This window comes from Triticum urartu, chromosome 1A (genome assembly GCF_056163025.1).
Source record: "Triticum urartu cultivar PI428250 chromosome 1A, HENAU_Tu73, whole genome shotgun sequence".
NCBI classification, from domain to species: Eukaryota; Viridiplantae; Streptophyta; class Magnoliopsida; order Poales; family Poaceae; genus Triticum; species Triticum urartu.
The window spans coordinates 12352031-12466132 of NC_141873.1; the positions used below are offsets into that span (position 1 = coordinate 12352031).

General features: G+C 43.5%; 7 protein-coding genes and 2 long non-coding RNA genes across 11 annotated transcripts; 5 read left to right on the forward strand and 4 right to left on the reverse strand.

Annotated features, from left to right (window-relative positions):
• Positions 1-22187: 22187 nt before the first annotated feature.
• Positions 22188-25118, reverse strand: LOC147988356 (fatty acyl-CoA reductase 2, chloroplastic-like). Of its 2 annotated transcripts, none has more exons than XM_087539077.1 (9): positions 24736-25118; positions 24548-24651; positions 24219-24418; positions 24039-24139; positions 23581-23797; positions 23313-23474; positions 23127-23208; positions 22668-23022; positions 22188-22551 (listed from the first exon to the last, which is right to left on the reverse strand). In XM_087539077.1, the coding sequence occupies exons 1-9, from the start codon at positions 25052-25054 to the stop codon at positions 22421-22423; spliced, it is 1671 nt and encodes a 556-aa protein (XP_087395203.1). In that variant the 5' UTR covers positions 25055-25118; the 3' UTR covers positions 22188-22420. The 2 variants fall into 2 exon arrangements, with proteins under 2 accessions (XP_087395203.1, XP_087395163.1); XM_087539037.1 differs by having other exon boundaries at positions 22190-22551; positions 22634-23022.
• A 5332-nt stretch (positions 25119-30450) lies between these two features.
• On the forward strand, positions 30451-31503 carry LOC147988357 (uncharacterized). The gene is made up of 2 exons (XR_015613971.1): positions 30451-30829; positions 31222-31503. It is a non-coding gene; the product is annotated as an uncharacterized LOC147988357 (long non-coding RNA).
• A 23283-nt stretch (positions 31504-54786) lies between these two features.
• LOC147988358 (uncharacterized) lies at positions 54787-57673 on the forward strand. The gene is made up of 7 exons (XM_087539137.1): positions 54787-56024; positions 56109-56198; positions 56280-56369; positions 56442-56525; positions 56650-56820; positions 57020-57172; positions 57292-57673. The coding sequence occupies exons 1-7, from the start codon at positions 55967-55969 to the stop codon at positions 57438-57440; spliced, it is 795 nt and encodes a 264-aa protein (XP_087395263.1). The 5' UTR covers positions 54787-55966; the 3' UTR covers positions 57441-57673.
• A 10343-nt stretch (positions 57674-68016) lies between these two features.
• LOC147988359 (uncharacterized) lies at positions 68017-68720 on the forward strand. The gene is made up of 3 exons (XR_015613976.1): positions 68017-68094; positions 68171-68433; positions 68503-68720. It is a non-coding gene; the product is annotated as an uncharacterized LOC147988359 (long non-coding RNA).
• An 8204-nt stretch (positions 68721-76924) lies between these two features.
• On the forward strand, positions 76925-77685 carry LOC125534586 (defensin Tk-AMP-D2). The gene is made up of 2 exons (XM_048697795.2): positions 76925-77114; positions 77200-77685. Exons 1-2 carry the CDS (start codon positions 77045-77047, stop codon positions 77376-77378), a joined length of 249 nt encoding a protein of 82 aa, XP_048553752.2. The 5' UTR covers positions 76925-77044; the 3' UTR covers positions 77379-77685.
• Positions 77686-82962: 5277 nt separating this feature from the next.
• LOC147988360 (F-box protein At5g49610-like) lies at positions 82963-85245 on the forward strand. The gene is made up of 3 exons (XM_087539244.1): positions 82963-83144; positions 83252-84554; positions 84970-85245. The coding sequence occupies exon 2, from the start codon at positions 83280-83282 to the stop codon at positions 84504-84506; it is 1227 nt and encodes a 408-aa protein (XP_087395370.1). The 5' UTR covers positions 82963-83144; positions 83252-83279; the 3' UTR covers positions 84507-84554; positions 84970-85245.
• A 1488-nt stretch (positions 85246-86733) lies between these two features.
• LOC125542311 (E3 ubiquitin-protein ligase CHIP) lies at positions 86734-89501 on the reverse strand. The gene is made up of 7 exons (XM_048705294.2): positions 89306-89501; positions 89027-89158; positions 88826-88897; positions 88168-88301; positions 87837-87987; positions 87615-87725; positions 86734-87193 (listed from the first exon to the last, which is right to left on the reverse strand). The coding sequence occupies exons 1-7, from the start codon at positions 89417-89419 to the stop codon at positions 87068-87070; spliced, it is 840 nt and encodes a 279-aa protein (XP_048561251.2). The 5' UTR covers positions 89420-89501; the 3' UTR covers positions 86734-87067.
• Positions 89502-91867: 2366 nt separating this feature from the next.
• LOC147988361 (uncharacterized) lies at positions 91868-94970 on the reverse strand. The gene is made up of 5 exons (XM_087534635.1): positions 94939-94970; positions 94017-94233; positions 93528-93718; positions 92972-93023; positions 91868-92323 (listed from the first exon to the last, which is right to left on the reverse strand). The coding sequence occupies exons 1-5, from the start codon at positions 94968-94970 to the stop codon at positions 91868-91870; spliced, it is 948 nt and encodes a 315-aa protein (XP_087390761.1).
• A 3404-nt stretch (positions 94971-98374) lies between these two features.
• MMT (methionine S-methyltransferase) lies at positions 98375-110945 on the reverse strand. 2 transcript variants are annotated; one of them, XM_048705303.2, is made up of 12 exons: positions 110511-110945; positions 103797-103990; positions 103223-103429; positions 103040-103135; positions 102094-102282; positions 101714-101902; positions 101401-101637; positions 101143-101277; positions 100705-101016; positions 100365-100544; positions 99173-100138; positions 98375-98833 (listed from the first exon to the last, which is right to left on the reverse strand). In XM_048705303.2, exons 1-12 carry the CDS (start codon positions 110812-110814, stop codon positions 98519-98521), a joined length of 3324 nt encoding a protein of 1107 aa, XP_048561260.1. In that variant the 5' UTR covers positions 110815-110945; the 3' UTR covers positions 98375-98518. The 2 variants fall into 2 exon arrangements, with proteins under 2 accessions (XP_048561260.1, XP_048561267.1); XM_048705310.2 differs by lacking the exon at positions 110511-110945 and adding an exon at positions 106298-106693.
• Positions 110946-114102: the final 3157 nt, after the last annotated feature.

Consider the following 114102-nt stretch of genomic DNA (forward strand, 5'->3'; position numbering starts at 1 on the left):
CTGATTGTTTTCAAGATGACTGCATATTATGTATATATATAACCACATTGAATCTTACATTCTTAAGAAGTTGGTTCCAATTCTTTCAACATGCAAAGTGTCCATCTTAACATCCCACTAAGTAATGTCCACATCAGCGGCCCAGCCACATCATCGTTCGGTTACCGACTTACAGGTGGGATCCATCACAGGTTGACCAGGTACAAAATGGCCACGTCACTGTTCAGTTACCATCTTACAGGATCACCAAAGGCTCTCAGCATAAAGTGAATGTGGCTCTCTTTCCCTCAATACAGCTGAACGCATCGACTCCCTCTTCCCCTATCAATAGTCCGATTCCGTGGAGCCGTGGTCCGAAGCTTGTGGACGCCGGCCTCAACCATGGGTAGGACGCGAGTGGTGGATTCATCTATCCGGTGGGTTCACCGGAATCCTCAGCCATGGAGTGGACAAGACGCCGGGCAGGGCCTCTGTTGACAGCGACAACTTCGACTTAGAGGGGCCTCCTCGTGTTCTTCGGGCCGGGCGGCCACGAGGAGACGGGGTAGGAGTCGCGGCCGAAGCCGGGGACGGGCCGATGGTGGCGCGCTGTGAGTAACCAGTGGTGTCTCTTATTGGAGGGCCTGTTGCAGACGCCAGTGAAGGCGAGCCCAGACTTGCTCCACAGCAGGTCGCCGTCAAGTACCTCGACCTCGATAGTGACAGCGTCCATGGGCATGCACCGTGAGTGTGTGGTACATTGTCGTTCTTCAGTGCACACAAAGTTCAGTCACCAACCACATATCGTTGGTTGGTTCATTGCTTCCGTGTTGACTGATTGATTTTTTGTATGGTCAAATAAAATACGGAAAGTAGTGGCTACTCTCGGATGTAGTACACCCGAGTTAGCAAAAGATTGAAACAATGCGATCAAACATTATCCAAAAAAATCTGAATTTTTGCGAGATGAAACATTATCAGACGTGTGAGGTTCGTGCAATATTTCATTTAAAAAATACATCTGAGGAGCTCTTACCAAAAATAACAAAATCACTGCTAAAACAGTGCATAAAACTTTCAACAATGATTTTTTTTTTGTGAGAGCTTCTCGGATGTTATTTCTCGACGAAACTTGGCAAGAACCTCAAACATATGATAAAGTTTGATGGAGCAAAATTTCAGATTTTTTGGATTTCGTTTGATAAACTTTTTTCAACTTTTTTGCTAACTCAAGTGTAGTACACCCGAGAGTAGAAAATCCAATCTCAATAAAATAGGCAGATGTGGTGTATTGGAGGGTGCTGAGCCACCCGTAGCTGCCACCACGTACGGTGGCCATTCTCTACCCAAACTGAGCTCCTGCATGTGAGTAGTGTATCCATGATGGGTTTGCATGCGCATGAGCGACCAACTTCCGATTACGCCGACAGGTTCATTATTTCCTTCTTGTAGGAAAAAGGTCACACATTAATCAAAATCATCCCTTTGGTGCCTTCCGTTCCAGCGATCGATCGAGCCAAAACACAAGGATCCTACAGTAGCGCTTCCTCCTATCTCCATCGCTCCCTCGGTGTACAGAAAGCCAGTAGGGTTGATTGTGGGGCCAGAAATATACACCCATGCCTTCGTCGGCCCGTTCCGGTTGCTTTCTTTTCGCATGTCATACCAGGGCAAAGGTCCTTTCTTTCTTCTTTAAGAAGCATCCACGGGTCATGCATCCTTCCATTTTCTTATGTCCGTGCAAGCCGCCGCCATGTTGGACGCAGGGCCGACACCCTCGCTAGGTGTGCCACAAGAGATGCATGCCTCCCAAGGCCTTGCAGTCCCCTCCTCCTCCCTTCGAAGGGGATCCGGCTTGCCCGCTTCCTTCCCATATTCCCATCCGTGCTTCTACTTCATCTTATGGTTGTTTTTTTTTCTTTCTAAACTAATCATCTCTTCCCTCCTCCTCCCTGATTTTATTTAAGGAATAAGGTCGGACCTTATTTTGTTCCAATCAAATTAAGCCACGTACGTACGCGGGAGCATGGATGGGCACACGCCGGAGAAGTAGGCAAGTCTCGTCCCTTCGAAGGGGGCATCCGAGGGTTCACCAAAGCAGAGGTAGAAGCGCAGCAAAGGAATAACAAGCAGGGCTTTGTCACATGGTAGGAGGAATCCCCTTCAACTAGCGAGTTTCTATTGGTCTAGTTCCTTGGTCGTCATCTGTCTCTCTCTTTGGTGGTCATCGCCTCTCCACCACCGGTCGGCAACCACAGGACACGTCTCAACTCACGGCGACGATACGCGCACCCCCATGTCATCGTCGACCAGGGTCAGTGAGGAAACCCGACCCGTTGCTTCTAAAAACCTGGGCCCGCCGAGTTGGAAATTAAACATGCGCGGTCTAGTCAATGGATTGAGTAAAGTTGATGCATGCATGTATCATGGCAGCTAGTGCGATCGCTAATTAACCAATGAGAGATGAGCCGATGAAGAAGTACATCAGTAACTAGTGCATGCATGTATTTCTTTGGTGACCCCCTATTACTAAGGCCTTGTACAATGAAAACTGCTTAGAGAGATGCTTAGTAAAATAAACCGAGTTCTTCTTAAGCATCGGTGCTTATTTCTACATGACTGATATTTAATTAGGCGTTTACCCTCTACAAATAAGCACCGGTGCTTAGAGAAAAAATGGTTTATTTTCCTAAGCACATACCCCAAGCACCTTGCATTGTACAGGGCATAAGGGCCCTCTTGTATTGTCGGTTGGGTCCTAAATACCTGTGTAATTGATAGGACAACTTTTGGAGATGAACAGGCTAAAGAATATATTCAACGTCCACACATGGCCCTTGTAAATACAACTAGCAGGCGGAGGCGCCGCGCCCGTGGTGAACCTAGTGCGTGCATGTACGATGTTTTTAATAATTTTAAAAAGAGAGAAGGGATAGCAATAGTATTTTGGTCGAGCTCTGATCATGTGTTTACAAACTAAAGCAATGCACAATTTGCAAGGTTTTCTTTCACTTCTTTTACAATGTATATACATATATTCGTCCATTGGAAAGGGAAAAATATCGCTCATTTTCCTCTAAAATTGACAGGTTGTAAATGACAAATACATTGTGAAGAGTATCTTCGAAAATACTACAAGATATTTAAAGACACGTCATCAATTTGATGGTACTCCTCATGGGAAAAAGTATCATACACTTTTTTTTAGAAATGGTGAAGTATCATATACAAAGAGACAAGGGTTGTACAATTCAGTACATCTCGTGGTAATGTTACTTTTTTAATATTAATCGGCCTGCCTCTACTGTTGAACAGACAATACATGTGGTAATCACCCGTGCTACAAATCGTCACCCGTGCTACAACATTAATGAATATTGCTTTAGACAGGGCATTATTAATCACTTCTGAACATAAATAAACTTCATTATCTCTCGAATGAAAGTTCAACTTGATACCTTTCTGGGCAATGAACTTCATTATCTACTACAGTTTACACTGGAAAGGAAAATTACAGTTAGGAAAAAAATTAACAAGAGGAAATTGTTACGTAAGCTAAGGTGATTATTTGTGTTTGCTTCCTTGCTTAACCGTTGTGCTAATATTTTATTAAAAACTTAGCTTCTTTTAAGTACTACCTATACTTACTGGAACATGTTAGTCGTGGCCCGCAAAGAGAAGGAAGCATTCCTTGAATAAGTAAGGATAAGGGTTCTTTGAGTACCTGATGACCTCATCGTAGAGGATGTTGCCCATGGAAATCTCGGGGAGGCCAGAGTTGGCCTTCTTGACGATAGCATCCATGGAGAAGAACTGAATCGTGCTGACCAACTTGTCGAGCATCTTGCCCATGGCGGCCTGGATGTCGAACAACATGAACAGTTCATTTATGAATTGATTCTTCTTTGACAACCAACTAAACTTAGGATAACCTTCTAGCATGATCTGTTCATTGTCTGATTAATCCAACAGCCACAACACATATACCTACTATTTCCATTCAGCTACATTCACTTGCTTATTATCTACAAACAATTGCCAACTATTTCCTAACTGAAGCAAACTATCAGTAGTTTCAGTAAACAACCACACAGGCTAGTCTCATAGTTCTCCCCCTCTCTCACGTATACCTAAAGGGAATTGTTTTCTAAACTAATTACAGAAAGGTGAAACAGTGATGATGGACCATTGGAGCCTTGCCAGAGCACTAACCTCTCCTTGTGAAAAAGAGTTGCATTTGTGGATCCTATGGAAATGCCACAGTGACTATGCTCATTAATGTCAACAGGGATTCTAATACCAGAATGGCCAGTCTAACAACCAAGCAACAATGGAGTTGCAACATCGGAAGCAGCAACCTAAGGGTAATAACAATAGTATTCCTACAAATGTTTTACCGATGCCCCCTTGCCATTAGAAAAAAGATACCCCTCTAGTGTTACTACTAATCACTTGCATTTCATTGTAAATAGCTATTTGATCGTTATTTAAACTACTGTGTAATGACTCTAATTAGGAAGCTAGTACATATTTATCATAGTGCTGCTCTACAACAATCAATTTCTTAGTACACTCCGTGTTCATTGATACATACCTTGCAGTGTGTAATGTGTATTGTTTCCTCTTTGTTGCCTAATGGTGGCCACGCCAGACGGCTCTGTTTTCTACTCTGCTCATCAACACATGATATCAATCTACCACTTCAAGGGCAAGGAGGAGCAGTGAATAAAACTATCATGAAGATAAGCCTACATAACCGAAGAAATAAAATTACTTTGGATAAAACAATCTAAATTCTTGAACATGAAACAAATACAACCTTTCGTTGAATATTGTACAGTATGCTACAATGATGATATATTTCAACCATCATAAGGAATCAGTATTCCCAACTCAAACTAAATTTTGCACATCATAATCAGAAAACTATATTTCAAACATCACAATTACTTGGAATTCCAATGCTGAATCACTTTAATGGAGGTAGAAGTGGAATCTTTAGCAGAACATATAAAGTTTCAAACATCAGAGATTTTTATCGTTGAAAAATGAGAAAATTAAGTTACATACCTAAGGTCAAGAGGCACGCCCAAAATTGAACCTCAACCTAAAAGGCTCTAGAAATGTTGTCATTTAATCAAGTCTATGGACACCACCTCCAAATTAATGTGGTAGAATCATAACTTTGCATATTTGGTTAGAAGAAGGGTAGCGATCTGCGCCGGTGCACCGGCCCAATCGTTGGGCCGGTCAAGCCCCAGCCGTCAGATCTGGGGCCCCCGAGCCGTGAGATCCCTTTGTCCCTAACTTCTCTCATCTTCAACCTCCCACACGGAAAAGGGAGAGGCTCGCCTTCGCACGCGTCGACTCCTCTGCACGCGCCAACCGCCTCGCCTCGCCTCCTCACCGCCGGTTGCCGCCCTCACCTATGCCGCCTTCATGCGTTTCTTACCTCTGTGGATGCAGCAGCGTGCGCCCATGGTTGCATTCGTGGTTGCAGGCTTGCAGCTCCGGGGGAGATGGCCGCAGCTCCGGGGGAGATGGCCGCATCTTCGGTGGCGCCGGCCGCCGGCCGCAGCACCCGTCATTGTGCTCGTGTTGTACGTCGCCGTGTGCCCACCCGAGGCTCTTGCTGATTCCAACAAAAAACTACACCGGTTGTAGCAAAAATGTTTATCGCTTCCAGCAAAAACACTTACCACTGCAGCCCGCCGTCGTCATTGTAGCAAAAATGTTAATCGGATGTAGCTTATGTGGTTGCCCGTTGCAGCAAAAAAATGACGTGGTTGTAGCAAACACAAAAAAAACAAAAAAAGTTTCCATTGTTTTCAGAAAAGCTTCGACTGTGGTTTGCTGGTGGCAACAAAAATGTCAGCTGTTAGTAGCAAAAATATTGTGCTGGTTGCAGCAAAAAATGCTCGCCTGTGCCGCCACCATGTCGTCCATGAAGCAAAATTGATCACTGGTTGTAGCTTTTGTGATTGCCGGTAGTAACTTTTGTGATTGCCGGTTGCAGTAAAAACAGCTTCTGGTTGCAGCTCACATCGGTACTTCTAGCAAAACTCTTGTCAGCCGCCCTCCGCGGTTGCATCATCTTTTCTACATGGTTGTAGCACTGACTCTATTGGTTTCAGCAAAAATCACTTTGCAAAAATCCGCCGTCTTTTATTTCCAGCTTTTTCATTCATCGGTTCCAGCTTTTTATTTTGTCGGTTGCAGCGTTTTTCTCAACCGGATGCAACACTTTGTAGCAGAAAAAAAACTTAATGTGGCTGGAGGTAGAAGAAAGGTAACAGATAAGGCAAGAGATAACTAGGGAGAAAAAAAAAGGGCAGTCATGTGGGCCCCATATCATGCACGTGAGACGTGCGGGAGCAGTTTGCCTCGGACCGCGCCAGCGTGGCAAGAAAATTCAGCGTGATACGTGTGTTCTGCGCGTGAGTGAGCGTGACCGGCCGAAAGTTGCGCCGGCGCGCCGTATATAAACGTTTCCCTTAGAAAAATGATCAATAGAAACTAAGCAAAAACCAATCATTCCTTTGCATGCTAGAAATAGCTATTGGGAAGCAATTATGTACACAATTAAATGAACCATAGTTTCAGACATCTTCTCATATATGTATGAAAAGAACATGTATACTAATCATAAAACTGAATCAAGTCCAGCTCAAAGCTTCGCTTTCAACTGACGATCTGGTCTAAAGGAAAGGCCTAAACTTTATGGAGAAATGAATAACATTTATAGTCTTGACTCATCTATTTGGGATCTGTACAACTAAGCTCAGGTTTATGCGGCCAAGATGACCCAGATTCTCGATTGGACGGCCAAAATCTTCAAATGGGTGAGAGGGCAATAATGGCTAGCATGGAGACTCTAGATCGGTCGGGTGCACGAACCGGTGCCAGAAGGGACGATGGTGAGAGGGTAGGAGAGGGTGTGACGAGGATGAGAGCATACGTATCGGGGAAGACGGGAGACCTGCGGTGCTTAGGGGAGAGAGAGACATGTACAAGTACATTGCGACAGCACGAATCTCAAACTCAGAGTAATGATTTACTCTTTGTGTTTTCTAGTTTTTTTCTACATCACTTTGTGTTTTTTGTTATTCGACATGCAATTGCTGACATGCATGCATATGTATATCCTGGTCACCTCGACAATGGTTGTCCAATAATGAATCAAGGTTATGTTATCAAGCTTGACGGATGGCGTGGTCGACCTCGGGCCTTGCGGAAGTGTCACAACAGCATTCATCGGTCACGGGCTGGCAGTGGGGTCTATTGGGGTAATTTTGTCTAGCACATTCATCCTTGCATAACGACTGCACGCATGGCCCGGGAATATCAAAGCAGAAATCTACACGAGAGAGAAAAATAGTTAGCACAAGGTATGGATAGATACAACGGATCAGTTGGTTGATTGGTACAACCAATATCTTGCTGGTACATGCATACAATGGATTAATTGGTAGGAGTAGATTGGTACAAACAATATTTTGTTCGATTCATAGATCACATATAATCCCCCACAAAAGAAATAGATCACATATAAAATACTACTCCCTTCATCCCATAATATAAAAGCACTTTTGACACTACACTATAAATATAAGACGTTATAAAGAGTTTTATCAAGTGTTTTACAGAGGTAGTAGATGAGAAGGAAAACATGTGGGTAACATATATATGTATGTAATTATAACCTGCATCACAGGACAGCATCATGGTGGCCATCACCACCATGAGGGCGGCCAAGCATACGGCGCCTGTGTTCCTGCTGGTAAACGCCATGCCAAAATGCAAAGCTAGCTAGCTACTTATCTCTTTTCTACACTGTATGTTTGATCTCTTTCTTGGCGATGCGCTGATGCACAGCTCCTTTCGCTAGTGTTTAAATAGAGGGTGGAGGCGCACACGCGTCCTAATTTTAGGCTGGGATTAATGTATTGATAATTGATCGATCAATGCATATCTAAAATTAGACGTATACGTACCAATCCCCTCGCTAATCTTTTTTAGCTGGAATTGATTTGCTTTATTTAAATGCTAGCAAGAGGATTTTGGACCTCCCGCGTGCGTGAATTAAATAGGACTGGTAGGAGGTTGTTGGGGGGGGGGGGGGGGGAGGGGGGGGGCTGATGCTCGAGTTCGAGTGTCAGACATTGAGGGGACACACACGGTGTGTCCATCTCTTGTTCATGTGGATGCAAATCAGGCTAAAATTTAGGACAGACAATATGCATGGACATAAACACGTGACGAACATTTTTTACGTTTGCATACGTGTGTTGGACCGTCGTTTTTTTTCCTTATGGAGTTTCCCTAATCACTGCTCGTCTTATCCTCTCCTCTATATGCATTGTGATATAGGGCAAGCCATTGCTAGTGATCTTTCATGGATTGAAGGGGGAATCCATGAAGAACACGCGGAAGAACATGGAGAAATCACAAGAGGAACACTCAAGAACAAGTTCAATCACACATCCACTAGACTCACATCTACGCAAGGTCCACAAGGTACATGTACAACAAAGGGAAAATATCACAAGGTAAGGTTCTTCCCAAATCCAAAGGAGATGAGGTCTTTGGTGATCTAGATAGATCCTTCTCCCTAGGGTGGTCTTGATAATTAATCCTATGATGGGGATCCTCCTCCTTTAGGAGGTCTTGATCCTCAAGATGAAGGTAAAAGGTGAAAAGCTCTCTTAAATGATATTTTTATACTTCCCAAAATGCGCAGGCATGGTCAGGGAGGTTTGGGCACCCGGGGTCATCTGGGCATTGGGTCCGGACACCCGTGGGTACGCTTGGGGGGGGGGGGGGGGTTACCTGGGGTGGAGGGTCCGAGCACCGGGGAGTGCGCCTGGGAGGAGGGCCCGTGCACCCGGGGTGACCAGGGGCATTGCCCACCTGGCGGCCACATGTCCGGGCACCCGGTGTCTTCTTATCCGGGCGCTCGGATGTTCCGAAGGTCTCCGGTTCTTCGCGCCTTGGGGTTCCTCTTTCTCCATCTTCTTCTTGGGGCTCCATGTGTACTTGGAGATTCCTCCATGCTTCTCCATGACTTCATGCTTGGTACCTGAACACACATAACATATCCATTTGGGGTTGTAGCCATGTCTCTCTCATGTGGACTAAGGGAATTCACTAAGGAGTGAGTTGACCTTGTGTTCAATGGCACGTGCACGAGCTGTTGTCATAGGTACTTGATGGCTGGGGAGTTGGTTTCGTATCCATGGGCAGTAGCTATTCTTCTTTTGGGTTAATTCCACATGCACACATGCATGCTATGTTAGCCTGGTTCATTCCACATATGACGCCAACATGCGTTAACTCGTTTTATATGTAGGGCTGCAATGGCCAACCAAGAAAACCACCTCGACACAAGGGGTAGAAGACAAATGCCCCCTCCCCCATTAAGACCAAACATAGTTTATTCGCCAGATCAATTAACATTACAGAGACATGTTTATCTGGTGTGCGTGTAAAGACCGTGACTTGGACGTCTTATGCCCAAGACTCATCTGCTCACACTCTTGTCTCCAAAGGGTGCATCAACAAAGTGGTAGCTTTTGTTGGCTGTTCGTGTGATCTTAAGTGGTTTAGATTTCCTCAAAGAAGTGGGCCAGGGTATGGAATTTTGAATCCACGATTCTTAGTGCACACGACAAAAATGGGCAAAATGCAGGCCTGGTTCCAGCTGCCAGATGATTTCTGTCATTCGTGTATCGTTGATACACAGAGATGTACTTCTGCACCAACAACCAAGGAATATAGAAGTGACAAGTGTTGGGGATTGACTAAAAACTTGTTCTCATACTTGAGTATATAAAAGCACATCTAATTGTTCGGACCAGAACACATGAACGGAATGCCTTGAGTACAAAATAGTGGGCGGCGTTGGTCGACAAGGAGAAGAAGGGTGGGAGATGTAGATGAGGAGGCTTGCATCAGAATGAGGTTGAAGAATGCTCCACAAAATTCATTAATTGAAGGTGACTGGGTTGTTATCAAACGCCTAGTAGGATAGAAGGTCACCGGCCAGGTCGTCAGACAAACCTCTCCTTTCTTGCTTGCGCTGCTTGGATGTGATCTGAAGATGAGATCCGCCGGAGGAAGTAGAAGAAGAAGAAGGGAGGAGGAGAGGTTTGTCTCTTGGTTCGTTTGGTTTTGTCCGAGACGGAGGAGGAAATCCAAACCCAATTCAATCCCCTTTGTTTGTTTCTGCCGGGGCCCTCCCCCCTCTCTCTTTCTCTCTTCTCGTGTATGAGGTGTGTCACCACTCACCATCACCAACAACAAACTTGCTTCTACTCTGACCCGATGTGAAATTCACCCGCCGACAATCTTGATTTCCCCCCAAAATTCATTTCCGACGTTGTATATGCTTCATTTCCGGCGTCGCGTCGCCTTGATTCTGCTAGTTTGAGCACGTCACATGTCAAAATTGAGGTCACACAATGCTTCTGGCTGGGCCTGGAGCGTGCACAATGCTTTCTTCGGCCAATGTAGCATTTTTTTTTTGAAAAACTACACCCATATATTGATCAAATAACAATAGACTTACCAATGTAGCATTTTGGGCCCTGTAGACACACTGTAGCTTACTATTGCAGGCCAATAACATGTGGCACTTATAAGGTACTGCTGATAACTAACACCACTTATGAGAATGGCATTAGGTGTGTTGCAGGTGTGGGCCATGGCTCAGGAAAAATAATCATATACGCAGTTCTATACGACATCGAATACATGTGGTAGTGAGAATCTAGGAGAGAACCGACGAAGAGGATGAAACGTGCATATGTGATCGGGCTCATAATAGCATTTCCGTATATCTAAATGCTAAAAGAGTAGTCCAGTAGACACTGAACTGCTAAACAGATCGCTGAATAGAGTATATACGCTTATATCTGAATTTATAGATCAAGCAAAGACCTTTTGCCGAGTCCACTGCAATCTGAAGACGCTGGATCCAGCTAACGTGCTTCTCTCCACCGGCAAATGTGTATACACATATTCCCTCCGTCCGGAAATACTTGTTATCAAAATGAATAAAAGGAGATGTATCTAGACGTATATTAGTTCTAAATACATCCCTTTTTATCCATTTTGATGACAAGTATTTTCGGACGGAGGGAGTATATGGTCATGTCTCCTTTTTCTATGTGATCCTGGAGCAGAGCATACAGAAATAAAATGAATTTACCAAGAAGATAACCTTTCAGAGTCCCAATGAACTCATAGACCGTTAGGACGAGGATCGCCTGACGTGTGCTATCCTACCATTGGGTCACTGACATGTAGGTCCCACCAGGCATGGGTCCCACCTGTTAGCGGCCCAAAGGCAGGGATAGGTACGTCAGAGGATCCATTTCCAGATCATTATTATAGTAGGGGAGGGGGACACCGCCCCCTACCCCTTATTGGGTGAAAAATGTGTATGTTTTTAACCGGACATGACCAAATATATATACATTTGCAGGTCCAGACAAACACATTATCTGGATCTAGTGTCTTGAGATTGTAGATGACTCAACGAAAGGTTTATACTTTCTATTTAATCTATAAGTTGAAACACATGCACATAGAATATGTTAAGCCAACATTATATAGTACTCCATTTCGAGCTTGTAGTAACTGATCCAACATATGTACTCTATTAAGCATTCAGATATAACACAATAAACATGTTATATTAATGCATGTGGGGATCGAGTACCTGTCGTCGATCATCCATCAGGACATCAAGACGATCAACATCTTTCTAGACAAGAAGATGAGAGCGAAGGTCTCTGACTTTGGGTTGTCAAAGTTGGCTGCGGAGGGGTCCCACGGATCATCCAGGAGTCCGCGGCACGCTGGGCTACATGGATCCAGTAGGGCGTAGGATCTTTTGCTATTAAGTACTAGTCTTCGTTGAGAGAGAATAAGTTGAATTATATAATGGCTTCTTATGTTGTGATTTGGCATGTCTTGTTTATTTGTTTTACAGATTATTAAAAAAATCATCTTATTTAGCTCGAAACTAACTCGAGATTGTTACAAGCTGAGCACGAGCCACTTTCTACAGCTCGATCTCGAGCTTCGCTCAATTTGAGCTCGCTCGAATTTTATTATAAGTTGAATTTTATTACAAGTCCCTGCAACTTTCAAGATCCAGAACTTGTAATATCTGGAACTTCAGCAAACAAGAATGCAGTTCTTTGAAGCTCTCAAGTGTGGTGAGGGATCGAACGTGAGACATGTTTCATCCTCTCTGCCTTTTCTTTTTCTTCACTTCTCTGGACGACAACCTGCGAACCTTATAACTTGGGAACGGTGTCTGCCAGTGACCACGCACTACTGTGATGAAATTCTCGGTGCTTGACTTGGAAACAATGTATTCAAGAACCATGTCATGAATCTGATAGTTTTTAACCTTTCCGCTACTTCACTGAAGCAGTCTTGGGCTACTTCCTCAACGGTCTTGCCATGCTTCTCAATAATTAATGAACCCTTCTGCCATCCATCTTGTGATCAAATGCTTTCTACTGATGGAGCGTCCCTTGGGAAACATGGGCCCAGCTCTTGTACAGGAAGCACGTCTTGAGATCAGCCGACAAATCAGTGTAGCACTTGTCAAGTATTTTTGTTACTCCTTGGGTTGGGTGGTGGGAGTAGCTCCCAGTTCTCGGATCAGGGTAGTGGTGCTTGGGACCGACCAGGCCCCAAGCAGAGGTCAACGTTCCACTAATCCATCCATACCAGGGCTGCTAGTCAGCATGGTAGCTATATCTCGCTTATAGCGAGGTTTTTTCTAAGAAATTGCTTATAGCCAGATGATAGCTCCAAGCGCCTGCACAAATGAGATGGCCCATGAACATTCGTTTGGTCACTATAGGTTTGGGTTTTCTTCTCTTTTTTTGTTCTTTTCCATTTCCTTTTGCTTTTCTTTTGGTTTTCTCTGTTCTTCATTGGGTTTTTTTGGTTTCTCATTTTTTTTCACCGGTTTTCTTTGTTCTTTTACAGTTCTTACTGTTTTTTACTTTTAATTTCTTTTCTTCTTTGTTTTCGTTTGTTTCTTTCTGGGATTTCACAGTCTTTTTGCTTTTCTTTGTTTCTTCATTTTTATTTCTTCCTTTTCTCAGTTTTATTTGTTTTTTGGTTTCCTTCTCGGGTTTCACTGCTTCCATTCTTTTGCACTGGTCTTTCTTTTTCCTTTTCCTTTTTTTGGGTTTCCTTGTTTTATTTTTCAGTTTTTACTGGTCTTCTTTATTTTTTTCTTTGTTTCTTTGTTGACTTTCATTGGTTTCTATTTGTTCAACACATGTCTGCTTTTTTTTCAGTACACAATATAAATTTTTAGTGTACATGTGAAATATTTATTTCCAACATATTGAACATTTTTCAAATACATGATGCAAATTTTCTTTTAATACATGTTTTGAACATTTTTTCTTATACATGTTGAACATTTCTTCTTTATTTTAACTTCCCAATCATTGTTTTACAATGTATAAACATTGTTGTAAATGTCACAAATAGTTTATTAACGTGATAATATTTATTTAAAACTTCACGTACAGTCTGTTAATGGTACCAAACGTTTTTTTACATTACATAAATTTTTTTACATTCAAGATTTTCACACAGTTCATTGAAATGCAGGGAAATTTTTCATTGCCACAAATATTATTTTGAATCTTTCAACCTTGTTTTACGTGCACTACATTTTTCAAGTTCATGGTTTTAATTTTTCAAAATAAATTTAAGTTTTCACGACATCAAAGTGAAATATTTTTTCAATACATGTTGAATATTTTTTTAGATACAAGATGTACATTTTTTAACATTCCCTCTGTTCTATAATATAGTGTGATATTTTCTAAAAATACCAAATTTGTAAACTTTGACCAAGTTTACAGAAAGAACTATTTATATTGACAATACCAAATATATAAAACATGAAACTACTTCTTATAGTGAATCTAATGATACATGCTTGGCACTCTAAATGTAAATATTTTTCTCCAAAAACTTGGTAAAAGTGTGTGAGGTTTTACTTTTTGAAAAATCTATTTTCACTGAATTATGGAATGAAGGGAGTACATGTTTTGAACACTTTTTTGAATACATGGTGAACATTTTTTACAAATATACGTTGAACAATTTTATATGGACATAAACACTTTTCTAAAACTAATGTTTAACATTTCATATGGTCATAAACCTTTCCTAAAACTATGCAGACATTTTTTTACATTGTATGAACATTTTTAAATGCCACTAAAATTGTATACAATCTCTGGAACATTTCTTTAAGATATTATGCACATTTTTTTAATGGTATGAAATATTTTTTGTATACTATGCAAAACATTTTTTACATTATATACATATTTTTCAAAAAATAAATCACATACATTTTCTGAAATGCATCATTTTTTTTTAAAATTACGCTAACATTTGTTTAACATTTTTTAAATTCATGGTTTGGATGTTTTTTAGTAAATTTAAGTTTTTAAAATATATTCACTTAAAAAACAAAGAAAAAGAAAATGGAAAAATTGTGTGTCTTTGCCATGACATTGTGATGACGTCAGCGTGGCTAACTCACTTCCTTACTGAGCCGACCTACTTCGTATTAAGCGAGGCATAGTCGTCCTTGATGGCTGGATCATTTCCTACGGGCCGGTGTTGTTCCCTGCTATTGCGCCACTACTTTTGTCATGACATCAACGTTGGAGTCATTGGTGTGCCATGTATCGTTGTAAGGGCATATACGACTGGACTGGACAAATTCCTTCTCAAATCTTCGTGGACGCGTCTGCTCAGTGTTCGGGCATGTCTGTTTGAGCCTCTATTTATTCGTATGAGCAGCCATGCTCTCTACTTTCTCTACTATATGCATGTCTAGCCACATGCATGTGATTAATGGAGATGGAGAGAAAAGTAATTAAAAGGAGAAAATGTGGTCCGTGATGACCAAATCCTATTTGGCACTCTGACTAGACGTGTCTAGGCATCCTCATATCCTCTCCATATATGTGTTGGGTACAAGAGTTTGTCAACTGTGCGAACATATAAGGATGAAGTGTTGTCTCGAACATTTAGGGAGAATTGAAGTGGGCAAGCTGTAGATGCTCTAAGGCTAGTCATTGGGGAGTAATTTTAATTAGTAACATGCATATGTTAAGAGTCTATATTATCACCATCGTAGTAGGTAGTATCACAGGGGGTGATAATATAGATAACTTATTTCTTACTTTGTAGAGTCATTTTACATCGGAAACCGCTATGTGATGGTAGCGTGTGTGTGTCTATATATATAGTCTGATTTCCATCGTAGTAGGTAGGGTTTAGGGTCACGTTATTCGTCACCCTGGGTGAGGAATAGTTATTCTTCACCCCCCCCCCCCCCCCTCTATTTTACCATCAATGCATCATAATTTTACGTTCCGTAAGTTTTGTCCTATTTCCGGCGTAAAAAGAGACCGTAAGAAAATCTATAATCATCGTAAAAAAATATTTTATGTTATGTAAAATTACAAACGTAAAAACATAGTGTAAAATACACATAAACTGCAAATCTATAATCACGCCAAGCAATATTGATTTGTTTGGTTTGATCAATATTCTGCTATTTGAAATAAATCTGAATGTTATTGTTTATTATTCTTATGGAGTGTTTGGCAGTGCGAGCACGTAGTATGGGGTGCATGGGGTGGCGCATGGGCCCCCAAGGGGCCCATTGCCTATGCTTCTGGATCCAAAACTTTCACTAATTTACACTTCTGGATCCAAAACTTCCCCTAATTTTCAGGAATTTTTTAAGCCCGATAAAATTGATTTTTTTGTAAATCTAAAAATATGTTCTGTAAATCTATATTTCTTCTTGCATAATTTTGAATATTGAAAGTTCTATGAGACATGTGCGTAAGCTTAAGTCATCATTTGTTTTAAATTTTATTTCTCCATTTACCTTTTCTTTTAGGGTAATACCAATGCACTTAATTCATTCTACCTTGAATAACATATGTTTTTGTTTCTAGTTTATGTTTTTTATTAGTATATTTATTTTTTACCGATAAGAAAAAAGTGCCTGGCATGAAAACAAATCATTCTTTTTCTCTCTAGGCATAATGTTTCATGCTCCGTTTTTATTGTTGTTCCTTAATTAGTTAAATTTTGGTTGTTTGATTTCCCCCCATATTTGTGAATGGTGATTCGTTGTTGCAATCATGTGTCACTGTTTAATTTTGTGCAAGGAACTTAAAATGGAATTTGTTTCTATAATTGATCTATTTAAATCACAATTAATACTAAAGTTCTACTAGTTTATACTTGTTTATTGCACAGTATAAAAAGTAAGTTTTGATTATTTTTTGTGCAAAATTTCTAATTTATTGCATAAGAAAAGAGTTTGACAACAAGTATTTGTGGAATACAAACATTTAGATTCATAACGCATATTATGTATAGTTCTAAAATATTTTTATTGAATATAAGTAGAATAATAGAATGAAAAGTATTTTCCCATGCATGATTGCATATGGTGGTGGGTCATTTTTCATGGATGGTTGCATGTTGATGTGGGCCTTAACCCATACATAATCGTATGGTGGTGTGTCATGCTTGCATGTTGGGACAAATAAGTTAGTGGGGATCACTTCCTTAGGTATATAGCATTCATTTTTCCTTAAAAAGCAATATTTTCTTTGTTTTTGTCCTTGTTCATTTCTTCCGCGAGGCAATATAACTTTGAAAATTCTTTCTTTCTTCGAAAGAAACATGTCCTATTTCTTTTGTTTTGTTTATTTCCAATTTGAGGTATGATGTGGACATGTCTGCTTCCAATATAACCAGACATATTACGTGCAAAATAAATTATATATATATTTTAGTAATTATAAATTATATTTTTTTTATTGTTGAGAACAAGAAGATTAGTATGTTTCTGTTGTGCGACACAAATGAAGATGGAGATTTGTACACACCATGGTCAATATGCATAATTACCGGTCATTTTTACAAAATTCTTTCTAATCAAGTTGAAATGGCATAATCATGAATTCTAATATAAGATGAGATTAGGCTCGTACAAGTTGTATCATCATCAGGAATGCAAAACTTGCATCCCTGGAATGAAAACTTGCATGCATGTACGGTGTGGGTCAATGCCAGCAAGAAACGGGCCCATCATGAGGCTTTTGATCGACTCGAGCGGTAGCGTTCACCGCGCAGACAAGCCCATGGGCAGCACGTCCTATTGTCCCATTCGATATTATTCCAAGGGTCCAGAAAAAAGTGAATAGAACTTTAACAAAATTCAGACACCTGACATATAGCTGCTCCCTTTATTTTGAGGGTAGAACAGTGCCGAAAACGTTCTTATATTATGGGACGGAGAGAGTAGAAAAAAAAACTGAAAAAGCCTACTAGCAAAGTGGGTTTTCATGTTGTCATCATGACCTCGCCCTTGCTTAACTTGCAGCTTTCACTAGTGCGGACGCACACGCCAGGTCTGCCTCTCCATCGACATTCCCTACACGACTTGGTTGTAAGGCCAAGCAACATAGATATGTGGATAAGTGGCTCCTTTTTTTTTGTTAACAACACCACGTCGTGGCTTATAATCTCTCTTACTTGGCTTTGAATTGAGGTGGAATGCCCACCCACCAAGTGCAAGTGGTTGCCCTCATAGGCTGATACTATGCATGTAGGAGTATATATATAATGTTTTTAAACTCAGGTCGGCAGCAAAACGTATAATTTTTCCTCCGGCGAGGCTGGAGGAGGACGGCAGTTCCAGACATTCATACAGCATAGGTGGTCATGGAGAGCAAGAGCAATTCGCTCTTGGTGGTCGCTGGGCTCCTCCTGGCAGCCGCTGTGGACGCCGGAGAAGGGTGCGCAGCGTGGCGGAGGCTGGAGAACACGGTGGAGCCGGAGCTGGACTACCAGGTCCGAAGCCTTGCTCTATCTCCTGGTGATATCAGGCCGGACGTGTACAAGCCAAACAAGCCGGTGTGCATCCCGGGTCAAGGCTGTGCTAAACCTGGAGAGCGCTACACACCTCATTCCGGCTATGAGTGTAGACACTACAACAGAGAAGCGGGCTGCTAGGCTCGACCATGCATATGCTCGTACACTGATTTGTTTATGTACACATACGCAAGGAGTGATAATCTCGACGCGGATAGAAAATCTAGTCGTTGTTTATTCGTGTGATGAAATGTATCGGCCATATAGACAAGGGTGAAGAAGCGAGCAAGGCTGTCTTTCCACTGGAAACCCTATACCCGAGTGCTATTTGATCTTAATGAGTTGTCATTGAGATTGATTTACTCGCTTTTCTATTTGCATTTCTTGTTAAGTATGTGGGTGACTCATCGTTCTTTTCAAGTTGTCTCAGTCAACAAACTTGGCTCCACAATACAAGTCAGTTGGGGCTCTCTTTTTCTCATTTAGATCCCATAACAAGATTAGATAGCACCACTCTGGAATTAAAAAACAGTAAGACACGGCTACCTACGAGCACATCGATTTGAGCTCCTCGGCCATCTGATCCACTTTTTCAATGGTTCAGACCACTGGGTCATCCCACCGCATGGAACATGGCCAACTTGATCAGCCGTGCCACACATCATCACCAGCAACGTCTCCTGGGCCGCTACCCGGAGACCATGTTTGGTACCCTTGGGATAATTTAATTTGTTGTTTGTACTACAATATTTCAACTCAAGAAAATAGGTAATTATATGATTCTGTGTATTTTTATTATCTGAGTTAAGTAATAAATATTAACCTTCCGCTAAAGAAGCATGTTGTCTTGCTTTCATAATTAAATGGATTAACTAAATCAGTAATGATGTATTGGACCAATTGTGGGCGATGAATGGATCTATGTATGAAGTTGTGCTGGCTATGCATATGAATAGTATTTGTGAATATTGACACAATTAGTTTGTCCAGAAGAACTATTGTAATCGTACAAAAGTGCAGACTAAGTTTTCTTTTAAAAAAATTGTCGAGTGTGAGGCACCTTACAGACCTATGTTTGACTATGTTGATATTTATAAAAAATTGAATTAGATGCACTAATTTGAAAATATGTATTTAAAGGCAATCATCGCCTTTCGCCCTGCAACACGAGCCATTGTGCTAGCTACTTTGAACTGGCTACCCTTTTCAATGAGTTTAGGTACTAATTTTAAATGGATTCGCTAAATCTAAGTCGATTGAGATTTAACGGAGTCTCAGTCGCCTTTCCAAGTCGTTGATTACAGGCACATTAAGATTTTCTGATAGGAAACTTCTCTTCTTTTTATTGTGATGTCGAACAGAAAGAGATGCGTGCGTGCAGTTCTGGTCTCTCCAAAGCGTGTGCGTTTTTAGAGAGAGAGAGAGAGGGAGAGAGAGAGAGAGAGCCTGCAATCTACACGAGAAAATTGTGTTTAGCCAAGTCCAAGAAGTGCAAAAAGAAAAGAAACATAATATATTCTTGCAAACCAGACAACCAACATTTTCTAAAAAGAAAATCAGCATAGAAAAAACCTTTTCGCATATGAATATTAACACATAACTGTGTATATAAACAATCCCACTTCAATGCACCACTACTCTCCCATCTGGTGATAGTGTGATGCTGATTGAGGCAACGTCGAAGGACATGAATGTGGATTCGTCAACTTTTTTGAACCGCGGACACCAAAAATTGTATCATCTTTGACGATGGTGGCGAACAAGGAAAGTGGCAACATGAATTAATCGCTAACAGCATGTGGTGATTTTTTTTCCTTCTGGTGCAACACACAACACATTAAATTGTTGCATACAAAGGTTTAAGGAGACCTTATTTTGAAAAATACAGTACAAACATAGACTCACAAATGTAAAAATTCAACATAGTAAAAGTCTGTTTGCATTCAAATGTTTTGAAAATTCCAAAAAGAAATAAATTAGTTATTAAACTCTCGAATAGTATAGAACATGCCAACATCTGTATGTCCCACTAAAAATAAATACACCACTCCTCTGTAGAATTTCTTAACCCTATTCTCCATGGTCCGGATACCAACAATCATTTTTTATTTACTGGCACTGAGTGCCTGTTTTTTTAAGATAATGAGCGTTCATAATAGTTCTTGGTTTCACAAAAATATTCATATTTTAATTTTTCAAAAATAATTTAAAAATAAAAATTATGTATGTGTTCATAAAATGTTCGGCTTCAAAACATGTTCCAATTCTAATTAAAAAGTTAAAAAATGTTCAGATTCGTAAAAAGTAAAGAAATATTCGTGTTTTCCAGAAATGCAAAACATAAAACCAATTGACAGTCTATTTCATGCACCACTACTCTTCCAACAGACGAAGGTAGTTAGGCTGGTTTCCACACCTCATGCTCCGAACAACAATAAGAGTGTAACCTTATTTCAAATGTTTATTGGAATTGGATATAAGAAATGACACTGATACAATTTTTTTGCCCGTTGCAACGCACTTTGTACTAGTAAGGTAAACGACAAAAACATGCATGCAACGAGCCCCCCTTCAACGAGTCTGAGTCGAGAAAGATCGAAGAAAGACTTCCTTTGCGATCCGTTGGTTACTGAGATATATACTCGGAGATCTCACTCGGGTTGTAGGAGTTGACAATTGAGAAGCATCTCTGCGCTCCAGCAAACTCCGCCAGTCCTCCTTGAACTGCTTAATTATACGGTCGTAGGAGTTGATCACGGACTATTACTAGTCCGTGATCGATCGTGAGGCACCTCCTCTGCTTAATTATACGGCCGAGCTGCTCTTTGGATTGGAATCAGAGACGGGTTGCTCTTTGCGTTTTCTATCCGGTGCCCTCAAACTCTTGAACCTCATATATTTCCGACCGAGCTTAAGTTTATGTGCGTCGACACAGGCGCACAACCTTCGTTAGAGCATTTACAACCACAAGCAAATCCCGACCCTCAAACGTCCGTGGACATGCCCGGGCGCGTCCACAGACAGTGACCGCGCAACCCTCATTTTTGTTCTGTGCATCCCAATATCTCAGATTTGATACATTAAATTCAGGGTGCAAAAGAAAATCTACATACCACGTACGTATTTCCTTCATAAAGAAATATAAGAGCATTTAGATGACTACTTAATGATCTAAACACTCTTATATTTCATTGGGAGTCCACTTGTTAGTTTCAAATTCTTTTACCAAAAGGTAGCTTATTCCAAAATAAAATAAAATGTTTGATATAAGTTCAGTAGATATGTCAAGTGGCCTCAGTGACACTAAATTACAAAATAGATAAACAGATACTCCTCGTCCTACTGACCATTGCATGCTTCAATATATATAAGAACTAGGTCTCAACCAACATAACAGTGTGCAAACTCGGTCCAGCCGTCCATCTACATTTTGTTTGAAAAGAAAGTAAAAAAATGTATGATAGATGAAGTACACAAGATCAAATTGCAAGGTGCAACTAATTAATATATCTAGCTATCTTCATTAGTTAGATTATTATAATTATAAGCATTTCAGTTAGAAGCATGTATGTTTGCCTAACACAAAGTTTTTTCCTAGGTTTTCTACTAATATATCTAGCTAGCTAACTATCTAAAAATTACTAACTACAACTAGCATTTGCAAATATTTCCACACATATCCAGATTCTGACAAAAGATGGCATTTTTACTACTAACTTGTTTTTCTTTATAAATTTCATTTCATTTTCTTTCTCTTTATTGTTTTTTAGTTAATATTGGTAAACTTTACTATACAAAATTAGAATGATATATCCTCTCCTCCCCTCTTACGGGGCTATGGGGACACTGGGTCGGTGCTTTGCTGAGTTTCTTTTCTACAGGCCCTCGGCAAAGCCATAACCCCTGGAATTCCCTATTAAAAAAAGAAAATGAAAAAATATATTTCCTTTTTCCGTTAGTAGAAGCTCGGCAAAAGCAGGCCGCTGTGAAGTAGCCGGTGGTTGCCTACTGGTGGGGCCTGACTGTCGAGTATCTACTTGGAGGAACTCGGCAAAGATTATACTTGGCCGAGTTTCTCTATTTTGGTGAGTCCTCTTTCCTTGGCACTGGGCAACTGGTTATGTTTTGCCGAGTTTATTTATTTATTTATCAAGTTCTTTTAATTCCTTATTCGGCAAACTTCGAGCTCACGTCAAAAGAAACTCAGCAAACAATGGGAACTCAGCATCTGCGGCGATTTTAGTAGTGAGTAATGTATGTATATGAAAGTTGTGTCTTATTTTATGGATGATAAGTATTGTGTTGCATACATGAGCAATGCTTCGAGGAGGCGCGTTTGCAAGGAAAGGATGGGAGGGAATTGTTGCATCGATTGTCTGGCGAAGGCAAAGGCAAAAGCATGGATCGCTACATGCATGTTTTAGTTATTTTTCAGCAATGGAGGGACCGCCGCCCCTCCCCTTCATGACGTGTTTCAGGAACCCCGGGATGTGCACGTTGGTGAAGTACTCCTTCCACTCGATGCTCCGCACGTCGAAGTGGAACTGCGCCTTCTCCTCCACTGACATCTCTGCGAAGAGCGCCTCCGTGTTGGCATTGTCAAACCTGCATGCACAAGCCTCCATTAATTTCTCGAGCACATGCATATATACATGCATGACCAAGCAGAGGTAGAATGCCGATCCACCTGCAGGCACAGAAGCTGTAGGATTGGTACATACGGGCGAGGTGGATGATCTTCTCAGCGTACTTGGTGAAAAGCATGCGCGCCCGAGGCGAGAGCGTCTCGCTCTCGCTGGCGCCCCAGAGCAGCACGTCCCTCTCCACGTTCTTGTTGAACTGCTGCATGGTGCCGAAGAGCCTCATCGGTGCCACCTTGATTGGCTGCCCTGCAGCGTTGCTGAAGGGGTACCTCGTGAATTGCTGGAAAAAGAAGCTGAAAATGTCGCGCCACATCAGTGGGTTCACCGTCGATGATCCCACATGATAGATGTGCATCTCCCGTGCCGCCCCTAGGGCCTGAGCGTGCTTTGCCACCGCTGCGAGGGTCGCGTTCACCACCATGTCTGTCGGAACCTTATATTACGTTACGGAAAGACAACAGAGATATCCATTACAATCATTGCCATTACTAGCTGAGAAGGAACCGGCCGTATTATTATGCCAACATATGCAATTACCACATCGACGACACCTTCCCCGTCGGCAAGGAACCCACTCAGCCGGCCTTTGGCGTAGTACAGCATAATGGGATCAATCATCCTGGGCCAAAAGAAGTGGAGGTCGACCATAAAACTAACTATTAAGTGGGTGATTTTTAGTAGACACATATAACAGACAAAAAGGACACTACAATCTATCTGTACCTGATTCCTTCTATCCAGCCTGGGAACGGATCGCTCCAAGTGCCTTCCATGATGCTTGGCCTTATCGTCACCACTGGTATCTCTCCTCGGATGCTGTCGAGGACCATTTCCCCCATGGCCTTCGTGAACACGTAGGTGTTTTGCCATCCATGGAGTCTTGCCCTGCCGTGATAGTGCAAACCAGTTGCTTCATTATGCCTATATATGATGTTGCAACTATATATTGTTAATGAACTGGAGTACGTCATTTCTATGAAAGATGTGTCACCTCTCAGTCCCTAAATCTTTCATTTCTTGAGAGAAAGATGTTGAGTTGTTAGAGTTAGGTCTGGAGCAAAAAGCCAGCTTCATCTCTGCCTCTATATCAAGCCCGGTGTTCTTAAGTCCTGAAGAATCTGCTGAGTGACCCAACTCCTTCATGATGGTGTCTCCCATGCTAAATGGCTTCTCTAGCACCACGCCTTGCCTCCTCCCATTCACATAAGCTGATTGATGGGCCCATGCATATAGCACATTCAAAACAGAGGTACGGTCTAATAAGTCCATCAACCAATGAATTTCTTCTTTTGGAAGAACATAAGCTTTTGAGTTTTGTATCAAAACTATCGATAGCATTTTTCACTTTCCACCAAAGGATTAAGGTGTGGGCTTATGCCCTCTGGCCGCTTTCTGCCTATATGTAAAATTAATCTTTTCACCTCAAAATATTTGAATTGGCATTCTAACCTGTTGATACATGCAAAAATAGCTTCAGATTTTGAAATCTATGCGCAAAACGCATTAGCCGGAATGGTCCCATGGTGTTGACGTCCATAGCAATATCGTACCTGAAATTTATAAGTGCTAGTGATTGTCAAGCATGAATGTTTGGAGCAACACTACCATTACAAAACATGTCAGACCAACCTCTCATCTAATGTTGTATTCGCTGCACTGTTGATGATGATGTCCACTTCTTTTGCAATCTCATCCGCTAGCTTCGGCGCAATGCCCATGTTGTCTTCTCTGACGTTGCCTACTACGGCAACCAGTTTTCTTGCTAAGAAATGGTGGTAGTCTTTCCCATGGAGTTGCTGTAAGCATTCGAAAAGTTCTGTGCCGACTATCTGCATGCATATATAGCATTTGGATCAACATTGAAAACTAGTCTGGAGTCTATGACTATTGACTCTTGATCTGTGTGCCTTGCAGGAATCAGGAAGTAAATAATAAATTAAGTAAGTATCACCACACACCTCATTCTGCAACCTTTTCAGCGCGGCCTCGCTGTCCGTCGCCTTTATCAACACATATATCTTGCCAACATCAGGAGTTGTCCTCAAGATTTTCTCAATAATAACTGGCGCAGTAGGGAAATGGAAATCAACCACAAAAGCTTCATCGTGTGCTAAGCATATGAAGGGTGTAAATAGAAAAACTATACCTTTTGCTAGAAGTCCAGTCCCACCAGTGATGAGGAAGTTCTTGCCGCCAAGGAACTCTGTGATCCCGATACCATATGGTTCATTTGATAGCGCTGAACCGGCTCTAGGTTTCTTGTGATCCATTGTCACAACGTAGGAAGGCCTCGACCCACCATAACTACTGCTCAAGTGCTTCTTCATGCAGCATGCGAAAGCATCACTACCAAGACATCGTTTCCTCAACTGCAGTGCAGGGGCGCTTCTACTGTTAGCGTAATCTCCCTTCCTGGCAGGAAAGCCTACGCATTTGTCTGCAACAGCATAGTGAAGGTTTAGCATGGCAGCCAACTTGAAATGTCTGACAGAAGGAGTGACGTGTGAAATAGTGTATCCAACTAATCACTACAGGCTTTATGTAGGATATGTAGGAGAGCTAAATCCCTATTTATACCGTTTAATAGGCAACACATGGTACAAAAAAGTAAATCAATTGGTCCAGTTGCTCTCACGCCTATTCCACCAAATTCCAATGGAGCTTTGTCCAATCATTCCCACCTGCTTAATTAGCTACTCCCGTACTAAGTAAACAAAATCAAATGAGTGGTTGTTGCGATTGGAACACATACTAATTTATTTGACAACGTTTATTACGAATGGGTATTTTATCATTACTATGTGGTCTAATCTATAGCCCATAGACGGTGCACATGGTGTGTATGGGGTCCGATATTCCGATCCATGTGATAGCGATTTCCTAACAGAAATTGGGGCCTCGAGCCAGATATATATGCTTCAAATCTCCCGAAAACAATCCACATTTTTGTCCGCATGGAACCTGTTGTGCTTAATTTAGTGATTTAGACGATCATAAAGATAAAAAGTAATCAAAGAAAGATTCCTGTGAATCTTGGAGTACATTAGTCGGAACTGGGTGGTGAAGAATCATATGGCCGCAAAGGGTTCCACGTGCTACCCCCTCAAAAGAGTTCAATACAACTCACTGGAAACTTTCCTATTACGTTTTTGAGGGAACGCTCTCTCTGGCAGCGTTTGCTTGAATGAACCTGCCTGTGGTAGTTACCATATATAGGATAACATCAGATCTAATAGATTTCTTAACGGGTAGTAGAATTGCGTATTTTTTCCACCCGGGAGCACTGTCGCTAGCCTTTCGAATAGATCGGACCCCTATATTCCTGGATCGTGGTGATCCAATCCAACAAAAAAACTTTTTGTTCTCTCTCCTTTTTCTAATCTCTCTTTACCTCTCTCTGCTGAATCAAATGCTGCCCCAGTAGTGGACTAGCCGTGATTTCCATCCATGCATCTTTGGATTATACAAATTGAAAAAGGAGGTATGCAAGTGAATGAGTACCTGTGATCTCAATGCATGCATCATTGGATTTTATTTTATTTTTTATGCAGAATTCTATGCATTTCATCGGTTATCTATTTTAGTCTCGCAAAAAAAATTCACAGCCATTGCCATCCGCCGAGGCCTCTCTCCTGCACGCAACAACTGTTCCTCCAAACATGCGAGTGTTCGCCAGCAGCTGCCGATTTATTCATCCTCTGCGATAGCTCCAGGCGTCCACAGACCACAGGGCATCACAGACCACTGCCGATTTCAGCTATAATAAGATGTACGCAAGTAGCAGGCTAATACATCTTGAACATCCCTATAATTTTTGAAATGTTATGTTATTTTGATATATTTATTGCATAGATTTGGCATCATTTTTCTTTACTAACCTATTAATCCAGTTCCTAGCATCAGTTCTTGTTTTTTGTCTGTTTTTAGAATTTATAGAAATATATTATTCTGGCTAGAAGAGCCACCGGGCCAAAAGCCCACTTGGAGGAGACCTACCAAGAGTTCACGCGGCCTCACCAGATGACCTAAGGCAGTTGGTGCAGTCGCTGCGGTGTGCAGGGACAACAACGGAGGATACCTGGGGTCCTCGGTGTTTGTCATTAGAGGGTTGATAGATCCGCCTACTCTTGAAGCTATTGCATGCAGGGAAGGATTATCTCTGGCGGAAGATCTGGGGCTCCAGGACTTGGTGATTGCGTTGGATTGTCAAGAGGTGGTGAAGCATATCAAAGATAAAACGGGTGGAAACTACTGTGGAGTAGTAAAATAGATAATTTCATGGCAAACTTCTTCTGATTCCTGCTGTTTTAAGTTTGCATCTAGAGTCTCAAATTTTGAGCCTCATAAATTAGCTAGGCATGCTGTAAAGTTGGTTCATGGCCGCCATATCTAGTTGGGGCTACCACATGATACTTCTGTAATACCGGTAGCAATACCAATGAATGAATAAAGCCTAGCTTTTTGCTAAAAAAAGATGACCTAGGGCTGTGGTGTGTGCAGAGGGTGTGTTGGCTCCCTGGACCTCTTCCCAATCGCCTCGCAGCTCCCTGCCTCTATATATGCTAAAAAAATACATGTCATAATTTAACCGTAATTTGTCCGACGTCAACACTTCCCGATTCGAGGCAAGAGGCAATCTTCCTTTTAGCCCTGTTCCAACACCCTATCGGAAGGGGGGGGGGGGGGGGGGTTGATCTTCATTAATCTCTTCGTCATCACTTGCCGCTTCTATGATGATATGAGATTAGCCCACCCTCAATTATGAAAGTTTGTGATGATGATTGTGATTATGGGCTTTGTTAACAGAGTTGAATTATGTGATGTATCCCTTCATATTATGTTTGTGGTGAATAGAATCTTGCTCATCTACGCGTTTCTTTATGTTCGATTGGATATTTCGGGAAACATTGAGATAAGGATGCATGTCTAGTAAAATTTCCGAAGATGACTATTGGCATTACGGTGACTCCATGGATAATAGATAAGAATGATAAAGATCATGAGGTGATTGTTTAGTATAATTTTCAAGGCTATTTGATGTGACATTGTGACTTCCCTATGTATCATGATTAGAAAGAAAATTTTAGAGGTGCGCCTGTAGAACCATTATATTCTTGGCTGGTCAATGAAGTAGTTGTTGAACATTTCCAGTAATTGTTGATCCCGTCAAACTAACATTTCCAAGTAGTTGTTGATCCCGTCAAACTAAACGAATCTAGTTGTATGGATGTAGTTGGAACTTGGGACTCCACTAATTAAGATTCAAGTCATGTGCAACTTTTCAAAATCAGCCGTTGAAATGTGTGCCACATGACATGCATCGTTTAGACTTAAATATGTTTATGTTAAGTAAGGTTGATGCGACTGATGCATGACCAATCGCCCGTAACACTTGCACCAATCATGTAGTCCAAGTCATGCAGTATAGTTTTTAAAACCCAATCATTGAGTTGATGTGTGATGCAATAATAGAGCCAACATATCAACACATATAATAATTAGATTAAATATATAGTACTTTATTAATATCCAGGCCACTTCTCGCTCTTACAAAAAAATTGAAGGCCCTGCTGCAGCTGGCTCTTAGTCTAGGGCATGCTTCTCTTCTCTCTCCTCCAACTCAGCAAAAATATGATATTTAATCTTTTATAGCATGCTTGCATCACCTTATTATACCCGCTCTAATGTGTAGTAGACATAATTGTGTTTTGTGTACAACTGAGGTTAGGATAAGGATAATCGATCGAAATGACCAGTTGCCGATGGCTGAAACAAGTCCAAGTCAACTGCAATTTTCCGAGAGCAGAAAGAGTGTGACACACCACATAATGTCGAAATGAATGTTTCTAGTAAAAATCAGTTCTGCAGTGAACCCAAAAATGACAGGTGTTTAGAAAAATCACAAGGAATTGAGAAACCCAAGTGACGCTCAAAGATTAGAGTCTTGGAAATACCGTCAAAATTCACTTAGAGAGGCCTTTGAAGCTAGTTCACCATCTGCAGATTTTTTTACTAGGTGCACGGAATAATGGAGATGTAATTCATATAGCTTGGAATCGATTCCACTTCCTTGTGTGTGCACCTGCATATCTCATTTCCTTGATGACAAGGTACCAACCATCAATGACATGGAGAAGCTTGTATTTCTCTTCGGTCATGACAGAATGGTTGAGCTTCTCCAAGCTCTTGTTTTCTAACTTTGTTAGAAATGATATGTGGACATTCCACACAATGATCCTACTTCATTGCCATCAAGCAAACCTTCTTTGAGCTTATTACTCACAAATGGGCTCTTGATTTCCCGGCACCACACAATTTTCAACTTTATTTCATATAATTTATGCAAAACTTAATAACTTATAGTGGAGCAAGTGGACATTTTCTAGACTCACTTCTAATGATGTTCTTGTAGAGGTCGGGCTTACTTGTTATTATCTTGATTATTACTGTATTAATACAAAAATTATAGTTTGTTGGTTAATTTTGTAGTCAAAGTCAGAATCAAAATTCCAGGGTGGACTCAGGGGTGCTTAATTTGATAACAAATTGTTTAATATTTGCTTCCACCAACCGATGTATGTGGCCGTTGATTCAACAGTTGCTTCCGGAGAATTGCACTTTGATTTGACTTTGTGAAGTCACCATCTTTGTCCAAGCAGTTGGCTTTATAGCAAGTGAATCAATAACAAGCAGCTTCGTGTTAGGTGAAGTAAATTGCATAAAATCACCACTTTGAGGGTTAGGTTTGCGAAAAACACTAGGATACAGTTTCTCTGCAGAAAACACCACTTCTTTTGTAATGGTTTCGCAAAAATCACTGATCGGTGGATTAGAACGCTTTGAACACATTTATGACAGATGGACCCCGCTTGTCAGGAGCTGACTAGGCAAAATTATGCCAGGTGGGCACTTTGACTAGTCAAAAACGCATGTGCCGTTAGCGAAACCTACCGTCATCGTCTATGCATGGAGGAGAGCCAGCAGCTCCGCCACTGCCAATGGAGGAGAGGAGCAGCAGCTCCGCCGTTGCCAATGGAGGAGAGAAGCAGCAGCTCCGCCGTTGCCAATGGCGGAGAGGAGCAGCAGCTCCGCCTTGCGCTGCAGATCTGAGGCCTTGGTCAGGGTCGTCAACGATGGTGTGCAGCGGCGTTCGGTCTCGTCGACGGTGAGGATATGAGAGCGGCGGCGGCAAATCGAGGCGGAGGGAAAGAGGGTGGGGGTGCCTCGCCGGGTAGGGGGCTACCGGCAGTGAGGGAGTCGAGGGCCGCGTCGGCTTGATTGGGGGATTGGGGATCGAGCAATGGCGGCAGGCAGTTGGGAAGCTCCAGCATGGCGGAAGGTGCGGCGGCGGCCGGCGCTCGAGGTGCCGCTCCGCCCCCGGACGGCGGCGGGCGGTTGGGAGCTCAAACACAGGGGGGATGGGCGGCGTCCTGTGCCTCGCCCTGGGTGCGGCAACGGCGACGGCAGGTCTTTGCCTCGGCTGGGGTCGGGATTGGCGGCGGCCTTCTACGCCGACCTAGGCACGGCAACGGCGGCCTCTATGTCGACCTGGGCGTGGCAACAACGACCCTTATCTTAGTCCGGGGACGGGACGGGCAGTGGCTGGGTGGAGAAGAAACAGATTTTTTTTCTTTTTTCTTTTCCAATGACAAGTGGACCCCACAAAGCAGCACATGATGATAACGTTACCACACATCGCCGTTACATGTCAGATGTTAAGCGATGCCACGTCAGTCTGACCAGCGGGCCCCATCTGTCATAATCTTGCTTAACAGAGGCAGATCCGTCAATCAGTGGTTTTTGCAAAACGATTACACAAGACGTGGTGGTTTCTACAGAGAAACTGTATCCTAGTGTTTTTCGCAAACCTAACCCTTAAGGTGGTGGTTTTATGCAATTTATTCTGTTAGATGTGAATTGACATTTAGTTGATCTGTGAAATCTTAAAAATTCCGAGCATGCCAGAAAGGCCAAGACCCAGTCTTCTGCATCTACTCGGAATTTGGGAGTATATAAGCCACACAGATCGATGCCTCAGATTCTCCACCAGGTTTGCTAGCAGCTATTAGCACCATTTTTTGTTCCCCATTCTTGCTGAAGTTCTGAGAAGATGGCAAGAAGCAGAAGGCCCTGGTCTATCGCGTTACCACTGTTGCTGCTAATGCTCCTTCAATTACTCATCATCGTGCTCGCCCGTCCAATTGAAACCCATCCTGCATCGGCGCCGCCAAATGGTTTTTGTAAGCAGTTCTAGATCACATGTCACAAGTGTGCATGATTTTCTACTTATTTTTAGATGACAAGTGCATGATTTTGATCCGATCATATAACTCCTTTTTGGTACTACCTTTTCCACACAACTTTCCAACCCAATACAATGAATATGTGGTCATGTTTTTTTTCTGTAGTCAGATTTTCTTGTTAGCATATTAAAAGTGTCTTTTTTTCTAACTTCGGCAAAGAATTAAATTGACTAGGTTTTAAATCTACATGATAGAGTAATGTTGATTTTTTTTACTCTGTCACACAAATCAAAACTCTAGTCGATTTTGGAGTATTAGTAACCACCTCACCGCTGAGGCGATTAACATATAGCTACCTATCTTACCCTGTTTTTTGGATCCATGTGCAGGTGACTATCTTGATAAAAGGAACTGCAAGTGAAGCTGGAAGCATCTGTGCTCCTGGTCCGTTCAGTTTCCCATGGAATGAATTAAAAGTCGGAAAATTTTCTACTGTTGGGAATTCAACAGTTGGGCAAGCTTGTTGGCTGTAAAGTCAAACAGGTCAGATGATCAAGAAGTGCAGGCTGCTTGCAGGGAAATCATGTACTACTTTTTTGGTGAATAATTTCTTTGGCAGTATGTTTTCTTACTCGCAATATATCAATCTAGGCTGTGTGTTAATTCGTGTACTCCTAACTCTAAACAAAGGCAGACATTAATTCACGCTATCTTATCTGTTGTGACAAATACGGCTTTGCTAAAACTCAAACTACTGATTTTTCTCAAAATTTTAAGAAATGTTGCATTAATAAATCTTTTGTTCAAGTTAAGGTCCCAAAAAATAGATGTGTATGCAAAATACAATCTTTGGTTGAAGAAACAACTCCTTTGTCTCCATGCACATTTCTCTCGTCAATGCTAGTATAAAAAAAAGATGATGTGCAACCTGATGGCATGTCTGATAAGGATTATTGGAGGTGCTCTAATTGTTAAACACTTGGTAGAACAACATCCAGTCAAATATACTGTGTATGTGTGTGTTGATGTTGATGTGGTTGGGAGGTGACTAGCCAAATGACTAGTTGCCTTGGCCCGAATGAACCCGGCCAAGTCATGTGCAACTTCCCTAAAAATTTCCTTTGAAATGTATGACAAGTGGCCTCCTGTAGACGTTAACGTGTGACAAAAGTCACAAAACTGATCGAATTAATTAACCAATCGCCGTGTGCTAAGATTGGGAGACGACTGACCAGTGCTTAGTCATTGTTGATCGACTTTGAACAAGCCCAAATTATGTGCGATACTGTGAACTGAACTTTGAAGCAAGTATTCCATCCTTCCAAATATGAAAGCTCCGTTCACTAGACAGTTGTACCTACCACCATTGTATAAAGGCCATTTTACAGAAACTTGAATGTTTTTTTTTGCAAAAACCATCACCGCAGTATTTTGTGATACTGACATTGCCCATGGTCAGCATCACACACGGTCGAAATTTTGGGCACATCTGTTATGTACCCTCAGTCACACATGTTTTTGTGGTTTTACTGACTGAAATGAGTTTGTTACAGTTTTTTAACATGGCCCTGCGACTGTGCGCAGTAAGTTTTGGGTCCGTGAGCACATACCATGTGGTTTAAATACCCAACCGATGTGTAATTATTTTCAAATATTTCTAAACTGAAGTCAGCAGGGCAGAATCGGCCAAACACTTCTAGGATGAAAATGTATCACATTTGTTTTCAAATTCTTTCCCAAAAACAGAAACTAAATAAAGAATCCTCGGAAAAAAATACAGAAACTGATACAATCTGAAATGGATGCAAAGCTAATACGGTGCGGAGGCAGATGTTTACCGGAACAACATACAGAAAAACACGAACGGAGAATTGTGCATGTTCCCAGTGGCCTTGCAGAACCAAATATTTCTGAACTGAAGGCAACACAATTTGTGTCGGTTCCTTGATGCAGCTAGCATGTGTCCATGGGCAAGTTTGTAGTTCCTAGTCTTTTTGGGCCCTCGTTTGCAAATGTAAACACTTCGGTAAGATTTACATATTTTCTATGAATGATACTAGGGAACAACCCCCCCCCCCCCCACCCCTCCGCGGGTGATTCTCAAGAAAAAAGGTAGTAGGGAACATTTTATAATAACAAAAAAAAGTAGCGTTGGAGGCATCAGTCTTCGGTTTTTCTTGATGGACACTTTACCTGTCTTGAAATACAAGTAAATAGGTCAGCACGGCGATGGTTTGGGTGGTGAGTGTGTCGTTGGTGTTCATGGCGATTGAAACAGATCAAGGCTCTGATACTAAGTCAAAGATTGTGCTTTGTCGTCTTGAACATTACCTGGGCCTTCTCAATTTATAATAACTATCTGATCTAATCGGATCAGGCACAACAAATCACAAGATCTTAACAAAATCTCATTCCAATATCTATATGATGATATACTGAAATGCGCCAGATATGCTACAGTAGATACTCTAATAGTGAGATCCTCCATTATTTCTTGGCTTCTTTGACATATCAATACTAATACGGTTTTTGGTAAGATGAAAGTTTTTTGTTAAAATAGAAGGATAAGGTATGAAGTGTCAACGAACAGTTTCAGTAGCTTGGAGGCATCACTTTTCATTTCTTCATGAACACACTACATTTTTTTAAAACCACCTCATATATTAATTAACCAACATAGTTATTACAATCACACATTACAAAATTCACCACACAGGGCGGAACACCACTAACTAAGATACCATCTGATCTATTATCAAAGCTAAATTTAGCAATCGTATGGGCTACCACATTGGCCGAGCGATTGATCTTGGGGATCTTAAGACTAGATATAAGCTTGGAGATACTCATCGCTTCCTTCTTCAAATCCACCAATGATGACCTGTCAAAATTTTCATTTTCCAGGGTCGCCACCACAAACGCACAGTCAGTCGCTAAGATTATTGGATTTTGTAGAGTAATACCTATATAAAGACCGGCAATGCAAGAACGGAGCTCCGCCTCCTCTACGCTTTTACAAAGTCCAATGAAATCCCAGGAGGCGACTATGACCCTCCCAGAAGAGTCCCTTGCCACCACCCCCACACTCGCCGCACTAATGCTGTCCACAAAACTTGCATCGACATTGATCTTTATATAATTCAAAGGGGGGAGTTGCCATATCACCTGAACTTCTGAAGGATTAGGAGTAGTACTTGATCCGGCCACCTGTCTCTTACCTTATTTTTCGAGTCGACCTCTGGGTATGAATGACAAGAGACAAACGATGCCCAATAATTATGTACAAACTTGCAAAGGCTGAGACGGAATCCTTCCCCTTACCAAAAATCATGTTGTTTCTCAAATGCCAGGCTCTCCAGAAAATGAATATAATTTGGTCGCGCATAGTAGGGCTTAATTGACCCAAAAGAATAAGAAACCAATCAGCCCTAGTATACTTGAGAGCCTCCTCCGCAGGCAAGATCCAAATATCCCTCATGGCCATGCGCAGTGCATATGCCTTAGGGCACATGACTAGCGCATGAAAGGTACTTTCATCTTCCACTCCACAAATAGAACATGTACGAAGAGTGGTTTGGTGGTGGAGAACTCTATTTACCTGAACACATACGTTTCGGTATCAAGTCTGCGGCTTTTCCTTTTTTTGACAAAGTCTGCGGCCTTTCCTGATGGGCATTGTATCTGTCTTGGGATACAAGTTGTCTTTATCAACATGTTATAAACTATCCGTGTATTATACACCAGCTTCATTGTCTACTTGAAAAGTCAATAATCAGCTAGGTGGCAAACATGCAATTAGTGGTGTTGTTTAAGTTGTCAACTGTTGTCTCTGTTCCAAATTAGCTCACATCAGGTATCCTCGATATCAATAATTAATTGTGCTTGGTTATCAAGTAATTAGGCATGACAAGTCACTGGTGATGTGTATTACTTAGTTGCTAGGTATAGTAGTTTCAAACTATTTTCAGAACCACAATGAGTTGACCACTACCTAGTTGTATGAAACACTATAAAGACTATCACACCTTTTTGTCCAATATGTACACCGCAAAATCCAGGGATCTCATTCGCCTTCGTCTTGGACTCCAGACCTGATAGTAAGCAACAAAATGGCGCTGGTGAAGGTGTACAGGCTGCCCATGAACGGGAGCGTGGCGCGCGTTCTGGCATTCCTGGAGAGGGGGGGGGGATGTATTGGGTGCTCCCAGTCATGGGGTACTCCCAGTGCTCCAATGTAAAAAAAACATTTTAAAATGTTTAAATTTTTTGAAAATAAATCTGAATGTTCATAAGGAATGTGACTACTACCTCAAAAAATATCAGGTCCAAATTCGAAACTTACATTGAGAAACGAAAAAGACAAATCCAGATGTGAATAGTGTCAATGTTGCTTTTATCTTTCCTTTTACACTATTCATGCTAGATTTCACAATTTTGTTTCTCAATGTGCGTTTCATCTTTGGACCTGATATTTTTTTGGGGTAGTAGTCACATTCATTATCAACATTCAAATTTATTTTCAGAATTTTTTAAAACATTTTAAAATGTTTTTTTGATATTGGAGCACCGGGAGTACCCCATGAATGGGAGCACCCGATACTTTTGTAGGGAAACATAGTAGAAAACAAAAAAAAATCCGACTTACGCACCAGCCCAGGACCACTATGGAGACTGCATACAAGGATTGATCTTTTTCGTTACCGACTCGTAGCGCAGCGGGAAGTAGAGTCGATGACGATCGGCGGTGCAGATCCCCGCAGCTAGGATTTACAACCTCCCAACCGCGAGGATGTATACCCTCATCTGCCCCTCGGACAGCCCTCCGGGAGGTGGTCGGACAGTCCCCCGGACGGTGTCGCGGAGAGCCCTTCGGGAGGACCTTCGAAACTCGGACGGTCACTCGGACAGCCCTTCGGGAGGACCTTTGAAACTCGGACGTTCACACGGACAACCCTTCGGGAGGCACTCTCGAACTAAGACCGAAACTACGATCTCTCTACAGAGTTGCACACATACGGTGTCATCTATCCGGCAAGGCTTCGCCGTCCAGAACTAGTTCCTGCCGGAACCCAGACAGCCTTTCGGCTCTACGAAACTATTTCGCTAGGAGGGAGAGAGAAACCAGATCATGCATGGCACTTGTATGTGAGAAAAGGTGTGTCTTTTGGCAGCCCCCTCCACCCCTATTTATAGGCCAAGCCCAAGGGTGTCTTCTCCAAGAAGCCAAGGGGATAATACGAAAAGGCCCTCAAGGTGGCTTCTCTAAGAAGCCAAGTAAAAAGCACTTTCACTATTCATGACAACATTTTTCAGCGTTCGTTTGAACTGAAAATATTTATGTGGGCTCAGAACATTTCCAATACCCACTAAAACAATTTTCAACGCGTTCCAAAACAATTTTGGTTTAGTGATTTTCATCTGCGAAAAGCAAACAAGAATGCGTTTTCACTATTCATGAAGACAATTTTTCGCTTCCATTAAATCCGAAAATATTTCTGTGGATCTTAGAATAATTCCAGTACCCACTAAAATGATTTTAGATTCATTCCAAAACAATTTCAGATGAATGAATTTCATCTGCGAAAAACAACCAAAGCGGTACCGGCAGCTCCGGAACATCTCCATATTTTATCCCGAAAAATTCCCAGAAGTTTCCAGAATAATTCTGACACCCTCCAAGAATTATCAGGCGTGTACCGAAACCAATTTGACTTCATGGTATATCCTGAAACAACTTATCGGTTTTACGAAACTATTTCGCTATTCTCTCTCCGGAACTCTTCCATTGTCTCCGAAACTTTTTCGGCAAATTTCTCTCAAACTCCCTATCTAGTATTCAGCAGATAGATGACCCTTAAGCGTGTGACCCTATAGGTTCGGTGAAGTATAGACATGACCCGAAACCCCTTCCGATCAATGATCAACATCGGAGCCGTGGACACCCATATTGACCCCTATACCCACACGAATGAATATTCGAGTGAACCTCCAGTTGCAGTGAGCTATTCCTGTTGCTTCGCGATATGTCACAAACACCCGAGGTGAGGTTTATTGCATCCCCATGGACGAACAATTTGTCCACCATGCAAGTTACCTCATTACCGGTTTTATTCTCTTTTCTCGTTTCCGTGTTCCGGCATCCCAGTGATCAAATCACAAGGTGTCTCGCCAGACGATTATGGATACTGTAACACCGAGAGGGCCCGAGAATATCTCTCCATTGTCGGAGGAGCAAATCCCAATCTTGAGCTATCAAGTTACTTGACACACTTTTCCATGAACCCGTAAGCCGCCGTAATAGCCACCCATTTACAGATGACGTTTAACAAACCCCAAAGTTCATGAAGCAAGTATGAAGAAACTCGATACTCTCATGGTCTAAGGAATTAAGCAAATATTAACCATCTCTGTGTTATCAACCATAAACTTGTGACGAATGAATCTCATAGCATAACATCAATCCGGGTCGATTCAACACAAATGTTCTCTTCACATTGTGCCCTCAAAGTTGTTGGCATAGACATGCCCATGATCAGGAAAACAGAACCATCATGCAACACTTGATCTAGTCTTAGAGGCCAGACTAGGAATACTTCTTACCGTTTATTAGTCCACACGTGCATATGAGTCTTCCTCCGAGCCTCGTGTTATTGCATACTCGAGAAGCATAGCACTTATAGCATGGAACATAAACATAATTTTGAACACGGAGATAAATAATATCATTTATTATTGCCTCTAGGGCATATCTCCTACAGACTCCCACTTGCACTAGAATCAATAATCTAGTTTAATGCTAATGCACTTTACACCTATGACATACTGGTGTAAAAAATGCTTCGCATGTGGTATAGCCTGATGTCCATCGGATCTGACAACTTCAGCTCCATGTGTATCTCTGCATATCCTCGTGTTTTCACGCTTTCACAAAATTCATATTTTGTGTGGACTTGGCTTTGTATATATGTGAATCATTGGCCGAAACCTGATTCCTCAGACTGAGTTATGGAGCAACCATCTGCAATAGTGTCCCATTGACCAAAGCCTTCTTGGAACCATACTAAGTTCATGAAGCGGCAACAGCTTCAATAGTGTCCCATTGATTCAACATCTTTGTCTTTATCGCTTCTAAAGCGGCAACATACTTCACCTCTGTTATAGAATTTGCCACGGTAACTTGTTTTGAACAATTTCCAACTAACTGCACCACCATATTGTGAGTTACATAAAACCCTCAATTTAAATCGAAAATCGCATGGAGAAATGATGAAGATTGTATCGATGTAACCTTTTACAACGAACTCTTCATGATCTCCACTTGCGAGAAAACATGTCATCAATGCTACTTTAGTACTCGATGATCCTTTTCCACTGTTGTCCCATGATCAGTACTTTTGATCACTTTGGTATCTATAGTCGCAATAGCTTGGGAGTATTGGACATATCTGGTTGTTTTACATACCATGGAATACATGATTAATCCAAACACAGGAGTGTGTGGAATATCCATCATGTATTTTGCTCATCAGTGCTTTGGGGCACTAATTCTTGCAAAAACTCTTTCCATGTGACTTCGGCAAGAATCACTCCTTGTCGTTCTTAGTGCTAAACGGTTTTAGCATCTTGCCAATATGTATTTTTGCTCAACCCTATTAGGTAAATCTATATCCATAGATCATTATGCCTAATATCAAGGCTATTTAGCCCAAGCACTTCATCGAAAAACTATTTTCAAATGAAGTCCTAATTCGTGTCAAGAAATTTATTTCCAATTAACAATGTGTCAAGCACACAAGGTTTTCAGAAATATTATTATGCTCTCACTTACTTTCTTGAAACCACAAGCATCTTCTTTACCCATTGATGAAGTCAAATACCTTTGACCATTCCATCAAAAACGAAGATTCCAACTCCATTTTGCTCTCTTCTGTCCATTGCTGGAACTCTGAAGCTAGCAAACTTACTAGCATCCTTTGGACTGACAAAATACTTTGGATTGTATCACATACAAGTCCTAGGTTGTTTTTCCATTTCATGGAAATTCTTTTGTCATCCATGTTTCATATCTCACATTTTGAAATATGTATTAATTGCTAGTTTAACCCGAACCGACTTTAAGCATTGCTATGGTGAGACAATCTCATTGTAGTCAACTCCTTGAACTTGTTATTGCAACAAGTCAAGCTTAATGGATAAAACATTTTTATCCATACCAGTTTATAGTCCCATTACAATCCGTTAGACTCCAAGTCTTTCGGAGGGTTTATCAAGATTTCAATCTTGAATCATTTATGAAAACTATCTCGGATTATATTGGCATTCAGCCAATTCCGGAGTCAGGGCCCATCAACGCTTCCTTGTGTATCATAGGTATATTGTTGTCTAACAACAATATCTCGTTTGCGCACCTGAGAGGTTTGCACGAGCTTTGCCTACGTTGTTCAGCTACAAGTTCGACCGAAGTCCATACATCTAATATAGAGGCTTCCATATCATTCACAGTAGGAAACTCTAGAATTACTTCCAAGGTTCCTTTCCTTTGACCTGATGACGAAGATACTTGTTATCTCGTCGAGTTGCACTATCCTCCAACTTACCCTTTTGCAAGAACTATTCTCTTTAAAAGCATACCGTTTTGTGGCAAAAATCCTTTGCCTCGGTATAGTGGTGGGGGAATACCCAATGAATTGGGATAACTTTACAAAGTAGCACTTGTCCGATTTGGAATAGGTTTGTAACCTTTTAAACAAGCCCCATATTCCAAATGTTAAGAAAAGATATAACATGGTTGGGCGTACCATACCATGCCGTCATTTCAACAGACCTAATGGAGCTCTTTTCAGTGTAAAAGCCGCAGTCTCTAAAGCATTACTCTTTAAAAGTGATAATGGCAAATTTATTTATGTCATCTTTGATCTTACCATGTCATAAATGGTTTGATTACATCTTCACAGACATTCCACTCATAGTGGTGTTCAGGGAGTTGTAAGTTATGAAACTCTTTTCACAACTCATCAGACATTCACTGAACTTGTAACTCAAATATTCCTTTCTACAATAAAATTGCATAAACATAATTTTCTTGTTACAATAACTTCGACTTCATTTTTGAAAACCTTTCGAATGATTTCAAAAGATCCAGACTTACGTCTCATCAAGCAAATATCCATATATCTACTTGAGTCATTTCTGAAGATATATAAATCCACTACTTGAAACAACATTTATTGAAGTACACACATCAAAATGTATGATCACCAATAAGTTTGTTGCTCGTTCCTTATGGCCTATGAACGGCATTTCAGTCACTTCACTTTTCGGAGAAAAGTTGCAAGTGTCAGATGATTCAAAATCAAACGACTTCAAAATCCATCATAATGGAAATTTTCCATGCGGGTTTCTCCAATGTGACCAAACGCAGTGCACACATGTGTGGTATTCTCATAGTCTTGCGACATTTAGCATCAGTGTTATGGATGTATCATTTTACCATCAATATTCATAACATACATCCCATCTTGGATGGAAGCATGGCCCTCCATGTTATGCATAATACTGACAACAATTGTTCTTTTATGAACAACCTTCTTGCAAGATACCTTATGCAAAGGGCTAGAGTGTGAGAAACTCTAAAATGAATTATGAAAGAAAATACATAGATAATACACCGATGGAAGGTATAGTAACTTTTACTATGTTCCCACACGTATTAAAACCTCATTCCTGGCTAGTCTTTTTAGGCCATAGTAGCTCTTACATTGATTCGCAACAGAATGTAATTGAGCGGGTATCTTTGTGATTAACTCACAATACCCAAGAATTAGTGATTAACATGTTTAACCATAATTCCCAAGAACTATATCTTTGACCAGCCTTCTATACATCAAAAACTTGTATGACATTCATACATGAGCTAGACATTCCAGTCATCTTTCTTTCTGCCTTTATACTTCTAACAGTTTAACTTTTAGTATTTCTCCTACTCGCAAAAGAAGCACCCAACTTAAGAGTGGCGTTAGCCCTGGACTTCCTAGGCGTGTAAGTCATACTAACACCCTTTGGACACTTCCTTTCTCTTTAAGTTGTTGTTTTATTCACCTTTCATCATATGACATGCGTTCTTCTGGATCCCTCTCTTATCAGTCTAATGCATAGTAAACACTTTACTAATAATTTTCAAACAAACATTGCTTTGGATATTTCATATCTTTCAGCCTTTGTTTGTATCTGAAAATTAATTTTCAGTTCCATGAATATCACATAACTATCCCAAACTTTCGAAGTTCGAGTTTCATGGAAGCAAACATATTGCACTTGACTGAAATAGAATTCTAACTTTTGGATCGAAGGACGAGAGTATCATCATCCATTGCATTTAGCGGGAGTATACGGAAAGCATGCGATAGGACAAAGTCCTTCTCGGCACTTTTGAGGACAATCCTCACATTACGTTAGCAATCGTAAAGTTTGAACCAGATATTTAACAGCTATTCAATTTTAACAGGGAAGGTGGAAACGCGAGCCATTATTCTACAACTATTTTGCAAGAAACACTTAGACAGTGTTCATATTAATTGCACTGAGAATTAAACATGTTCATTCAACAGTGCGCTCCCACTCAAATCAATATCTCTCAAAATTGATTGTGAGTGATACAAGACCCGCATATCAATTGTTCGCCATTGGTGTAACACCATTGATGACGAAAATCTTAACCGGTAGGCCAACTTGCCAATCACATCTCTATGCGACTCTAGTTCATCTTTCGATGGGCGTGTTCCGATCTCATGACGGTCATGCCAGAACATCAAGACAACCAAGTGATCCCGCTGTGAGGTCTCAACTCACCCGCCTCACACTTCTCTAATCGTTCGTACCCGTGTGACATGGCGCACCCCGAAAAGATAGGTGCCATGACGGTGCTACACTTGGGAGAACACTAACTACTTTGATATTTTTGTAAGAGATCACCCTAATAAAAAGCGACTACCGCGCAATCAAGAAGGGTGCATCATAAGGGATAAACATCTCAGGCAATTCATAATAGCATGATATGGTATAGCCCTTTCTGACGGAGAAGTATTTCATTTCTTCGTCTTCGGCATTTGCATCGTTGTTCACCTTCGCGAAGATTGCCACCACCTTGTCGATGCACTAGATAATATTGCTATCTCTATAGCTAATAAAATAAGTGCATTACTTAAGGTTGACACGCAGGTCATTAAAGTGACAATCATATGGCTCCAGCCATCATGCCGAATCATGACAAGTAGGTCATGTTAATCAAATTACATCATATAGTCATCTTATACATAATCGAATTAGTATGAGCACCGCTATACCACATCACATGCTCATCCTGCAAAACCGAGTTAGACGCCTCTAATCGGTTTATGCAAAATATTATTTTACGTGGCTTCTAAGGTTTTGACTTAAACCGCAGCGACCAACGTTCATCATCAAGTATGATAGTTCATGTCGCTAGATTAACTTTGCGGGGTGTATGAAGCACGAGATAATAAAATCTCGAACCCCATACTAAACTTCGTCATACGCATGACCTCCGTGCAGATCATATCTGCATTGCCCTTTTGTCTGCGAAATTTCATCTTTCTTTCTAACTATGGTGGATTTCAATGAATTGTTAGCACTTCGTTGATCAATCAGGATCACGGATTGCCAGAACATTGAAAATCCACCATGCTGTTATCAACATCAGAAATATGCAAATTCCAGGGAAGTAACAAGAACATCGGGTAACATATTTCATCTACTACCCGCACAAATAATTTTTAGTAATAGAACTCATCTATTACCTAATTGTATTGTGCAACACCCATACATCTCTATGTATTCTAGATCGCAACCTGCATCTACGCATAGCACGCCTCATGATGCCACTGTAGGGAAACGTAGTAGAAAACAAAAAATTTCCGACTTACGCACCAGCCCAGGACCACTATGGAGATTGCATACAAGGATTGATCTTTTTCGTTACCGACTCGTAGCGCAGCGGGAAGTAGAGTCGATGACAATCGGCGGTGCAGATCCCCGCAGCTAGGATTTACAACCTCCCAACCGCGAGGATGTATACCCTCATCTGCCCCTCGGACAGCCCTCCGGGAGGTGGTCGGACAGTCCCCCGGATGGTGTCGCGGACAGTCCTTCGGGAGGACCTTCGAAACTCGGTCGGTCACTCGGACAGCCCTTCGGGGGGACCTTTGAAACTCGGACGTTCACACGGACAGCCCTTCGGGAGGCACTCTCGAACTAAGACCGAAACTACGATCTCTCTACAGAGTTGCACACATACGGTGTCATCTATCCGGCAGGGCTTCGCCGTCTAGAACTAGTTCCTACCGGAAACCAAACAACCTTTCGGCTCTACGAAGCTATTTCGCTAGGAGGGAGAGAGAAGCCAGATCATGCATGGCACTTGTATGTGAGAAAAGGTGTCTTTTGGCAGCCCCCTCCACCCCTATTTATAGGCCAAGCCCAAGGGTGGCTTCTCCAAGAAGCCAAGGGGATAATCCAAAAGGCCCTCAAGGTGGCTTCTCCAAGAAGCCAAGTAAAAAAGCACTTTCACTATTCATGATGACATTTTTCAGCGTCCATTCGAACTGAAAATATTTATGTGGGCTCAGAACATTTCCAATACCCACTAAAACAATTTTCAACGCGTTCCAAAACAATTTTGGTTTAGTGATTTTCATCTGCGAAAAGCAAACAAGAATGCGTTTTCACTATTCATGAAGACAATTTTTCGCGTCCATTAAATCCGAAAATATTTCTCTGGATCTTAGAATAATTCCAGTACCCACTAAAATGATTTTAGATTCATTCCAAAACAATTTCAGATAAATGAATTTCATCTGCGAAAAACAACCAAAGTGGTACCGGCAGCTCCGGAACATCTCCGGTTTTTATCCCGAAAAATTCCCAGAAGTTTCCAGAATAATTCTGACACCCTCCAAGAATTATCAGGCGTGTACCGAAACCAATTTGACTTCATGGTATATCCTGAAACAACTTATCGGTTTTACGAAACTATTTCGCTATTCTCTCTCCGGAACTCTTCCATTGTCTCCGGAACTTTTTCGGCAAATTTCTCTCAGACTCCCTGTCTAGTATTCAGCAGATAGATGACCCTTAAGCGTGTGACCCTATAGGTTCTGTGAAGTATAGACATGACCCGGAACCCCTTCCATCAATGATCAACATCGGAGCCGTGGACACCCATATTGACCCCTATACCCACACGAATGAATATTCGAGTGAACCTCCAGTTGCAGTGAGCTATTCCTGTTGCTTCGCGGTATGTCACAAACACCCGAGGTGAGATTTATTGCATCCCCATGGACGAACAATTTGTCCACCATGCAATTTACCTCGTTACCGGTTTTGTTCTCTTTTCTCGTTTCCGTGTTTCGGCATCCCAGTGATCAAATCACAAGGTGTCTCGCCAGACAATTATGGATACCGTAACACCGAGAGGGCCCGAGAATATCTCTCCATTGTCGGAGGAGCAAATCCCAATCTTGAGCTATCAAGTTATTTGACACACTTTTCCATGAACCCGTAAGCCGCCGTAATAGCCACCCATTTATGGGTGGCGTTTAACAAACCCCAAAGTTCATGAAGCAAGTATGAAGAAACTCGATACTCTCATGGTCTAAGGAATTATGCAAATATTAACCATTTCTGTGTTATCAACCATAAACTTGTGACGAATGAATCTCATAGCATAACATCAATCCGGGTCGATTCAACACAAATGTTCTCCTCACATTGTGCCCTCAAAGTTGCTGGCATAGACATGCCCATGATCAGGAAAACAAAACCATCATGCAACACTTGAGCTAGTCTTAGAGGCCAGACTAGGAATACTTCTTACCGTTTATTATTCCACACGTGCATATGATTCTTCCTCCAAGCCTCGTGTTATTGCAAACTCGAGAACCATAGCAGTTATAGCATGGAACATAAACATAATTACGAACATGGAGATAAATAATATCATTTATTATTGCCTCTAGGGCATATTGTGACGCCCCGAGACCGATGTGCCAGGTGTCTTCCAGTTATTCGCTGTCGTTGCCATGTCATTTGCTTGCGTGTTGCATCTTATCATGTCATCATGTGCATTGCATTATCATGTTTTCAAAACTTGCATCCGTCCCGGCCTCCTCGTTCTCTCTTTTGTCTGTTCTGAGCCCAGACACACTTGCACGCGCCCGCGGCATGTCCGAAATAGCATTTAATAAGTGGCTGGAAAAATGTTCTCGGAATGGGTTGAAAGTTGGCGTGCGGTCTTATCATAGTGTAGATAGACCGCCAGTCAAGTTTCATCGCATTCAGAGTTCGTTTGATAGCCCAACCGTTAAACTATAGCGACGATATAGTCGGTCTAAAGTCGGACGTTTTCGGTCTCCGAAAACTGTTGCCGGGTTTTCCCTCTCTTTCCTCTCTAGCCCATCTACACATCCCACCTAGGCCCAGACTACTCCTCCTCGTGCATGGAGCCGTCCGATCGTGATCCGAGGGTCCGAAAACGGATGAAAACCCCTAACCCTAGCCATCCCTGCCTATATATGGACAACCCCCCTTCCAAATTTGGGCAGCCTAGCCCTTCCCCTACCTCCCTGCCGCCTTCCTCCTCAAATTCCGTGCCACCAGCCGCCTTTCCCCTCCAAATCCGGCGCCAGCCACCTCACCAGCGCCACTTGGCGAGCCCCCATTGGCCTGCGCCGCTGCAACCACCGCATCTGGCCATCCAGGGCGTGCCACGTGGCCCCCCTACCCCGCTCCTATCGCCCCGCGCCGCCAGGCCCGCTCTAGGCCCGCCCGGGCCCCGATCTGGGCTCTGAGGCCCGCACCGCGCCGCCCCTGCTCCCCGAGCTCCAGATCGGGAGAGGGAGATCCTGATCCGAGCTCCTCCGCCGCTCTGCCCCGTCACCCCGCGGACCTCGCCGGACTTGCTCCTGCCGACGAGTACCAGGCCGGACCCCGCCGCCCCACTCTTACTTCCCTGTCTATCTCCTTCTCCTCCCTCCTCTCACGTCTCCCTCTCTCCTGTTCTACAGGAGCCACCGCCGCCATGGATGAACGCGAACCGAGCTCGCCGTCGCCGGATCTTCACCACCGCGGCCGGAAACGGACGGATCCCGTCCGGATCCGCACCTCAGGGGCCTCCTTTGCTCCTCCCCGATGTCAAGCCTTGCGCCGCCATGCCCAACGTCGCCGGCGGCTGGGTATAGCTGCGCCTCGTCCCTAGCTTCGGGATGGGAGGCGCTCGATGGTGCCCGTTGACCCAGCCGGCCCATGTTCGTCCAGCGCCAAGGCCGGCCCAGCACCAAGACGCCAAGGCCCGGTTCCCTAAAGCCCAACGTGAGGAAGCCCACCTCCTGTTTTCTCCTGTGCAGCCTAGTTCGGGCCAGATTCAGCCCAGTTCCTGTTTTTTTTCAGTTCTGTGTTTTAGCCATTTATCCTGAGACTGCAGTTTTACAGAAAAGACCCTCATGTTCATGCATATAATAACTCACAATTCGTGCATCGGATTAAAATGTTTTATATGTGAAACTTGCTTAGAATTTGGTGTAGATTAATAATTTGCCACTTTCATCTATGTTTGAGATGTTTAAAATGTTGTTTGCATATAATTTGCTCCTATGCCATGCTAAAATGGTTTAATTCATAACTATATAACCGTAGCTCCGTTTTTAACAAACTTTATATGTAAATGGGGTAGAATTTTGCCTAGTTTAACATGGTGGCATCATCTTGCATGTTTAATAACTATAAAATATGGTTTAGGGCAGAACAGGACCAAACCTAATATATGCTCATGAGGAGTTTCCGGAAATGTTGTTCGTTGCTTCCGGCCTCATTTAAACTTGACTAGATAGATAGTTTTCTTTCGCTTCACCCTCTTGCCATGTTTAACAACATTTAATATTGTTGGGTACATAAACGAGATCGAACTAAATAATTGATGTGGTGCTCCATCAATATGCAACTCGTTGCATATTGAGCTCCACTTAATTTGTAGTTTTGGTTGTTGCACTTTGCCATGCCATGCCCTCTTTAAACCGGACATGCATCATACTTGTTTGCGCATCATGCCATGTCTTTGTGGTGGTTGTTTACTATGTTGTGTGCTTATTTTCCGGTGTTTGCTTCTTCGGGTTGGTTCCGATAACGTCGCGTTTGTGAGGACCCGTTCGACTACATCCGTTTGTCTTCTTCATGGACTCGTTCTTCTTCCTTGCGGGATTTCAGGCAAGATGATCATACCCTCGAAATCACTTCTATCTTTGCTTGCTTAGTTGCTCGCTCTTTTGCTATGCCTATGCTGCGATACCTACCACTTGCTTATCATGCCTCCTATATTGTTGAACCAAGCCTCTAACCCACCTTGTCCTAGCAAACCGTTGTTTGGCTATGTTACCGCTTCGCTCAGCCCCTCTTATAGCGTTGTTAGTTGCAGGTGAAGATTGAAGTTTGTTCCTTGTTGGAACATGGAGATGGTGTTCCTTGTTGGAACATGTTTACTTGTTGGAACGTGTTATGTTCCCGGATTTTGCGTTCCTTACGCGGTTGGGCTATTATGGGAACCCCTTGACAGTTCGCCTTGAGTAAAACTCTTCCAGCAATGCCCAACATTGGTTTTACCATTCGCCACCCAGCCTTTTTCTTTTCCCTTCGGGTCGCGCGCCCAAGGGTCATCATTATTTTAAACCCCCGGGCCAGTGCTCCTCTGAGTGTTGGTCCAACTTGTCAGCTGCCGGTGGCCACCAGGGGCAACTTTGGGCTGGCCTACGGAAGTTTAGACAATCCGGTGTGCCCTGAGAAAGAGATATGTGCAGCTCCTATTGGGATTTGTCGGCACATTCGGGCGGTGTTGCTGGATTTGTTTTAACTTGTCGAAGTGTCTTGAAGAACTGGGATACCGAGTCTGATCGGAATGTCTCGGGAGGAGGTCTATTCCTTCGTTGACCGTGAGAGCTTGTCATGGGCTAAGTTGGGACACCCCTGCAGGGATTTGAACTTTCGAAAGCCATGCCCGCGGTTATGGGCAGATGGGAATTTGTTAATGTCCGGTTGTAGATAACTTGAACCTTAACTTAATTAAAATGAATCAACCGCGTGTGTAACCGTGATGGTCTCTTTCCGGCGGAGTCCGGGAAGTGAACACGGTGTTGGAGTTATGCTTGACGTAGGTTGTTTTAGGATCACCTCTTGATCATACTTTTATCGACCGTGCTTTGCCTTCTCTTCTCGCTCTCATTTGCGTATGTTAGCCACCATATATGCTAGTCGCTTGCTGCAGCTCCACCTCATACCTTTACCTTACCCATAAGCTTAAATAGTCTTGATCGCGAGGGTGCGAGATTGCTGAGTCCCCCGTGACTCACAGATACTTCCAAAACCAGTTTGCAGGTACCGATGTTACCGAGCAGGTGATGCAACCAAGCTCAGGAGGAGCTCGATGAAGATTTTGTCCTTTGTGTTGTTTCGTTCTAGTTGATTAGTAGTGGAGCCCAGTTGGGGTTGATCGGGGACCTTTGTCGCATTTGGGGTAGTCTTCTTTTATTTTGGTTCCGTAGTCGGACCTTGATTGTATCCGGTTGATGTAATGTTATTTATGTACCTTGATTGACGTGGCGAGTGTAAGCCAACTATGTTCTCTCTCCTTTATTATTATATTAAATGGGTTGTTGTAAAGATTACCTTACTTGCGACATATGCCTTCAATGCGATTATGTCTCTAAGTCATGCCTCGACACGTGGGAGCTAATAGTCGCATCGAGGGTGTTACACATATCTCCTACAACTTTCCCCCCGGAGAAGGTGGTTTCTGAGTACGACGTTTTGGCCGTCGACCTACACACGAGTGAGCACAAGAGGCTTCCCCATCTTGCGCTCAATGTACGTACGCCGCCCTGTGACGCCGGTTGCGGTAGCCTCGATGAGTGCGCCGGACCGGTATGTGTCCCATCCTGGTATGTGGCTGTGATGGGGCAACCGGCATTAGATGTTAGGTTTTGGTACGGTGTCTAAGTATTAGGCTCGGACATTCAGCACCCCTGCATTAAGAGGATAGGAAAAGTGACAGGTGTTGCCAATATGGTGGCTTTAGACTTACTGATGTAATGCTTTGTAAGGTCTCTGAAAATAATTAATAAAATGGCTGCATGCATCGCTTAGATGCAGAGGCCGGGGATAATCCTTCATTTCTAAAAAAGACGTATGCCGCCCCGTTCCTATTTGATTACATTTTCTGCATCTTTCTAGCTCATAATGTTTTTGATAAAGGACGATTTTTATTATGTCAGAAAGTAGCATTAAGCAGATACAAAATATAGTAACAGCTGACCTCTGCATAATTAAGATGCACATAGTCAAACACCAAAAGTCTAACAATAGAAAAATAATAAAACCGACAAAACGGCAACAGTAGAGTCCTATAGACCGACACTATGCCTATGTCAAAAGTGGTGGTTGATCTATCCGGTGGTTATGCTGCCACCCATGTTGAGGAAAAACCTCCGTAGCCGCCTGCTGCAACCACGTACACACCGCCTTGAATAGCGGTTGACGCATGGCTTGATGTTGAGTCCCAGAAATTCGATAGTGTCATGCTTCCAATCATCTTCCAAGGCCTCGTCGTCCCAGCTTACATGGGAGGAACTCTCGAAATAGGTTTTCGTCCCGCTTTATAAATAAAGCAACGGTCCATACAATCCAAGTTCAACCGTACTCAACATACAACGGCTGGGGCCATAGCACAATCCAGCCCAAAAAAGCATAAAAGAAATAGAAAGAAGAAGGCACCTAGTGGCGTCCGCATAACGGCACTACGAGGAAGATAGTCGACGCGCCGAAACCAGAAGCGCATCCATCATCAATCCAAGTCGGTCGCGATCACGCTGCCTCAAGAGCGGGTGTCAGTGCTGCAGGAAAGCAAAGAATTTGAAGAGGGAGTCAGACGCCTTCCTCGGGAAAACCTTCTCTATCACCATCTTATTCCTAGTCGTCCAAAGAGTCCACGTCATCGCCGCAAAAATAAGCCAAAATAGGCGGCGATGATGTGACGATTGTAAAGCTCTAAGTTGGAGGAACTCATCGAGATTTAGGGCCTCCCATTCAGGCCCCAACGCCTCGCGGACATACGTCCAAAGTACCCTCGCCGCGGTACATGAGAAGAGGATATGTGTCCCGGTCTCTGGTACCGCACAGAGAGGGCATAGACCATCACCAGGTCCGTGCCGCTTAAGTACCTCTGTCCCTGAGGGGAGGCGATCCCGTAGTAATTGCCAAACAAAGATCTTAATCTTTAAAGGGATGGGGGCTTTCCATAGCGGGGACAGCCAAGGAGTGGCCTGAGACGGGCAAAGGGCATGGTATGCCGTGCTCACAGAGAACTCCGCCGATGACGCGAGCCGCCAGGATACCGTGTCCGGAAAGTCCGGGAGCACGAGCGGGAGGGCAGCCCGCGGTCTAGTCCAGTCGTAATTCTTGGCTTGTCCAAAGGTGTGACAAAACCCAATGTTCCACTGTCCAGCTTGGAAAGCCGTAGCCACTAGGATAGATGGATCCGAACATATCGAGAATAGACCCGGGAAGGAAACTCGAAGGGATTCAGCATTCAACCAAGGATCCAACCAGAATTGGATCCCTTTCCCATTCCCTAAGGAGAAGGAGATCCCTAGGCGGATGTCCTCCTTGATCCTTTAGATGGCTCTCTAGAATTGTGAGCCTTCCGACCGGTTGCATGCTAAGAGCGGGTCTCCCCTCAGATATTTTGCTTGAATGAGCTGTAATCATAATTCTCCCTCGCTTTTACATGGGAGGAACTAGTGATCTTAAAGTTCTTGGAGAAAATCTGGGGAAGCTGAAGGAAATCATGGAAGTCTATGAGGAGCGCTTGTCCAAGTTTAACTACTTAGCAGGAGATTTCATCAGTTAGCGGACATCAGCCATTTTCCAATGGTTCACCTCTTGCGGGAAACTCCTATGGATCGGCGTTTGACGCATATCCACATGTGGAAGCATGGATGGCTGGCGTAATGGATCGGCCTGCTGCGAAGAAGGTCATGGTGCTAATGAAGACATTTGGTTGAAAAAGAACTATACAATAGTCTGTGTATTGGAGATGAATGTTGTTGGAACATGATGTATGATTGTGGTTTCAGAATCTTATGATCAAGAAATGGGACAAAAGATGTAATAGCTACCTCTTTCTCCGAGCTATTGCAACTGTCATTTATCGGTCATATTTGATTGGTTGATGGTGTGTTTCTTTCCATTTCCATCTTGTTGGATTTTATTCTTCTTTAATTAAGATGCACATAGTCAAACACCAAAAGTCTAACAATAGAAAAATAATAAAACCGACAAAACGGCAACAGTAGAGTCCTATAGACCGACACTATGCCTATGTCAAAAGTGGTGGTTGATCAATCCGGTGGTTATGCTGCCACCCATGTTGAGGAAAAACCTCCGTAGCCGCCTGCTGCAACCACGTACACACCGCCTTGAATAGCGGTTGACGCATGGCTTGATGTTGAGTCCCAGAAATTCGATAGTGTCATGCTTCCAATCATCTTCCAAGGCCTCGTCGTCCCAGCTTACATGGGAGGAGCTCTCGAAATAGGTTTTCGTCCCGCTTTATAAATAAAGCAACGGTCCATACAATCCAAGTTCAACCGTACTCAACATACAACGGCTGGGGCCATAGCACAATCCAGCCCAAAAAAGCATAAAAGAAATAGAAAGAAGAAGGCACCTAGTGGCGTCCGCATAACGGCACTACGAGGAAGATAGTCGATGCGCCGAAACCAGAAGCGCATCCATCATCAATCCAAGTCGGTCGCGATCACGCTGCCTCGAGAGCGGGTGTCAGTGCTGCAGGAAAGCAAAGAATTTGAAGAGGGAGTCAGACGCCTTCCTCGGGAAAACCTTCTCTATCACCATCTTATTCCTAGTCGTCCAAAGAGTCCACGTCATCGCCGCAAAAATAAGCCAAAATAGGCGGCGATGATGTGACGATTGTAAAGCTCTAAGTTGGAGGAACTCATCGAGATTTAGGGCCTCCCATTCAGGCCCCAACGCCTCGCGGACATACGTCCAAAGTACCCTCGCCGCGGTACATGAGAAGAGGATATGTGTCCCGGTCTCTGGTACCGCACAGAGAGGGCATAGACCATCACCAGGTCCGTGCCGCTTAAGTACCTCTGTCCCTGAGGGGAGGCGATCCCGTAGTAATTGCCAAACAAAGATCTTAATCTTTAAAGGGATGGGGGCTTTCCATAGCGGGGACAGCCAAGGAGTGGCCTGAGACGGGCAAAGGGCATGGTATGCCGTGCTCACAGAGAACTCCGCCGACGACGCGAGCCGCCAGGATACCGTGTCCGGAAAGTCCGGGAGCACGAGCGGGAGGGCAGCCCGCGGTCTAGTCCAGTCGTAATTCTTGGCTTGTCCAAAGGTGTGACAAAACCCAATGTTCCACTGTCCAGCTTGGAAAGCCGTAGCCACTAGGACAGATGGATCCGAACATATCGAGAATAGGCCCAGGAAGGAAAATCGAAGGGATTCAGCATTCAACCAAGGATCCAACCAGAATTGGATCCCTTTCCCATTCCCTAAGGAGAAGGAGATCCCTAGGCGGATGTCCTCCTTGATCCTTTAGATGGCTCTCTAGAATTGTGAGCCTTCCGACCGGTTGCATGCTAAGAGCGGGTCTCCCCTCAGATATTTTTCTTGAATGAGCTGTAATCATAATTCTCCCTCGCTTTTACATGGGAGGAACTAGTGATCTTAAAGTTCTTGGAGAAAATCTGGGGAAGCTGAAGGAAATCATGGAAGTCTATGAGGAGCGCTTGTCCAAGTTTAACTACTTAGCAGGAGATTTCATCAGTTAGCGGACATCAGCCATTTTCCAATGGTTCACCTCTTGCGGGAAACTCCTATGGATCGGCGTTTGATGCATATCCACATGTGAAAGCATGGATGGCGGGCGTAATGGATCGGCCTGCTGCGAAGAAGGTCATGGTGCTAATGAAGACATTTGGTTGAAAAAGAACTATACAATGGTCTGTGTATTGGAGATGAATGTTGTTGGAACATGATGTATGATTGTGGTTTCAGAATCTTATGATCAAGAAATGGGACAAAAGATGTAATAGCTACCTCTTTCTCCGAGCTATTGCAACTGTCATTTATCGGTCATATTTGATTGGTTGATGGTGTGTTTCTTTCCATTTCCATCTTGTTGGATTTTATTCTTCTTTAATGATACACATAAGGCGTCAAATATGGGTTCAGCCCTGATGGCCTGGGAATACAGGTTCTCGTTTCGAAGCCCAACTCCTACAATCTCTACTCCTAAGGGCATCTCCAGCGGTTGTGCCTCCCAGGAGGCGTTTTTTCGGCGTCCTGGGATCGCCCCGGCGAAATTTTTGATACAAGGGCGTGCATTTTTCCAGTCGTTGTGCCTCTCAGGTAGTCACTTTTTCCTTTTTTTTAGCCTCTTGATCACCGCCTCGCTCGGTGCCAGCCCGAAGCGCGCGGCCACCATATACGCGCTGTTCTCCGGCGCGGGCGACGGCTTCCAGCCCCGCGTGTCCTACTCCTCGCCCCGCACGGCCGCTCACGCCGGCGCTCGACAAGCCCAACTCCGGCGCCACGCCGCGCCGGCCCGCACGCTCCGGCAGCAAGCCCGTCTCCTCGCGCTACCTCGCCTCCGCCGCATCGCCGGCCTCCTCCACCTCGTCGTCCTCGTCCTCGTCCTCGTCGCGCCGCTCCCTGTCGGCGCAGCGCAGCCGCTCCTCGACTCCCCCGTCGCAGCACGCCATGCCACGTCGCCCACGCCCGTGGCCGCGACCGTGATGGCGACCACGATGCGGAGCCTCTCGGTGTCCTTCCAGGGGGAGTCCTTCTTCTACCAGACGTCGCGCGCGCCGCGGGCCGCGTCGCCGTCCTCCCCTGCCGGCCGGCGGGGCCCCACGCCGGAGCGGCGGAAGAGCGTGTCCTCTGTGCCGGAGGCCGAGAACGCGCGGCCCCAGCACCGATGGCCCGCGGCCAAGCCCAAGGTGTCGGACCCGCTCGCTCGAAGCCTCGACTGCAACCTCGACCACAAGGACTCCATCTTGGCTGCCGTTCAGCTCCTCCGCGGATCCATGGCCTTCGACTGGGAGGAGAAGCCGGGAACACCCATGCCCGGGGTAGGCTCCGGTGCGACGGCGACTGGGGACGGTGAGAACGCGGACTTCGCCATGTGGTCCGGCGTCCTCCTCGACCGGAGCGCGCAGGAGCCGGATCAGCTGCCGACGGCCGTCGAGCTCTTCGGCGAAGGCAAGATCCGGCCGCTGAAGCCGCCGCCGCGTCTGCTAGATGGTGGCAGCGTCGGCTCGTCGCCACGGTCGTGGCCGAGGCTGCCCGTGGCCGGTGCGCCCGGTGCCGGGGCCGCCCGTGGCCAGTGCGCCCGGTGCCGGGGCCGCCAAGCCTCGCAGCCTGCGCCCGCCCATAGCGTCGCCAGCCGCCTGGACCACGGTCACACGCCTCGTCGACGTAGGGCTTCCTGGCCGCCGAGTCCTTCATGCTAGCTAAGATGGAGCTCCCCAACGTGGCCTTCGGCTGCAGCGACACGAACGAGGAAAAGAGGAGAGAGAGAGGTCAGGCACGTGGTGGGCCTGCGAGGAAAAGAGGAGAGAGAGTGAGGAGAGAGACTGACTTGTGGGGCTTTTGCATGCAAAAGGAGCGCCGGCGCTCTCAGCTGCCCCCCACCTTTCTGGGTTTGGATCGGGACCGCCGGGCGTAATTTTAACAAAATCCGGCGCTATTTGAGGTTCTGGGGGCGTGACTGGGCAAAAAAAAGCACGCCGGCGATGAAAAAGGAGTCCTGAGGGTGCTTTCGGGGAGGCGGCTGGAGATGCCCTAAGGGAGCAGTTGGTAGTCTCGCTTCCAGGTTTTTTTTAGTCCCACCTCCCACGGTTTATTTTGGTACCTCCTCCCACCTCTGACTAAGCCACCACAAACCAAAAAAACCTCCTCCTGAGGCCCGAACCCGCACCTATCCACATGTGACCCTCAATAGACGTACGAAGGTTAACCTGTGACAAAAAAACCTACGACGGTTAACCAGCGACAGAAAAACCGTGCGGCCGCACGTAGGAGCGACGGGTCCTGTTATCGAGCGAGGTCTCCCTTCGTGGCCGCCCTACATCCCTACGCCGCCGCGATTCAGTCGCTGCCCTCCATCCTCGCCGCCCTCCATCGTGGTCGAGGTCGCCGCCCCCGCTTCACTCGCCGTCCTCCATCCGCGTCGATCCTGGACAAGGTCGCCGCGGCCCTCCATCACTTCGCCGCGCGCTGAACACCTCGACGATCCGGCGCTGGTCCTGGATCAGGTCGCCGCCGCCCTCCATCACTTCGCCGCCGCGCTGAACTCCTCGCCCTTGATCCAGGATCCGGCGCTGATCCTGGACGAGTATACGCGGACACGTCCAGGATCCGGCCAGAACACGTCCTGGATCCGAAAAATAGGTATGCAAACCATCTCATACGTCAATCGCATCTCATACATCTCAAATGCCATACAATCGCATCTCATACATCTCACAGCCCATACATCCATCGCATGTCATACAGCCATGGCAAGTGCTTTCACAGGGATGGATCCGCCTGCGAGATTGATTTCTGTTGCACACAGTTTAGGTTTTTTTTTCATGTTAAAAATAGACTCAAGTACACATGTTTACAGTTGGGAATTGGCAATTGTTTTTACCAAGGAGTATCCTGCATCCTGCACTTGAGTGAATATGGCAAAAAAGAAAACACAAACCATACAGAACCCAAGAGTATGTTTCCACTTGTGCTGAACTGAAGATAGAACAAAAACACTTGCATTCTAAGAAAGTACAGAGATGTAGAAGATGTAGATGAAAGTGCCATTGCAGTATATATGTAGAATAAAATACAATCGCAGTATATGCTAGCAACAGGTTGCAGTATATATGTAGAACAATAACCCTTGCAGAATGTCAAAGATGTAGAAGAAATTACCATGTTGGTGAAGATCATCAAAGAACTACCATTTCTATCTTCATGATTTTTGCCATTCAATAGTTGCATATGGGGAATTCAAAAAGCACGGCAGGCGAACATCAACCAGAAGATGACGTAACTACAGGTATGATGCAGTCTACCATGTTTTCGTTTAGTTGCGAGACCTGAATATCTGACAGTGACAGACTGTATGCATAATGTCTTCCAGGTCTTACAAGCGGGAGAAGTGATGCAGAACACAATGCAAGCATCATACCCGTAGCTGAAATTGTTGATAACGTTTACACGACGGAATCAGGTATAATACTGTGCGAAGATTGGTTATAAATGTTGCCTCATGTCCATTTCTAAAAGTGGCAGAATGCATTATGTGTTGCAGTCCTTACGGGCGGGATAAATGTTGGAGACTACAATGCAAACTTCATACCTTTACATGCAAATATTCACGATATTTACACGACGGGAGCAGGTATAAGACTGTGTCAAGATTGCTGCTAATGTTTCGTGCATACCGTATATTTTGTTGATTGCTAAGATGTAGGGCGGGAACCTTCAAACGACGGGATTCCGTTGTATTCTGAGAATAATAAGGATGGTACGACTAAGCTACGAGATGATACTCAAGGTATTCACAGGCATGCTTATACAGCTTCCAAATCGACATCTCCGGTAGCAGATCAGAGAGGTTTAGTCCATTTTCCCAGATGAGCTTAATGGGCTTTGTGGTTTTTATGCTTAACGTAATGCAGATGACAAAACTTCCGAGCAGCATGCAACAGTAGCTGTATTTAATGAAGAAAAAAACATTGGAGAAACAAGGGAGCAGTTCAACGCACAGAGGCGTGAATCTTATTGGAAGAAAAAAGAGGAGGATATGGTCAGGTTACAAGAGGATAATCAGCCATCCCTTTCAAAGACCGGTAAGTATTTAAGTGTGATTTTGCTGACTACTCTTGGGTTTTTCTGAATACCTATAGTATGCAAATTAATCGTTATAGTAACCTGACTTCATAGATGTTCCCTGTGTTGGTTTCATAGATGTTGTATCAACATCTATCTAAGTGATTTGTACATACTTTTTTTGTTCTCTAACTCTCATACCTGTTGTAAAAATGGTAGACCATGGGGATCTTATCAACGCGTGGAGGCGGGCATCTTATCGCACTAAGAAGTCAGATGGTTTTATAAACCATCTAGACGATGGGCCGATTGTTCACCGCCGTACTCTATGTGATATCACAAATGTTCAACAACCTTCATATGTGATCCCTGGTACATATTTGGTGGATTTACAATGTCGTTAGTTATATGTGCGTATTTGACAATCATACTATTTGTGATTATGTTTAACTTCTCTTTCCTTTCTGAACGCCCATGCTGGATTACAATAGGAACTAATGTTGGGGCAGATCATATGTTGGGGCAGCTAATCAAACCCACGCGAGATGATAAGCACAGGAAAGTTGATCTTCGTCCCCTTTGTAATTCAAGTAAGATTATTTTATGTTACATCCTAGCATTCATGGTTCAGCCATTTTAATAAATACTAACCAAGCATGTTATATCAGATGACCCAGCTAGCTCGGTTGATACATCAATCTCGCATAATGAATCAACATATCCTCCTAAAGCTACGGGCACGTCTGATGTAATTGCAGATAAAAATATAGAAGTTAAAATGATTGTGCTTTTTCCATACTCGTTTGCTGTCATGTTGTTTTTACCTTTCGCTTTTGAGAGAAATCCAAGGAAGACATCGGTAGATGACTTGAATGATACCACAGAAAATATGCAAGTAACAGAAGAAGAACGCAAAAGAGACCGTAAAATACCTTTCGCTTTTTCCATACTCGACGGAATCAAGCAGTCCTATTAGGTGGGCTGCAACTGAATACAAACAGTTCTTTCAGATATTATACGCTAACAGTCTATTCTGGACATCGCACGTGTGTCATACACCTTACTTTTTAAGTCATGACCATAGTTGACTGCCTAACTTTTTAATGAAATCTCATATATATATATTTGAGGCAGAAAAACAAACAAATAACTTATTAAGTGTTTCAACATGCCAGAAAACAAACAAATATAATAGGACTACTTGAAGATATATATCATCAGAGTCATAATATTAAGTCATTACATGTAATAGAAATTGCATGAGGACAAAATGCTTCGATGGAATAGTCTAAAATTATTCACAGTGGATATGTAATACTCTAATACCAACTATATCCCAACCGAATGAATCTACATTCTCAAGATAGAGCAAGTAATACAATGAGTATAACAAATTGAGGACAGTGTCAAAGCACAACATCTGGACAAGCAAGCAATAAACGCAAAGTTGGGCAGGAAGAGTTGATGCCCGAGTCATCGATAAGTAATTCTCACCCCTAATTCCAAAAAAACAAGCGTCAGTATCTCAAAAGATCACTGGTGGACACAATGAATAAATCATTGGTGAAAATGGTTCATACATCATCGTTTTCTGTTTTAATGACCCATCGACAAACATAAAAGATGGGAAAAGGGAACCCAAAAAATAACACCGAAATAAAAATTGTCAAACTGCAGCATGGAAGCTGATGAAAAGGCAAAAGCAAGTGGAAGAGTTCTCCCCTCCAAAAGAAAGAGAACAAAAGCCATACGAGTTCATCAAGCCTTGGGCATGTGCTACTACCAACACTCAAGTGTTGCAGTTGTTGGAAATATGCCCTATAGGCAATAATAAAAGTATTATTATTATATTTCTTTGATCATGATAATTGTCTTTATTCATGCTATAACTGTATTATCCGGAAATCGTAATACACGTGTGAATACATAGACCATAATATGTCCCTAGTAAGCCTCTAGTTGACTAGCTCGTTGATCAACAGATAGTCATGGTTTCCTGGCTATGGACATTGGATGTCATTGATAACGGGATCACATCATTAGGAGAATGATGTGATGGACAAGACCTAATCCTAAGCATAGCACAAGATCGTGTAGTTCGTTTGCTAGAGCTTTTCCAATGTCAAGTATCTCTTCCTTTGACCATGAGATCGTGTAACTCCCGGATACCGTAAGAGTGCTTTGGGTGTATCAAACGTCACAACGTAACTGGGTGACTATAAAGGTGCACTACAGGTATTTCCGAAAGTGTCTGTTGGGTTGACACGGATCGAGACTGGGATTTGTCACTCCATATAACGGAGAGGTATCACTGGGCCCACTCGGTAATGCATCATCATTATGAGCTCAAAGTGACCAAGTGGTTGATCACGGGATCATGCATTACGGTACGAGTAAAGTGACTTGCCGGTAACGAGACTGAACAAGGTATTGGGATACCAACGATCGAGTCTCGGGCAAGTAACATACCGATTGACAAAGGGAATTGTATACGGGGTTGATTAAATCCTCGACATCGTGGTTCATCCGATGAGATCATCGTGGAGCATGTGGGAGCCAACATGGGTATCCAGATCCCGCTGTTGGTTATTGACCGGAGAGTCGTCCCAGTCATGTCTGCATGTCTCCCGAACCCGTAGGGTCTACACACTTAAGGTTCGGTAACGCTAGGGTTGTGAAGATATGTATATGCAGTAACTCGAATGTTGTTCGGAGTCCCGGATGAGATCCGGGACGTCACGAGGAGTTCCGGAATGGTCCGGAGGTAAAGAATTATATATAGGAAGTGCTGTTTCGGCCATCGGGACAAGTTTCGGGGTTATCGGTATTGTACCGGGACCACCGGAAGGATCCCGGGGGTCCACCGGGTGGGTCCACCTGTCCCGGGGGGCACATGGGCTGTAGGGGGTGCGCCTTGGCCTGCATGGGCCAAGGGCACCAGCCCCAAAAGCCCATGCGCCTAGGTTTCCACAAAAGGGAAGAGTCCCAATGGTGGAAGGCACCTCTAGGTGCCTTGGGGGGAGGGAAACCTCCCCTTGGCTGCCGCACCTAGGAGATTGGATCTCCTAGGCTGGCGCACCACCCCCCTTGGCCCTCCTATATATAGTGGGGGAGAGGAGGGACTTGATACACCAGCCCCTGGCGCCTCCCTCTCTCCCCGTTACGTCTCTCTCTTGTAGTATAGGCGAAGCCCTGCTACTGTGACGCCCTGCATCCACCACCACGCCGTCGTGCTGCTGGATCTTCATCAACCTCTCCCCCCCTTGTTGGATCAAGAAAGGAGGAGACGTCATCCGTTCCATACGTGTGTTGAACGCGGAGGCACCGTCCGTTCGGTGCTAGGATCTCCGGTGATTTGAATCACGTCGTGTTCGACTACATCATCCCCGTTCTTTGAACGCTTCCGCTCGCGATCTATAAAGGTATGTAGATGCATCCGATCACTCGTTGCTAGATGAATTCCTAGATGGATCTTGGTGAAACGAGTAGGAAAATTTTTGTTTTCTGCAACGTTCCCCAACAGTGGCATCATGAGCCAGGTTTATGCGTAGTTCTCTTGCACGAGTAGAACACAGTTTGTTGTGGGCGTTGATGTTGTCAACTTTCTTGCCGCTACTAGTCTTATCTTGCTTCAACGGAATTGTGGGATGAAGCGGCCCGGACCAACCTTACACGTATGCTTACGTGAGACCGGTTCCACCGACAAACATGCACAAGTTGCATAAGGTGGCTGGCGGGTGTCTGTCTCTCCTACTTTAGTTGGAGCAGATTCGATGAACAGGGTCCTTGTGAAGGGTAATTAGAAGTTGACAAATCACGTTGTGGCTTTCACGTAGGTAAGAAAACGTTCTTGATTAGAACCCTACTTCAGCCACGTAAAACCTGCAACAACAATTAGAGGACGTCTAACTTGTTTTTGCAGCAAGTGCTTTGTGATATGATATGGCCAAAGTTGTGATGAATGATGAATGATCTATATGTGATGTATGAGATGTTCATGCTATTATACAAGGAATCACAACTTACATGTCGATGAGTATGACGGTGACAGGATGATCATGGAACCCCAAGATGGAGATCAAAGGAGCTATGTGATATTGGCCATATCATGTCACTATTATTATTTGATTGCATGTGATGTTTATCATGTTTTGCATCTTGTTTACTTAGAACGACGGTAGTAAATAAGATGATCCCTTACAACAATTTCAAGAAGTGTTCTCCCCTAACTGTGCACCGTTGCTACAGTTCATCGTTTCGAAGCACCACGTGTTAATCGGGTGTGATAGATCCTTACGTTCACATACAACGGGTGTAAGACAGTTTTACACATGCAAAAACACTTAGGGTTAACTTGACGAGCCTAGCATGTACAGACATGGCCTCAGAACACAGAGACCGAAAGGTCGAACACGAGTCGTATGGAAGATACGATCAACATGAAGATGTTCACCGACGATGACTAGTCCGTCTCACGTGTTAATCGGACACGGCTTAGTCGACTCGGATCGTGTAACACTTAGAAGACTAGAGGGATGTCTAATCTGAGTGGGAGTTCATTAATAATTTGATTAGATGAACTTAATTATCATGAACTTGGTCTAAAACCTTTACAATATGTCTTGTAGATCAAATGGCCAACGTTGTATTCAATTTCAACGCGTTCCTAGAGAAAACCAAGCTGAAAGACGATGGCAGCAACTATACGGACTGGGTCCGGAACCTGAGGATCATCCTCATAGCTGCCAAGAAAGATTATGTCCTACAAGCACCGCTAGGTGATCCACCCGTCCCACAGAACCAAGACGCTATGAACGTTTCGCAGACACGTACTGATGACTACTCCCTCGTTCAGTGCGGCATGCTTTAAAGCTTAGAGCCGGGGCTCCAAAAGCGTTTTGAGAGACATGGAGCATATGAGATGTTCGAAGAGCTAAAAATGGTTTTTCAAGCTCATGCCCGGATCGAGAGATATGAAGTCTCCGATAAATTCTTCAGCTGTAAGATGGAGGAAAATAGTTCTGTCAGTGAGCACATACTCACTATGTCTGGGTTACATAACCGCTTGACTCAGCTGGGAGTTAATCTCCCGGATGACGCGGTCATTGACAGAATCCTCCAGTCGCTTCCACCAAGCTACAAGAGCTTTGTGATGAACTTCAATATGCAGGGGATGGTAAAGACCATTCCTGAAGTATTTGCTATGCTGAAATCAGCAGAGGTAGAAGTCAAGAAGGAACATCAAGTGTTGATGATGAATAAAACCACTAAGTTCAAGAAGGGCAAGGGTAAAAAGAACTTCAAGAAGGACGGCAAGGAAGTTGCTGCGCCCGGCAAGCAAGCTATCGGGAAGAAGTCAAAGAATGGACCCAAGCCTGAGACAGAGTGCTTTTATTGCAAAGGGAAGGGTCACTGGAAGCGGAACTGCCCCAAATACTTAGCGGACAAGAAGGCCGGCAACACCAAAGGTATATTTGATATACATGTAATTGATGTGTACCTTACCAGTACTCGTAGTAACTCCTGGGTATTTGATACCGGTGCCGTTACTCATATTTGTAACTCACAGCAGGAGCTGCGGAATAAACGGAAACTGGCGAAGGACGAGGTGACGATGCGCGTCGGGAATGGTTCCAAGGTCGATGTGATCGCCGTCGGCACGCTACCTCTACATTTACCTACGGGATTAGTTATAAACCTCAATAATTGTTATTTAGTGCCATGTTTGAGCATGAACATTGTATCAGGATCTCGTTTAATACGAGATGGCTACTCATTTAAATCCGAGAATAATGGTTGTTCTATTTATATGAGAGATATGTTTTATGGTCATGCTCCGATGGTTAATGGTTTATTTTTAATGAATCTCGAGCGTATTGCTACACATATTCATAGTGTGAGTACCAAAAGATGTAAAGTTGATAATGATAGTCCCACATACTTGTGGCACTGCCGCCTTGGTCACATAGGTGTCAAACGCATGAAGAAGCTCCATGCAGATGGACTTTTAGAGTCTCTTGATTATGAATCATTTGACACGTGCGAACCATGCCTCATGGTAAAAATGACCAAGACTCCGTTCTCAGGAACAATGGAGCGAGCAACCAACTTATTGGAAATCATACATACTGATGTGTGCGGTCCAATGAGTGTTGAGGCTCGCGGTGGCTATCGTTATGTTCTCACCCTCACTGATGACTTGAGTAGATATGGGTATGTCTACTTAATGAAACACAAGTCTGAAACCTTTGAAAAGTTCAAGGAATTTTAGAGTGAGGTTGAAAATCAACGTGACAGGAAAATCAAGTTTCTACGATCAGATCGTGGAGGAGAATACTTGAGTCACGAATTTGGCACACACTTAAGAAAATGTGGAATAGTTTCACAACTCACGCCACCTGGAACACCTCAGCGTAACGGTGTGTCCGAACGTCGTAATCGCACTCTATTAGATATGGTGCGATCTATGATGTCTCTTACCGATTTACCGCTATCTTTTTGGGGCTATGCTTTAGAGACTGCCGCATTCACTTTAAATAGGGCTCCGTCGAAATCCGTTGAGACGACACCGTATGAATTATGGTTTGGGAAGAAACCTAAGCTGTCGTTTCTAAAAGTTTGGGGATGCGATGCTTATGTCAAGAAACTTCAACCTGAAAAGCTCGAACCCAAGTCGGAAAAATGAGTCTTCATAGGATACCCTAAAGAAACTGCTGGGTATACCTTCTACCTCAGATCCGAAGGCAAGATCTTTGTTGCCAGGAATGGATCCTTTCTAGAGAAAGAGTTTCTCTCGAAAGAAGTAAGTGGGAGGAAAGTAGAACTTGATGAAGTATTGCCTCTTGAACCGGTAAATGGCGCAACTCAAGAAAATGTTCCTGAGGTGCCTGCACCGACTAGAGAGGAAGTTATTCATGATGATCAAGATACTTCTGATCAAGCTCCTACTGAAATTCGAAGGTCCACAAGGACACGTTCCGCACCAGAGTGGTACGGCAACCCTGTCTTGGAAATCATGTTGTTAGACAACGGTGAACCTTCGAACTATGAAGAAGCGATGGCGGGCCCGGATTCCAACAAATGGCTAGAAGCCATGAAATCCGAGATAGGATCCATGTATGAAAACGAAGTATGGACTTTGACTGACTTGCCTGTTGAACGGCGAGCCATAGAAAATAAATGGATCTTTAAGAAGAAGACAGACGCGGATGGTAATGTGACCATCTATAAAGCTCGGCTTGTCGCTAAGGGTTATCGACAAGTTCAAGGAATTGACTACGATGAGACTTTCTCACCGGTAGCGAAGCTAAAGTCCGTCCGAATCATGTTAGCAATTGCCGCATTCTACGATTATGAAATATGGCAAATGGACGTCAAAACGGCATTCCTTAATGGTTTCCTTAAGGAAGAATTGTATATGATGCAGCCGGAAGGTTTTGTCGATCCTAAGAATGCTAACAAGGTGTGCAAGCTCCAACGCTCGATTTATGGGCTGGTGCAAGCATCTCGGAGTTGGAACATTCGCTTTGATGAGATGATCAAAGCGTTTGGGTTTACGCAGACTTATGGAGAAGCCTGCGTTTACAAGAAAGTGAGTGGGAGCTCTATAGCATTTCTCATATTATATGTAGATGACATACTTTTGATGGGAAATGATATAGAACTCTTGGACAGCATCAAGGCCTACTTGAATAAGAGTTTTTCAATGAAGGACCTTGGAGAAGCTGCTTATATATTAGGCATCAAGATCTATAAAGATAGATCAAGACGCCTCATAGGTCTTTCACAAAGCACACACCTTGATAAGATTTTGAAGAAGTTCAAAATGGATCAGTCCAAGAAAGGGTTCTTGCCTGTTTTGCAAGGTGTGAAATTGAGCTCAGCTCAATGCCCGACCACGGCAGAAGATATAGAAGAGATGAGTGTCATCCCCTATGCCTCAGCCATAGGTTCTATTATGTATGCCATGCTGTGTACCAGACCTGATGTAAACCTTGCCGTAAGTTTGGTAGGAAGGTACCAAAGTAATCCCGGCAAGGAACACTGGACAGCAGTCAAGAATATCCTGAAGTACCTGAAAAGGACTAAGGAAATGTTTCTCGTTTATGGAGGTGACGAAGAGCTCGTCGTAAAGGGTTACGTCGACGCTAGCTTCGACACAGATCTGGATGACTCTAAGTCACAAACCGGATACGTGTATATGTTGAATGGTGGAGCAGTGAGCTGGTGCAGCTGCAAACAGAGCGTAGTGGCGGGATCTACATGTGAAGCGGAGTACATGGCAGCCTCGGAGGGAGCACATGAAGCAATATGGGTGAAGGAGTTCATCACCGACCTAGGAGTCATACCCAATGCGTCGGGGCCAATCAAACTCTTTTGTGACAACACTGGAGCTATTGCACTTGCCAAGGAGCCCAGGTTTCACAAGAAGACAAGGCACATCAAGCGTCGCTTCAACTCCATTCGTGAAAATGTTCAAGATGGAGACATAGAGATTTGTAAAGTACATACGGACCTGAATATAGCAGATCCGTTGAATAAACCTCTCCCTAGGGCAAAACATGATCAACACCAGAATTCCATGGGTGTTCGATTCATCACAATGTAACTAGATTATTGACTCTAGTGCAAGTGGGAGACTGTTGGAAATATGCCCTAGAGGCAATAATAAAAGTATTATTATTATATTTCTTTGATCATGATAATTGTCTTTATTCATGCTATAACTGTATTATCCGGAAATCGTAATACATGTGTGAATACATAGACCATAATATGTCCCTAGTAAGCCTCTAGTTGACTAGCTCGTTGATCAACAGATAGTCATGGTTTCCTGGCTATGGACATTGGATGTCATTGATAACAGGATCACATCATTAGGAGAATGATGTGATGGACAAGACCTAATCCTAAGCATAGCACAAGATCGTGTAGTTCGTTTGCTAGAGCTTTTCCAATGTCAAGTATCTTTTCCTTTGACCATGAGATCGTGTAACTCCCGGATACCGTAAGAGTGCTTTGGGTGTATCAAACGTCACAACGTAACTAGGTGACTATAAAGGTGCACTACAGGTATTTCCGAAAGTGTCTGTTGGGTTGACACGGATCGAGACTGGGATTTGTCACTCCATATAACGGAGAGGTATCACTGGGCCCACTCGGTAATGCATCATCATTATGAGCTCAAAGTGACCAAGTGGTTGATCACGGGATCATGCACTACGGTACGAGAAAAGTGACTTGCCGGTAACGAGACTGGACAAGGTATTGGGATACCAACGATCGAGTCTCGGGCAAGTAACATACCGATTGACAAAGGGAATTGTATACGGGGTTGATTAAATCCTCGACATCATGGTTCATCCGATGAGATCATCGTGGATCATGTGGGAGCCAACATAGGTATCCAGATCCCGCTGTTGGTTATTGACCGGAGAATCGTCCCGGTCATGTCTTCATGTCTCCCGAACCCGTAGGGTCTACACACTTAAGGTTCGGTAACGCTAGGGTTGTGAAGATATGTATATGCAGTAACCCGAATGTTGTTCGGAGTCCCGGATGAGATCCGGGACGTCACGAGGAGTTCCGGAATGGTCCGGAGGTAAAGAATTATATATAGGAAGTGCTGTTTCGGCCATCGGGACAAGTTTCGGGGTTATCGGTATTGTACCGGGACCACCGGAAGGGTCCCGGCAGTCCACCGGGTGGGTCCACCTGTCCCGGGGGGGCACATGGGCTATAGGGGGTGCGCCTTGGCCTGCATGGGCCAAGGGCACCAGCCCCAAAAGCCCATGCGCCTAGGTTTCCACAAAAGGGAAGAGTCCCAATGGTGGAAGGCACCTCTAGGTGCCTTGGGGGGAGGGAAACCTCCCCTTGGCTGCCGCACCTAGGAGATTGGATCTCCTAGGCTGGCGCACCACCCCCCTTGGCCCTCCTATATATAGTGGGGGAGAGGAGGGACTTGATACACCAGCCCCTGGCGCCTCCCTCTCTCCCCGTTACGTCTCTCTCTTGTAGTATAGGCGAAGCCCTGCTACTGTGACGCCCTGCATCCACCACCACGCCGTCGTGCTGCTGGATCTTCATCAACCTCTCCCCCCCCCCTTGCTGGATCAAGAAAGGAGGAGACGTCATCTGTTCCGTACGTGTGTTGAACGCGGAGGCACCGTCCGTTCGGTGCTAGGATCTCCGGTGATTTGAATCACGTCGTGTTCGACTACATCATCCCCGTTCTTTGAACGCTTCCGCTCGCGATCTACAAAGGTATGTAGATGCATCCGATCACTCGTTGCTAGATGAATTCCTAGATGGATCTTGGTGAAACGAGTAGGAAAATTTTTGTTTTCTGCAACGTTCCCCAACAGCAGTTATAATCATCGCAAGATCGTACAGAATCACCCACTAAACTCAGGACTACAGACCTGCATTAGAAGCAACTGGGATCGGGAGAACCAACTAACTTCAACTAACAATCACGATTTGCAAAAGTGGGAACTGAGAGAATTATGTCTCAATTAAGCTTTGCAAATCATCAACAAAATCCCAATTTGATGCTACTTTCATAGAGGAACTAAAGAGAAAGCATGCTTGGTTACTAGCAACAACATTCCATAGAAGACGATCCACAACAAAACAAACTCTTTGATTCAGATTTGTTGCTCCCATCCTCTTTCCGCACCTCCTTCTCCTTCGGGAAGTCTGAACCATTAAGGGCCGAATCATCAATACAACCACCAACTAAGCAGATGATTTCTCATATTACATTCTTGAAAGGAACCATTCTAATAGAAAACACACTCTCTAAAGAATAAACACGACACTCATTTTTGTTCCATTGGTATCTAGCAGTCGTCAATGCCAAAAAAGTGAGATTCAAGTATTTTGAACTCACTTGGTTCTCGGGTCAAACGCAATGACCTTGCTATTACGGTAACTATCTATTATTTTTATTCATCTTAACATATGTTTTTGTTTGCCTTGATCCCTACTATTTCTTATATATAAAATAGTTACTACGACTCGAGAAGTGTCTGAAACTTGTAGAGCATAAACCGGATTTTATCAGAGGTCATAAGTGGCCCGATCTGAATGTTACAAAATGGACGGTTGTAGAGCAGTTTCATGAGGCAATACAAATGGATGGGTAAGCACTTGTTACAATGGTTTGTTTATTTGATTCATCTGTGTGGTATTCTAAAGCATTATTTTATAATATTATAGCGTATCATGTGGACTGTTTATGCTAAATTATATGGAATTGGACATCACATGCACTGTCAGACCAATTCACCCAGGTATTTCGTTTTTATACATTATCTCGTTATTTCATCTCAAAATAATATATAAATTGTTTTTATATATATCTTGTAGGAGGATATGAAACATTTTTGACAAAAATTAGTTGTCATTTTGCTCGATTCAGAGCTGAATAAGCTAAAAGGAGGTCCCATATACCATCAACCCGATGATCAAGAAACTTTAGCTAATTCTGATCTCGAGATACCGAACAATCCATCTGACGTAGTCAAAGACAAACGTCCTGCACCAATCACTATCATACCCACGGACCAATGTGAATTACTTGCCGGCCTCTGCAACTACAACATGTCGATCGATGATGCCGGTTGTTTGGAGTAAGTATCAGGTATCAATATTTAATGTGAGGTTGTATATTATTGTTCTTCTTACCATCGAATTTATAGGAAGGTATGGGTCCGGAGCTCGACACCCGATCCAATGGACTTAAGTCTTAAGAAACTTCAGTGCATACTTAACATAGAGCAGCCCATGGACAATGATTGCTTCAACACAGCCGTGCGTATGCTGGCATGTGACGAGGGAGTATTGTTCACAGACCCTCCTGTGCACTACATGGATCTACGATTTTGTGTAAGTTATCGTAACTCTTCATTCTATGTGTCATTAGCATCAACATGTTCAAGCAATATTTCTTTTTTACTTAGTCCATGATGCTACTCAACACGAGGTCAGAAGTTTTGCGAGAAGGAAACTATCCAGACGTTGGCAACATTATTTGATAGCTGGCCTGAGATGGACAACGACATCTCATCGTGCAACAAGGTAAGTAAAGTATTTTGTCCATTGTTATCATGGTTTATTGTTGTTTCTAATAGCTCCACTTGTAGATTTATCTTCCCTATGCATCCATCGGCCGATACATCTTGTACGTCATCGAGAAAGAGGCACGTCGTCTATATATTCTGGATCCTATTCAAACATCACAATCGTTAGAGGAAAAAGAATTGAGGCATGCACTGGAATTAAAAAAATTTGCAAGGGATTTCAAAGAAGCACTCGAAATAAAGCTGCCTGGTTGGAATTATGATATATCTAAATGACAACGTTTATTTCCGTTCGGTGTTCCAACGAGTATAGACGAATCATGAATTCATAACAAAAATATTTACTTTTGTTATCACTATATTCTATATATTATTAATCTAAAGTTTTGCAGGAATGTGTCTGGCTATTTTGTTTTTCATTTTATGCTCTTGTGGAACGGTAAAGAATTGGTCAAGCCGATTTGCACGGTGAGTATTGTCAGTTACATGTTTTAAGACCTTCGGCGTGAAATTTTCATACTAATGACATGTATTGTTTATGCAGGATGGGTATGAATTAAAGAAGCAGTTTTTATTACACTTGCTAAAACATCGTGGGAATGAAGCTAAAGGAAACTTTTCTGATATTGTGAAAGAATTACTTAAGCGCATCATCTAGATATTAATAATTTTGTAATAGATGTTTAGTTGGAACATCACTCGGTTTGTTACATGGACATGTCGTTAATTTTTCTTCATGTTATCAATTTACATTGCAAAAATGAACTTTAGTTATTAAATAATTGTATTTGTGTTTTATTGTTTGTACGTGTGGAATTTAACATGTAACTCTTGTAAACTATTTCAAGAGCCCGTGACAACGCACGCGCACTCTACTAGTATCTCCAACGGATGACTCGACCAGCACCCACTAGGCCACTACTCAACTACATGCACGTAGCTAACAACCTGGACGTGGCCCGGCTTTGTAGCCCTCGGCTACCCACGCATGCAGCGCCCGACGCGGCCTTCGCCACAGCCACGGACAGGCATGCGCACGAATACATGTCACGGATTCGACGTGGACGTGCTCACGCCGGTCACCAACCTAGGGCATGGCTTATTCGCGCCAACAATATAATCCCGGGTCTGCGGGATCCTTTGTGGCTGCCGGATCTGCTGCTCCCATATATCCCATGTGCACCCGTCTTCGTGAAAATATGCAGCTTGTGAAGGGGCGCACTGACGGGATCAAGACATATATACTTTCCATTCGTGAGCCTGTCGATCATACTGAAGTAGCTCAACATCCCAAGTGGAAGTGTGCCATGCAAACTGAATTTGATGTGCTCCGAGTCAATGGCACTTGGGAGCTTGTACCTCCTCCACCTAGCATTAACATTCGTGAGCCTGTCGATCCCAAAATATTATAAAATATGGAACATTTTATAAAATGTAATTTTATATAAAACCTTGATTTTTTAAGAAGCAAAAGATTTTTTTAGAAAATGAGAACATTTTCTGAATATTGAGAAAATTTAGAAACAGGGATTTTTCAAAAGAGGAACCGAATTTTGGAAGCTGACAATTCTTTGTATATTTGTACAAAAATTGAAATTCTCAATATTTTGTAAATTTTTAGTTAACGGAAAATTTTAAAATAAAGAAGGAAAAAAGGAAAAATAAATATAAAAGAGAAAGAAAAGTATCAGAAAAAGAAAAATAGTAATATAACAACAAAAAATTTGCAAATGGGCTGGCCCAGTCTTAGGTGCCCCGTTGGAAGCTTCAAGTATTTATTGCTCCATGCAACAAAAAAGGTATTCCCAGCTACGTGGGCAATAATAAGTGGGCTGGCTTCATTGGGCCTGAGTGCGCGCAAATTCTGGACAGACAGTTTTTCTTTTCTAGCGGATAGACGCACAAAAATTTAGTACCACCTCGGATAGAAAACCAATATTTTCGACGGTGAACGGATGAAAAAATTGGAGAAACACACCTTGCTTTATTAGTATTAGTAGGGGTATATAGAAAAATTGAGGGGTGTCACTATCTTTAGGTTAGTATATGCCAATGAAATTATTGTTACCAGCTCCTCGCCATCTGCCATAACCCAATTGTTTCCTGGTATTCACTCTTCAGGACTCATTTGCCATCAAATATCTCGTCCCTCTTGATTATTTCTTGGGTGTGCAGGTCACTTCGTTGCCGAGGGTAACTGCCCTATCTCAGCAGATATTGAAAAGGCTCGACCACGCACCCATGTCTGCTAGTGAGAAGTTCAGAAGGCCATGGATTCCCCAATCTCTTCAGCTGATTACACCAAGTACAAAAGCTTGGTTGGTGCTTTTAAGTATTTGACCATCACACGGACTAACACTTCCTTTGCGGCAAAACCAAGTCTGTCAGTTACTTCATCCACCTGCCCACAAGTGGTCACTTCTGTACAGTCAATCGTATATTGTGGTACTTGAATCATAAATATGACATGGGACTATCCATATGCAAGTCTCCATCCATGCTGCTTAACTGCTTCCCGGACGCAGAATGGGTAACCAGCGGGTTTGCACTTTTCCTTGACTCTAATTTGATCTCATGGAGCTCAAGGAAACCCACAATCATGTCTTGATCGTGCATAGAATCAGTCGCAAGCCAATTGTACAGAAGTAATCTGGATACAGTCCGTTCTTAGCCAATTGGGTGTACTTCTGCCCCATCCACCTATTTCATTATGTGACAACCTTGGAGACACCTAGCTATCTGCAAATTTGATGTTCTACGCAAAAAATGAAGCATAAAGAAGTGAATTTTCATTTTGTGAGAGAAAGGGTTGCCGCGAAAGCCTGAGATAACATGGGACCTATATCTCACTTATAGCGAGACGTAGGTCCGCCTCGCTTCTGGCGCTCGGGGCACACTCACATTAGTGGGATGGCCCATGAAAGCGATTTTAGGCGGGTTCTAAACACCGGTTCAGACCAGTTTTGAAACAGTCCAAGCAGGGTTTTTTTCTTCTTTTTTCCGGTTTGTCGTGTTTCTTAATTGGTTTACCCAGTTTTCTTCAGTTTATTTTTTTCTCTTACTTTTTCTTTTCAGTATTTTTTCTTTTTCTTTTTTCCTTTCTCTTTTTTTTCAAATAGATATCTACTTTTTAATACAAGTTGTACATTTTTAATATACACCTGAAACATTATTTTGACACACGTTGAAGATTTTTTGAACCATGACAACTTTTTTAAAATCCATGTTAAAAAATTCGAACACGCGTAGAATTCTTTTTGAATGTACGAAACATATGTTTTAAATTACATGAACATTTTTTATGTTTTATTAACATTTTTTTGTAAAATCCACCAACATATTTTGAAATCCATAAACATTTTTTGAAAATTGCACAATCATTTTTCTAATGGTACAAAATACTTTTGTTAAAATTACATGTATATATGTTTATATTTTACAAACAATCTTAAATTTCATGAACATTTCTTGAATGGTAAAAGCATTTGTGCAAAATTGCATGAACATTTTTTACATTGTATTGAAACTTTTCAAAAGTATCGAGAAATATTTTGGAACCAAATGAAAATTTTCTAAATGTCATGAACACTTTTTATATTTAAAAGTTGTGAGAACAGTTTTTACACTTCAGGAAATCATACATACCTAAGAGATTCATCGCCCTATCTTATTTATCTTGACATGCAACCTATCCATATCATCAAATAGGTCCAGCATGCAGTCTGCCACAAATAACATTAACTACCTTTTTTCGTGCACTCTCAAGCAGCCACGTCATTCTAGGTTTCTTTTGGTACATGTATATGTCTTGACGTTATTTGATCCAGTCTAGATGTCCAAGACGACTTCGTGTCCAACCATTTGGTTAGAATGCACGCGTTGTTAATGTGATCGTCTGATTCCAAAAGCCGAAACGAACGCCTTTTCTCATTCCATTATCTTTGAGCATCCTATCCATGTCTCTTTTGCTCCCCATAGGCCACATAATTCCTCAGTTCTCTATCTTTGTTGTCCATGCCATGCTACCATCCAGATTAGTTGTAGATTTGGTTGTTGCATGTGGCTGGCTCCTTTTGGCATTTCCATGTGTTGCTCACTCACTATGCCCAGGTCTTTACGACGCTCATTGCCCTCAATAGCGCCAGAGCGAATGACTGGCCGGCCGACCATCCTACCTTTTCTACATCTGGTCCACAACATACAGAGATACAACATCACAAAAGTGTGTATGCTTTATCCCCTGTCATTCATCTTTGTATGTTGTTGACTACAAAATACAATCAAACCGTGTGATTGGATTTCTTTTCACGACCAAATCAGTTTTTTATGGATTATAAAAAGAAAACCAAGTCATTTGAACTATTTTGGTTGTAGGGTTCTGTCACATTTTCCCAAGGTTTATGTATCCTATGTTATTGAAAAAATGACCCAAAGCAATTTAAAGGTATGCTTTCTAAAGTCTTCTTTCCCATTCGTGAAATTTGACAGTAAGATCTTTTGTGGTCATTGTTTATGTTAATACTAAATTTGACTTTCATACCAGATGGACACAATGTGACTAATTCATGACTAGAGACTACAGTTTGGCTGATGGCATGTATACAGTAAAATTTATGTGTTGATAATAGCACAAGCTATAAACTATAAAACTCTATCTATGTGCTCTTTGTTTGTGCATACTATTATATATTATTTCATGAGGAACTACATGACTATTATGTAAAATTTTGATTTTGTATTTAGTTTACATTTTTATCCTTGAATTTCCACAGCAACGTGCAAGGATTTGTGTAGTTTTTTAAATGCATGATGATTTTTTAAAAATTAAGTAAAATATATTTTCATTTCAGTAATATAAATAAAAATAAGAAAAGGAAAAACCAGCATTGTCTTTAGGCGAGCGGCTGTTTCGTCTCCCAACAGACGAGACAAAGCTCTACCCCTGAGATAAGTCCAGGAGAGCACAGCCCAATGTCCTGTCTCGGGCCAGATCACGATAAATGAGAACGGTTTCAGCGCCATAGTGTTCACATGGGTTTCTACAATTTTTCTCTTTCGTCTCTATAGTAATCTTCGGTTTTATGCATTGCGTTTTTACTTTTTATAATAACGAATATTTTAATAATAAAATTTAGAAAATAATTGCATGATTTTTAAAATTTTGAATTTTTTATAAGTGGATGAGCAATTTTTCTGCAAAATAGAAAACATTTATTTAGATAAGTTATTATTTTAAATGTTTAGCATGTGTTTAAAAAAAATTCAACATGAACTTAAAATATTGGACCCCACTGCCACGGGAGGGTAGAGTTCTTTTTCATAAGCACGTATGACTATATTCGGAATACATGCCTACATTATATTGATGAATTGGAGCTAGTTCTGTGTCACCCTATGTTATAACTGTTGCATGAATAATCGCATCCGGCATAATTCTCCATCACCGATTCTTAGGTGTTCGAAGTTCAACGCTTGCCACTGGCTCGCATCCTTAGGGTGACTCAGCATCTTGTCTTTTTTATTTATCTCCGGATCATTTCCGTCATCTTCTTGCTTCTTCTCCTCCCTATCCGCATGCCAACGCAGGAGCTTTGCTAGCTTAGGATCCGCGAAATACCGCTGCAGACGAGGAGTGATCGAAAAGTACCACACCACTTTTCGAGGAGCTTTCTTCCTCTTCTTGTATCGAGTGACGCCGCACATCGAACATATGGTAGACTCCATGTGCTCGTCCCGATAAATGATGCAATTGTTCATGCACACATGGTATTTCACGTGCGGTAAATCCAGAGGACACACGATTTTCTTCGCCTCCTCGAAACTGGTCGGGCACTTGTTCCCCTTGGGAAGACGTTCGTGCCAGAATGACCGGTATCTGCAAACACAAACATATGCAACACCACAAACATACGTAGACCTAGGCCATAAAAAGTGTGTACGTTGTTGGAGAGAGAAAAAAAGTAGATCTAGAACATAAAGAAAGCTTTCCCCTTACTTACCTATCAAAAAAAAAAGGAAATTTAACCACTTAATTTGGGTGAATCTATGGTGCAAATGAGGTGAGGAGGAGGAGGCAGCCAAGATCAAGCTTGGTAGAGGTGGAAAGAATGAAGTGGGGAAAGTGAGTGTGGTAGGTGGCTGTCAAAAATATCTAGCTGCTCCCAGGTTACTAATGACGCACCACCTAAGAATGCGCCATTAGTAACCAGGGTTACTAATGGCGCTATCCCCTGGTGCGCCACTGCTAACAAAATTTTTTATCTTTTCTTTAAAACTAGTAATGGCGCACCACACACCAGGTGCGTCATTAGTAATGTGGTCAATAATGGCGTACCTATATCTGGTGCGCCACTGCGATATAGCAGTGGCGCACCACATACATGGTGCGCCATTAATGTCCATATTAGCTATAGCCGTTTTTCTAGTAGTGACGAATTTTCCACCCCGTGGGATTGTCCCCATTAAACTCCGGGCATTCAACCCTAGTAGTGCCCGATCTACCACCAGAGAACCCACTGGTGTTGCCCTGTTCATATGGATTTGGAATAGGAACGGAGGGAAAGGGTGTCCGGAAAGTACCATTGGTCGGGACCGGCGCTTTGAGGATTGGTTCCCCAAGTGGCAGGGCCTGAGTTGGTGTTGCATAGCAGCGGCCAAACTGCCTGTGGTCGTCACCACCTGCGCCAGAGTCGGGCAACGACGCGTCCGCCATCGTCGAGGATGAGGGACCCAGCGCCTTCCCTGATGCATTCGCACTAAGCACGATCTTGGCGAGCTGCGCGCGAATGTCCCCGAGATCGTCTTGGAGACGCCCGACGGCCGCATCCACCCCGGGACACCAGGCCAACAGGTCGTTGACCACCGGCTCGAGAGATTGCAGCAGCGGCTCCATCTGCGACACCGCGGGCTCAATCTCGTCGAGGGAGGGTTGGATCCCGAGCAGCGCCTGCGCGATGCTGCTCCTCTCCTTGGCAGCCTCCTCCATCTGCTTCTGGAAGTCCAGATCCGCCATGATCTGCTTGAGATTGCGAGTCTTCTTCTTCTCCAGATCGGCTGCGGCGGAAGGAACATTTTTGGGTGGGAATTTGAGGCTCTAAATACCAGATGATATGGTCCTGGGTAGTAATCTCTCGATCTATCTCTCAATTACCAAACTCGGAGTACAAATTGGTAGCTAGGTTGAATCAGCAAGAAAGGGGATCAGGATTTAGAGCCGGGGGTGGGAGGAAGGATACATCGCCCAACGGCGCCACCAGTGATCTGATCCAACGATACCCTAACTCACGCCCACTCCTGGTATATATGGTTCACTTGCTCCAGGTCGGTCCAATGAAACGCGAGCTGGGCCTCCTCTCCCGCCTGGGCCTGGGCTGGGCTGTAGCGGAGCCGACCTTGGGGTCCGCCAATGTAGTTCCCGTGACAAGGGAGTAGCTTGTCTTAAATTTGTCTAAGATACATATGTACTCTAAACACATTTTAATGTTAGATACATCCATACCTAGATAAATGTAAGACAAATCTTTTTAGGACTGAGGTAATATTAGCGAATATCACTTAGATGGTTTGGAGCGGATCATATGGATTGCCTATGTACAACTGTTGCAGCCGATCATGCACGTACTACTGATTCGGAGCGAGTGCGATCCGCCCATGGCCACAGCTGAGGGGGTGGCTATCTGCTTGTCGTTAGCATGGTCCCAACGGGTCTGCTGGCTCCGGGCTCTCATGTCTCATCGCAAGAAGTGACTAGGCGGGTAAAATAAGTAAAGTTGGCAGAAAGCAATGAATCCAGCGGTCAGCGTGGCAGGGAAAAGCATCGGCATTCACTGCTGTGCCGACGAGCTCCACTCACTCAGCCGTAGCCCGGCCGGCCTGAGCAAGCACATGTCGGCATCGAGTGAATTATTGGAGACACCTGCTGCCATGGCAACGTGGAATTGATATCTCCCGCCCACCACCACTAATATCTACCGTACCCCTCTCTCGCTCTCTCTCTCTCTCTCTCTCTCTCTGGCTATATAAACCCCTGCCTCTTCTTGTGTCTGCACCACCTTCGCATTGCTAGCCCCACGTAGACGCAGCAGCAGCAGCAGCAGCAGCGAGCTCTGTCGGTTCTCTATCTAGCATCTCCGGTGTGAAGCGAGCAAGCAGAGAGAGAGAGATGGCGTCCACTCGTCGCATGTCTGCCGCGCCGGCCGTCCTCCTTCTCCTCCTCCTTCTCGTCGCCACAGGTACGCCCGCCCATCCATGGTTCCTGACTCCTGACCATCTGTGCTCAGCGATACTTAATAATTACTTGCTGTGGTTGCATTGCAGAGATGGGGACGATGAAGACGGCGGAGGCCCGGACGTGCCTGTCGCAGAGCCACAAGTTCAAGGGCACCTGCCTCAGCAACAGCAACTGCGCCGCCGTGTGCCGCACCGAGAACTTCCCCGACGGCGAGTGCAACACGCACCTCGTCGAGCGCAAGTGCTACTGCAAGCGGACCTGCTAAGCAACACCAGTCCGCGCGACGTCCTCCGATGGATGCTTGCTACTGGGCTAGAGCATCCATGCCGTCCCTTAGATCTGTTCGTCCCTACTCCGTCTATTTCCGTTTCCTTTACGTTGCTCCTAGGGATGACTGAAAATAAAGTAGCTACCTGCACCCTCGGCATTGGCTGTTCGTCTGCATGTATGCTGTTTAAGTGTTCGTGTCTTTAGTTTGTGCTGTTGATGTAATAACGATGCCACTGACAATTTGGCTTCTATGTCTTGTGTTGGAACTTTGAATCAGCAGGTTTCTTGGCTTGTCTGTTAAACGGAGCGAACACTTTTTTTCTGTTTCTTTTTTTTTCTGCGAGAGAAACAGAGCAAAAAAAATTCATGTAGCGAAACGAATTTCCCAAGCTTCTCAACTATTTTAACTTGATGTGCATGAATGGCTCTGTTTTTTAACATACAAGTTAAAAAAATTCAAATACATGTATGGACATTTTTCAAATACACATAGAGTTTCGTTTAATGGTAAGTTTTTTTACACTATATAAACATTTTTTCAAATAAATGTTCGAATTGTTTTTTAAATACACGTTGAACATAATTTTCAAGTACATGTCAAAGAATTCGAAGACACATTGGATTTTTTTCTAATGGTACCAAATATTTTTTGTAAAGATTGTTTGCACCGTATAATCATTTTTTATAAAGTTTATCTAACATATTTTTGGAATCATGAGAACATTTTTTCTAATGTCACAAAACATTTTTTTGAATTTTACAAAACAATGTTTTTAAATTACATTGTATAAATATTCTGTAAAAAATTCATGAACATTCTTTGAACAGCTGAAAAAAAAATTGAGTCGCGGACAATGTTTCTCTGAATAGTACCAATATTTATGATGTTCACCGTTGATGTTGCACAGGCCCAGACTATGCATAACTCTTCTTAGACAGAGAAATGTTGCAGATGCACCACTATAATTATATTTATGACAAGTGGAAAATCTACAGGAAAGAAGAAATTAAATGCATATTAACACTAAAACCATTTATGGGCCACCCAGTAATGCGGCCCAGTCATGCTTTTGGTTTTTAGATTTTTTAATTCTAAATAATATATTAATATTCCTCTTTAGCTTTATTCATATTCTGTGAAAGGTATCTTTCAGAAACCAGTGGGGACTTTTTGTGGAAGTACTGTATATTTTGTAATGTTAAGCAGATTAGAGAAGTCCCCACAAATAATCATCATAAACCCTAATTTCAAGGATTTCTTTTCATGTTTCTTAATCAAGAAAGGCTCCTTCGTTGCAAACAAAGAAAATGTTCTCCCTGTCCTCTTTGTTTCCTTTGGTGTTTAGGTACAACGCAACCCAAATACTAATCCTAGCTAGCAGTTTTCTTTAAGAAAATAAAAGGGTTATGTTTGGATATTTGGCTTGACCATCCACATAAATATCCTCTTCATTTGACTTGCACGATCATTGAAAATGTTTAACATATTGGCGGAGCTTGAAACAAAATGTTGCGCAGGCGAGGTTGAAGGAAATTGCTATAGGTGTATAGAGAACGCTTGTGGTCTGCGCGCACAAAACAGTCGGCCCTGACTTACTTCTGCCACCGCACTTGTGAGCTTCTTCATCCCTAAAAAAGAAAAAAACTTGTGAGCTCGTCCGTTCATTAGGCTTTTCTGTTTGAAGCGTGTGTCACTGCTCACACAGGTTGCACGGGTGGGCTTACTATGCAGAACGTCCTGGATAGTCCAATCAAGCACATCACTCCAAAAAGCTATCAGAATCATCACACCCCATATCCGCCCCAATCACACGGGCAGCTGCCCCGACCAAAAAAACAGTACCCAACTGGGTTCCGCCCAAATGCTCAAACTGACTGGGAGTTCCCATATCCAGTCTAAATCTGAGGTGAATACAAATGCGTCTGCCACGTCGGACTGAGCACGTGTCAATTTGCCAATATCGACCCCCCCCCCTCCTTGCCGCTCAGGTTACCGCCATTGGACGCCGGCATCGGACACCGCCACCAGACTTAGAAAAGAGTAGGGTATGTACCCTTTCGAATTCGGACGAAGAAGTCGAAAATGATTTAACGTATTCATAGTTACATATTAGCAGAGAAGATTCATGGTGACAATCCATATCCTTCATAAATGGTGCAATGAAGACCGAAGCTTACCGCTTTTGGACGACGCGGCTATTTAAGCTGGCGGTGTCGCTCCTCGCGCCTGCGAAGTGGGACTAAACCCCAACCCTGCATGCTGGCGCAACACAAATATTACATCTACACTGAAAATCTTAAGTACGAACAGTTTATTTAGAGCATCTCCAACAGGCGCGCTAAACAAGCGCCGCGCCGCAAATTTAGACAGTTTAGCGCGCGCGCAGCCCGGTGGGTGGCTCCAGCGGGCGCGCGGTATAAGGAGTTGGGCACGCGGTCGGATTCGCTATCTCGCGCGGTGTATTTGTGGCGCCCGCTTCCGCGCGTGGCACACTCGAGCGCTCGCGCTGCACTCTCTCTTCTCCACCTCCTACGCCCCGCGTGCGCCGGCGCCGGTGAACTGCACCCCATGGACGCACGCGCCGGCACCCTGCTCACCCCATCCTATAGCCGCGACCCCTCCACCGCCGCCGCAAACCCTAGCCCGGGTGGCGTTGGCCTCGCCTCCGCCGGAGCTCCTCCGACCATCGGCCTCGCGCGCGGCCTCTTCATGAAACAAGGCGGCGGACAGCTCCGGCACCTCGAAGGCGAGGAGGAAGAAGCTTGCAGGGCGTGCGACGGGCGCGGCGGCTACCGAAGCGCCGGCGAGCTCACTCGTTGAGCCGGCGGCCGACGCGCACAACATGTTCGATGAAATGCCCCCAAGGTAAAAAAAATTCCAACTTTTCATTTTTTGTTATTTTTTCAATGCATTCACATATAGATAGCTTATTTGCATTGTTGAAAAAACTTTGTAGTCTCAATGATGATGCATACATGTCAACGATGGGTGTTGGCTCCAACAATTCGCATTGGTCTCAAACCAATGACATGCATTTCGAAGACCATGAGTTCGACGTGGACAAGGAGGGTGAGGGCATTGTCGACGCACCGAAAGGAAGAGCGGGCAATTACACCAACGTCGATGACATCTTACTATGCAATACTTGGTTGCAAGTGTCGAGGGATCCATCCGTTGGAGGTGATCAAAGTAGAGATGCTTATTGGGGGCGGATGAAAGAACACTTTGATGTTCACAACTTGAGTGGAATTGACCGCTCCGAGAGATCACTTCGGTCCCGATGGTCGACAATCAACTCAGATTGTCAAAGGTGGGCGGCCTGTCAAAAGGCGGTTGACAAGTTGAACCCAAGTGGCACAAATGAGGACGATAGAGTAAGTGGCATTTCATACATGTTCATCATACTTGTTGTTGGTGCTAACTTGCTTTGTTTTCATGTAGTACAACATTGCGCAAAACTTGTTCAAAGAAGAGGAGAGGACAACCAAGAAGGGGAAGATCAAGAAAGGAAGGGTCTTTACCTTGCCCCATTGCTATAACGTGTTGAAGGATGATGAGAAATGGAAGAAGCGTGAAGATTTGGATGATTTGCATTTGAGCAACAAACGCAAGCGAACAATTAAGTTGGATGATGATGAGGAGGAGGAGGATGCATCAAGTGATGACGGCAAGAGAAGCCCCACACCCAACTCGGTTTCATACTCGAAGGCAAAGCGACCGGATGGGTGCAAGAAAGACAAAACCGAAAAGAAGAAGAGGAAAGGAGATGATGAGCTCAAAAATGCTATGGAAGCTATTGTGAAGGCAAGAAAAGAAGCCAATGAGGTGAGGAAAATGGCAAGGAACCAAGATGCCGCGGCCGAGGAGAGGAGGTTGGCGGCCGAGGAGAGGAGGGTGGCTTTGGAGGAGAGGAAGGTGAGCAATGAGGAGCGAACTAGATTGTTGGAGTGGGAGAAGCACTTGTTCTTCTTGGACACATCTAAACTCAATGCGACGCAAAAGAAGTATGTCAATCTTGCCCGTGAAGAAGTCTTGATCCAAAAAGAGCCATGGTTCGTGCAATGGGTGGCGGTGGCCTCGGCGCCATGGGTGGCGGTGGCCTCGGCGCCATGGGTGGCATGGGTGGCTTCGGAGGTACCATGGGCGGTGCAATGGGAGGCATGGCTGGCTTTGGAGCACCCCCCGACGCTATGGACACCATGGAAGGCATGAGTTTTGCTTCTCTCATGGGAGGCATGGGTGCACCTTCGGCCGCCATGGGCGGAATGTCTTTCGATGTGCCTTCTCGCACACATTCCCATGAAGATGCCGTTGAAGATCTTGCCAACACCGTCGGAGCTTCACGTGATGCGGTGCACGATGAGGAGAGGGAGGAAGATTCATCTTCGGAGGCGGAAGAATCGTCTTCCGAAGATGAGGACGAGGACGAAGACGAGGACGAGGAATGATGTGTCTTTCATTTGTGTATTGAATTTGATTTGCATTTTGAACTTGGTTGGATGAACTTGTGGGCATGATTTTGAACTTGTGGGCATGAACTTTTCTTCATCAACTTGTTTGTGTGCAATTTTATATGTCATGTTCATCGCATTTTGAATGTTTCAACTTCATTTTATGTTCCAAATGCCATATATACAATGCCTCGGCAAATCGCGCGCTGCTGGAGCGGCGCGCGCGCTGCATTTTAGCGCGACTGCTGGAGCCAGCGCTGCGCGCCGCGCCAAACCAGGCGATGGGCGCGCAGCAAAGCAGTTTTTTGCGCGCGACGCGTTCGGCGCCTGTTGGAGATGCTCTTAGTGTTTTAACAACCCCGCCACCTGCGAAGTGGGACTAAGACCTCTTCCAATGCAAAGGTGCTTAGAGAAGGTGCTGAGTGCATTAAGTATCTTAGCAACTCCACCCCAATACATAGGTGCTTAACTTATTGTTGCTAAGCACATTTTATTTAATAGTTTAGCACCTAAAGTCTTTCATGCATTGGTTAACTTGTTTCATTTAAGTGGTTTGCCTAGGTTCTCGTGCTTGGCATTGGTTCTTCCTGGGGTCAACAAAGTTCTCTCTCCTTCTTAATTACTGTGCCATGTCACTTTTTTACTTATGTGGCATGCTTAGCACCTGTCGACGGTGGAGCACTGGGAAGGCCTAAACCCCAACCCTGCATGCTGGCGCAACACGAATATTACATCTACACTGAAAATCTTAAGTATGAACAGTTTTTTTGTTGTTTTAACAACCCCACTGGCCCAACGCACACTAAAACATCCAAAATGATCGACGTGCATGTGTTTGCATGTGTGTAGTTGCAGTAACACTTTATTGTAAGACATCAAACAATTTATTTTTAGGCTTGCCAGCGCGCAATTTAAGATGATCACGATTTACAAAAAAAATAGGCAACTAAGAGTTACCGTGAACATTTTAAAATTCTCAAACATTTTTTAAATTTGCATGAACATTTTTCATAATTTTAATAATTTTAACGAAAATCAGTAGCTGCTTTTTTTTGCTGATCCAGTAGAGCAGCAGGACCAAAAAAGCAAGTGAAAAAAGAAACGTGCGCAGCCACTGGGAAATTACAGCTGATAGCCTCTCCATTTCGCCCCCCACGCGCTGTAACCCTAGCGCCGCCACCCCGTCGCGCCGGCCGTGCAGCATCGCCGCCGGACCCCATCCCCCGACGCCCTATACGCTGCACCCCATCGCCCGGAGGAGACTCCCCGCCGCCAGCCAGTCGCCCACCCCTACGCCTTCAGCGCCCCGGTAGCCCTCCTCGCCCGAGCCCACCCAATCGCCCCCCCTCGCCGGAGCTCTTCTTCTTCGCCGGACCTCGCCCAGTTTGATGATTTTCTCGCTCCATCGATTTGCAGTTCTAACTCCTGACGCTTCGGCCGCCCCATGGAGGAGGAGGAGGAGGAGGAGATATCTGGGAAGAACTCTCTTTCGGCCGCGGCGGCCAGTCGACTCACCGACGACCTCATCATGGAGATCCTCTCCCGGCTCCCCTTCCGGTCCGTCTGCCGTTTCAAGTGCGTCTCTAAGCCCTGGCGCGACCTCATCGCCCACCCCGCCCACCGCAAGAAGCTGCCCCAGACCCTCGCCGGCGTCCTCTACACCACCACCCCCGGCATCGGCGTCTACCGCTACCACTTGGCCGGCCTCTCAGCCGAGGCCGACGGTCTTGATCTCGACCCTTCGCTCACGTTCCTGCCACATACGGGGTACAGGGACTTCGGGCTGGTGCGCGCCTGCAATGGCCTCCTCCTATGCTCCTACGAACCGGAGGAGGGAACCGCCCGTTTCGTCGTCTGCAATCCCGCCACCCAGAGGTGGACGGAGCTGCCCCCTCGCCCGCGGCCAAACACATGCCGCTATTACCAGCAGTTCCATCTGGCTTTCGACCCAGCAGTCCCGTCCCATTTCCACGTTTTTGATTTCGAGAGCACTGACGACGTGGACATTACAGGAGTGAGCATCTACTCGTCGAGAACCGGAGCCTGGAGCCAGAGGGATACTGGATTGGTTGACAAGGTTTGGCTGACCAATCGCAGTGTCCTGGTTGGCGGCATGCTGCACGTTGTCGGAAACCTACTGTATCCGGACGACAGCAACAATTGGGAAGACAAGACTGTGCTGGTGGCTGTGGACATGGAAGGCAAGGTGTGGAAGACCATCTCCGTGCCACGCGGCCAGAGCTATGGTACAGTTGGGTGCTCACAGGGGTGCCTGCACTATGCTGCTATACCTCCAGCTCCTCTCACTGTCGGGGATGACGACGATGAGGGTTCACTCAACATGGCTGAAGAGGTAGCGATATGGCGCCTTGAGGATTATGATACCCAGCAATGGGCCCTGAAGCACAGTTTCAGGATCGATAATGTGCTGAACCTAAATGAGGTGGAGTACCGGATGGTTGGGTTCCATCCCGATCGCGACACCTTCTTCTTTGTCAGCAAGGGTATTTTTGAGGGCGAAGCATGGGATGCGGCTTCATTGCTGACATGGGACATGCGACGTCGCCAACTCTCTAGTGTCCTTCATCTCGAGAAAAGCAGTGTAGGGCCGTATCTGCCTTATGTTCCTCTCTTCTCATCAGAGCCACTAGCAGATGCAGGTGGGCACTAATTCAGTTCGACTCATGCTTGGGCTTGCTCCGATCAATGGAATAATCATGTATGTGTACACCTGCACTTCTTAATCTTTTTGAATTGTGTTAGTCAGTTTGTTCTATGGGGCTAAATTATACTACTGTTATCCAGCTTTCTTGGCCATGATATGCCATGATTACGGTTGTCCTGAATCCTAGTATTAGTGACTGTTAATTGTGAACTTCGTTTTGTTCCTTCTTAGTTATTGTGTGTGTAAATGATATACTGTGACTGGTTTAATTGATAAACCTAGTGCTATAGAAGATTTTAGTAGCTGGATGGATAGCTTTCCCAGAAAAGTAAAGAATCTGGTGGTTGTGTCTGTAGCAGCTTATGGAAAGCCGGAAATGCAGCTAGCTCAAAACGCGCTTACGCAGCGTGATCCTACTGTCATTGTCTATCAAACTGCTAATTGGTTGTCATATTGGTCTGATTTGCAGAGAGACGGATGGCACTGGGTACTTTGAACTGTGGCGTCTCAGCTCGCTAAGGTGGCTGTGGACTTCTTCCATGTCAGCAGGGATGGGCTCCTATAGTGCTATCGCTTGCAGCAGGATTGGAGTGCGGTGCTGCTGCACGAGATATGTTTGATACATTGTCGTCGCCTTCATCTGTTCGTAGCTTGTTTAGGTCATGTTTCATAATACCATTTATCTGTGGTTTGTCTTGGAGTCTGCTTATCTCGTTTTTTAGCTGGTGAGCATCATGGTGACCTATTTCTTTGCTGTTCTGGATTGATGCATGCATTCTTGTGGGCTGACAGTTGTTTTATCGGTTTCGTTTCAATGAAATGAAATTGGGGGCGAAAGTTCCTCCATGAGGGGAAAAAATCTTCACCGTTACAACAAGAAATATATAGCAAGGTTGGGTCTCTTTTTTGGACATGAAGAAAAAAGAGACAGATCAGACTCAGTAATTTTTGCAAGGTTGCTCCTGATTAAAATTTGAAGAACACTTGATCCATCTAAAAATATAACAAGGTTGCTCAGAACTTTGAACTTTCTAGTTCAGCGTTCATGTGGGTTTCTATCATTTGTTTCTCCTGTCTCTACAGTTCGCATTAGTTTGTCTGTGAGACAACAAATATTTTGCTAACAAAATGTAAAAGGTATTTACCTGATCTTTTACAAAATTTGTACATTTTTGCCTAAAAGATGGACGGCGATTTTTAGACAAGTGATTTTTTAAATGATAATCATGTGTTTATAAAATGTTCACTGTGAAATAAACAAATGATCATCGTGGATACTGTTCATTGTATACTTAAAAATGTACACCATGAATTTTAGAAAGCCCGTCGCCTGATAAAAGATCATCGTGGATATGTTTGATACATTGTCGTTGCCTTTATCTGGTTGATTACCGTTTATATGGACGAGGGGGTCATGGTTCGACTACCTGTTATCTGTGAATTGTCTTGGGAGTCTGGTTATCTTGTTTTGAGTCGGTGAGTGTCGTGCTATGGGCGCTTTGCCTGTGTGACCTATTTCTTTGTTGTTCTGGATTGGTGCATGCATTCTTGTGGGCTGACGGTTGCTTTATCGGTTTCGTTTCAGTGAAATGAAATCGGGGGCGAAAGCTCCTCTGTTCAAAAAAAATTAAAACTTCACCATTAACGACAAGAAATGTATAGCAAGGTCCGGATTGTCCTCTGGCAAAAGAGCAAAGAGACAGCTCAGGCTCAAACATCTGTTCAGTTGTCTTGGCCAAAAGAACAGAACTCTGGCAATGCGACCATTACTGACTTCCCAAAATTTCTGTATAAAAGGTTCATAGGAAAAACTACCAATTTTCTGAAAAAATGTTTGGTTCTCTTGGCCAAAAGAACAGAGGTATGCTCATGTTGTTGATGTTCATGTTTTTTTTTCATATAAGAAGAAACTCCAAATGGAAAAAACAGTTATACTCATTTTTTTTAACATGGGTGCAATACTCGTCTGTCCCCAGAGAAACTTACAAACATCTAAAAGACATGTCATCTAGAAATCTCACAAGGATTTTGCATAAAACTATTATATGGTAAGGTTACTCCTGATTTTTAATTTGAAAAACATTTAATCAATCTAGAGATATAACAAAGTTGCTCACAGGTTTCGACATAGCATGGGGCCTCGCTTCAAACATAGGAATCCTTCTCTACAATTCCTGTCTTCCAAACAGACCATGAAACGTCGAATTCGCAATGCAGAAATGGCAACAAAAGAAGAAGTGCAAAAAATGTATTATTACTGGACCAAACAAATGATCAATCTACATGATCACACAAACCACTATCAAGTGTACAGCCAAGTTCCACCTAATCTTAGAGACCTAGCACTGAAAATGACTATCCTATAGGCGAACTGCTACAGAGAATCACAGGTCAAGCAAGCTGCTTTAGCTTCCACTGTGTTGGCTGGTTATGTACAATTGCCAAGTGTTCATTAGGATTTACTCAAGAATCAATCAGCTCAACACAAAAGTGAAGAATGGATCCCCCTTTGCAACTCAGATACTATCAACACATCTTGTTAGCACTTAAGCGGTAACAGGACAGCTTCAGTTTGACTTGTAGGCCCAGCTGTGCTCCTTGAGGTAGGCTTGCACTGCTTCCTTGATGGCGAGATTCGGAACCAACTGATGCTCCTTCAAGGGCTCCCGTGTCACCGGGTCGAAATTACCCACCTAAGGAAAGGTTATTGTGAGATTTACAACATCAAACCGTATGTACCACATATACTAAGTTATATGTAAAGCGAAGAATAAATAAATTTGAACCTTAGCACATCGTCAAAACATACTTGGTGTCATACCTATGCCAATCAAATAATGTACCAGTTCAACTCAGCTACACCAGCTACTGTTCATTTGTTCAAGCTTCTGTGTTTTTTCCTTTAATTAATAACAGTTATTTCAACTATCCAGTACTTATACAAGAGTCATCTAAATCTATGATTATTGTAGAATCAGGCAATAAATATGTAAGTGGAATAGTCTGTATTAAGGAATTTCAGGGGATGATATTAGCAGACACCAGTAGAAAAAATAAATTAAATTAAATCAAGGGTTCTCTATAAACAGATGCCAGATTAGGAAGAATGCGCACCTTGTGGAGATGCTCAAGCAGTATGGCCCTCTCATATGTTACACCACTGGGTGTGATAACTGGATCTCTAAAAATCTCAAAAGTTATTTGACAGCAAAGGTAGTCGGGCACCTAGGTATTCAGAGTGGGAACAACTTAAGAACACAGAGGAGAAAAAATAACACTGAACAGAAGAAATTTGGTTACAATACAAGATATCATAAAAATAATCAGTGCTTTTACATCTCCTGGCGTATCAGCAAGTATAGCGTTTGTGAAGACTTCGGATAACAATTTGCATTGCTCTGGATACTCATTGGTTGTCCCCTCAGAGTCTTCTGAAAGAGTACCGCTAAGAAAGTGATGCTCCTGCAGAGCATTTTCGCAAGCTTCCCTACGATGTTCATGTTACAGCAGAGTTAAAAAAAAATCAGTATCTTTCTTGAATGTAAGGCATCAGGGGAAATGCTAAAGTTTTGCTGAATTGACCCTCAACATTAAATATACAGACTTGGCTTTGATCTGCAGCAGAATGATCCCAATTATCTCAAGGTAATTTCAATGTACATTGTACCTTAAACTTTGCATCTTCCAAACTCGCTGAGTGGAGTGCTTTTCCCAGTGTTGGTACTTGGCCTTGGCAAGAACCTGCGAAATGTCCTCCGCCATTTTGTCCCTTGAATTTGAAGACTTCAAGAGATCCAAAGCCTGTTCCCCATCAGTATGTCAAGTCAAAATAACCATCAAAAGTCAGGCAATCAGCTGAGTTCGCTAATTAACTTTAGCTAGAATTGTCATCTCAACCCGTAGGTAATCAGAAGAGCTTGGTGAAAGGCACCAAGAAAATCAGTACTAGTCGTTACACATTGATTTTTCCATCTTTCTCAAGAAGACAACAAGCTGATGACAAGCTATGTAGAGCCACCAAGCGGTAAGAGTGAAACCATTTCATCTGATGATATTTACAAATGTGGAAGAGGGCAAGGGGTTCAGTTAAAATTCCGCAATGCTCAGGAACACGCAGACAATAAAATCCAATAAATGTGTTAGACTACAACTCACGCCAACTCCTGACAGATATTCTAGACCATCTTCAAGTTAATCGTCAGTCAGACTGGTGCCTACAATCTACCCAAGTCTTACTATACTGTAATAATGGCACAAACGTGATGATCTTAGCATAATACAGAGCCTGGTTCAGAATGTACAGAGAGGCTTCAGAAACCGTGGACCTTCTCGAACTCCTTGACGGCGAGAGCGCAGTCCTCCTTCTCGAGCAGAGCGCACCCTAGCAGATAGTGTCCCTGCATCATCAATCACAGAAGCAAGAAGAGATGAAGCTCTGAAACCTGCACATTGTACAAATCGATACGCCCTTCTTCCTCGGGCATGAACTGAAGAAAGGGGGATAATAATCTATCTGTGTGAGTCACCTTGACGGAGGCGTCGTCGAGCGCGAGCGCCATCCGGCTGTCCTCCTCGACCCTGGCCCAGTCCTTGCGGCGGAAGTGGCAGAGGCCCCGGTTCACCCAGTAGACCGCGACGCCGGGGCACAGCGCAATCGCCTGGAAACCAACCAATCAATCAATCCGTCCTTGCATTCGATAATCGCTCGACCGGGAGGGGATTCCACGGATCGAATCGTCGGCCGGGAAGAAGGGGATTGCCGGATTGGGGGAGGAAGGAGGAGGTTTTGGGGGGTGCGCGCTCGCCTCGGTGTAGCAGTCGATGGCGGCGCCGAGGCGGGCCTTGCGGAAGCACGCGTTGCCCTCGGCGCGCCGGAGCTCCGCCTGCCGGGCCACGCCGCCGTCCGCCGCCGCCGCCATGGAAAACCTCCCTCTCTCTCTCTCTCTGAAGTTGGTTGGGATTGCGCCGCGCAAGAATATCGAAGGCCCCACGAGAAGAGAAGACAAGAGGAGGGATTTCTTTTCTTTCTTTTTCTTAAAGAAAAAGGACTCGAATATATTGTTTATTTTTCCTGATCCAAAAGGTCAAACAAGTCAACGGGGCCGAATTGATGTAAAAAAAATGAACTAGACCTGATCATACACCAAATCGGGCCGGCCTTTTTGGGCCTCGGCAAAGCACGAAGTTGAAATCCCAAGCCCGGCCCAGCTGGCCCAAAACACATGAGCAAGTTCACGAGTTTAGGAGCTCCAATTTCATTCTACTCAAAAAAAATTTCGTCTTCTCAAAAAAAAAAAGAGCTCGAATTTCGAGGCTCACGGTCTTGCTAAGCATGCATGCTTCAACCCTGAAGTTTGGCCGTCATGTCTGATTAGGCCAACAGGAGGAACTCTATTTCATACATGTAAACGTTCTGCAAGTATAAATAAAGCTTAGCGAGAGTGTCTACATTTTTTATCAATTAAAATAATTATTTTAGGGCTACAAAAATAACACATTCTACATATTTGCTAGTTAAAATATTTTTTAGTCATTTTGAGCTTTTGGGGGGTTTGGGGCCGGGCTTCTAGGTGGAAATGTTAAGCCCGAGCCCAGTTGTCACGCTTTTGACAACTAACGTAAGAACTTCAATCAAAATAAAGAGAGTGAAGTTTCCTTTTTTTTTGGGGGAGGGGGGGGGGATCTAAAATTGGAGTGAAACCGTGTGTTGTGGAAAATGTTCTTTAGATTGATATATAATTACATACAATACGCTGAGAGGTAATATGCATATTCTGGCCCTCAGATTTTCCTATGTATATCCTAAGTCGAGATAACTAGCTAGTCATTTATGACTTAATTGTAGATACTCCCTCCGGTTTTAAATATAATACTTTTTAAAGATTTTAATACAAACTACATACTGATGTATATAGACATATTTTAGGGTGTAGATTCACTCATTTTCCTCCGTATATAGTCCATATTAAAACCTCTAAAAGGTCTTATATTCAGAAACGGAGGAAGTATTTTAGGTTTGCTAAGCATGGCTTCTTATTTATTTTTTGTATCACATTCTATTGAGAAAATAAATAAATAAAATAGTTACACGCATAAAGTAGGGATGGGGTGGAGCCAAATTTATCTGAATATAACTATACAAAGTCCAAAGTAGTATGAATTTTTGCTTGTTGGGCCACGTAACATTGAGCGGACTGGCGTGCTTAGGACTCAAATGCGGTAGGAACTTGATGTACATAGAAAATGTCCCGTTGCGGCTCTACCCGTTCCTAACACTTTTAGCGAATAGCAATGAAGACAGTTGTTGACTTAACTAAGCATTACAAAATAATGCACTAAAACTTCCTTCGGTATGTGATAAAAGAGTACCAATTGCATGAGCATTATTGTTTGACATGTGGTACGACGTGAAACCCTATGGACAAGACACAGGTCGAAATTGCAAATGCTTCTGTAGGAGTCCACAAACATCAAGTTCAATGAAAGCGAGACCGCTTACGAGTTTGGCTTGCGAATGACGGGTTTCGCCAGTGACCTTCAAGTTGATTGGCAACCGTTGAAGAAAACAAAGCCATACTCAAATTCATGTGATCGGTAGTCGGCTTCGTACTCGTATCTCACCTTGTTGATCAAGATTCTTACCAACTCTGAAAATGCTCGCCATGGGGGAGACTTGTATAGGATCTGACCTTTAGGTGAGATCGTAGAATCAACACCAGAAATTTATATTCACACAATTCAAAAAATTCTGATTTTTTTACAACATACCTCCAAGGTATGTTTACAACTCTAAAAAAATCAGCTTCAAACTCAGTCTATAATAAGAGATTCAAAAAAGACAAATTTGACTATGAATAGTGCCATCTTGGGGTGAATAGTATTTGGCACTATTCATACCCGATTTTGTCTTTTTTGATTCTCTAAGTGTACTTCAAATTAGGAGCTGAAATTTTTGAGGTTGTACATCAAATATGGATGTCTGTCTACATTCAGAATTTTTGAGCATGTTTTGAGTCTTCAAATAATAAATTGATCTCACCTAAAGCTAGATCTCATACAAGTCTTCCCCTGCTCGCCATTGGGGTCCTGAAGAGACAACTAGTTTCCATCAAGGAGCTCTTTGCAATCAACCACAACATTGGAGAAGGGTGGGTGCAGTGGCGTACCCAGGAAAAAAATAAAGGGTGTGCACACTCTAAAAAAAATCCCCACCTAATCCATGTGTCAGACAAAATATGTCAAAATAATAACATGAGTAGCTTAATGCAAATCTCACAACAATTTAGTTCACAAAATATATCTCAAATGTGCTCAATTACAATACGAGTAGTCTTACATGAAAGAAGAACAAGTAGAAAATTACATCACTAGGTAACTCTACGTTTTTGCATTGCCATGAAAGCATCAACTATGTCATCTTCGCTTACTTCCATGAACACATCCCGTTCAATAAATGTCACCAAGCAATCATTCAAGCGATCATCACTCATAGTAGTCCTCAACTTATTTTTCACTAGATTCATTGCTAAAAACACTCTTTCAACACTCACCGTTGCCACCGGTAAAATCAATATCAATTTGATGAGTAAGTAGACCAAATCATAAAGAACATGCTTCTTTGTTGCAACAAGCATAATAGAGAGCTCACCAATATTACTTGCATTTCTAAACCTATCATCTTGTCTCATATCATCAATAAAATTAGTAAGTTGAAATTCTAGCCTTATCAAATCTGTGCTTGAAATGTCCATGGGATAGAATTCAGCAAGTCTCATTACCTTGAGTGCATCATAAGAAGCAAATGAATTGAGGGGATTCAGGCCCTGTTTGGTTCATAAGTCTTAGGACTTTTTCTAGTCCCAACTAAAAAGTCTCTAGTCCCTAAAAAGTCCCTCCATGTTTGTTTTCAGAGACTAAAAAGTCCCTAGTCCCTTCCTAGATGTTATTAAATGACCATGTTGCCCCTAGTATATACTCCCTCCGGTCCTTTTTACTATGCATATTATAATTCTCTAAAGTCAAACTTCACAAAGTTTGACCGTATTTATATAAAAAATATCAACATCTGCCATGTTAAAGTTATACAATATGAAACTTTAAGTCATGACACATCTATTGGTATTGATTTCAGATTATGAATGTTGGTACTTTTTTCTATAAAGTTGGTCAAATTTTACGAGGCTTGACTTCAGTCAAATCTTATATGCAAACTAAAAAGGACCGGAGGGAGTAGAAAAATAACAATCAAACAACACCATGGGGTGGCGGGCCATTGAATGCATGGAGGGGCATTGTTGGAAAAGTCCCAAAAAGTCCCAAAAAAGACTCTCCTTGAGAGTCTTCTTCATTTAGTCCCAAATGCCTAGTTTAGTCCCTAAAAAGTCCCTCCCGTTTGGTAAAAAAGTCTCTAAGAGGGACTTTTTCTAGTCCCTACACAAAAAAGTCCCTGGAAACAAACACCCCCTCAAAGCCGACATGCAAATAAGCAACTCGGTATTAACCTCATCAAACCGATTGTCAGCTCTTGAATGGTTTGATCAATGACACCAAGATATACTTCTCTTCTATAACGATCATCATTTGTTTGTACTTCATAATACCGACGTGATCTTCGATTTGGCTCATAAATATCCTCCCACAAAGGAACTTGAATGTCATGTTTGTTGCAAAATAAGGTTAGCTTTGCAAGAAAATCTTCCCAACCATGAGACCTCATGTGTTGCATTCTACTCTTTGCCAAACTAACAAGTGTCATTGCATTGACAATATCTTAATCTCTCTTTTGCAAAGATTTGGACAACTCATTTGTGTAGCCAAGAATAACAAGCATCAAGTGAAGATTGAAAACAAAGTCAAATGATTCAAAGGCTTGAGCAACTCCACGTATTCTTGTCCACTCACTTTTTTTGTGAAGGATCTTTTCCAATAGCATCAAGTACTTCAAGGATTGTGGAATACATGCTAACAATGTGCATAATGGTTTTTAAATGAGAACCCCAACGAGTGGCGCCGGGTCTAGCTAGTCACATCTCTTGATTTAGCCCACTTCCACTTTCAATCTCACCCATTTCAAGTGCTTCCAACACCTTTTGAGCTCTAACATCTCGAAGCATGTCATGGCGCTTACAACAAACTCCAACAATATTGAGCAAATAAGAAACATGATCAAAGAACCACAAACATGGTTCATTGTCCTTTGCCACAGCTATAAGAACCAACTGAAGTTGATGTGCAAAACAATGGATGTAATAGGCAGAGGGTGACTCTTTCATGATCAATGTTTTCAACCCTTTAATCTCCCCTTTCATGTTGCTAGCCCCATCATATCCTTGCCCACGTATTTGACTAGGAGTCAAATGATGATCTTTAAGCAAAGTTTGAATTGCATCCTTAAGTGACAATGAAGTTGTATTGGCAACATGAACAACTCCAAGGAACCTCTCACATCCTCTTCCCGATTTGTCAACAAATCGTATGAAGAGAGCAAGTTGTTCTTTATGAGATGCATCACTAGACTTCGGCCGTCGGGACGGGAGGCGCGGGCGGGAAGAGCTCCTCCGGGGCGGTGGCGGCCCTCTGGTCCGGGTTGGCGGCTCGCGGGTCGCGGCGCTTGCTGCTTGCTAGCTGTTCTCGCCAAAGGGAAGGAGCTCCGGTGGCCGGCGCTGCTTCGACTTCGAAGGGGAGCAGCAGCTGCCGAGTGGGTGAGGCGGTGAGCGCCGAGCGGCGGCGCGTCCTGGTTGGGCAGCGGCCGAGCGAGAAGGGATTAGGCCATTAGGTCGCGCCGCTCTGCCTATCTCTCTCTCTCTCGCTCGCTCTGTCCGGGTCTCTCACGTGATGGCAGTTAGGTCTGGCTGGCTGGCTTAGTTAAATTGGGCTAAAATATTATATGGTATAAAAAAATTCTCACAAACTCTGGGTGTGCCACGGCACACCATGCACACACGCTAGGTCCGCCACTGGGTGGGTGTCACACCAACCAAGCATTACGGGCTCAAATTCTAGTTGGCGTGGATGGTGTAGGATGGTTGATGGATATGGCGGATATAGCACTATTTTTTTTGAACGGTGCGGATATAGCACTATCATACATTATTTATTGTTTTTAACAAAAAAAAGAACTATCTAATGTTTTGCATACTTTCTTGTATCATTCGCTGCGACTCGCGAAAGTGTTGGATTCTATGTCTTCTAGGCGCAGCCGACTAGAAATAGTCATGTGGGGTTTGTTTACTCCCATGTTAACAACATACTATGTGGTGCATGGGTTGTATTGTTGTATTCTCTTGCTATCACTTTGAAGGTGTTATTTCTTGTACAAAAAGTATCTACGAGATGTATGAGTAGACGCGTGCATCAACTAACGAAGATTTTCGGTCTCTAATCAAACTACGATTTTTGGTCCGGGAAATTGGAACTTCTAATGACAACAATAGCTTGCCTGAATCCATGTCTATCAGTAGAACTTCCCATGGGTTCGATACCTAGGGTCACCCTTGGGGAAAAGTTAGAGACTAGCTACAACGGAAACCAGATCAAAGATAATCAACTACCTAGTCAATGAGGCGCGCCGCACCGTCAACGTGTCCACCGACAAGCCGGTGTCTGTATGAGAGGCCATCAGAGAAGGTGACGCAGACCACCATCGTAGGCACCCTTGGCGAGCTGACCTACCGGATCAATCTAAATGGATTTCTGGGCGATGGTTGGGCCGTCACCGGAGGCTTCGGTCACGGCGAGTCTTGCCTCAGGTACGCATCCTACGGTGATTAGGCCAACGAGGGTGGTGATCATTGTTAGCACTAGCCCAATTATCTCTACACAAAGGGTAGGGGGGGCAACGTCCCCTCCCCTATTAAGAACAAATATATTGCATTTACAACACCAATTAACAATCACGAGATAGAACAAGAAGAAGAACAAAGTGTAAAAGATGTGCGGTTTTGATCATAATCAGTTATAGTTCTTAAAAATTCATGACATGATGATCATTGTTGAATTCAGGTACCCTGATGGTCCGTACAACAGAATATGGGAGTCAAGTTAGGCATGGTGCGACGAGCCAACTACCTAGCCGACATGGCACACGACCTCGTCAACGTGTCCACCAACAAGCAGGTGTTCGTTGCCACGGGCGAGAGGTCGTCATGGAAGGTGATGCAGACCACGGTCGTAAGCACCCTTAGCTAGCACACCTATCGGCTCAAGCTTAACAACTTCCTGGGCGATAGCTAGGCCGTCTCCTACTTCCTAGGCGATGAATGTTTTACTTGTTGGGGAACGTAGCAGAAATTCAAAATTTTCCTACGTGTCACCAAGATCTATCTATGGAGAAACCAGCAACGAGGGGAAGGAGAGTGCATCTACATACCCTTGTAGATCGCTATGCGGAAGCATTCAAGAAAACGGGGTTGAAGGAGTCGTACTCATCGTGATCCAAATCACCGGAGATCCTAGTGCTGAACGGACGGCACCTCCGCGTTCAACACACGTACAGCCCGGTGACGTCTCCCATGCCTTGATCCAGCAAGGAGAGAGGGAGAGGTTGAGGAAGACTCCATCCAGTAGCAGCACAACGGCATGGTCATGGTGGAGGAGCGTGGTACTCCAGCAGGGCTTCGCCAAGCACCGCAAGAGACGAGGAGGAGAGAGGGGTAGGGCTGCACCAAAAGGGGAAGAATTCGTGTCTCTGGCAGCCCAAAAACTCAAGTATATATAGGGGAGGGGAGGGGCTGCGCCCCCACCTAGGTTTCCACCCCTAGGGGTGGCGGCCAGCCCTAGATCCCATCTAGGGGGGCGGCCAAGGGGGGAGAGAGGGGAGGCGCACCTGGGGTGGGCCTCAGGGCCCATCTGCCCTAGGGTTTGCCCCCCTTCCCTCTCCCTTGCGCTTGGGCCTTGGTGGGGGGGGCGCACCAGCCCACCTGGGGCTGGTCCCCTCCCACACTTGGCCCATGCAGCCCTCTGGGGCTGGTGGCCCCACTTGGTGGACCCCCGGACCCCTTCGGTGGTCCCGGTACACTACCGGTAAAACCCGAAACTTTTCCGGTAACCAAAACAGGACTTCCCATATATAAATCTTTACCTCCGGACCATTCCGGAACTCCTCGTGATGCCCGGGATCTCATCCGGGACTCCGAACAACATTCGGTAACCACATACAAACTTCCTTTATAACCCTAGCGTCATCGAACCTTAAGTGTGTAGACCCTACGGGTTCGGGAACCATGCAGACATGACCGAGACGTTCTCCGGTCAATAACTAACAGCGGGATCTGGATACCCATGTTGGTTTCCACATGTTCCACGATGATCTCATCGGATGAACCACGATGTCGTGGATTCGATCAATCCCGTATACAATTCCCTTTGTCTATCGGTATTGTACTTGCCCGAGATTCGATCGTCGGTATCCCGATACCTTGTTCAATCTCGTTACCGGCAAGTCTCTTTTACTCGTTCCGTAACACATCATCCCGTGATCAACTCCTTGATCACATTGTGCACATTATGATGATGTTCTATCGAGTGGGCCCAGAGATACCTCTCCGTTTACACGGAGTGACAAATCCCAGTCTCGATTCGTGCCAACCCAACAGACACTTTCGGAGATACCTGTAGTGTACCTTTATAGCCACCCAGTTACCTTGTGACGTTTGGCACACCCAAAGTATTCCTACGGTATCCGGGAGTTGCACAATCTCATGGTCTAAGGAAATGATACTTGACATTAGAAAAGCTTTAGCATACGAACTACACGATCTTTGTGCTAGGCTTAGAATTGGGTCTTGTCCATCACATCATTCTCCCAATGATGTGATCCCGTTATCAACGACATCCAATGTCCATGGTCAGGAAACCGTAACCATCTATTGATCAACGAGCTAGTCAACTAGAGGCTTACTAGGGACATGGTGTTGTCTATGTATCCACACATGTATCTGAGTTTCCTATCAATACAATTCTAGCATGGATAATAAACGATTATCATGAACAAGGAAATATAATAATAACTAATTTATTATTGCCTCTAGGGCATATTTCCAACATTACTCCCGTAAAATTTCGTGAAAATATAACATTCAATGTGCTCAAGATAAAAAAAATATTCAAAATCGGTACTCTGAAAAAAAAATCAGTTTTTGAAGCAGTAATTTTGGGCTGCTTGTTTTGTTATTTTTACCAAACCATCATGAACGTGATCTCTTTACAAAAAATCATCAGTAGGGAGAACACTCAATAATGTTTGTCTAAAGAATTTCGGAATTGTTTGATTTTTCATATTATTATTTTTCAAAATTCACTGTTCACCCGGCTGCATTTGAACCTGGGAGCAGAATGTCACTTTCAGCTAAACAACACTTTCTCTGATGAGCTCAGCTCCATCATAGTTGGGTGTCATTCTGGTTCATTTCATTCCATCTGAAAAAGGTTACAGACATAAAGGCTAAAGTCTTATCATGTAAACAACATAATGAGAAATTCAACCCGCGTCACATTGTGCTGCAGGTTTGTATCCCGTCAAAACTCAATGGATTATAACTTCAAAAGTTTTTACTGTTCTTTTTTCTTCATTTCAAACAAAAATGTCATTTTTCCCAATTCGTTAAATCAAAAATCGAAATGGGACACGGTGGTCCTTTTTTAACTCTGCAACACAACGGTCGTACTCTGAAGTTGTTTTTGAGTTTTTCAAAAACTATTGCTATGTTCTTCATCAAACAAGTAAAAAGATGTACCTACAGGTCTTCCTTTTTCTTTGGTTAATTATATCCAACACCACTACGCTGAAAGAAAAAGGTACAAAACAAATCATCTTCTGATTAAAAGTAAACATGCAGTACATTCTTCAGAGCACAAGAAGCCAATAGCCAAATACATTTACATCAGAGATTACGTGTTTTTATTCCATTTCGATTTGAAACAAAGTATTTCAAACAGGTAAAGAAAGATAAGAGTTGGTTACATCTCATCTCTTCAGGTTTTACAGTTTTTCTTCACCCATTTGACCCACCCCAACAATCCTAGTTGCTACCATTCACCTGAGGACTGCCTCCCAGGACCAGCTCCCTGAACCGGGCGATGCACTCCATCGCCCGGTCAAACTCGCTACTCTCCAAAGCGAAGCTGAACCGGCAGTAGTCTGGCACCCCGGTCCAGGCGCTGCTGCTTATGCACAGCCCAGTGGACCTCAGGAGGGCTTCCCTGATGTTGTGGCCGTCGAGCTTGCCCTCGAAGCCGTCCACCTTGAGCGATTTGCCAATGTAGGCGGTTGGCTTCGCCAGCATCGAGATGCCTCCATGGCAGCCCGTGGCGTCCCAGCCACAGCTCTCAAGTGTCTGTTCATCACATCACAGGAAAATAAAACAAGAGAAGAATATGTCAGAAATGCCTAGCGAAATCAGTTCTTACAGCTGCAAAAGTATGTCCAAGACTGTAAGTGTCTAGCTAGTTGCAGTTTATGCAGAGGCCGGGGGTCATCCTCCTTTTCTAAAAAAAAGCTAGTTGCAGTTTAACATTTTGTATGTCCAACTGTTTGACGCATTTACTGCTGAGAACTCAAGAAACTCAGACTAGCCTAAGGTTTCTACCAATTTTTTATGTACAAACTAAAGGGGGAAGAGCTGATGAGCGGAAGAAAATTGAGAGGACAGCACAGAATATCGCAAAAGGCTAACCTTGATCAGGTGATCAGCACGATTCTTCAGCGTCTCCTTCTGCTCAACGATGAGATCAGAAAAATGCTGATCCTTCTGGTTCTTAAGGCCCAACAGTTTCCTGAAAGTGTACTTCAACGTGCTGTGTGGTCGACTCAAGCTTGGGAAACTGTAAAATGTGTCAACCAAGAACGAGTCGCTCATGATCAGAAACCCAAAGTCAAGCCCGGCCGTGGTCAGCTCAAAGGACAGCTCTCCGAGCAGGACAACAGAGAACGAGGGCTTTGAAGACTTCACATGAGAAAGACATTTTTCCAAATTCCATTGGCTACAGCCAGTGGCTTGGAACTCCAGACCAGAGGAGGAGGTATCTATCAGTACCCTAGCTCCGTATTTCGCACAGACAGATAGCAACTGTGCTATATCATCATCACTGTACAGAAAGCCAGTAGGGTTAACTGTGGGACCAGAAATATAGACCCACGGCTGAGACACCTTCTCTAGTGTGTCGGCTAGGGCACTTGGTTCGATCTTGAAGCCTGAATCTGCCTTTGTTGGAATAGTCAAGGTAGTTGCATTCACAAACTTTGCTGCGTTGACATAATGCCCGTTGGTGCCCAAGGGGAAAAGCAAGGTGCCCTGTTCTTGCATGCAGCAAAGAACAAGCTTGTTGAAGAGTGCAAGACAGGTGTTCCCGTATATAATTTCAGAACCACTGTCTGCTGCAAAACCATAGCTATCTTTCACCAGCTGCTGGATGCTGGAACGGACATCGGTTTCAGAATCAGTGATGTTCTGACGAACAAAACTTTCAAAAATGGAGGCGTTTACTGCAGAAGGTACTGGCAAGAAGCTGCGATCCAGATCCATATGTATGACACCAGATTCCTTGGAACCAGGAACGAAAAGCTCAGCTCCTTCTAGGGTGGACATAGCTGAACTTGAAAACCCTATCATCTCCTTAGAGATTGCTTCTGCAGGTTCTCTCTGAAAAAGAGCAACGAAAAATTAGAGGGAAAAGATGAAGACATAAACCAAACATACTGAGGAGCTCATTGTGGCGTAATCATAGTACCCAGCTAAGAGGGCACTAATCCAAATTCATGGACTAGCTTTCCCGTGCTGAGGGGAGTGTCCACTTAAACAGGCCATTCGACATCTTGTGCTCAGAACTGAGTGAGATGGAGAACTGGAAGAGGCAAGCCATGTTTACCTCTTGTTGTGGATGCCGGTCACCAATTTGAAATGCCAGCAGCTCATGGAAAAGACAACCATAATAGTGCTGGCTGATCACAGAAGTATGTCCTTCCAATAGCTCAATAGTCTGTGACAACGCCTTATAAACAGTTGGATCTTCAGAAATAGCAAAAGCAACTTCCAGATCAGAATAAACCTGCAAGTAAGATGAAGCAAACACAAATGAGTACATTTAAACAGTGTTTCTAAAGTAAATATAAGAATGCACAAAAAGTTCAATTACAGTTCCAGGCGGATGGATATAACATAATATGTGAATCAATGGACATTAATCGCTGTGATAAAGTTACACGCACCTGATTCTTTACTAAGCCACACAATATAGCAGCATGTGAAGGCAGGGTCTTCCCAGCAAGATATTTCAATACACCATTTGAGCTTGGCAGACTAGACAATTCCAGATGTTCTGAAATATCTAGTAATAATCGGGAACCAACATCTTTCGTTACGCTTAATAAGTTCACGAAAGCAGCACTGGTGATAGCCTCAAACTGAGCCATGCCAGTAACAACAACCTGAGGCTTCAGTTTCCTGATCAACTCAATCAGCAGATCTGATTGGCGTGGTGCTTCTATTACAGTTACTGTGTCTTTAGCATGGTTACTTTCCTGAAATTTAAAAGAGGGGCAATAACATCAAAATTCTTGTCAGCATAACTTTTTCTTCACAGAACAGACATGTATTTCCACAGTTCCAAACACACAGAAAGAGGAAGGGAGGATTGATTGAAGTACCTCAATTGCTAAAGATGTTAACCATTGCTTGGGCAAGTGTCTGGTTAGGTGTTCATCAACAATTGCAAGTCCCGGTGAGAACAATCGAAGAGCATTTTCTATAGCAACAGCACGGGATGGGAACACAACAACATTCTGTTGCACCAGCAAAGAAAAAGGAGTGTCACATGAAGCATAAGTGAGAAGCACCAAATAGGTTGATCTTGTGAATTTCTAGTAAGCAAACATAATTGCACAGGAATAAACACCAAGTCTTACGTCAGGAGTTAACGGGATGTGGTGGTAACTCTTCATAAATCCAGCAACAAGATTCCGGAAATTTAAACATCCAGCTGGAGGCTCACAAGGATTAGATGTGTTCTCTTGCAAGAAACTAGCTAGGTATGCTAGGAAAGGAATTTTTTCATCAGCAACAGAATCGTCATCGAAGGACAAATCGAGGGAGCTGCTGACTTCATGGAATCCGTCTTTAAGGAACTCAAATATTTTCTTCACCTGAAATTCTCCAAATTAGTACTATTCCTGCCATTATATTATTGTTTTAACAAATGTAATCAGAGAGCATAGGTACCTGGTTGGGCTGGCGAAGTTGACAGCTATACACAGACAAAGCATGTGAAATGCGGCCACCGGATTTCATGTATGCCCATGCTGTGCGTGCACACACAGGCTGATCCCCAACAAGATCCATAAAGAACTCGAATCGATGTCGGCTATTTTTCTCAATTTCAACTAAAGCAGAGATGTCTGTGTCGGCAGCCTGCAAAGACCCAACTAGTTGGTAATGATCCTTAACAAAAAATGGCCTTGTAATATAAAAATGTAAGCTAGGAGTAGATGAAAATTCTAGGCCCAGCTAAATATTGTATGCAACATGAAGAGCATATTTCTCCTAACCAGGATATAATGCTTGCATGAAAAACACTGATTAGTTTGTCAAAGCATCATTACCTGCATAATTTTTGTTTGCCAGAGCTTATTGATGCGAAATCCACGGCGTAGAAATAGGCGCTCACAGACACCTTGTCCTGGCCGGCCTCCCATGTTGAATACCATAAGACCACTAGGCTTTATCACAGATATCCCTTCTTCAACAGCACGAGCAATCAACCCGAGGCCAAATTGGTCCTCAACAAAGCCCTGGATGCAGTAAGTTCACAAGCAAACAAAATTAACAATAGGAAGCTACAACAGTACAATCAGCCATAGTAACAAATATTGACTTGAGTAATGCAGTGTAACATCATGGCATAAGAATTGTAATTCTTTTAGGAAAGGAAAATTTTAACAGGCTAAAAGTGCTGCTAATAATTTCCATATTCCATCAGCCATTTTTTATAGGAAAGACTGGGGTGCTGACCGTGTTTGTCCATACAGGTTGTAAGACCAAAAATTATGCAATAGGTGGAACTTGAGGTGGAATTCTATTACAGATTACTACCGAAACAAGTAATCCTAGTACCCAGGATTTGGTCTGCTAACCCCTATCAATATATATTATATACTGCTAGTGCTCTCTATCCTAGGTTCCTAACTACCTAGAGTTAAATTGATTATACTGGTGGAACCATGTCGTAAGTACAAAGCAAAGCATACATTATTTCTACCAAAACTTCATTTTCTTATGTAAAGGTAGGACCACATGCTTAGAAGGAAAAATAAATGCTCAAACGCATATTTTGTAAGCAGATTATGAGCAAACATTGCTAAGTAGACTTCCAAAACTATATGTTTCATCGATCCAAAAGTCCTTGCATGGGATACAATTTAGAAGTTTTCTTTTCCTTTTGTTGTTTGAGAAAAAATAAATAGATTTGGGGACTCTGACATGAGTAACCATTTAGTAACAGGTAAACTGAATGGCTCAAGTTTAAATAGAAGACATATCTCAACTTACCTGAAGAGCACAGTAGTTGCTCAATGAGTACAAGAACTCCTCACTTGAATTTTCAGTTACAATCTTTGACATCGCCTCTGGATTGGGGTTAAGAATCTGAAAGGCAGACATTAAGGGCATTTTCGTTAAGTTCTGATCGACTATAATGCCCTTTCACAAAAAATTGGTAAAACCTGACCATACCTGTGGTATGCATCCCACAATGCGATCAAGTTCTATCTTGTTATCTCTACAGTAAGAAAGAAGATCAGATTCATAGAATTCAACTCTGTCAAGCAATGTTTTCCCCTCTGCGTCGTAGATTGGGAGACCATCATCGTCTAGTGCATTCAAGTAAAGATTTATCCATGCAATCTTGATAGCTCTTGGGTTTATATCCAAACCATAGACCTTCAAAAGAACAAATAATGCTCAAGTAAGTTAATCTCAAGCTGACTGCAAACTAATTTGATTCACTTATATGTGTGGCTCAAACTACTAAGGAGCATGTCATTCTTGTTTTTCTTCCTTTCAAAGGAGAGCGATTGTTCAGCATCGTAGAAATAATATGTAGTGGTAGTGCCTTGCTCAAAGTTTGAAAGCAATATGCTCAACAGGTATTATTTTACCAGGTATACCAAGCAAATTAGACCACCAGCAGACTGGCACGCGCCTAAAGTTTTATATTAAGTGACCTGAGTAATTTTCTAACTGCTAGAGGTCCCACTATTGCAACAAAGAAGATACGATAAATATCCACAGAACATGAGGTACCAACCTTCGAAGGGCACCACTTCTCTGCAAGTGCAATGGATATCCAACCATTGCCACATCCCAGCTCTGCCACTGTCTTATCCCTGAAGATGGAATCTGGGTGCCGATTGAGACCCTCATAGAAAGTGAATGACCAATCTTCTGGAATAAAAATGCTGGGTATCTCCATCATTGTTAGCTTCTTTCTTTGTTGGAACCCTAGAAGCAATTGATAAATTTGTCAAGATATGAAAACCAAACAATAGATGCTTGCTAAGGAAAAAGTTAATGCATAGTGAACTGGGAAAGCTTTTACTAGTGTGCCAACTAAAGACGACAACTTATACACAAAAACATTAACAATCGTGTCAGGTCCAGACTTCAGGTAATTGAGAATCTTGTAAAATCATAGCTGTTCCAGTGCAAAGGCTACGTCAATCTATATACAATATTAATTAACTAGAGACATGTTGTATGTATGCTATATTTTAGTGGTTATGGCAATAAGTATCTCAGGTTCAACTGTCATGTTTTTATTCTTACTATGATAGGAGGTGGTGGGCAGGTTTGTTCTGCCAAATAAATAGAAAAATGGATAACCTTTCTCTTCTAAATTCTAACATGCAGTAGAAATGTCTAGGAGTAAGGCCATCAAAATACTCCTTTAAATGAATCATTTCGCCAATGCCTCAGGCTGTTCTAATCTCATATGTGTTTCCCTTAATCTTTTTATCATACCTCCACAAGCCAATAAGTTAGTAAGTGTTGAACAGACCAATGTGGTCCAACTGAAGCCATATATCTGAATGCAACTAGCTAACCATCCCCAATTCCCCAGTAGTTCTTAGGTCTGACTCAATTTGAATTCTGACCTATTAAAAAATGTCTCCCTGTTTCTAAATTGTACATGTATATATTATATACTTAATGATTGAGGAATCTCTCAAAAAGGTGCCCAGGATCAGATATATTAACTTAAGATTGTCCAACAGCAAATCCTGAACCGAAACATGTCACACAGATGAAGAAAGGCATTTCCCATTTGATAAAAGAGCCACACGGACAGCCTAAATTACTCAGCAACCGAGACAAGCTGCTCCCTGGATAAGGAGCATGGGGACCGAATCATTGTACATACATAAATATAGATGTATAGTATATCCTTCCAGGGACACTTTACACTAGCTTGCAGCAGCGAACAACATCACGCAACGGCCACATAGTCAGCACTCCAGCGCAATCACAGGATACGCCGATTCTGAAATATCCCATACACATCGCAACAAACGAGATGCTTTTGTGCTATATACTATACAATCCACACATAGTTGTGCCCTTGTTATTTAATCAATAATGTAATCGTTTTCCTTCCAATTGGTGTCTCAGTCACTGGGCACACAAAGTCAGATCTTCGGTGTGTTTGCTAGTATGGCGATAACACAATAATACTCTCCACTGAGCTGCCAATAATGACAATTTAATAAGTAGTATCAACTGAGCTAGGCAAATGCTTTATCACCGAACCAATTTACTGACAGCAAGAACAAAAATTACTGACGGCAGTAACCGGATCGAGCCCGTAATTTTCCACCGGACCGCGAGATTCCGGCTCCCAGACCGCCGATTCCGTGAGATATACTATCAAATCAAAGCCCCGTGCAAGGAGGCACGTCACAATCCATTAAGATTATTATCCAGCAGCAAATCCTGAACCGGAACACGGATGGAGAAAAGCATTTCCCACTTGATAAAAGGGACAAACGGAGAGTGTCCAAATTAACCGAGGCAAGCTGCTCCCCGGATGAAGAGCATGGGGACCGAATCCTCCCAGGGACACCTAAGGCTAAGCTTACAGCAGTCAACTGTATGAGGCAGTGGTGGCCAGTGGCCACATGGGCTACACGGTTTCCCAAAGGATCCGATAGGCATGGCAACAAACAAACAAGATCGTTGTCGTGTGTGCTGTTTAAGTAATGTAATAATGTTATCCTCTCCTCCCTCCCCAATGGGTGGGTGGATAATCGGATTCTTGGCAAAACTGGATCCTTGCTTTATTTGTTTTTTGTTAGCCTATTGCTGATGATAGCACTGCACTTAGCAAGCGGTGGCAGCGCAACAATCTACTCCTACTTAGGAGTAGTCACTAATAATAATAACAGTTTTGCTAAAGCACATCTAGATGTGCTATAAGTATTGCACATCTAAGTCCTATGTCATTGATCTTACGTTGAGATTCGTGTGGATATTTCCTTTTTCTTTTTTCTTTTTCTCTTTATGCTTGATTCACTCACTTGGATGTGCAATAACTAGAGCACATCTAGATGTGCCCTAGACACACCCTAATAATAAAAACAGGGGAAAAATATCTTGCCAAGAAACTGGGATTTCCGGCGGCGGTAACCGGATCGAGCCGTGATTGCCCACCGGGCCGCGAGATTCCGGCGCCGAGACCGCCGAACCCACCAATGGCGGCAGATTTACAATATATTTTTTCCTGTGCGGGTGGGGGGAGGAAAAAGGAGGGACCTTGGAGGTGGGGGTCGAGCACGACGTCGTGGATGCGGAAGTGGAAGGTGCGGAAGCACTCGAGGCCGGCCGCGGGGCCACCGGCGGCGAAGCGCCGTCGCACGGCGCCCAGGAGCCGCCTGGCCTCGGCGCGCGTGGCCGGCGCGTCGAGCCGCTCCAGCACGGCCTTGGCGGCGCCGTACGCCGCGTCGCCCGACGCCGCGCACGTCGCCAGGAACGCCTCCACGTCCGCCGCCGCCGCAGCCATTCCCCTCGACGGACCGGGCCGGATGGCTCTGGATGCGAGGTTCGAGCGGGAGTGGGAGGAGCAGGAGGTGAGGTGTGAGGTCAATGAGGTGGACAGCAATGGCGGAGAGGAGGCCGGCTGGATATATAGGGGCCCGTGGAGGCGGGGCGAAGGGACTAGACGTCGTCGCCGTGGACGACGAGGGCACAACCGTCAGTTCCTATTTACTCGGAGATCCTGTGACACCAGCAGCAACTCATTTTTGCTCGAGAGTTTTCTGAGGCTGCAAATGGTTTTTTTCTTCTTTTCAACATTACAATAATATTTATTTCAAATTTCAAATTTATCATGCGGCTATGGATATTTTTAGCGCAATAATGCTGCTGTAATTATTATTACGAGGCCATGGCTTTTTTTTTTTGAGGGGACGAGGCCATGGCTTTTGAAAACATTGAAACCACATGATGATTGTGGGTTAGGTGAGCCACAAAGTTGGTGCTACATAGCTTTCTCTTATCTTTCATTTTGCACTTTCTTCCTCGAATTCCGCGGATCATTATATATATGGATCTTCTAACATATGGTATGTATATGTATTATTGGTGTGTGACTTTTGCTCCCACGAGTTATATTTTTCGATGGAGAAAATGGACGCCCACGTGAACTCGATCCATGACTTTTTGTTTCTGATGGCGAAAATGCTGTAAAGATGTATATATGACATCATTTTTCAATACCCATGTGCGGTGCATGGGAGTTTCATGACTTCTTTCTTGTCTTCGCCGCCATTGCTGTCAAATGAGTAGCAGATGGGGCAAGAAATAATTTCAACTTTGACTTGCCATGAACCACTAACTAAGGTACACATTTAATTTTTCCTGAGAAAATTGATTAAATTTAATGTGAATAGTTATCTTTCACTCAGAAAAATTATGAATGATCTGCCTCATGTGTTTATCTTGATTCCAAAGGTAATCAAGAGTTGATGCATGACTATTGATGAACCATGTATGCGGATAGAATTATTGAGTGTATGTTGCTATATTTGACAATCAAAATTAATGGCGTTTTTTTCACGTGTGAAGTGTACCTAGTCGACACATGGCCCCGTTACACGCAATAACGCGTTGACTTGAATAGACCATCTATAACAATGACATGTTAGCATGCATTAACTTGGTAAGCTACATGTATGACAATTGACAACTCACTTATGTGGATAATATCATTTGTCTTCTACATCATATGTCGTCATATTTATCCCCACAACAATGAAGCTAACAGTGTTTTCCACATGTGAAGCGTACCTAATTAACACATGGCCCCATTATACGCAACAATGTGTTGATTTCGGTATAGCAGTGACATTGTAGATAACGTTAACTTCGCAAGTCACGTGCATGCTGGCTACACAACCAATAATTAAACAACCCCCCTTATGCTAAAAAAACAACTAGTTCACTACCGTGCATCTCACGTGCTTCATTGTCGTTTTCATTTTGATAATTATAGAATTCTTGAATATCCATCTGATTTCTTTTGAAAAAAATGAGAGCTGCCCAAATTATGTCGACGTTCCACAAGATTTTATACATATAATTTAGCAGGGAAATGTTTTGAGGCCAGTTTATGCAAATTCTTATTCTTGGTACACAATACGTATGACAACAATTTACTTGTGAAAAATAACTATATTTTTTTGTGACACACCATGAGTACTTATCGCAAAAACTGCAAGTAAGACTTGAAGGTTGGCTCGCCTAGAAGGTTTTGGTTAGTTGTTAGTAGCATGGATAGAAAAAAAATCCATCACCGGGCCATGGACTCTCATTGTCACCGACTATGATAGCAAAGACAAAACAAACACATATAGACAAATAAAAGATGGAAATTCTTCTCAGTTGATAGCTTGTTTGTTAAGAAGGACCGATTGGTCGAGAGATAGATAGATGGATAATTTGACCGAGAGAGGGATAGATAGGCAATTTTATAGTTCGCTTCTTCCTTTTCATTTTCACCCTTGACGAATTCAATAATATAATTGTCCCAGTGTCAACATTCACAAACCAAAAATATATTAATGAGGAGTGTTCTCCACGTGTGAAATACATCTTATTAACTCATGGACATTTTTCATCAACCATTTTTCACATTTTTTTGCATCAACCGTTTTTTTACATTTTGTAGAAGCCATTTTTGTAGCAGTGACGTTGAACTTTAAGCCAACGTGTGTGCACTCTAGATTTGTACGGCAAAAAATCATTAAGTAGTAGTACAAATTATACCACTTTTCCCCATGTGGGAAGCTACTGTAGATGATAGTTCATGGCCGTGGGCCACAAAGATATGATGGGCCGAACCTGTCTGTATCAATCGCTGGCCTAATCTTGAGATTGACCCATTCGTGTGGAGTGCATCACCTAAAAGAAAATTTTCCCCTATAAAAACTAAAAGAAATTTTCTGAAAAAAGCTCAAAAAAAAGACAGCTCGATCACAATGTACGTAGCTTCACTAAGATTCTGTAATATCAGTTCAAAGTCACTATCTATTCACTCAAACAAAGAATTTCAAAGTCACTATCTAGTTATTTGCAAAAATAATCACTATTTTCTTTCGGGATATTTGTTTTCTCTCTCGTTTTTTCAGCGACCAGGACGTAGTTTAATTCATTATTATTTTATTTTTAATTTCTAAATTCTTTTGCGAGGAAACAATGCTCCTTTAATTTGATTCTCAAACAGTATATCCTAGCCTAGCATAAAGTGGATAAAATCATTTCGCGTCCAGATCAGATGTTGCTATATTTGCCCCCACAATGATGAAATTTAAAGTGTTACCCACGTGTATGTTTAATAAATAATAATAGTGACATTCTAGAATGCATTTACTCCACGTGTATGTCCTCTAAATATTGGCACGCTAGGTATATGACAATAATTAAGGAGCGCATCTTATGCTCTAAAATACATGGTTTTTGAAATATGTGTGGGTCAAACATTTTTATGTCTACTTGATTCTTCGTTAAGAAAAAGATATTATTTAGCAGTGATTTGTTTCTAATAAGTTTATGCAATTTTTCAGTATCCACCATAACTAAAGCTCTTTGTAGTGGACAATCCAATGAAGCTTTTTGCTGTCCTTTTCTTTAGGGGTCAGCTCAAGCTTGGCAGGACAACTGGGGTTTCCCGTGGGCCTCAGAAATGTGACGGGCTGCAGCTGTCTTTGTCTGTCCCTGGCCCAATCTTTTTTGATTGACCAGACGTTTGCAATGCAACCTCCACTAAAATTTAAAAACAAAGCCCCCCCCCCCACCCCCCCCCCCCCCAAAAAAAATATCTCCACACTCTCAAAATCTCTCAGAAAATCCACCAGAAACAGATAAAGATGGTGTACTTGTCGATCGCAATGTGGTTGTATTTTTGCAGAGATAAAGATGGTGTATTTCTCCTCTCTTTTTTGGCGTAAACCAAGCCAAAATACAGTAGGTAGATCATGTGGAAATTAGTGCTACCTCAGTTTTCTAATGTTCCTCAAAAAGAAAAGAAACCCTCAATTTTCTAATGTAAAGGCTTGGAGGTTGACTTGACTCCGTCTAGCTTAAGCTGTGGTTAGGTGCTGTTAACATGCATAGAAAAATCCATATTCCTCGCTAGGCCTTCCTCTAATCGTCATCAGACAATGACAGCAAGAACAGAACATACATAAATATACTCTCTTTTTTGAAAAAGAGGTTAAACCCTCGGTCTCTGCATCAATCGATGCATACGGCCAGACATAAATATACTACACACACAAATAAAAAGGACAGGAAATATTCCTCACTAGCTCTCTTCTTAGTTGAGAATGATCGATCGATCCATCGATCGGCGGAGAGAGAGATGTGCGGATCATTTGATGCGTGGTTGAGAATGATCGACGGAGAGAGAGAGAGAGAGAGAGAGAGATGGGTGGGTAATTTGATGCTTGTTTGAGAGGAGGTGGTGTACCTGAGGAGAGGGTGGTGATGGGGAGGCCGCAGCGTGAGTCGTGGAGCAGCAGCTCCCGGACGCAGAACCCGTACCGCCGGAAGAATCCTTCCTCGCCGCCGGGGTCGGAGCAGGAGCGGCGGCGGAGCCCGGTGAGAAAGATCCTGGCCTCCTGCCTCGTGGCCGGGTCGTGGAGGCGGGACAACAGCTCCCTCAGCTCGCCGTAGGCCGCGTCGCCCGACGCCGCGCACCGCTCGAGGAACGCCGCCTCCAGCTCCGACGGCGACGTGGAGTCATCCTGCACGGCGGCGGCGACGCTGCCCATGGCGATCAGAGCTCACCGATCGCGGGAAGGAAGAAGAAGGGATTAGCTGTTGGCGTATGTGTGGCTGGCTCTGTAGCTAGTTGGTGTGTGAACTGATGATATATATGGTGTGGTGATCGCTCGCTGGCTCGATGCGATCGACTAATTAATTAAAACTGCGAAAGAGGAAAGATCACTGTCCAAATCAATCGAGATCAACGCACACCAACTGATCATTCACATGCATGTGGCTGGAGATGCATGCACATTGTCGATCATTGACATGCACTATGGGAATTGGAATTGTGATGCCTCTACGTCCGCACGTCAAATTGTATATATATTCAATTCATCATCTAGTCAATCTGCTACTCCCTCCGTCCCAAAATAAGTGCATCAACCTTCGTATAACTTTGTAAGAGCGTTTTTGCAGTTCATTTACATTAGGAACAGAAGTACTTATTTCTATAAACGATGAATTTTATTGACTCAAAATGAAGCATTAAGGGATACAAACATAAAATACGTCTTTGTTACTGAGGGAGTCGTAGGTATCATGCATCTATTTTTTTAGGACCATGAGTAAATCATGCATCTTTCATGGCACCAAGGGCCGTCAAGGAACCTGCGCTGCAACTGCATCTAGATCAGTGTTGGCTTTAATTTAATTCCTTGTGCATGCACAAGTGGGTCGATCGACCTGGCTGCTAGATCTTGTATTCGTTAGTGGTGCACCTTTTACTTGTTTAACATGCATGTCCACTTCATTAACTAGTGTCATGCATGACTCGTGATACATGAGTCGTCTAAGTAATCGAATTAACAAACTAATACGTCAAGATGCAGCAGGGGTGAAGGTAAAACTGATGCGAGCCTGCTTCTGGGTTTTTTATTTACAAAATAAGGACCATACATCTCGGCCCCGATTTTCATTGACGAAAACCGATAAAACAAACAGCAATGCAACTGCCTTTTTAGGCCCTTTTGTTTGTTCATTTTCATGCCTAGTACTCCCTCCCTCCGTTTCAGAATATAAGGTGTATTAATTTCCATGCAAGTTAACCATTTGAATGTTTGACCGGGATTATATAATAAAATAACAACACCTACTATATACCTAATAAATAAAATATGAAAATAACTTCATGATGGACCAAATAATGTAAATTTTATATTGTGGGTATTAATATATTTTTCTAAAAACTGTGTTAAACATGCACTCGTTTGACTTTTGAAAAAACAAAAGCACCTTATATAAAGAAACGGAGGGAGTATGAGTTATGAACTTATTAATCCATACAATATCATAGTTTGCTGGAAAAAAGTTGTTGAGTAGGTAAATGTAGGCATCCCCAGTTGCAACTTGCCGGTATTTTATCTCTCACACTGATGCATGATTGATCATCTAGCCCATTATCTTGGGCTCCTTCATCATGTATTAATAGTTAAGGAACCAAGTGGATCATTGTCGAATTATGTTAGCATGCAACTTGCGTATATCCTGCTTCCTTTGTTGGATCCTACAAGTGCAAAGACAAGAATTTCGGCCTAATTTATACAACATTTTTGCAAGGCAGAGCACTTGCTTCGTTCTAAAATAGATGATGATTTGGACTATTCTTCCGCCTTTTACTAAAGAATACAATATGCATGCCAAGATGTCTGATTTTTATTTGAAGGGCACTCCTCCTTAAGTTTAATCTTTTTTGTTGAAATGCAAATTTTATCTTGATTAATGCTGTCAATTTTCCTATGATTCGTATTGCTTTAACGAGTCGTTTTTTGTCAATTGTTTTCTCTTCTTGTTTTTTTAACTAACCTGATTGTGTTCTCTTGGTTTTGGGTATGTGTTGGGTCATGAAATTATGAGTCCAAAAGTATACTTCTCTAGAAAGTACGAGTTGAATAAATATCGAATTAACCTTAGTAGAGCATTATGAAGACATGAGAATCTGCCTCCCATATTGGCTGCTATCATAGTGTAGTACTTCACCTTACCTAGACAGTATGATGTAAGCTTAAAGCCACAACCTTGGTCAAAATATGTGCACATGTTCCACAAATAGGGTTCTATATGGAGTATATACTCTTGAAAAAAATTGACTCTTAGAACTATGCTTCCAACTCAAGGCAAAGTGGCCAATCCGAGGCAAAGGAGGAATGGAAGATGAAGGGCGGAAAAAATATGCCTGCCGGTTGTTCAGATTTCTAAGTTGGCACTTGAACTTCTGATCCTCTATGTTAGAAGGGAGAGAGGGATTTGGAATTTGGTGGAATCGTTGTTGTATTGCTTGAGCCTCGTGGGCATATATATAGTGAGTACATGATCTGCTTGAAGTACAAGGGAAGGTAGAATAATATCCTACACTATCCTAGCTTTCCTAATAATCACGATACTTAATATCCCCCCGCAGTAACAACGGTAGCGACGCAGACGGTGAGACTGGAAAAGAATTCGAAGGCAAGCCAACGGACACCCCCCACAGTCGTAACGGGCGACGCATCGCGGAAGTTATGGCTGGAGTGGCAACCGACGAGGTTGCTCAAGCAAGGTAGCCCTTTGTGCCATTTGTCGAGGTAGCCGAGAGCGTAGGGTGGTGTAGCAGTGGTTGAGGTAGCCATGCGAGGGACGCCGTGGTCGATGTCGAGTCGGGGCGGCCGGTGTCGAGTTAGTCGTCGTGGACCGGGAAAAAGAGCGGCGGCGGCGACCTGAGGAGGCGACAGCGGTGGCTAGGTCAGAAGCGCGACGACGGTGCTCGAAGTAGGCGAGGAAGAACCTGACAGCGTGACGAAGACCGGCGCGGTCGGTGGTGTTCCCGTGCCTAGGAGGGTGGCGGGGTGCATACCACACAGAGGTCAACGCGCGTGGACAGCAAAGTAGACCGCGTGCCGCGCCGCTACGGCCCGAAGGGGCGATGCAGCGGCAGCGCGGCAGGTCAGGGCGACGGCGGGGAAGACCTCAGGGCGGCAGGGACCGCGTGCCACGCTCGCTATGATCCGATGGGGCGACGCAGCGGCAACGCGAGGGTCGGTGCAGCCACGGGGATGGCCTGGAGAGGACGGCCTCGGGGTAGCGGTCGACCGTGGGCCGCGACAGTACGGCCCGAAGGGCGACGTAGAGGCATCGCGTGGGTCAGTGCAGCCGCGAAGAAACCACGGGACGGCAGCAGGGGCTGCGTGCCACGCTCGCTACGGCCCGACGGGGCGACGAAGCGGCGGCGCGAGGGTCGATGCAGCCACAGAGACAACCTGAAACAGACGACCTCAGGACGGCGGTGGACCGCGGGCCGCGGCACTACGACCCTAAGG

Excerpts from the sequence above, each read along its gene's own strand:
- LOC147988356 (XM_087539037.1), bottom strand. The coding sequence starts at position 25,054 with ATGCTAAACCTTCACTATGCTGTTGCAGACAAATGCGTAGGCTTTCCT. Across the intron at positions 24,140-24,218 it reads AATACAACATTAGATGAGAG|GTACGATATTGCTATGGACG; the intron begins GTTGGTCTGACA and ends TATAAATTTCAG. Across the intron at positions 23,023-23,126 it reads GGGAAGGTGTCGTCGATGTG|GTTCCGACAGACATGGTGGT; the intron begins GTAATTGCATAT and ends ACGTAATATAAG.
- LOC147988358 (XM_087539137.1), top strand. The coding sequence starts at position 55,967 with ATGGGGAATTCAAAAAGCACGGCAGGCGAACATCAACCAGAAGATGAC. Across the intron at positions 56,370-56,441 it reads TATTTACACGACGGGAGCAG|GGCGGGAACCTTCAAACGAC; the intron begins GTATAAGACTGT and ends GCTAAGATGTAG. Across the intron at positions 56,821-57,019 it reads GCCATCCCTTTCAAAGACCG|ACCATGGGGATCTTATCAAC; the intron begins GTAAGTATTTAA and ends TAAAAATGGTAG.
- LOC125534586 (XM_048697795.2), top strand. The coding sequence starts at position 77,045 with ATGGCGTCCACTCGTCGCATGTCTGCCGCGCCGGCCGTCCTCCTTCTC. Across the intron at positions 77,115-77,199 it reads CCTCCTTCTCGTCGCCACAG|AGATGGGGACGATGAAGACG; the intron begins GTACGCCCGCCC and ends GTTGCATTGCAG.
- LOC147988360 (XM_087539244.1), top strand. The coding sequence starts at position 83,280 with ATGGAGGAGGAGGAGGAGGAGGAGATATCTGGGAAGAACTCTCTTTCG.
- LOC125542311 (XM_048705294.2), bottom strand. The coding sequence starts at position 89,419 with ATGGCGGCGGCGGCGGACGGCGGCGTGGCCCGGCAGGCGGAGCTCCGG. Across the intron at positions 88,302-88,825 it reads CCGTCAAGGAGTTCGAGAAG|GCTTTGGATCTCTTGAAGTC; the intron begins GTCCACGGTTTC and ends GATGGGGAACAG. Across the intron at positions 87,726-87,836 it reads TTGCTGATACGCCAGGAGAT|GTGCCCGACTACCTTTGCTG; the intron begins GTAAAAGCACTG and ends CTGAATACCTAG.
- LOC147988361 (XM_087534635.1), bottom strand. The coding sequence starts at position 94,970 with ATGGGAAGTTCTACTGATAGACATGGATTCAG. Across the intron at positions 93,024-93,527 it reads AGTGGGCTAAATCAAGAGAT|AGCTGACAATCGGTTTGATG; the intron begins GTGACTAGCTAG and ends AAACCATTCAAG. Across the intron at positions 92,324-92,971 it reads AGTTGCTTATTTGCATGTCG|GGCCTGAATCCCCTCAATTC; the intron begins GCTTTGAGGGGG and ends TGAACCAAACAG.
- MMT (XM_048705303.2), bottom strand. The coding sequence starts at position 110,814 with ATGGGCAGCGTCGCCGCCGCCGTGCAGGATGACTCCACGTCGCCGTCG. Across the intron at positions 101,903-102,093 it reads GGCAAACAAAAATTATGCAG|GCTGCCGACACAGACATCTC; the intron begins GTAATGATGCTT and ends GGGTCTTTGCAG. Across the intron at positions 100,545-100,704 it reads GTGGCTTAGTAAAGAATCAG|GTTTATTCTGATCTGGAAGT; the intron begins GTGCGTGTAACT and ends TCTTACTTGCAG.